This window comes from Chinchilla lanigera, unplaced genomic scaffold (assembly GCF_000276665.1).
Source record: "Chinchilla lanigera isolate Chin_1 unplaced genomic scaffold, ChiLan1.0 scaffold00034, whole genome shotgun sequence".
Classification (NCBI taxonomy): domain Eukaryota; kingdom Metazoa; phylum Chordata; class Mammalia; order Rodentia; family Chinchillidae; genus Chinchilla; species Chinchilla lanigera.
The window spans coordinates 20,015,135-20,130,000 of record NW_004955435.1 but is presented as its reverse complement, the minus strand read 5'-3'; the positions used below and the strand labels follow the sequence as shown (position 1 = coordinate 20,130,000).

At 43.4% G+C, this 114,866-nt stretch overlaps 2 protein-coding genes and 1 long non-coding RNA gene across 4 annotated transcripts in view; 1 reads left to right on the top strand and 2 right to left on the bottom strand.

Moving 5' to 3' along the window:
* Positions 1-25,610, bottom strand: part of Cd101 (CD101 molecule) — a 41,050-nt gene extending 15,440 nt beyond the window's left edge. Inside the window, exons 1-6 of one of the 2 annotated variants that reach the window (XM_005389048.2) lie at positions 25,454-25,610; positions 18,367-18,747; positions 16,813-17,229; positions 14,584-14,970; positions 10,876-11,253; positions 9,620-10,024 (exon numbers count right to left, since the gene is read on the bottom strand). In XM_005389048.2, the coding sequence (XP_005389105.1) occupies positions 9,620-10,024; positions 10,876-11,253; positions 14,584-14,970; positions 16,813-17,229; positions 18,367-18,747; positions 25,454-25,496 (2,011 nt within the window). In that variant the 5' untranslated portion in view covers positions 25,497-25,610. The remainder of the gene's footprint in view (positions 1-9,619; positions 10,025-10,875; positions 11,254-14,583; positions 14,971-16,812; positions 17,230-18,366; positions 18,748-25,453) is intronic. The other variant, XM_013516564.1, reaches the window with a different exon arrangement.
* A 12,339-nt stretch (positions 25,611-37,949) lies between these two features.
* Ptgfrn (prostaglandin F2 receptor inhibitor) lies at positions 37,950-83,289 on the bottom strand. Its single transcript, XM_005389111.2, has 9 exons — positions 83,236-83,289; positions 81,105-81,501; positions 78,037-78,450; positions 72,487-72,867; positions 60,447-60,872; positions 53,830-54,249; positions 44,632-44,736; positions 40,196-40,501; positions 37,950-38,770 (listed from the first exon to the last, which is right to left on the bottom strand). The coding sequence occupies exons 1-9, from the start codon at positions 83,287-83,289 to the stop codon at positions 38,604-38,606; spliced, it is 2,670 nt and encodes an 889-aa protein (XP_005389168.1). The 3' UTR covers positions 37,950-38,603.
* Positions 83,290-84,222: 933 nt separating this feature from the next.
* On the top strand, positions 84,223-102,567 carry LOC102005411. Its single transcript, XR_261728.1, has 3 exons — positions 84,223-84,261; positions 90,246-90,387; positions 102,039-102,567. It is a non-coding gene; the product is annotated as an uncharacterized LOC102005411 (long non-coding RNA).
* The last annotated feature ends 12,299 nt before the right edge of the window (positions 102,568-114,866 follow it).

Here is a 114,866-nt window from a genome sequence, read left to right as displayed (position 1 = left end):
AGAGAAAGAGAAAGAGAAACTATCAGAGTACCCAGGAGAAATACCTAACCCAAATATAGGAGTGAGGAGAGATTTCCTGAAAGAGGGAACACTAAACTGAGTCTTTGGGATCACAGGAATTATTCTGATGAAGAACAGCCTAAAGAATTCCACATAAAAGAAATTTAGCCAGGTACAGTGGGGCATGCCTGTAATTCTAGCTCTCTAAGAAGAGGAGACAGGAGGATCCCAAGTTTGAGCCCAGCCTAGGCAACTTAGTGACTTAGTGAAAACTTGTCTCAAAGTATAAAAGGGCTGGGTGTGTAGCTTAGTGCAAAGACCCTGGGTTCAATCCCCAGTGCCAAAAGAAAGGCAACTTGAATAAGACTTTGAGAAAACCTGGATTACTGAACTACAAGTAATTCAGTGTGGCTGGAGTTTGAATTGAAGATGGAAAGTTAAAGGAAATGGCTGGAAAGACAGAAATGTACTAGATTTTTTATTATTAAGTTTATTGGTACAATTTGTATCTACATAACGATCACACTCATCATAGAGAATTTGTATCTGTACATGATATCCTGATTCCTGTTTTCCCCCATGCCTCACCCCTCCCTTCAACCTCTCTTCTCCTCCTTATTTACAAAGCTTTGTTTCCATTTTATCTTTCTTTTCTCATTTTTTCTTTTCCCTTCATTCCTTCCCCCTTCCTCCTGTCTAGTTCTCCTTTCCCTGTAAACAGTCTCTTCATATTTCATGATATCTATTGTACATTAGGATTCTTACTTGTACTTTCAGTTTCTCACACCTAAGAGACAATGTGATATTTATACATGTTTGTCTGATTTATTTCTCTTAAGAGTATGGTCTCAAGGTGCATCCATCTAGCAATAAATATCTCAAGTTTATCCTCCTTTATAGCTGAGTAGTACTCCATTGTATAAAAAACCACATCTTCTTTACCCATCCATTGGTTCAGGGGCATTTGGGTTGTTTCCAAAATTTAGCTATTACAAACTATGCTGCTAGAAATATGGGTGCACATATATCACTGTGATATGATGCTTTTAATTTTTTCAAGAAAATACCAAGAAGGGAAATAGCTGAGTCAAGTAGTGTCAGTAGTCCTAGTTTTTTAAGCAATCTCCACACTAATTTCACAGTGATTGCATCAATTTAGACTCCAATAGTGGAGAAGGGTAGCTTTTTCTCCACATCCCCCTCCACATTTGTTATTGGTTGATGTCTTGATAATAGCAATTCTTTCTGGAATGATACGGAATCATGGCATTGTTTTAATTTGCATCACTCAAATGATGAGTGACATTGAACGTTTTTTCATATATTTATTTGCCATTTGTAATTTTTTTTTATCTGAGAAGTGTATATTAATCTTAGATGCCAGTGTTTGCATTGGGTCTTTAAATTTTGAAGGTCTGATTTTTGAAAATTCTTTATATGTGCTAGATATTAGTCTGTTGTCTGAGCTGGGGATATAGCTCAGTGACCAAAGCACCTGCCTGGCAAGCACAAGGTCCTGAGTTCAATTCCCAGTACCAAAAAAAAATACATAGATAGTCTGTTGTCTGAGGAAAAATTGGCTAGAATTTTTTCCCACTCCATGGATGGTCTTTTCACTCTGTTGATGATTTCTTTTATGTGAGAGCTTTCTAATAAGATGAGATCCCAGTTGTTCATTCTTTGTAGTATTTTCTGTGCAATCAAGGATTTATTCATAAAGTCTTTACCTACAATTATTTCTTCAAGAGTTCTACCTATTCTATCTTCCAGCAGTATTTCTGTTTTAATATTTAGATCTTTGATGTACTCTGATTTTAGTTTAGTGTGTGGTGAGAGAAGTGGGTTGAGTTTTAGTCCTCAGCATGTGGAAAGCCAGTTTTTCCAGCACCATTTATTAGAGGCTATCTTTCTTCCAGTGAACGTGTGTGATCCCACGAAGGTGGTTGAGTGTGTTTGGAGTTTTTTCTGCATCTTCTAATCTATTCTGTTGACCTTCAGGTCTGGTGGTTTTTTTGTTTTGGTTTGGTTTTTTTGCAAATACCATACTGATTTTATCACAGTAGCTCTGTAGTATAATTTCAAAACAGATCCAGGTGTAGTGGCACACACCTGTAATCCCAGCACTCAGAAGGTAGAGGCAGGAGGATCATTGCAAGTTTGAGACCAGCCTGGGCTACAAAGTGAGCTCAAGGCGAACCTGAACCAAGTAGCAAGACCCTGACTCAAAAAAGATGACAAAAAAAAAAATTTCAAGTCAGGGGTTGCTGATGCCCCCTGCCTTGCTTTTGTTGCCCAGAACTGTTTTTGCTATTCTAGGTTTCTTCAGGTTCCAAGGATTTTAGGAATATGTTCTCTAGTTCATATGTGAAGTATGCTAATAGTATTTTGATTAGGATTACATTAAATCTGTGTAACAATTTAGGGCCAAGGCCATTTTCACTATGTTCGTTCTTCCTACCCAAGAGAAAGGGATATCTTTCCATTTTCTGACATCCTCTTCAATTTCCTTTTGCAGAGTGCTATAGTTTTCAATTTAGAGATCCTTTACTTCCTTTATTAGATTGATTCCTAAGTATTTCATTTTTTTTAATGCTCTTGTGAAAGGGGTTATTTCCCTAATTTCTCCGCCAGTGAGTTTGTTATTTGTATACAGAAATATTATTGATTTTTGAGTGTTGACTTTGTATCCAGCTACACAACTGAATTTTGTTATTAAATCTGTAAGTCTTTTGGTGGAGTTTTTGGGATCTTCTATGTATGCAGAGTATCGTGTCACCTGCAAATAATGATAATTTAACTTCTTTCTTTCCTATCTTTATTCCTTTTATTTCTTTCTCTTGTCTAATTGCTCTAATGTTTCCAGAACTATATTGAATAGGAGTGGTAAGAGTAAGCATCCTTGTCTTATTACTGATTTTAGAGTGAAAGCTTTCAGTTTTTGAGCATTTAATATGTTGATTGTTGGTTTGTCAAAGATGGCTATTATCAGATTGAGATAAAGACCATCTATTTCAAATTTCTGTAGGGTTTTTATCATGAATGGGTGTTGGATTTTGTCAAGTGCTTTTCCTGTGTCTCTTCAGCTGATCATGTGATCTTTTTCCTTGGCTCTATTGATATGGTGTATTACATTCATTGATTTTTGTATGTTGAACCATCCCTGCATCCTTGGTAAAAATCCTATTTGGTGATGGTGTATAATCTTCTTGATGATTTGCTGCATTCTATCTGATAGTATCTTATTAAAGATTTTTTGCATCAATGTTCATTAATGAGATTGGCCTATATTTCTCTTTTTTGGTTTGGTCCTTTTCTGGTTTTGTTATCAGGGTAGTACTTGCTTCCAGTAATGAGTTTGGGAGTACTTCTTCCTTTTCAATTTCATTGAAGAATTGAGGAGTAATGTCATTAGATCTCTAAATTTCTTGTAGAATTAAGCAGTGAATCCATCAGGACTTGGGCTCTTCTTAGTTGGTAAGTTTTTAGTTACATTTTTATTTCACTTACTGATATTGGGTTATTTAGAATTTTTTATATCTTCTTGATTCAGTGTTGGCAATTCATATGTACCTAGATATCTGTCCATTTCTTCTGTATTTTCCATCTCATTAGAGGTTCTCAAAATAGGTATTGATGATCTTCTGGATTTCTGCAGGATCTGTTGTGATTTTATCCTTTTCATTACTAATTGCATGTATGTGAGTCTTTTCTTTCCTTTTTTGATAAGGTTGGCTAAGGGTTTATCATTTTTATTTAATCTTCAAAAAAACAACTCAATTCATTGATTCTCTGTATTGTGTCCTTAGTCTCAATTGCATTAGTTTCTGATCTGATCTTTATAATTTCCTCCTTCATAAAAGCTTTGGGCTTGACTTGTTCTTTTTCTAGAAGTTTGGGTTCAACATTAAGTTGTTTATTTATTTGAGCTTGTTCTGTTTTTCTGATGTGAGAACTCACTACTATAATTTTCCTTCTTTGGACTCTTTCATTATGTCCCATAAATTCCAGTGTGTTAACATTATTCCAGTGATAATTGACATTATCATTTAATTGTAGATACTATTTAATTTCTTCTTTAATTTCATCTGTGACCCATTGGTTGTTCAGTAGGGTATTATTTAATTTCCATGTATTTATGGAAATACATAAATGGTTTCTTTTGCCATTGACTTTCAATTTCATTGCACTATGGTCAGATAATATACATGAGAGAATTTCAATTCCTTTACATTTACTTAAGCATTTCTGTGGGTTAGTATGTGGTCTATTTTGGAGAATGCCCTGTGCATAGCTGAGAAGAAAGTGAATTCTGATGTTGTGTGGTTGAACACTCTGTAGATATGTACTAAGTACATTTGTTCACAGGTTTGTTTGAGTTTTGATATTTCTTTGTTGATTCTTTGGTTGATCTATTTTTGACAGTGGGGTATTAAGCCCCCCTTTATAATTGTGTTAGTGCTTATTTGATTTTCATGTTCATTAATACTTGTTTTATAGAGTTGGGTGCACCTGTATTTGGTGCATATATATTTATGGTTATTGTGTCTTCTTCTTGGAATTTTCCCTTAAGAAGTATATACTGACCTTCTTTATCTCTTTTGATAAGCCTTGGCTTGAAATTCACATTGTCTGCAAATAGAATAGTGGCCCCTGCTTTTTTCCAGGTTTTTGTCACATGGAGCATTGCTTTCCATCCTTTGACTTTCAATCTATGAATTTCTTTTTGAGTTAAATGTATTTCTTGTATGCAGCGTATTGTTGGATCTTTTCTCTTGAACCAATCTGTCTGTTAGTCTGCTTCTTGTCAATTGTGAATTGAGATCATTTGCATTGATAGTTATACAAAGTCTCTCCCTTCTATTTATTTGCTTGCCTTTCCTGGTGGCTTCTTTCTATGGGTGTTCTTGGTATTGTGGCCTTTGTTGTTTCTTTCTAGAATATCTTTCAGAATACTTTGTAAAGCGGGTTCAGTGGTCATGAATTTCTTCAGTTGCTCTTTGTCATCGAAGTATATGATTTCTCCATTAAATCTGAAATTTAGTTTTGCAGGATACATCAATTTGGACTGGAAGTGGTTTTCTTTCAGGACTTGAAATACTTTACTCTATGCTCTCCTGGATTTAAGGGTTTGTGTTGAGAAGTCTGATGTAATTCTGATATATTTCCCTTTATAGTTGATTTGTTTCTTTTCTTTAACAGGTTTTAATATTCTGTTCTTGTGCTGAATTTCTGGAATCTTGATTAATATATGTCTGGATGTAGATTTACTTTGTCGTGATTAATTGGAGTTCTATATGCCTCATTTACTGTAGGTCAAATTCTTTTTCCATGTTTGGGAAGTTTTCTGCCATTACTTTTTATGTCATTTGTGCTTATGTATGCTTTTTCATTGAATCCAATCAATTTTATGTTGTTCTTCTTTGCATCATCTTGCAGCTGTTGAACTGTTTTTTCTTATCCCTTGATGTTTTTAAGAGATTTTTTTTCATGATCATCAACTACTGTCTTCTAGTTCTGATATTCTGTCTTCACTTTTGTTCAATTGGTTTTCCAAACTTTCAATGGAATTTTTAATTTCTTGGATATCTCTTTGAATCTGTTTCATGGACTCCATTTCTTTTCTATGTTGGGCATTCATGGTTGCTATCCTTTTCTTATACTCCTCTATGTTTTTATGTACATGTATTCTAAATTTGCTGAGCAAGTCCTTAATTATAGTTGTCATCTCTTTTTTCACCTGAGAGATTGTTTCTTATTTGATTTCCTCTATAGCCTCATACATTTATTTACTTGCTTTCATTTCTGCTGCTATTATTCCAGGAAATTTGGGTGTTTGGCTTCTGATTTCATCCATCTCATAGTCCCCTGGATTTGTCCTGGGTGGACTGGAGGTCACAGGGTTGCCTTTTGCTTCTGTGTCTTGTCATTTTCTATTTTTAATTTTATTTTGTTTTCTGTGTTGATGCTTATAAGTTACTTATAGTAGATAGCTTTATCAAGGCTTCCCTAGGAAATGTCTGTTCCCCAGAGATATCTTCTAGGTGTAGGTGGTTCCTGGTCTTTGTGTCTGTTCCAAGATCCTACCTTTCCAACTTATTTTTTTTTGTTTTGTTTGTTTTTTTGGTTTTTCTCCGGTACCGGGAACCGAACTCACGACCTTGCGCTTGCCAGGCAGGCGCTTTGCCGCTGAGCTAAATCCCCAGCCCCCTACCTTTCCAACTTATTAAGGATGAGATGTTGCTATCTATTTGGCTCACCACCCAGTTCTTTGGTGCTAGACTATGGTGATGGTTACAAATCCAGATAATCATAGTGTTGTCATACAAGGGAGAACAGTTGACTACAACAGGTATGGCATCCTGGTTAAAGCAGTATAGTTATCGATAACAATAGAATCAAGCAGAGCATAGAACCTAACAAACTGTGCTAATTATTAATTTGGTACCTTTAACCATAGGGGCAAGATCTACAGTTACATAACAAAATCTAACATAATTCGAGAACTTATATACAGAGTTTCCCCTTAGTAGGGTGATTTTACCCTGTGGTGGGGAAATTTAAAAGGAAGAGGGGACAAACAGAGAGATAAATGAAGAGAAACATAATAGAAACAAGGCTGGAGGACAAAGGATGATCACACAAGCTTTGCAAAACTGGAGAAGCGGGCAGAAGAGAGACAGTGAAGGAGAAAGCAAAAGACTATCAAAGTGAACCAGAAAGATAGAGACAGTGTTCACTCACATGAAAACATCATAAAATCAAGAGAGATAGTTGAGGAAAGAGAGAAGGAATAGGAATAGAACAGAACAAAAATAACGGTAAAGCCCTACATGACGTTAAAAAAAGAAAAACCTACCAGAGAGAAAAACAAAGAAAAAAATAATAAAATTCCTCTGGTGTGCACACTTCTGTGGTAGTGTCCAAGTCAGACTCTGAGACTTTCCAGTATGGCAGTCCTTGCTTGACATGCAGGCAGCAGTGCCACCAGATCTGCAGTAGGATTAGTGCTGGGTTCAGTGCTGATCTTGGTCTCCAGATGCAGGGCTTGGGAGCAGAGTCTTCAGCCAATAACTTCCTGTATGCCCCTTGGCGGCCTCCCACTCCTTACCCTGTTTGTCTCTGTGTCACTCGCCCAGTTGCAGTAGCACCCTCAGACAGAGATAGCCCAAGGCTGCTCCCAGCCCCATGTATAGTTGGCTCTTCTGCTCCACTTCCACTAGCTCTTCTCTGTTCTCTTGTGCCACTTGTGGCAGAGCAGGGAGGGGTGGGGTGCTGTGGGCTGACTCACTGCTCCTGCCACTGAAGAGACAGCGGGTTCCACTTTGATCTCCTCTGCTGTAGGGGAAAGGCCAACCTCCCACTCATTGCTGTGTTGCAGTGCAAGGTTGCTTAAATTCTCTCAAGCCACTAGTTGCTGGGGTCATGCTATGACACTCACCACCTTTGCTTCTGCTGTTGCTGCTGTGCGACCGCCACTGGTACTGTGGTACTGTGGTCCCTAATCTGACTGACTCATTGTTTCTGCCAAAACCAGACAGCTCAAGGCTGCTTGGTTTGGATTCAATATCTGGGGGGGAGGGCACCACAGCTGTTTAAATCCTGTGCATCTGCATCCCTCTCTCCAACCACTGGGGGAGGGTGAGGAAGGATGCTATACCACCTGCACTGCAGTTTCTAACCTTGTTGTCAGTAGGGGTTCTGGTTAGCTTCTAGGTCACACAAGAAAAAAAAAAAAGTGCCTATTGGGAAGGGAGCAGGGCCAGTGAAATTTGCTGCATGCAGCCATGTCCTCTGTATGGAGGAAGGTAAAAGAGGCAAGGGGCCTTATATCCCAAATCTACCCTGTTTGGCTTGAATTAGTCAAATTTCTGCAGTCCATCAGTTTCTTGGAGACTTTCCAGTATGGCGGTCCTTGCTTGACATGCAGGCAGCAGTGCCACCGGCAGCCCTGTGGGCTAGATTGACATTTTATAAAGTCCTATGTCTATGTTTTGTTTGATCTACAAGTCTCATATTTCAGATTGATTTTGGCATCAAGATATGTGTCCCCCACTTCCTCTGATTACTATATTTTTAGCTGATTTTCTCTGAGAAGCTCCAAGGTGGGTCCTCCTCTATTCAACCACACTGAATCTCCAAATGTACCAGATTATAAAGGCCCTTGCATGCCATGCTGTGGGGGTTTGGACATGAGGTTCACAGGAATTGTGGATGACTCCAGTTTCCAACTCAGGTCACTGGTAGGTGGTGAGAACATAGGAACCAATGGGAAGGGGCTGGGGATTTAGCTCAGTGGCAAAGCGCCTGCCTGGCAAGCGCAAGGTCGTGAGTTCGGTTCCCAGTACCAGAGAAAAACCAAAAAAATAAAAAATAAAATAAAATAAATAAAATAAAGGAACCAATGGGAAGAGTAGCTTTGGACAAAAAGGTGAGTTTATGACACAGTGAGAGTAGGCATGTCTGAGAAGACTCAGTGTGAGTCTTCAGACCAGAAGAGAAGTGTTTCAGAATAATGAACTTGGGAGTTGTCAACATCTAGGTTTCATCCATGTCAACATATAGGGTAGGGATGAGCCTACCTCAGGAGAGTGTACAGTAGGAAGAGAGCAAACTAAGCTGTGTCCAAAGGAACCGTTGTCTTTAAAGAATGAATCAGTGGAAGAGGAGAACAGTGTAAAAGAAAACAAGAAGGAGCCATCAGTGTTAGGAAAGAAAGCAAGAAAATCTTATGTTGTGGGGCCAAGGAAAATAAGAAATATCAAGAAAAAAGGTGTACAGCAGCAATTTCAAACATCCCGAAACACACAAGTAAATTAAGGCATGAAATGATAAACAAGGAGGTAAGTACTACTACCAAAATATTGCTCAGCAGGACAGAGCCTATGTTTGAGCAAATGTTTGCTGTATTGGCCACTGCTAGGCACACTATACCTGCTATCACATTTAAGTGGCACACCAATAATTTAAAGAAGCAATAACAATGGTTTTGGTAGATTAGGTGATTTGTCCAAAGTCATGCTGCTGCACTGCTCCTCAGATCTAAATGACTTCATTGTCTCTCACACTTTCTGTCCTAAGAGAATGCAAGTTAAGGGAGAGAAGATGCATAACACAGCCTGGGCTGTCTGACTCTTAACCTCCATGTTCTGTTACTGATTGACAAGGCAGATTATATTTGACTACAATCATAAATTCTCTAACTCTTACACATTAGCACATTACAAAGAAGTAGACAAGTATATCATAATAGAACTTACATTATCCCTACCACTAGGGAGGACGTTCCCAACATTTAATAACTGCCAGCACATGTGCAGTGACTTATTTAAAGATGCCTCTCCCCTGGAGCACAGCCTTTGGGGCTCCTACTGTGCCAGGGCAGACCCTTTAGTAGCTGGGAATTTATAGGCAGATGGGAAAAGGACACTGAGCATGGTTATTAGCCAGAGTAGGAGTGTTTCAGTGTTTTAAAAACCAATATGGTCACGCCAGGCATTCCAACTTGATGTAGGCTGGCACTTTATTTATACAATGCAACATGGGGAGAGGGGACTTTCTTTCCATACCCAAAATTAAAATGATTTTTTAAAAGCAGGGAGTAATTTCAAGGGGTGCTTACCTGGTAAAGTGACAGATATTTTCAGTGGGTAAGAGGTGGCTGAGGCCTTGGCTGGATTGTTCGTGTGTAGGGAATTTCTGTCATAAACTTCCACTTTACACTGATACATTCCTGTCTCTTCCACAGTGGAATCATAGATTAAGAGTTGAGAACAATATGAAGTCTGTGAAACCTTCACCTTCTTGTGGAACTGGGAGAGGAAATCCCCCCATTCAACAGTGCCATTATGGGTGATTCGAATTATCTGATGAAAGATTTGAGACCTGACCGGCTGGAAATACCATGTCACGGTGATTGGCAGCGCAAGGCCAGAATAGGCGGCCTTCGCTATACAGGACAGGTCGAAAGTGTCCATTAACTTTACCTTTGGCTGACGGCTCATCAAATTAACTTGTAAACTTGATTCTGCAGATAGAAAAGCAAAACACATTTTCTAATATGTTTACCAAATCAAAGCACAGTACTTTCAAGTTTTCCTAGTGCTACTCTTCATGTCGGAATGTGAATTTGTGCATTTAGACTGTAATATATGCTTTGGTAGAAGTGATTCACAGCATAGTCTGTTTTGAATTCTGACCTCAGTTTTCCTCAGTTGACCCTCTTCTATGACTGCTGCCTGGATAGCTGCTGCCAAGCAGCACACTTGGCCCTGTGATTCGACCTCCTTCCCTCCACCACTCCTGGGTTCAGTATTGGGTTCTCTTGCCAAGCCAGAACGGACGCTGCAATGCCAGGGCTGCAGCCGTCAAAAGCTAAAATGTATAAGGCTCAGCTACAGCCATCTATGAATTCACTCTGAACCAAGGCATGGTATTACAGGTTTGTAATTCCAGCACTAGGCAGACCAAGGCAGGAGCGTTGCAAGTTCAAGCCCAGCCTGGACAACTTAGTGACTTAAGAAGGCCCTGTCAAGATAAAATAAAATAAAGTAAAATAAAATGAACTGGGGACGTAGCTTAGTGTGACAGCTCTTGGTTCAATCCTCAGTATCAAAAAAAGAAAATAGAAAAGAAGAAAAAAGACCACTCTAATTCATAGGATTTTGTTTTTAACTCTAAATGCCAGTTCACATGTTGAATTCTAACGATCAGGTTTATAAAGAAAAATAAATTTGGGGGTGGACTGACAAATCCAGCACCAGAAACTGAGCTCTCTACCTGCGGATACACACATCATTACTGAGGGACCCAGGATGGCACACAAATTGCCCAGCAGAATGAATTTCAAGTTTGGAAAAGGATTTCTTCGGCACTTACTTAGAGATTTCACAGTGACCGAAATATTGTGAGCCCAATACAGATCTCCAACCCGGTTCTGGGTTCTCTCAGACACTCTGCACTCGTATACACCACTTTCTGTGACCGTGGTGAAGGTGATTTCCAGCCGGAAGGTACCCCGGTCCACTTTGTCCAGCCTTGTGCTGCCATGGCTTCTTGGGCCCTCAGTGGAGGCACCCAGCTGCAGAGTACCATCTTGCTCCATGCCAGCTATGAACATGGGCGCAGTGTGGTCCTGCGGGATGTGCCACCAGCTCACGGACAGAGGACTCTCCGTTCCATCCGTCTTGCAGAGAAGGGTGAGAGGCTCTCCTTCCCACACGGCTTGCTGCTTGGCAGATACAACCACACCTCTTGCTATGGATTACAGATTTTAGAAGAAAAGAGAAATTCAAGTAAATGAAAATTGTTCTAACTTACAGGGAGATCTTATCAATGAAGATCTGACCAGTTTGTGACAAACCGTATGAGGCTGTTTCCTCCTGCACCACCCTCAGAATAAAGATCTGCTAAACTCTGAAATAGTGGGAAGAAAGCAGCAGAAAGTGCATCGGGAGAACCTACTTATACTTCACAGTTTAATATTTGCACTTATTTATTTATCAGTTTGCTAAGTTAGCCTGTCTTGAGGAATTCTAGTTGGGCAAATATCCAGTAGTGTTTTATTAGACTAATTAGGGTCAATATATGAACCTGAGATGAAGCTGTGCTAATTTAAACTTTCATCCTTTTAGAATTCAGGCCTTCAGAGTTCAATACTGTCTTCCTCTTCCTACTTATCTTCCCTAATCAGTCCTAATTAGTTTAGTATGTGTTTTGAACAGGGAAAGAACAGTGCTAATTAGATTTTTGTTCACAGTACCACAATAAAAAGAATTACTTCAGGGAATATATATATATATATATATATATATATATATATATATATATCATCTATCTGTTACTGGAAAGGGAGAGCCTTCTTTTTTTTATTAAGTTCATTGGTATATTTTAGGTGGGAGAGCCTTCTTAATGGCTAAACTACTGTATAAAACTACAAATGTTAAGCTTTCCAAGATGGAAAATTTGAGCTGTGTAAAAATGTAGACATTCATTCAACAAATGCTTACTCTGTAAGCTCTTGTTCTGTTTGCTGGTGGGCAATGCAGAGATACATCAGGAGCTTATGCATCTTGTGAAGGCAGTATTACATTTAAGGCCAACTTCCCTGGAGTCTATTACCCTGAGCAACATATTTGAACTCTCTGAGCCTTATTGTCTTTCCTGTAAAAACTAGGGTAATAATAGCACATACCTATTACATTGTTGAGAGAACTGAACAAAGGGTGCACACAATCAGCCAAGGCTGGCTGGCTAGGGAAACTACTCAGAAAAGGTTGGTTATTAGCATTAGTGTTTAATAAGAGGCACAGGCAAAAGCAGAGGTAGCTCAAAACAAAATAGAATTTACGTTAGAACTCTAAAGAGGATCTAAATGAATTTGCAAATTGCTTTTCCTTGGTGAGGAAGTTCAGTCTTGGGCTGTTTTGTGTATACATGTGCACAAGTTATCAAGGCAGAACGAGGGTTAATGCCCATAAATAGGATTTAACTATTAATAAAACTGCTTGCAAATTTTGAGTGTTAGAAGCATAATTATACTTTAAATTTTTTTCAAGATAAAATGGCTTATACATGAAGTTTAGAAATTCTAAGGAAAACTATTACAATCTCACTACCTTAACCACTATAATTAGTTTCAATTAATTATAACATCATTTTTTAAAAATGAGGTTTCCTTAATCCTTGAAGTTATTACTGCCTCATGATAAGGAATAACAAATAATTAGGTGTGGTTAAATCACACATCATAGTGATAGTGGGTGCTCCCTTCTGTTTGAAATATTGATAGATTGATAAAACTCTGCTCATAATTCAAATAATAGCTTGACTTTCAAAACAGAATGTTAATCAGGAAACAATGAATATGCTAATAAGTTCTCCTAGTTCTACATATTGAGCCCAGTTTGGACTCCACCCTATGCAAAGACTTATTTTTAGCTTTGGAAGATAACCCTGCTAGTAGCGTTATGAGGTGCATACCACGAAAAACACCTTCAGGTCTCTTTGACACAAATTCCCACATCCTGGTTTTAAGATTTCAGATGTATTTCAGGGAGACTGAGAAACACAAAGCAGAAATTTAGCTCTGTGCAAATACATAAACCTGCCCACACTGTTTTTCCTGAATCCTAGAGAGTAGACTAAATGTTTAGTGCAAAAACTGTCAGCATCACACTTCCTGGCCTGCCCCTTGAGGCCATACCATGTGCATCTTCCTTCCTAGCCAATAGGGAGACAGAAAGAACATGAAAGGGAAATTCATCTGTCTTTGGAGATGCCTCTAATGAGCCAGTGCAACAAGAATATCTTCATTTTAGCTCAGTTTTTAATTAACATTTAAATATTTTTTTGTTTTGCTTTCAGGCAATTATTCTTTCTGGACTTTGAATTTAACATTCAGCCTGAAGAATCCTAATATTAGCAGGGGATCTGTCTATTTTCACTTCACACACAAGACACTGATTATTCAAACACATTTAAAGTCACCCAACCTTCCCAAAGTAAAGGAGAGCTGAGTAGCTATTAGGCTGCTTTCAGTTGCAGTAACAAAATATGTGAGGCTAGGTAACGCAGAAAGTAAAGGGGTTTATTGGGTGCACAATTCTGGTGGCTGGAGCATCCAAACAGCATGGTGCCAGCGTCCTGGCGAGGGCCCTCTGGCTACATCACAACATGATGAGGAAGCAGAAAGGGAAGCAGAAGTGTCCTCACTTTAGAGCAACCTGCTCTCCTTGTGGTACGGATGCATATATATGGGTGGAGCCCATATGAATGAGGATCCTCAAACTGAGGATCAAATTACCTCAGCTTCACCACACCACACCAAACTTCCAGTACTTGAACCTTGTGAGGACAGACTACAGCCAAACCACGGCAGTGGCACCCCTACTTTCGTGCATACACTCAGAGCAGGCCTCTCACCACAGCACAGCCAAATGCATGCAGTGGAGTTGGCCAGCTTATTTCACTTCCTGTCTGCTCACTGGGTGTCAGAATTGTGGCTAAGTATCACTCCTGCAGGAGGGTAACGTAACAGTGGATTAACGGAAGGTAACCGGAAGATGAGTCTCAGGTTTGGCTGTTGGTCCCTCAGGAAGAGAAAAGTGGCTCTTTACTCTTAACCTCGCCCCTCCTCCTCCCCCTCCCTCTCCTCCCCCGCCCTCTCCCTCTTTCTCTCCCTCTTCTTTTCCTTCTGCCCTCCGCTCCCCCTTTACACACACCCACAGACGGCTTCATTAATACAGCTGTTCTCTGCTTAGATAAAAAACCCAATGTATGCAAATTAGAACAAAAAACAGAATCCAAGTATGTAAGGCAGCAAGAAGAGACTTAGGATCATCTAACTGTGTGCCATCCCTTTACAAACGAAGAAGCTGAGATTTAGAGGTATATGTGCATGGTCATGGCCTACTTAATGGCTCAGGTAGAGGACTCCAAAAATGTCCAGCTAGCCTAGGTATCTTCCCTTACTGCACTTTCCCTCCAGCAGGCGGTCCAACTCCACAGGAAGACTTCCGCTGTGCGTGAAGCCTCTGTACTGCCAAAGGAAGGGGCTGATTCATGCCTGGTCCTGACTTCACTTACCTGCTGGCTTCTTCAGATGTACTTGCCTGACTGGTGACTGCTTTCTCTGCAGCACCTGCCAGGAGCCCATTGGAGTTCTCACCACCTCGGTCACTGTGCAACTGTAGGTGCCTTCATCCTCTGGGCCTGCAGAGAAGGTCTTGAGGGAGAAAGCCTTGGGGCTTAACCTCGAAACCTGGAGCTGTCCCTGGCTTGCTCTGTCTTTGTAATCCTTCTTCAGATCCAGGACTCCACCAGCATCAATGTGGGCTATTTCAATCCCATTGAGTAACCAAACGACCTGAAGCTGTGGGTCCTGGCTACTGCCCACCACCAGGCAAACCAGCTGCAATGGCTTCCCTTCAGCAAAAGTGCTCTCAGCAGTAATGCTGACTTGAAAGTCTCTCACTGTGTAACAAAAGCAAGGCAGGTATTTAGAAAGACCACTGCATCTATCCTTTCAGTACCCGACAGTTGAAGCCCCAGTAAGCATACCATGAAGATGGCATTTTATGTGACAGTTCAGTTCTGTAGTGGCAGACACCTCCCCCCAACCAAAGCACTAGAATAAAAAATGCTCATAGAAATGGGCATGGTAGTGCATGCTTAAAATGCACTCTTGGAAGATGAGGCAGGAAGATTACAAGTTTGGGTCCAGCTTGGGCAACTTAGTGAGACCCTGTCCCACAATTTCAAAAAGGCGGGGGGAGGCTGAGAATGTCTCAGTGAGAAAGCTTTGGGTTCAATCCCTAGAACTGCACAAAAAATATGTGCAGATGTGTAAAGTATATAGTTAGATATGCTTTGTAAATGAAAACAAAATATCAAATTGCTGTATATTATGACCTCTGTCTCTCTCCCTCTCTCCCCCTCCCTCCTTCTTCCCTTCCCTCCTTCTCTTGGTGCTGGGATTGAACCCAGGGCCTCATGCATCCTAAGCATGTGCTCTACCAGAAAAACATCCCCAGTCCTCATTTCTTATTCTCTTTTTTGTCTACTAATATCCAGGAGAATTTTTCCAAGTCAAAGCACATGTTACATGGCTTTGTTAGACTCATTGAGTAAAAGTAGGGTACTTGAGGCTAAGAGGACAATTTTTAATAGACTAGAATAACATGTGTCTTTAAAAAAGAAAGAAAACTTCAGTGATCCACCACTGGATCATGCTTTCATTACTGAATATGGTTTTAGCAACTCCCTCCTATTGGGCCAAAGCCTATGGAGAGAAACCAGAAACCACAGCAAAGCCTTTCTGCCTACTTTGACAAAAATGCTAGTAGATCATGAAGAATAATTCCATTCCAAGATGGAAAAAGCGGGGTTGGGGATTTAGCTCAGCGGCACAGCGCCTGCCTGGCAAGTGTGAGGTCATGAGTTCAATTCCTGGTACCGGAAAAAAAACAAAAAAAAAACAAGATGGAAAAAGAGGTCAGGTGGGAGGAAATCCCAGTACTGACAAGGACAAGATCGAACCCAGAGCTTTCTCACTGAGACACTCCAGCCCCTCCCAACTCTTTTTACACTGTGGGACAGGGTCTCACTAAGTTGCCCAGGCTGGATTCAAACTTATAATCCTCCTGTTACGGACTGGAGCTATTTGGAGGCCCTGCTGTCTGTGGTAAGTGGACGTTGGAGAGAGACAGGCCTGCCTTTGAATGCCAGCCCTACCTCTCCTCTGCTGGGTGAGTTTTGGGGTACATTTAACACACCCGGGGCTCAGGGTCCTCATTTTTGAAGTAGGGAGTTGACTAGTTGACTCAGAGGTTGTCAGGACTAAATTAAATCATGGAGATAATGTTCTTACAAAGTGCCTGGAAAAATGGTTACAAAACTATTTCCATGGCTGGCTTGTGTAATCCACCTAATCATTTAACATTCTCATCCCGTATAAATCCTCCTATGAACAAAGCCAAAATGGAACATACTTCTTGTTTGTTATGCTTCCCAGATGACAAAAGCAAAACTGACTCAAAATTTCTAGTAAATATTTTGGGGGTCAACAAAAGATTTTTCTTTTTTGTCTTTTTGAGACAGTGTCTCACTATGCAGTTCAGGCTGGCCTTGAGCTCACTTTGTAACCCAGGCTGGTACTGAACTTGCAAGAATTCTTCTGCCTCAGCCTCCCAAGTGCTGAGATTACAGGCCTGTGCCACCATGCCTGGCAACAAAAGATTTTTTAAAAAAAAAAATTTAAAATATCCCTTATACTCACTAGTAGTGAATTCACAAATTTCCTGAGAAGATAATTACCTGCTGGCTGGACGCTCAGTGTTGTTTGATCTGTCTGCTTTTTTGTGATGGAAATCCAGGTTTCATCTGGATCCTGAATCCATTCAGCTGCCTCACAGAACAGCTGGCCTCGATCTGAGGACTGGAGCCTGCCTATGGACAGCCTGAAAGTAGTGACCCCAAACTTGTTGAGCTGCACATCACCAGCTGCAAACCTCTCTGCATAGAGAGGCCCAGAGGTCAACGTAAAATCTTTGGAGAGGGAAATAATCTTGGTGGTTTGGCTGCTTCCTCCTTGCTGTATCAGGTACCAGGTGACAGAGAGGTGGGTGTGTTGAGCTGTGGCTTTGGATGCCTCGCAGGTAAGTTCTAATGGTTCACCTTCCTCCTTCCTGAGAGTCTGGGAATGCATGGTGGCAGAGAGAGTATCTGGAATAACTAGAAACAAAGGAATGAGGATAATATGCGCAGCTCATTCTTGACCAGTTAGGTGAAGATGGTGCCCTGAACCCTCATCTACAGAACGCATCCTTTGAGTTGGTTTTTCATCAGCTATAAGCTCCCCTATTGGCAATGGAGCCATTGGCATCCATGTACAATCCATGGAACCTGGGGAAGCAAGTGGCTCAATGAGATACGCTTTTTGGCTTTCTTCATTAGCAGAGGCTGCAGTTAACTTAGCTATTCAGACACAGAGTATTTATGGGAGCAGAGTATTTGTAGGGGAAAAGCACTGGGAGCTCCCAGACCCAGATTCTGACCCTAAGTATCTCCCCATCTGACCACATGAATTTGGGCATATCACTTTATTTGCCTGGCCTTAATCTGCTTCTTATGAAAAAAGTTCTGAAATAATTGGTTGTAATTATTAGAGGAAGGAAGGTGAGATGGGTTCCACAGAAGAGGTCATATCAAAACTGGCTCCTGAAAGATATCTAGGAACTCACTAAGCTAAGAAGGGAGTGCTAGGTATTCCACACAAAGGGACAAACTGACAATTGCAAGGAATATGACCCTCTTCTCACAGGAAAAAGTGCTCCAGCTATGTGTTGCTTTCACTTTATCTTGTGCTATATTATTTCATTTGAGGGACAAGACAGGTACTATAGTAGGATGGTTATATAAACTTTAGTAAAGATTGCATTTTAGCTCTGAATGATAAGTTATAGCCAATTACGGGAGCTGTCGATAGCTGTACTATTGCCAGCCTATGGATATCTGTAGATGAGGCTTTGGGGCAGTGTCACACTATTTAAATATAGTATGATTGGGAAAACTGAGCTGGTAGTTTTTTTGTTGTTGTTTTTTTTCCGGTACCAGGAATCGAACTCATGACCTTGGGCTTGCCAGGCAGGTGCTGTGCCGCTGAGCTAAATCCCCAGCCCCCTGAACTGGTAGTTTTAAAGAATGTGAAATACCTACTTGTAACAAATTTCCAAACTATCCAGAGAGCTAGGTGGACTCTTTTTCCCAAAGCAAATAAAACACTGCAAAGCCTGTCTCACTGCAAAGGCACTGTGAGAGTGAAGACTGGCTTCTCAGGGGCTCGGTAGCGGAAGGGGTCAAACATCTTACCGGTTAGCTTAGTCTTTGCACTGTAACTTCCATAGTACTTTCCATCCGTGTTCAAGGTGTGACACTCATACTCGCCAGCATCCTTCATCTGGAGCTTGGAGATGTGCAAAAAGACCGAGTTTCCCTGCACCCTCTCTATGTAGATGTCTCTGCTTTTCACTCGCGGTGCATACACTGCGTAAGAGAAGGCGGCATCCTTGGTGCTAATGATCTGTATTTCCCTGGATGGGGCTGTCGGCAGGTAAACAGACCACTGGAAATGCTGCTCAGAAGGGCCCTGGTGGCCAGTTACATTGCAGCCAATGCTGACAGCATAACCTTCAGCTCTGTACAACGGTCCTTTCTGAACTGTTACTTCTCTCTGGCCAGTGCTGAGCTTAGCTTGCAAACAGGAGAAAGAGAGGGGAATAAAAATAGATTAGTGCTCTGGTTCCCAGTGTACCACATTATGTAGTTCCCTATATTACAATTCTGGTAAATGAGATTGCAGCTTATTAGCAATAATCAACTCAAATGTTCACCACTTTCTTTATGGTTAGGCAGCAGTGGAGGGGATTGACGAGTTAATTGTTCTTTCATAACTTTAACTTCCAGAGGAATCTCTAGTCTCTTTAAAAAAAGTTTAGCTTTATCCATGTGACATGGCTATATCCATAAAACACGGGCTTATCTAAGTGCATTTATTGAAAGCAAATACAATGTGTGATAATTTTTTTTATATATTTTGTGGGAAAATTCAGCACATCCTCAAATCTCAGTTTCCAGGGCTATTCTTATAAACGTGGCAGCTGGAGCGGCAAAGTCTGTCACTCTGCCCACAGTGCCCTGATTTTTCTGGCTGGTTTGTTGGAAATATTTGTAGCTCTTCACCAGATCTGGTGCAAGAGTAGCCAAAATTAGCATCTGAAGTGGCAGTGGCACTTCTTTCTTTAATGTGGAGAGTTTTGGTTTGTTTTAATTTCTAGAGAGCCACTGTAGCTTTACTGAGAAGCTTCATACTGGATGGCCATAAAGTCCAGCAAGCTTGGAGATCAAAATTTATTTCAGTTCTTCTCTTTCTTTTTACCAAAAGTTTTCAGCTGGGACCACTATGGAATGTTTTCTTTTTTTTTTTTTTTGGTTTTTCTCTGGTACCGGGAACTGAACTCACAACCTTGCGCTTGCCGGGGAGGCGCTTTTGCCGCTGAGCTAAATCCCCATCCCCTTGGAATGTTTTCTATTGAAACAGATCTTAATTAATTATTAGGTCTAAAGGAGAAAACATAATTAAATGGTAACATTTCCTTAGAAAAAAATTTAATCCAGCATTTTTCAGAAATCAGAAAGTTTATGTTTACTTATGATGATTAATATTAAGGGCAAGTTCATTTTTATCTCTGAAAAAACAAAGACCAATGACAGAGGTGCCACGGGGCAGTCTAGATCTTTCACTAGCGGCCGGGGTGCAGTGCCTGGGAAAGAGGGGGTTGAAAGACATCAGAAGGCCCCAAGGGGAGCGATGGCTGCTGTTCTGGAGTCGACAGAACAGAGTTCTTGGGAAGAAGAGAGGTCCAGAAACAGAGCATATGCTAAATTGTGTGACTTCACAAAGACCAAGAGAAAAGGAGACTACAGGAGCAGAAACAGCCAAGGAAAGGGAAAATGGCATCACAGAGACCATGAAAGGGCCGGGCATGGGGATTTTAGCCAAAATGAAAGCAATCCTAAAGCATGTAAGGGAGCTCAGAAAACAAAAGGAAAGGATAGGAAAGATAAATGCTCTCCTGATGCAGTCCGCTAGTTCAACTTCAAACTGGTAAACAAACTACCAACACCCAGCCAATCAACTAACCACACACATTTCTAGTAATAAATTGAACACACTAATTTATTAACAAATCCTAATTAACATATTATATCTTAATCATTTGTAGTAAGTATCCAGAAATCGGAGTTAAATAACCTTAAAAAATATAAACTATTACTTACCAAAAAGTTATGCTACTGAGGCAGTTTAAAACATATTCAGCAATGCCACCCTAGAGAAATGTGTGCATTGTGCACTAGGCTACACGTATTGCCACACTGTTCATTACAACCCCAAACAAGAGACAACACATAGGTCCATCAACAGCACAAAGGATACTGGAGAATGGCAGAGTCATAAAACGGAATATTATGCAGAATTGAAAATTAATGAATGACAATCATTTGCAATAACATGCACGACTATGTTCAATCAAAGATGCAAGATGCTTCATTTATTTATTTAGGTTTTTTGACACAGCATCTGGCTATGTATTTCAGGATAGCCTTGAACTCACTATGTAGCCCAGGCCAGTCTCAAACTGATGGGTATCTTCCTGCCTCAACCTTCGGAGTGCTGGGATTCCAGGCATGAGTCATCATGCCTGGCTCAAGATACTTTGAATCTTTTTATTGATGTGCAGAAATAATGCTGTTGTTTATAAAGTTTAAACACAGGCAAAAACACACTATATTGTTTAGTGATGCATTAAAAAGCTAGGAATTTGTCCTGAGTGTCAGGAAAGAGTTCTGTAGTCCGATGGGACACTCACATCTGACTGTGATCAGAACGAGTGTATATTCCTGGGTCCTGGCAATCTGTTTCTTGACCTGGATAGTGATTTGCACAGGTTTTAGTTTCTTATTTGTTAAGCTGTATATTTATGTTTTATTAGCCTTTCCTTATAGATTTCACCATAATTTTTTAAATACGATTTCTGAGGTATCACTACCCTGTTTCTATCGGGGCATGTTTCCATAAACGTTATTTTCGGTGGCTGGGCAACACTTCTCCAACATTTTCTGTCATTTCTCAGTGAGATGAGTACACATTTGAAAACATTTTATTGTGAAAATTAGCACTTCGCTCTCTACTGTTTACTTGCCAACTCAAATATTTATTCAACCGCTGAATTATATTTCAGATGTTGCAGAGCCTACGAGGAGAAGATGAGTTTGGAATGGGCCCTTCACGATTTTGTAATCTAGTCAGGGAGGCGGCAGTCATCCTCTGTGAGAAAGATATAAAATGCTTGGAAGGGATTTGACAAAGCAAGACTGATACTGTTTGAGGGAAGGACACAGACAAGGCCTATGGGAGAGATGGCATTTGCAGAGAACTTAGGAAAATTAGAAATACTGACAAGCGGGGAGACAGGGCTTTTTAGGTGAAGGAGACTGAGACAAGACTATGAGTAGGAACCAGAAGATTTGTTCAGCACATAGGGAGCAAACTGGACGAGGGAAATGTCACATGATTATTAAAAGGAAAGGGTAGAACTAGCTAGGAATTTTGGTTCATGAAGGACTTGATTATGACATTTGAAGTGTAGACTTGACTCATTAGGTAATAGCAGTCCACTGAAAGTGTTTGAAGGGTGTTGGAAAATTAGCCTGATGGTTGTGTGGAGGATGCTGGAAGTCAGAAGCAGACATCAGGGAATTATAGCAGCATGGGACAAAGGTGATGAATGCATAGGGATGAAAAAGGATTATCATTAACAGCTGAAATCTATAGGTTTTGATGTTTTGGATGCTTGGGGGCTATAGGGGTAAAACAGGAATATCAGGTAGGAAATCAAAGATACACAGGTTTTATAAGATGAGATAATTGTACTCAACAGAAGTCAGGATAACAGAAAGTTGCAGTGGTTGCATGTTCAAAGGCGAGGGAGAAGATGATATATTTAATTTTGGAAATACAAAATTTGAGTACCATGGATAGCCAGCAAACATTGGAAAATTATACTTAGGTGTGTGTATTTTACTTTAAAATTTATTCAACCCTTTGAAAATACTTGTAATCTGATCCTTTCAAAAACTGATATTCCCATGTTTAAGAATGCCAAAACTCATCAGTGGCTGAGTCAGATTTGAGCCCAGTCTCCAGAATGGTGAGGAACACATTCCTGTTGTTTCCAAGCCACTCGCTTTACGATAATTTTGTTACTGCAGTCAGAATACACGGGGACATGCTGCCTTCTCGGGAGAGTGAAAGAATAGTGTGACAGTTTCATAAGTGTTTTGGAAGTGAACAGAAATAACAGCGATCAATTCGAGTGGCTATGCATTGGAAGCACACGGTGAAGCATCTTGCATATATATTCAGGCACAGGTCTTGTTTCCTCCCAAAGAGCAAAATTCCTCAGAGGATTGCCTTGTTGTTTCATTTTGAATGGACAAAGGATTAGGACCTTTTGCACAGTTGCTCAGATTCTTGTCCGATGAGTACGCAGCTTGGCTCTAACATACTAGCATAGGAGTCTTGCTCTTGAAACAATTAAAATTCCTTGATGGTATTAGGTTTCTTAAAAAAACAAAAACACCAAGAGCTGGATGTGGTAAGGACCAAAATTTGGAGCCAAACCTGGGCAACTTAGTGACTTAGTGAGACTTTGTCTCAAAATAAAAAATAAAAAAATGGGCTGGGGATGTAGCTTAGTGCAAAGGTCCTGAATTCAGTCCCCAGTACTGAAAAAAATTTATTGGAATTGTCAAAATTACAATTTCAGTATTATCTGAGTCAAGACTATTAGGTTGGACCATATAAAATGGTTGACATGCAACCAGTTTTGATATTAAAAAACCAGTAATATCAAATAATTTCAACTCATATAAAACCTACCTAGAGAACAGTCAACATACCAAGCCATGTCTCTTTCTTTATACATATAAAAATCCTAAAAGCTTGTAGGCTGAGATGGCTTCCATCCATAGTTAAATGATTTTTTTTTCCATGAATGCACTCAGTAAGAAAACAGCCCTTGTCCAAGGCCCTCTATGTTAACTGGCCTTTATTCATAGAGCAGTTACTCAGGCTGAGGGTACAAGCCACGGTGGCAAAGACAATGGCTAAGTCTGAGTGCTCATTTGCCTGCTAACTTCATCTAACACCATATTCTAACTTCTTAGTCAGTCTTTATACCTATCGGAAATAAATAAATAAATTTGGGGGCTGGGAGTATAGCTCTCAGGACTAGAGTACATGACTCCAGCGACAACAACATACAAAGTATATATTTGATAAACAATGTAATAGATAAAAATTTTTTTAGACATGGTCTTGCTATGTAGTTCAGGCTGGCCTGGACTCACTATGTAGCCCAGGCTGGCCTCAAACTTGTAGCAGTCCTCCTGCTTCAGCCACCCAAGTGCTGGGATTACAGGCATGCACTAGCACACCTGGCTATAACAGATAAATTTATCATCATTTAATTAATTTCCTCCCTTTCTTCTATATTGTAACAACAAATAGCAGGCTTCCATAACTTTTTCAAGTTACCTCTTGATTTATGTATTCTTCACGTAAAAACTGTGGTTCTATACAAAATTAGTGCTTGAAATGAGTCAGATGTTAGAAGAAATAAGTGTATAACTTGATTGTTTAAGAGGCTTAAGGAAAAGCTTCCAGTATTCCCTACTGAGTCTTGGTTATACTTTCTTCCCCCCAGACCTCTGGTTTGCTTACCAACAAAACAAACAAACAAAAATGAACCAACAGCAACACAAACCAGAGAGACAATTTGCAATTCTCTGAATTATTGCACAATGTAAACCCAGTTTCCCCTTAACCATAAGACAAACAGCTGAAATACACAAAGCACGCACACTTGAGAATCCTAAATAGGAAAACTAAACAGGAGAAAGTGAAGTACACCAACTCCTGGAGGATCCCACCAGGACACCTGCCCATTAAGACTGATAGGTCTCATTACCCAGCAAGGGGTCCTAGTGAATTCCCCTGCAGGCTAGCTCTCTCCCTATGAGGCCCAGATCTGATCCTTACAATATGTCCCTTGAGAGAAAGGAGCCCAGGGCAATTTAACCAGTGTTTATTCAGCAACCCTTTGTACTGATTATAGCTTTATTCAGTTCCCCTATCAACCCAGTCGTTCACATCCCTGCATTAACTCAACCCATCTCTTGAAAGCAAACTTTCTTAATCTGAGTCCACAAATAGAATTAAAAGGCCCATAAACTATGGTGAGCAAAAACTCATAGAGTTTTATTTCATGAATCTCTAATGGCAATTTAGTATTTTCTTCAGTTGGGAATGTGGACAGTGAATCGCATATTTTCACATTCTATTGCCATTGCTGCAGCTGTATTAAAATATTCCTATTCATCACTTCATTGATGTTTGGTGCTTAACAGATCCTCCACCAGATCTTGTTCTATAATAAAGAATCAAATAAATCACTATATCATAACCTATTAAAATTATTAATAACTATTTTAGTATGACCAATGTCCTTTACAATTCTATGCATCTTATTTTATGTGTTTGAAAGTGATTCTGAGGGCTATAGATGTGGTAGAGTACTTGCCTAAGTACACACAACACGAGAACCTGGCTTTCATCCCCAGAACCACCAAACACAAAACAAAACAAAGATTTGAGGTAAGGTCCATAAAGCATCACCAGGTGCTAAAGGAAGCTATAACACAGAAAAGAACCTGGGACCTATCCTGTTCAGTTGGAACTATTTCATTCCTTGCCTAATTCCTCTGATTCTTCTCTCTACCTCAAATTGTACTTCCACCACCTTGTTCTAAGATATATAAATGTCTCTCAGCTGGTAAGTCAAATAAATAATCATCTTGCTCTGGGGCTCTCAGTAGTTAATTCCCACATTACTCATAGGCAAAATACAGAAAGTTCTTTTAGCTTAGTGCTCGCCTAACCTTTTCTTCTACCCAGCCTCAACCCCAAGGCATATGTGTCTAGTCAGACCCTAACCTCAGGCAAACCGAAAGGTCTCCTCTCAGCCTGGGAAACAGAGCATCTCACATATTCTCCAGACGGGTGGCCTAAGAGGAAGAGATAGAGGCAGAGCCAGGCTGAAGTGAGAGATTTGGCAAGGGAGACAAATGTAAAACATCAAGCATTGCACTTCCCTGGAACTCTGGGTTATCCAAGAAAGCAAAGAACTGTCATTAATAAATCAAAAATTACTGGCAGCCACAGAAGTATGTGGCATAGTTGTTCCTGTAAAGACCAAATTGTCCTCCTACATCACCCAGCAGCCTCCTGTGGGCCAGCTCCTGTGATGATAGAAACACAGGGAATGACGAAACTTACCCAGAAGGAGGGAGAAAGATGCCACATACAGGACGTGTGCCATTTGGACTGGTGCAGATCTTTCCCGGAAGCGTCACTGAAGTTGCTTAGAAGCATAGTGACAAGTGTGCTCTCATTGCAAAGGTAAAGAGGAAGCCGTAGTGTGGTTTTCAGCCCACTGAGGAACATAGATGACTTGCAAAAAGGAAAGCTGCTTACACTACACTGTTTTCTGCTAATCCCTCAAGTTGGGTTGTGAAAAAGTTAGTTACCTTTATAGTTAAGTAAAATGCACAGATAAAATAAGACGGCACTCATCCTAACTATATATCATTTGGCAATAGTGGGGGAATTTAAGTAAACTGAATAAATAAAAAAGCAATGAGAAATATTCTCTTTTTGGCCCTTTCTTTCCCATCTTGAAGGAGGAAACAAGTGAAGGGTCCCTGGAAAACATGAACTTGTGGTCACACGAGGTCTGAAGATAACAGAATCTAGAATCAGCCTGTCTGGTTTGCACGCAGATTCTATTCTTAGTAGCTGTGTGGTCTAGAAAACTTAATTAACCTTTCTAAACTCTTCTCTAAAATGGGGATACTCATTGTATGTACCCTACAAGGTTGCTATGAAAGCTGAATAAACTAACTAATTTAAAGCACTTAGAAAACTATCCAGTAAAGTACATCTCAGAGACTATTAGTTGCCATCATCACCATCAAGGACATTTAAGTGAGTCTTTGCCAGTATCCGCATGGACACCAAGGATGGCAGAGGAGTGCCTACACATAAGCAGTGACACTGAACTCAGGACACTTTAATGCTACTCTAGTCGCTGAAGGCAAGATCATACGAGGGAGGAACTTGTGAACATTAGCTTTAGGTAAGCCTAGATCTATCTAGATCAGTCAGTAATATATTGGTCTCTTTGTTTTTGTTTTTGTTTTGTTTTTCTTCCAGTACCAGGAATCAAACTCACAACCTCACACTTGCCAGGCAGGCACTGTGCCACTGAGCTAAATCCCCAGCCCCCATATTGGTCTGTTTTAGACAATTACAGGCAGACCACTGCTCCATCCATCTAGCCAGCCAGCCAGCAACTGTTTGGTCCTCCTATGTTCTGAGAGCTATAGTAAGATTTGCACACACAGAGATGGACACAGCCTTGCCTTTACTCTCAGGAAGTTCCCACTTGAGTCAGATAATCACAGTGCAATAGGGCACCTAACGGAGGTGCAGGAAAGCGGTAGACAGGAGGGAACTATCAGGGTGGATGGAACCGGGCCAAAGGAAACAACAAGGCGAGGGATGGCTGGGGAGAAAGTCTATGGATAAGTGATGCGCAGGCTGTGCCTCCTATTGGCGATGAAAGTTAAGGCTGGTATGAAAAGGGAAGGGTCTGTAGGTTTGCTGGGCCAGATCGTAATGGGCTCTGTGCCTGGCCTAGGAGCCTGGCTTTTATCCTGAAGAAGAGGGAAGCTATTACAAAGGTTTGTTTACTTCTGTAAAATTTATTTTAAACTCGAACCTGATACTAGTGCATTGCTAACTGGCTAAAAAGCAAGGAAGGGTGAAAAGGCTATAAGCAAGAAGGCCAACGACAAGATTTTGCAGTTGTTCATATGAGCAATGATGAGGGCCTGACTGAGGACATCTAAAATACAGAAGAGGAACCTGGGCATGGTGGCACATAGCTATAATCCAAGAACTATGGGAGGCTGAGGCAGGAGGATCTAAAGCTTGAGCTCCGCCTGGGCAACTTAGCAAGACTCTGTCTTGAAAACAGTAAATAAAAAAATATTTTTTTAAAGGGCTGGGGATGGAGTTCGGTATGAAACCTTGAGTTCACTTGCCAGAACTGCAAACAAACACACACAAAACCAGGAAAACTGAGAAGAGATATGAAATAAAAACTTATCACCTATGTGATAAGCTACCACGTGCTACAGACCAAGGAGTGAAGGTGAGCCCAGGTGGAGGCGAGCAGGAAGGAATCGCAGGTCTGACTGTCCTACAGGGAATGGCTTGAGGTACCCTAGGGGGTGGACAAGGAGCGGTATACTGACATTTGGAGGAAGGAGACAGCCTATCCAATTTGGGAAGAATGGGAGAGTGAGTAAAACCTCAGGGTAAAGACAGCATTTAAAGGGAAACTTTTTTTTCTAGTGGGGATTATAGTAACAAAGGGCAACATTCTACCAACTCAAGTCAGAAGCCTTCAACTTCACCCATGCACTTCTCCTCCCTTCATCCATCTGTCTGCGCATCCATCCACCAAGTCATCCCTCCCTCAGGGTTCTTTTTTTGTTAGTAACGATACCTAACAATTAGCCCCCTAATGCCAGTTACCCTAAAAATATTAAAGTCTTAGTGAAAGATGCTGAGCTTTCCTTTTCAAAGTCCTGTGCAAGAAGTGAGCATAAGAGAAATCTGAAGAACTCTGCACTCCAGGTCCTTGGATTTTAGTTTAGTAAATGGCTGTCAGTAAGAAACAGTAGGCATATAAGAGCATGTGTCAGTATCCAAGTCATGATCCAGACAGGAAATCTCCTAAGAGTTAAGAGGCTGGAGAGGCAGGGGACAGTCACACAAGATCATTCAGAGAAGGCGGATTTTATGTAGGTCCTTGGAGATTAGATATGATTTAAGTAAGCAGGGAGGAGAAGAAAAGACATTCTAGTAAGAAGAAATTAACTGCACAAAGAAAGAGACTGGGAGGCTGGGGATGTAGCTCAGCAGCACAAGGTCCTGAGTTCGAGTTCTGATACACACACACACACACACACACACACACACACACACACAAAGAAAGAGGCTGGGCTGTATAGGTTGTATTTGGGGAAGTATGAAAGAGCAGCTTGCCTAGAATGGAGATTTCAAACTGACTCTCCGAGCTGTTACTTACTATGAATGGGGCTTGAAGTATGGGAATTTGTTCACTGTTTCAGCTTAGAGAAGTCATGGGTCACCACAAGCTGGTACCCTGCAAATGCACTGTATCAATTAGTTTCTACTGTGTAACAAACAGCCAGAAGACCTTGGTGCCTCTGACAGCATTTTCATTGGCGAGTGACAGGTCAGCTGGGTGGGGCTGCTCATATATCTGTGGGTGGCTGACAGAGTGTGTCCCAGATGGCCTTGGCTTAGACAACGCCGCTGTCCTCCACGTGCCTCACATCTCTCTAGCAGGCTGGCCTTACGCATCTTCGGGGAAATGTCAGGAGCCCAAAAGAGCCAGTGGACACACAAGCGCTTTTTAATGACCACTAACAACCTCAGGCCAAAGCTAGTCACATGGCCAAGTCCAACGTCAAGAGTTGGATGAACAGATTCTGCCTCTTTAATGAGGGGAACTGCACAGGGGGAGTTTAGAAAACAGGGGCGTCACTGCAGTCGATCTGCCAAGTACATCAAAAAGAGAATTATTTTAGAAATTAGCATTAACTAGAGACAATCATCGCTCATAATACAGAGTACCCTGCATTCCTAAATATAAACAACCCAGTTAATGCTGTGCAACTTCTTATTCCTGGCTGTTGCCAAAATATTTTTTCTCTTTCTATTTTAGTGGCTCCATTTCTGACAGAATTTAACATCGACAGGGTAATGTCATTTCTTTGCTGGAGAGAAAAAAGAAGCTCTCTGTTGTCAAGGAAAAAAAGAAGAAAGAAAGGAAAAAAATAGAGTTGGCAAAAGAGACAGTTATTCTATTGCCTTGGGAATCACTGCCTTGCAATTGTACCAGTTGAAAGGAATGTAAAAATGTAGCTCCGGATGCAGGGGAGAGGAGGAGAGGGCCACCGCCTGCCAAAGCAACCCGGAATATACTAAAGGAGAATTCTGTTCCAGTTCCTGTGAGATTAATGAAAAGATCTTTTTTACAGGTTCACATGCTCCGATATTAGTCCCAAGATTCATGGAAACTGCAGGTATTGTGGGCATTCAGGCCCGAGGAACAAATCAGGTTTTGTTGTGTTTTTTTTCTGAGAAGGGTCTCCCTCTGTAGTTCAGGTAAGCCTTGAATTCATTATGTAGACCAGGCTTGCCTTGAACTCACAGCGATCCTCCTGCCTCAGATTCCCAAGTGTAGGTGTGCTCCACCACACCCAGCTTACCTATTGGGTTTATTGCAAAGCATGTCACATGCAATTTCACAGAATAATTTGTATCTCTGTATGCCAATCATAGATTGGCAAAATATGACTTGGAGTCTTGGACTAACCAATCCAAAATCAAACGGGTAGAAAATGATTGGATTCTAAAGCTGCTTATTCATTTTAACACATCATCTGGCTTGCTATCCATGATTTCTCTTTTACTGGTACTGCCTGCAGTGGTCAGAGTACCAGTAGACAGTATGTATCCAGATGCCACCAGACTTCCTAAAATATTTTTTCTTGAACTTCTAGGTGCAAGTGATCCTCCTCCTTCTACCTTCAGAGTAGCTGGTATTACAGGTACACACCACTGGGCTGGGCTGTAAAATCTTTCATGGATTAATTCTACCTCTTGCTGTCACAACTAAAAGCCTCAACTTTTCATCTGGACTAATGCAACTCAGATGGTCTCTGGCTTTGCCCTTTCCCTCTATTCTGCTTTGAGTGATCTAAAACACAAACACAGCTATGTATTTTGCAGATGTAAGTTTGTGGTGACTTCCCAAGTATTTCTAGAATGTCAAGTTCAGACTCCTTGATGCCAACCTTCACAAGCTGGCCCTTGAGAACTCTCGCAGCACCTCACCCTTCAACAATAGAGCAGTACAGAACCACTTTCCCTGGGCCTGTCTTTCTATCCTTTCCCTCTTTAACTCCGCCAGCGTGATCCCTTCTGCTTAGGACATTGCGCCATTCCTATCTGGTATATGGTATTTTTTTCCGCCAGTACTGGGGAGTGAACCTAGGATCTTTGCTGAGCAACACCCCAGCCTTCTTTTTAATCTATTTTGAGATGGGGTCTTGCTACATCGCTAAATAGCCCAGGCTGGGCTTGAACTTATGATCTTCCTGCCTCAACCTTCCAGAGTTCTGGTACTACAGGTGTGTGCCAGCACATCTGACTTAAATTTGCTTTTAACTCTGAGTTTGCATCTACTATGTGAAACCTTTCTTGACTCTTTGGATAGAGCTAACCACTCCCTCCTCTGAGCTGTCAGTGAACTTCTATAATTTTACTTGTTATATGGTAATACATTATTTGCATGCTTCCTTCTATAAGACCATGAATTTCCTAAGGGCAGATTCTAGTTCTTATTCATCTTTCTAGCTTTTCAACAAATACTTAGCGAATGCCTGGAATATTCAAGCACTGAGGCTGGTGTAGTGATTTAGAACATCCAAAGTCTTTGGGGTCAGACACACAAGCTTGTATGAGAAACCCAAAATATAAATAAAGAGCAAATTAAAAGAGATAATAGGAAGGAGGGAGATCTTTTTAAAACGGGGAGGGGAACAAGAGATGGAGGGAAGAGGAGGGTAAAGAGGATGGAAAAAAGAATTGAAGGGGAAAAATGGAAATAGACCCTTTTTTTGCAAATTGCAGACTTGTTCTTTTTAAAAAAATTTTATTGATACACTTTACATAATGATCACATTCATCATGGGGAATTTGCACCTGTAAATGATGTATCTTGAGTTTTCTTTTTTCTCCTTTCCCTACCCTCCCTTCAGCCCCTTCTCATTTACAAAGGATTTGTTTCCATTTTTTCCTTCTATTCTTTTTTTCTTTTCCCTTCCTTTCTTTGTTCCCTTCCCATTTGAACATTTTATTCCTATTTCCCAGGATCTATTATACATTTTGGTTCTTATTTACCTTTGGCTTTCTCAGGCCAGAGAAACAATGGGATATTTAAACATGGGAAACAGAGCTTCTGCAAATAGAAAAGGCACCAAGAGTTGGAAGGAGTAGGATGGGAAGGGTAAGGGAGAAAAAAGAATTAAGATGTTTTATGTACATGTACCAACTCCCCATAATAAATGTAACCATTATGTACACTAACAGTACTAATAAAAAAGATAAAAAAGCTCAAGGTAAAAAAAAAAAAGTTAAACATTTATTGCCATTTAAACCACATACATGCACACTTATGCATCTCTTGACAAAGGCCCACGCCTTTGCCTTGAACGCAGGTCTGCTCCTGGAGTCTCTTACCATTTCCTTGCACAAATCAAACCTCTGTTGTCTCCTCTGTACATTTCATGTTTGGGTTCTGTACAACTGAGTGAGAACTCAGACATCTGTGGAGTCCATAGAGCACAGAATCGTTCCACATTCCGGTGATCGATCCTCTGCTCCTGCCTCAACCTTCAATCTTTTTAGTTGTTTCACCCATACCTAAAGCATGTTGTAAAAAAAACAATTTGTATCTACTGAATCTTTCTAGAAAATTCATTTTTTAAATTACTGTAGTGAAAACCACAACATTAAATCTTTAAGCATTTTTAAATTGTACGTTTAGTAGTCACTCTAGGGACAACGTTGTGCAACAGGTCTCTGTAACTCTTCTATCTTGCAGCACCGAAACTCAATACCCACTAGATAGTCGTTTCCTCTTCCTTAGTTCTTGGTAATTATCTTTCATACCTTCTGTTGCTATAGCTTTTGACTACTTTTAGAAATTTTATATGAGAGGAATCATATATATTTATTCTTGTGGCTGGCTTATTTCACTTAGAATAACGTCATCAAGGTTATACATGTTGTATATCAGGATATGTGAAGGTTGTATAGTATTCCATGATATCTATATACTGCTTTAATTATGGAACCATCTGTTAGTTTTGTTTTTAATTCCTTGAAGAACCTCAGTAGTGTGTTCTGCAATGGCTAAATCATTTTACACTCTAAGAGTGTACATTCCTATTTCTCTGCACTCTTGCACACGAGTAACACTTGTCATTTTCTGTTATCAGGGGACGTCTGAATGGGTATCAGGTAATAGTTCATTCTGGTTTTGATTTGCGTTTCTCTTATGAGCAGTGATGCAGAGCATCTCTTCATATGCTTGATGACTATTTGTAAATATCCTTTGGAGAGTTGTTGTTGTAAGCAAAGTTCCTTATACAATCCGGAAATTAACCCCTTATCAGATATATGATTTGTAATATTTTTCCCATTCTATTAGTTGCCTTTTCATTCTCTTGATTGTTTCCTTTGACATTATTATGGTTCAGGTCTAGACTGTCTTCCCAAAGCCTCAGAGGTGGGGCTTCTGGAATGCGACTGGACCACAGCAGCCCTATAGCTAACTTGCTGCTAGTGGGTGGGGCCTGATTGGATATGGGTCACTGGGGATGTGGCCAGGAAGGGTCCATCTCCCTTCCAGATCCTCCCTACTCTCTCCACTTCCTGGCCACCATGAAGTGAGCAGCTTCCCTCTGCCAGACCCTTCCACCATGCCCTTCCTGCCTTGGAGCCAGCCAGCTGTGGACTGAAAACCATGAATCAAAATAAACCTCTCCTGCTTTAAGTTGTGGGTGTTGGGTATTTTGTTCCAGCAACAAGAAAGTGACTAAGACAGACATATACAAGTTTTTTCCATTTGTCTATTTTTGTTTTGCTGCCCATGCTTTTGGTGTCATATGCAAAGAACTCATCACCAAAGTCAGTGCTTTGAAGCTGTCCCCATTTTCTTCTAGGATTTTTATAGCTTTATTCTTACATTTAGGTTTTTAATCCAATTTAGGTTTTATTTTTAGTATAATGTATATGGGTCCAACTTCACTCTTCCATATGAATATCCAGTTTATCAAGAGCAGTAGTTTGCTTTTTTTTTCCTCCCCCAGTATCGGGGATTGAACTTAGGGCTTTACATATGCTAGGCAAGTACTTTACCACAGAGCTATTGCCCCAGTGCCACCAATAGCATTTCTTGATACCTCTTTCTTTGATAACGGCATTTCATTGGTTTGCATGCTATTAAATGAGTATACACAGAGTCCAACAAAAAATGTATATACACTTTAGGAAAAGAAAAACTTGCATAAATATTTGAATACTAAATTTACTGAGACATCATGAAACTAACACGTTACCTGTGGCCTCTAGAATTACAAGGGTTGCTCAGTGTGGTGGCCATGAACTTCCAGACATTTATTAGCACAGTGAACTGCTGCTTGGGTAACCTTGGTCATTGAGATTGCTGCATACGCATTTTCAATTTCTTCTCTATGGGCCAGCCGCACAGTAGGTTTTCTGTTATAAACGACAGCCTCTAGCATCCCTCATATGGACAGACTCCCGTTTGTTGAAAAAATATACTACTTTTCTTTTCCTAAAGTGTGTATGCACTTTTTTCCTATGAACTCTGTAGTTACAGTAAGCAGTCCTGTTGCCACAAATAGGTTTGAGAATGCGCAGCACAGAGACTCGCGGGGAGCAGCACCTCCATGGGTGTGGATCTTAGCAGCCTGCATGCCCCAAACAGTGAGTGTGTATTAATTATGTCACTTTATTTTGTTTTTTTGATGCGTTCGTATTTGATATTTTGCTAATCTTAGAGACACTGCCCTTCTCCGGGCTGACCAATTCCTACAGACAGTAAAGAACTCAACTGGGAGCATGCTTTTCCTATGCAAACCAACCAGTCCAGAGCCCGCCCAACACCACCCCCTCTATCGCACTCAGGAACACGATCCCTCTACCTTCATCACCACAGGCCAGGCCCCACACAGCTAGGGCAGTCCCTATGCTCCAGAACAGTGGGAATTAGTCACCTTAGCCGGTCCTCACCCTGCTTCCTCTGCCTTGCCGATGTCTCCTGTGTGAAACACAAAGGCTCTCACCTGCTCCTCCTTGCTCTTTCTCCCCCCAGCTCTGGTGGCCCTCTATAACACGGCATGCTTCCCTCTCTTGGGGTCTGCGTCAGATAATATTTCATTGTGGTTTCTGATTTGCACTTTTCATGATTAGTGATGCTGAGTCTCTTTTCATATGCATGGCAGGTGTACAAGTAAGTTTTTGTTTTGCTTTTGAGGAAGGAATGGGTTCACTAATAGGGGACTGCCAAACACCAGCTCTGACTGCATCAGTATTTTGACATGAGCAGACACTGAGAGCATGTAATGACAGGTCATTTCTGGCAGCAGACAATGTAGCATGCATTTATGAAGTCCAAGTGCCTCCTATATACCTGGAACAATGCCAATCACTGGGCATTGTGAGTGACAAGGACACACACCCCGTCCTGAGTAATTCCCAATGTGAGGTAGTCCCTGAACAGGACACGAGAGACAGGAAACACAAATGAGGCCAACAGGACCGTCAGTTGGGGAGGCCAGCCAAGGGCCCGTGGCTAGGGCTCCCGCCACTCCCTGCTGCCCAGGTGTACTACAGCCAGCAATCTGGGGAAAAGGACTGTTTGTTTTCATATCGCAGAGGCCAGTACCTTCTGGTCCAGCTTGGCTCCAGACTGCATCATGAGTCAGAAGAACCATTCTGTTCCAGGCACAATATGGTCACGAAACATTGGTGTTTGCTTCCTCATCTACAGAGAGCAGGAATTTTTAACTTCTCTTTCCTGAAAAGAGGCCTGTGAGGTCATGGGAATTCAACAAAAGTTCAAGAGACCATCCACAGGGACAGGATCCTAGCCCTCACCTTTCCACTGGTGGAAACCTCAACATGGACTCCGCAAAATACATTTCTTCTTTTATCATTAGTGAAAGTCCACAATGCTTTTGTAGCGTTCGATGAGATCATAAAGTGCTAAGGTTGCAACTGGGATTCACCCACAATCCCTCACAGTGGAGAGATGGAAGGAAACAGGCCAATATCAAGTTCCTCACACAACTATAATTTAAATTAAACTTCCTTTAATGAAATAAAAAACAAATGGTGCATTGCATAATATTTGTGGTCACAGTATAAAACAATACAATTAGTTCATATAACATTGGATATGGACAAAAATACATAAGACCTTTTTCTTTGTCTATGGAAAATTTTTCAGATCCTTATGCGCCACACTAAAAAGAAAGTAAGTCAACCTGTTCTCCTAGTGATCTGCACACATATTTATCACTGAGAATTTGGTCGAACAGTGGAGGAGAACTTACCCAAATCCCAGTTCCCTTCTTCCTCTGTTGTCATCGGTGAAGCTAAAAAAAAGTTTTCTGAAAGTAGCAAGTTGGGTAGTATTGCTTATTGTTCCTGCCAAAAAGGCTCAGTCTTTGGCTCACAGATGTCAGTGACAAAATCATGGCTGCAGGCAGTCTGCAAAGCAAGAGGCAAGAGCCGCCAGGGAAAGAGACAAAGATCTGGGCAGGAGGCAGCCATACGGCTAAGGAGGAGGGGGAAACACATAAATACACCTCTAAATGAAGATTTAATTCAGCTGGTGAATCAGAGTTCCACGTCCCATGAAAAGTTGGAAAAGTTTTTTAAAAAGCCAGAGTTTGCATTTTTCTTTTATTTGTTTTTTTAAAAAGTGAAACGTGTATGTAAACATCATAAAGTAAACAATCTAAAGTAATTTTGAGGCTTCTATCTGAACATAGCTTAGGCTCTTTCTGGATACACCTTTGTGAGTAGGGAAAAACCCAACTTCCATAGTTTCTTTTTGTCAGGAAGTGCAATTTCATCTGTGTGAGGCCTGGCTCGGTCCCTCCTTCACTCGCGCCCATGCTGCTGGCAGCAGCCTCTCCCAGAAGAGCACTTTGTGGGAAGCCCTATTTGGTACAAGAGCATATCTCACATTTTAAAACAGGCACACACATCCCAAGCAAGTTTCTGTCCCCGGAAAGAACTAGGTCCTCGGTGCAGTGCCCTGGGATCTCCACCCCTCTCCCGCCCCCAGGTGAGGTGAGGTTTGGCTGGCCCAGTGGACACAGCAGGGGTATGTGGAGGTCAGTGCTGCAACAACTCAGCCTTGAGCTGCACCATCCATTTGAAAGGAAAAGGTACAACGTGTGACCACGTGGTCCTCCTACCACCACCCGTGTCTGGTGTGACCCCCGGCCCTGTTCAAAGCTAAGTACGTTTTCTTCTTACTAAAAAGGACCTGTGCCATAACAATCCCCAATCTTCATTTAATAACTGTAGGAGTTCAGAGGCACTGGCTGCTACTAATACAGCACCTGCTGCTCTAACTCCTGTTTATACAATCGGGTGTGTCCCACCCCCTCTGAGACAGCACACTTAGGAAATGACATGTAGAAAATACCCAAATCTAGTGCCACGGAGGTCTCTTTTTCCTTTCATCTCTCACTGGGGCTGGGAATACGTCCTGCCTTTTTTCCCACCACACTTGAGGCCTGGAGCCCAACTGTACTGCAACCATCAGCACAGAATCTCAAGTTTCTATCATAGGAGTGGTCCTCACACTGGGCAAAATAAAAAGGGACAACTAGGTAGAAATCTGCCTCTGGGACTGACTCGGTGATACTCAAGACCCAGTCATAGGCAGCAGGGAGGGAAGGAGAGGAGATGGAGAGCAGGGAGGAGCTCGGCTCATCCGGCCCATGGTGACAAAGAGCTGCACAGGAATGGCTATCATTCTGTATTACTTTATTGCTCAACACAAACAAATCTTTTTCTCCCTTGGAAGACAGAGCAGTGTTAGATTCTTTCGAGCCAGGATAAAAGTGCAGAGGGTTGCAGTTAGAACACGAGTCACCGGGGAGCCTCAGGAAACCCTACTGGGACGCTTCTGGAAGGCCAGTGCAGTGTGCGGTGTGAGACGCTTCAGGGAGCTGGGGCTTTGAGGGGGCACGCTGCTAAAGCAGAGGAAGCTGGGGACCCGGAGAATCTCTTCTGTCTGCTCCTCTGCCCCCGATGGGAGCAGCCAGGCAAAGCAATCACTCTCAGCCCTACTTTATAGGCCGTTCACGTGACAGTAAATTGCTGGCTTTCCTAATAGGAAAGCAAACATACCGCAAAGTATACCCTCTCTCGCTAGCCCCCTGCAGGGGATCTTAAAAAGACTTGAAGGACTGAAAAGGTCATGGAAAATACACGATTCCTCCAGGCAATTTCTGAGTCCTTGAAGTCAGTCAATCTTGCAAGCAGCAATTTGCCTTCACGTGAAGGAACCCAAGTGGCATGTGAAGGACATGGCGTATCTGAGGGTCCCCTGCAAGTTCCTTGGTGGCCAACACCTTTGCCTCATGAAGGAGCAGAAATGCAGGGGCTTCTTCAGCCTAGCACCACCCTGACTCCACTGACCTCCTGGCTCGGTCTGCGTAACCCTAACCTCCTAGACCATTCCTGCTCTCACTGGGGCCCCTGAAGCTCGGTGGTCACAGACCCATCGGAGAGAATCTCTGTTACTTTCTGGTCCCCAACCTCCTCTTCTTCAAGGAACTTCTGACTGCTCCGGACAGAGGTGGCTGTGTATTTGTCTTCATATTCACTCTTAAGGCGAAGGTGGCAAGATAAGGTGCTTGGTGGAAAGCCAAATTCCAGACTCCAGGGCTGCCCTATCAGCACGCTTACAGAAAACAGATGCAAAAGAAATGGAAGGGCTGGGGATTTAGCTCAGCAGCACAGCGCCTGCCTGGCAAGCGCAAGGTTGTGAGTTCGATTCCCGGTACCGGAAAAAAAAAAAAAAACCAAACAAACAAAAGAAATGGAAGAGGGGCAGAGAAGAAAAAAAATGCATTTGGGCTCAATGAGAAGTTACATACTCCAGGTTTAGATTTTAAATACGGTCTAAACTCTGGAAATAGGGGAGGGAGCAGGGTCGTAAAAAACCACAAACTAGCCTTCGGCACAGGTCTGTGTCACCTCTCGGCTGCGGTAGAGTCACAGCAGCCCTCCCCAGATGAGCCCCTACTACGGGCGGGCACAATCTCACCTAAGATAAAGAACTCTGAACGCCATTGCCCCTTCCTCACCACAAGCCCTCGCAACAAAAGTGACCTACACACACAAGTCAGAGGATCTCTAAGCCAGTAGGAGAAAAGAATCAGACGAGGGTTAACCGTTAAAAAGCTGCAGTTGGGAAAACACACACTCGATTGTTATATATCAGAAAGTGCCGTGGGATGAAGAGCTGTGTGCTGGTAAACATGTCCGCGCTCAGAACTTGACATGCAGAAAAGAGTGAGCGCCAAGTCCCACCTGAGATTAGAGAGGACTGGTTTTAGTGTAACACACTTCCTTTGAAAGTATCACTGTCCTCTTCTCACCCCCACTGTCCCAGAGCGTCCTTCTGTCCCTCCCTGGTGGCCACCGCCTAGTCCATCTCCATCGACATGAGCCGCCGGCGCTCCCGCCGCGTCTCCTGCACCTCCTTCTTACAGCACCAGTGTGAGCTGCAGTATCCAATGAGGCAGGACAGGAGCCCGATGACCGTGGACAGACCCACACCGATCAGCAGGGGATACTTGAAGGCGTTCAGCACTGGCGGGGAGAGAACAAGGGCACGCGTCAGTGCTGCAGGGAGGCGGCTGGGGACTGCTGCCGCCCTAACCCCTGCAATAGCATCTCCCAGGGGGATCAGGTCTCGTAAGTCCTGCACCCAGCACAGGCTAGCACAGTGCTGCAGATAGGAGGGCTTCAGCCACTGACAGAATGAGCAAAAGTCTCCCCATGTGGTTCTGTGGGGTGGGGAGCAGAAAAAGGGTTTCACTTGCTGCCTCTGAATGTCAACTTGCTTTTTAGGGATTTGGCGGGAGATTGATTTTTAAAAGTCAGTGTAAGGGCACTGCACGTTCAGCGGCAGATGCATCCTTTTTTAAAAAAAAAAATGCATAAATCAATTCTATGCATCAAATAACTGAAGTGTACTAAGGGAGTTATTTTAAGTAACACTATAGTAAATTATCTAGCAAAGTGAATTATCACAACTCTGCTTGTTTGGTAAATCTGGGTTTTCATATAAGCAACTTCCAGCAAGGAATTTCCAAGATGCAAACACACTACAGATGACAGAAGTTTGAAATATGTGTAAACACTGTTCAGATGCTACTCCTGAAGCCCAGTCTTCCTGCTCTCTGAGTATTTTGTTCCTTGGGTAGGTACCACCGAGCCAGGTCCCATAGTTTAATATATGGTTAGATTTCTCATAACAGCCCATGAAAAATTATCGTCCCATTTTAACAGAAAGGAGACAATGGGAAAGGCCAATGAATCTGCAGAAGAGCTGGGGTTTTCAGCCATCACCTCGAACTGGCATATCCCTGGGAAACACTCCTAAGTCTTCTACTGAACCCTGGAGGCACCCAAACTTTAATTCTCTCTGTGGGGTTATTGCAATTGGCATTTATTTTCTGTAGCTTTCTGAAGGGGAGATTTTTTTTTACGAACCAAAAAACAAGTGTTCCCACCTTTGATGCTCAAGGAACAGAGGGCTGACCATTCAGTTAGGCTGACCTTGGCAGTTGGTATGGACCAGAAAAACTGGGAGTCATCCTTCCATGTGGGGGCTCTGTGAAGTCCCCACCCTGTGCTGGTGAAGAGGCGGGCAAGAGTAGCCGGCACTTAATATGGCTTCTCCTGGAGACCTGAGTTAGCTCTCTCAATGCTGCTCTCTGCTGTCCCCTGGCAGAATACTTGCCAAACTCGGGACACGGTAAAGTAGATTTCTATAGAATTTATAGGAAAGGCAAAGCCTTGAAAATCACCTGGTGCCCCCGGCACAGGACAACAGAGCCGGGAATAAGCACGGGCTGCTTGCTGTCCTTGAGTCCGTCCAGGCCCGGCCCACAGAGAAAGCAAGCTGGACTTGCGGTGGCACAGAACTCAACCGTGGGAGGCTGGATACGGCAGCTGCGACACAGCACAGAAAAGACAGGAACACCAAGAGGACCTGGGCGTTGTGCTTACCATCCATCTTCACAGTTATAAAGATGGGCTTAGAGAGGATCTCTGCCTCCTTCTGCCAGGAGCCTGTCGGGGATTTCACCCACGGAGTGACGGCACAATAATAGTTGCCAAAGTCCTGGTCCTCGGAGCCATGTACTTGCAGCAGAAATTCCAGCCCACTCACACGCTCCAGGCTGAGGTCGCTCTTCCAGTCCCTGCGGCCCGTGGTCACGATCCCCTTCCGATCCAAGGAGGACAGGAGGGCAGGAGCCTTGTCCAAACCAAAGGAGTGCACCGCAAACCAGCTCACATCAAAGGCCATGTTATCTGTGAATTACAAAGCCCAACCCTGAGGTTAGAGCAATGAGTGAGACACACACAGCTAACATATATGTAACACGTGTATTGCCGGCCTGCTTTGCTCTACATGCATTCACGCAGCAGCCCTGTGATGAAGGGACCATCATATCTGCCTTTGTTCGAGGTGGCACAACTTAGCCCAGACAGTCCAGCTTCAGGGTCCAGCCTCCTAAGTACCCTACTGCCACTACCCAGCCTGAGGAGTAACAAGCAAAGGGTCGGGGCACACTAAAGTGCCTCCACAAACAGCACCAGATGCAAAGCTGGTGGGTGGTGACACTGCATACTCCATCTCCCCAAGAAAGCAGGGTCCTCTCACACTTCAGGCAAAAGAACCCACGACTACAGAGAGACTCAAGTCATAAAAAAAACCATGTACATAAAATAGTACAAAATTTAGAGTTGTACACAATTTAGATTTTATTGTTTGCTGCACTGTTTTTTTTTTCCTTGTAGAAGTGGTTAGGTTCAAAACAAGAAGAAAAAAAATGTCAAGCTGAGAAAAGTGAATACAGTCTAACAGTCCCAGTGAGTACTGCTGCTGGATCGTAAAGTACGCTGCAAAATTAAGGTTCTAACAGCCTCAAATAAATTAATATGGGCATAAGAGAAAGAAGACATTTGCACTGTGATAATTCTCAAAGATTTGGAAGGCGAGCACATACCCTAAGCCCTGGACTTTGTCTCTTCATTGGTACCAACTGATATCAGCTGTGTCTTGCTTTGAGATTTATCCAGCAGGCAGGTAAGGACCAAGAGCCACAGACATGTTTTACCTGAAATCCACTTGGCAATATGTATGTATGTGTATGTATATATAATGCAGTTTATGCAGTGTCTTCATTTAATAAAAGTACACTAGGGCGGGGGCTGGGGATTTAGCTCAGCGGCAAAAGCGCCTGCCTGGCAAGCGCAAGGTCGTGAGTTCGGTTCCCGGTACCGGAGAAAAACCAAAAAAAATAAAAAATTTTAAAAAAAAAAGTACACTAGGGCTGGGGTATAGCTCAGCGGCATAGGGCCTGCGTGCCAAGCACCAGGTCCTGAGTTGGATTCCCAGAACTAAAAAAAGAGGATACCAGTAACTTCAAAAAGCATATCATAAGGCAAATAAATGTTCAGGTGGTTACATATTAAAAAAGAATGTAAGTTCAACTAAAGCAGAAAGTTCTACAAAGTTATCCCAATGATAACTCCTTTTCCACTCACTCTGAAAATGTAACACAGAATCTTTTTCTCTCTACCAACCCACTTTGGAACCATAAAATTTTCTTGTTCCCAGATTCAAAAAGGCCAGCTTTGAGGGGGTCAGTGAGGCCCATCGATCCTTCTTCCCTGCAGGTGCAGGGGCAGAGGGACCCCTCGGCCATGCCCACCTCCCCAGGGAGACACTAACTCAGTGCTGCTGTCACCTGAGGTGCTGGGTGAGGACGGTGTTCCCAGTGCTTATACTCAGACTCTAACCCCACTGCCCAGCGTGCCTTCCTGGGGCGCTCCCCGGGCAAGATCCGGCACCAGCACTGCTTGCCATGTGACGGGTGAGTCGCTTAAGTTCACTGCAACCTTCTTTCCTGGTCTATAAAACAACGCCCATGCCTAAATTAACCATACTTACAAAGATGCTTAGGATAGCACCAATGCTCAACAAAAGCTGATCGCCATGAACTCATCACCTACACAGTTCCAGTACTTGGTCCTACAAATAGACACTGCTCATGGGAAGGGCACCGCCACCTGTAGTAGATGCTGCTGGTGCCCTCGGAGTCCCCACTCCCTGCTGCAGGTGCTGGCTGCTGAAGCTCTCACAGCTTTACCTTCTCCAGAGGACTGGCCTTAGCTGACAGAAGCCACATCCCAGACACGCTTTGAGGAGGCTCTGAAACACACTCGCTGCCTGGCCCTGCGTGCTCGGGACAACAACTGACTTCAGTGGGGAGAGAAGAGCCTGGTCCTCTCGCTCAAGCTGAGCAATACCCTGGAAGCACTCGCATCCTAAGAGGCCCCTGCGGAGAGAGACTTGTTCCACATTCTTACCTCTGCCAGACATCTCCTCAGCTCTATCTCCACTCCCTCACGGGAATCCCCAAAGAGCACGCCACCAATGGGTCACTGCGGGCTCCGCTCCTAGAGAAGCTGACTCACGGCATGACCTGTGCTCTGCCACCTACCTTGGCACAGGGGCACCTTAGCCCTCGGCCCACTCATGCAGCTCTCCAAAAGAGAATTTCCTTGCAGTCCACACGATGTGTGAGGAAAAACTAAACTACAACATGTATTTAATTATTCAGAACTTCCACCCACACAGTCCAAGAGTTCAAAGTTCTGGAAAATTACTATCTGCAAGATTATCAGCTACGTATAGCTTTAGCAATTACACTAGAGAAAAATATTTTTACACTAAGGGCACAACTGCTGACCCATTAATTTACTGAGAGAGAATGTTTAAAGGATTTATTTTTGTTTACATCATAAATGAGATATAAAGGTAAAATGGCATTACATTATTCTAACTCTTAAGAAGGATTTCTCTCCCCTTTCTCCCTCAATCTTTGTACTCTTACTTTCATTTCCACTTTGAATGGTACCTTTGTATCTTAGTTTTTCACATCTCAGGGCCGAAGTGGCTACTCACCTAAGACCTAGCTTCCTCCTTCCCTGCCCCCACAAACAGAGCTAACCAACTCCATCAGTTTGATGGGTTTCATCTTTTTCCCTACCTCTAAAGCTCATTCACATTCAGCTTCCCTAAGACAGCGAACGTTGGTATCAATCAGGACACTACTGGCTGCAGGTCAAATCCGCCCACACCAGTCTGGGGACAGAGCCTCGCCGGAACACAGCCATGCCCATTTGCTCACACTGTTATCTACAGCTGCTTTCCTGCTATGGTGGCAGAACTGAGGAGCTGCTGCAGAGACCATCTGGCTTATAGAACCAAAAGTATTTCCAACCAGGTCCTTTACAGAAAACCTCAAGCTAGTCACCATCTGAACCACCCAGTGGAAGTCCCACAGAAGCCAGATGTGCACTTGGTCAGGGGCTGCCTGGTACACCTACTCCAGGTGTCTGCTCCCAGATGCCAGTAGGGCCAGGGCCATGCTACACTGCACACTCGTTTTGGCTGCTCTCTCAGTCCTTCCCTTTGCACTGGTACCTTCCCCTTCTTCCCAAATGAAACCTGTTTCTTGTCCCCCCCCCACCACACACATACCCCAGCCACACTTCCAGCAGTCTCCATACAGAAACAAGGAGACCCTGCACGGTCTGTCCTTTTCAAGGTGCAAATCTGCATGAAGCCATGATTCTGCTTGTAATGGGTGAGCCAGGACAGTGTCCAGGGTCAAAATGAGCAGAGGGAAAAAGGCAGCCCTTTGTGAGTCAGGTTCTTCATGGGCCTTTCAGGAAAAGGCAGACGTGGGTACAGTCTGGCTAAACAACAGAGCACCCTAAGTGTAGTAAATGTTCTTTCAGGCCTTACAGATCAAGGGCAGGAAAGGGATACCACCTCATCGCTGAGTGGGACCAAGCAAAAAAGGTGTGAGATGGTCCTACAACTCTTAGGTATACTATTGGTAATATTAATATTTCCTGTAAAGAAAAGATTTCCTAATAGTTCTATAATTGCAGCCCCTGGTCACTGGCTAAAACTCCCTTACTCTGTACTGCACTTCTTCACAATGTTAATTGCTATCTTCTTGCCTGTGTCCTTAGGATGTAAACTCCGTGAGGACAGAGTTAGTATTTTGTTTATTCCTGTATGCCCAGCATTTACAGCAGCATTTATACATCGAAAGAGTTCAGTAATATCTGAATGAACAAATGAAAGAAAGACACAGAGAGGGAGTAAGTCCTACCAGTGGGTTTCAAATAAGTAACAGAGGGGACCCGCTGAATGCCCTAGCAACTGAAATTTAAATATCTGGACGTATCTCTAAGTCATCCAACAGATACATGTTACCATTCAACCCAGGTAGGATCAAGCCAAGGAATATGGAGATAGACAATCTAATCCTGACTTCCCATAGCTGTGTAACACAGGAGGGATGATAGGAGAAACATTTTCAAAAATATGGGGGAGGAAAAAGACTGGAGGGCACTACCTGGATCCAGCGCTCCTTCGACAGTGATATTACAGACCAATTTGATCAGATCTCCCCGGGTGACCGACGGTGTGTCCGAATGCACAGAGGCATTAAATATGGGACCTGGAAGAAAGTAACACCAGTTGTTATTCACCTTTCACTGTCCACTCCTTGACATTTCTACTCTATAATGGCATCTAAATTTGGTTTTCTTTTCTGGGAACTGTTCTAGAAACTCAGACTGGTGTTCTAAGGTTGGCTTTCTTCTATTTAGAGAGAGACATGCTTCAGGCTTACCCAAATGAACTCCAGATTAAGATTAAACCACTTCCTAAAGAGTTTCCTCTTTCTAGCTTTTGCTTTACCTTCTCTGTGATGACAATCATATCTCGTTTGAAGACCATCCCCATGCTCCTGCCCCAATTGTAGCCTGGATTGTTTCTGGTTCTGTGTGGTTTCCTCTAGGCCAGGGTAGATTGGAAACCAGAAGGTCAGGGTCTGAAGTATAGATAGTTTTGGCCCCAATACAGTAAGCAGCCTCACTGTATTATGCTGGGTGCTTGAGGCCAGGGGTCTCACTGTTTAAAGGCTGGAATCTAGTACTGAGTGAGAAATGCTGACAATGACAATGTTCCTATAAAGTACGGCAGAAGCAATTGAAGTCACACTCCAGTCTGCCGGAGGAAACTGATACTCCTGTATATTCTTTTCAAAAGTCTGCACAAGTTGAAGAGTCAGGGAATATCTGAGAACTCTGTACTTTTTACTCACTTTTGCTGTAAACTGAAAACTGCTCTAAAAGTTTAGTAAAATAAACAAAAAACCTCCATCGAGACAGGCGCTGTCTTGCCTACCTCCCTGAAAACACTGCAGGTGTATTTATTACTTTTAACCAGTCTATGAATCCATTAGGTGGGAGCATTTCACAGCTTTAAACCAAGTGAAGCCTAAGAGTTCATTGTTATGAACAATGACCTTATCATCCCAACTCCTAAAACCTCAGAACAGGTAAACCTGAAAGAAGGTTCCAGAACATCAGTGCTATGGGATTCCCCTTGGGTTCCTGGGAAGGAAATAAGCCCTGGGTGCTGAATCAAAAACTCATTAGAAGTTAAGAATACAGGTGCTACCATTGTCTTGTTCAGATTACCAGAAAGGAAAAAGTACCTCAAAGTATTTTTTAAAAAAACAACCAGAAGAAATAACCATGAGAGTGTAAAAGGTCCTATCAGCCAATGAAGCAATTAATTAAAATGGCTAAACTTTCATTTCAACTTGATGACTAATAAGACAAATTCATTAAACTGTTTTGTAGCACTAAGCATAGAACTAATGTGTGCTTTCCTGGGAGAAAAGTAAAAGATGGTTCTGGAATACGGAGCAACAGGTGTAGACAGCCCTGGTGAGAACTGCCTAGGGTTGATTAGAGATCAGCGGAGGATTTCACTCCAGACGGACAGAGATGGTGACAAAATGGCCATCCCAGGAATCTGGATCTACTTCTGGACATCATCTCCTCGGTCATGTAGGCTCTCAGGTCCCTATCACCCTGGACTAGCTCTGCCTGTAGCAGCGAGGAGGCATAGGATCAGGCTAATGCTCCAAGCTAGCTCCGTGGTGACAACTGGGGTACTTTATGCCGTAGTGGCCACCGGCAAATTCAAGGTAGTGCCCACCAGGATGAATGAACAACGGGGATTACATTTTTTTCTCAGATTAGAAATTTCTTGGTGATAGATAGAACTACTATACTAAGGGGCTTTCTTAAAAGTATTTGGAACCCTTAGAAGAAAACACAAGATGATAAAACATTAAGAAGTCCTCATAATGGGTTGTTTCTACCTTTTTTGAATTTGAAAATGCAAGGAAGGCTTACATAATTTCAAAAAACATCATATTTTCTTTGCATTTCCAAAGAAAACCTCAAATGCCTGTGAGGTCACAAGTTACACTTCTCACTTCCCCTACTGGTCACGGCTGTGGGAATCAAGAGGGGGTTTGTGCTATGGCTCACAAAGCCGACCAGGGCTGGGGAAGAAGGCCCGCATTGTAGTGAGCTATTCACAGTACTCGATTTCCTTCTAATGAAATCAACAGCTCACTGTTAATATGGGTCATTATCCCAGGCTTAGAAATATTTTCATTATGGACAATTTCTGTGGTAATGCTGTTTTTGTGAGGGGATTTGTCTGGTTAACTTCACAGATGACAGACTAAGGCATAGAGAGTTTAAGCGAACAACTAGAATCACTAGGGGTCCCCTGATGCCTAGTCTACAGAGAACAGCTTTTAAATACAAATATCGACACAGACCATGTTTTAACCTCAGTCCTAGAGAAAGGATGTTAATAGCAGTATTTTTCTGAAAGCAAAAATTATAGACCATTTGCATGTCTATCAATAGAGTAATGGTTAAGGAAATTCTACTATATATTGTCATTAAAGCTAGTATTTACCTAGAATTTACTGTGGCAGTAAATATGTTTATCTTATAACACTGAAGGGAGAGCCAAAGCAGGTCATAAAATTATATATGCCGCCTGACTTCAAAGTCACGAGGGAAACACATAAGAGGAAAATTCCGTGAAGGTGACCAACACAACTTAGGTCCATTTGGTAAGACTGTGGGTGATTCTATTTTCCTTCTTTCTACGCTTTAACTGTATTTTCAAATTTTCCATTTTTAAGGAGGAAAAAATTTATTATTCTTTTAAAAGGCTAAAGCCTGCACCATCAAATTTAAATCCTATTTTCCTCCTTGACACTTGAGTCAGTAAAAGCCATGATTTAGTAAGTCCCCTTGGGAAAAACAGTCTTCAGTAACAAGAGTCGAGTGTCCTGAGATCAGAGGACAGGGCGGTAGATAATGGAAAGACCTCTTTGTTGCGTGACTTCGTGAGTACCGCTGATTTTTAGGAAGAGAAGACTCTTCAGTTTCAAATCAAAGTTTGCTGGAGGCTAGTCAGGGCTATAGCCCCATGTTGGGTGATGAATTTGATGACAGTTTTTTCTAACTGAAATGTGTACTGGTCAAGACAACTCCATACATTCAATAAAATAAAAACCTTAGGCAGTCTCTTCAACCTGGATGCTATGGTGATTTTATCTGTTATATTGAGATTTAAAGAACTGAGAAACAGAATCTATCTGTTCCTCACCCTGAAATACATACAAGAGATTGTATATCTCCCCTCTCCCACATAACAGTCTAAAAGAAAGATCAAATAACAAATGTAAAACAAGATGGAATCGACTCCTACAGAGCAAAAGATACACAAACAGAAAGTAAAAACAACATAATCAACGCGTCTCATCACCCACAGAAAAAGCATGTGACAACACCCAACATCTCTCCATGAGGAAAACACTCAACAGACTAGGGTTGGAAGGAAACTTTCTCAATCTGATAATAAGCATTATGAAAAATAGCCAGTTAACATGATACTTAATAGTGAAAAACTGAATGCTTCCCCCTAAGATCAGAAATCTGCCAAAGACGTCCACTTGTGCTACTTCTACACAACACTGCACCAGAGGCTCTAGCCAGAGAAATTAGGCAAGAAAAGAAAATAAAACATATTCAGCTTTGAGAGGAAGAAGTAAAACCATTTCTACTCACAAATAGCATGATACTGTATTTTAAAAACAAAAAAGAAAAAAGTTGTTAGGAACCCATAAAAACCTATTAGAACAAATGAGTTCAGCATGGTTTTGATACACAAGATCTATATCTAGAACCATAAATGTCTATATATCTATATCTGTAAATATCTATATATTTGTATCTATACATAGAGTGCTTCTATACAACTGCAACAAACAAGCTGAAAAATAAATTAAGAAAGCAAGCCAAAAATCATGGCTCACACCTGTAATATCAGCTACTCAGTAGCCTGAGGCAGGAGGATTGTAGGTTTAAGGCCTGGCTGGGCAACTTAGTGAGACTCTGTCCCACAGGTAGGTAGGTAGGTAGATAGGTAGGTAGATAGATGTTGGGGATGTACCTTAGTGATGCAATGCCTTGGGTCCAATCCCCAATAGGGCAAAAAAGAGTACATTTACAATAACATCAAAACAATTAAATATTAAGATAAATTTAACAAGAAAAGGTCAATATTTGTACACTGAAAACAAATACCACTAAAAGAAACTAAAGAAGACCTAAATAGATGAAAACATGCTTATGGACCGGAAGACAATACTGTTAAAAGGCAATACTACCCAAACTGCTCTACAGACTCAATACAATCTCTATCAAAAGTGCCAGCTATTTTTATTACAAAAACTAACAGACTGATCCTAAAAAGTCATATGAAAATACACGGGATCCAGAATAGCCAAAACAATCTTGAAAATAATACAGTTAGTAGACTCACAATTATTGATTGAAAAATTAACTACAACAGTTAGGTAAGTATTTATCTATTTTACCTTCCAGTAAATTTAGTGTTTCTGTTTTAGTATTTAGATCTTTAAACCATTTTGATTTCAGTTTAGTGCGTGGTGATAGACTTGAGTCTAGTTTTAGTCTTTAGTGTGTAGAAAGCCAGTTTTTCTAGCACCATTTATTAAAGAGGCTATCTTTCTTCCAGTGAACATTTTGGACCCTTTGTCAAAGATATGGTAGCTGAATATGTTTAGATTTGTTTTTGTACCTTCTAATCTGTCCCACTGATCCTAAGGGCTTTTTATTCTGCTGGTACCACGCTGTTTTTATCATAGTAGCTTTGTAGTATAATTTCAAGTCAGGGGTTGTGACACTTCCTTCCTTGCCTTTGTTGCCTTAGTTTTTGCTACTCCAGGTCTCTGTTGGTTCCAAGTAATTTTGGAAGTGTTCATTCTAATTCATATGTGAGGTGTGCTAATGGTATTTTGATTGGGATTGCATTAAACTTATATAACAATTTTGGAAGTATGATCATTTTCACTATGTTGGTTCTTCCTACCCAAGGGCAAGGCATATCTTTCCAATTTCTGATATCCTCTTAAATCTTTTTTTAAAAGAGTGCTGTAGTTTTCAATGTAGAGATCTTTTACTTCCTTTCTTAGATTGATCCCTAAGTATTCCATTTTTTTCTTTGATGCTGTTTTGCTATTCTGAAAGGGGTTGTTGTAGTCAGGGTTTGCAAGGGAATATATAGTATATATTTAATATAGGGCACATAATTTATAGGATTACTTCATAATATTCACCCAAAAATTCAAATGAAAAGTCATGCAAGAGATCTATCCATGCACTGGAGACCCAAAGAATCAAGCTGAGGGCCTGGATCCCACAGCAGTGTCCTGCCGGAGTTCAGCTGAAGACCTAGAGCCCATGGCAATGTCCTCCACTAGTCAGGCTGGAGGCCTAGAGCTCACAACAATGTCTCATGCAAGTCTGTATCAAGGATCTGCACTGGGAAGGCCCAAACGTCAGTGGTGGAATCTAGAAAGTTTGTGCTTTGCAGGGTGAATGATCTGTGCTACCAGGCTAAGGGATCTGCACTGGAGCCAGGAAACGATGCTCAAGACCAAAGCTCCCCTGAAGAGAACTGCAGCCAACCTCAGTGATAGCGAGGACCCGAGCTCCTCTAATGATGAGAACAGCTGAGTTCACATCAGGAAAACCAATGCAATAAGCTTCTCCAGCAACAGCACACCATTTTCCCTCCAGTTCTCCTTTTATGATATTGGCAACAATCCTCAGGTGGGCTTTCACACTGAGCACCACACTCACTCGGTTCAGCTGGGTGTTACAAGTTGACCATTAGTTAATCCACCAAGGGGTTGTTTCCCTAATTTCTCTCTCAGTGAGTTTGTTATTTGTGTGTATGAATGCTATTTACTTTTGAATGTTGACTCTGCATCCAGCTACACTACTGAATTTGGTTTTAAAATCTACACTTGTTTTGGTAAAGATGTGGGGTCTTCTATGTAGAGTATCACATCATCTGCAAATAATAATTTAACTTCTTCCTTTCCTATCTTTATTTCTTTCTCTTGTCTAATTGCTCTGGCTAATGTTTCCAGGATTGTATTGAATAGCAGTGGTGACAGTGGACAACCTTCTCTTATTCCTGATTTTAGAATGAAAGCTTTCAGCTTTTGGCTGTTTAGTATGATACTGTCTGTTGGTTTGTCATAGATGGCTTTTATCAGATTGAGATAAAGGCCATCTACTCCAATTTTCTGTATGGATTTTATCATGAATGGGTACATTTGAGACATTTACAGCTAAATGGATGGACCTTTAGACCATACTCTTAAGAGAAATAAATCAAACATGTAAGTATCTCTGGTATGAGAAACTGAAAGTGTAAATAAGAACCAAAATGTATAAAAGATATTGTGGAATAGCAAGAAATGGTTCAAAGGCAAAGGGGAACTAGGGAGGTGGGGGAAGGAGGAAGGGAAAAGAAAAAAATAAGAAGGATAAAACTGAAACAAAGTTTTGCAAATGAGGAGAACAGGGGTTGAAGGGAGGGGAGGAGAATGGGGAGAAAATATACAGGTACAAATTCCCTATGGCAAATGTGATCGTTATGTATATCTAAATTCTACCAATAAATTTAATAATAATTAAAATAAAATAATACGCTGACCAAACAGCTAAAAAAATTTAACTACAAAGCTACAATAAAGTTGGCTCTTTTCTTCGTATCACATACAAAAAATTAACTCAAAATAGATCCCACTGATGTAAACTTAACAGTTAAAACTATAAAACTCCTAGCACGGGAGGAAGTCTTCATTATCGTAAACTGTGCAATGACTTCTTAAATACGACACCAAAGATATAACCAACAAGAAGAAAAAACAGGTAGATTTCATCAGAAACTCTGCTACTTCAAGGAATATCATTAAGAAAGTACAAAGACAAACTACAGAATGGGAGAAATTATTTTCAAATACTAATGTTTATGGCAGCATTATTCAAAATAGCCAGGAAGTGAAGTAATCTAAATGTCAACCAACATATGAATAGCAAAAGAGTACATCCATTCAGTGGGCAGTTATTTAGCCATAAAAAGCAGCAAAGTACTGATACATGCTATAACATAGAACAACCTCGAAAACCTTATGCCTACGTGAAAGAAGCCAGGTACAAAGTCCAACTCTGCATAACTCAAGTCATATGAAACGGTCAGAAGAGGGAAATGTACAGCAAGATAAAGTAGACCAGCGACTGCCAAGGTCAGGGAGTGAGCAAATGGCAGGGAACAGTAATGGAATGGGGTCTCCTTTGGGGGTCACTCAATTCTGTAAATACATTAAAAACTACTGAATAGTGTACTTTAAATAAGTGAATTTTAGTAGTATGTAAACCATGCCTCAATATAACTATTAAAAACAATCAAATATATACACCATCAAAGAGGCCGATGCTTTACCTACTCTTTAAATCTAAGGGCTTCAATCAATATTCATGCTTTATTCACTTAGAGGTTAAGAGATGCTAAAGGATTAGTTCACCATAAAAGGTTAAAAATATTATAGAAAACACACTTTATTACAGACTAGTTAAATATAAAACAAATGTCAATCAATAAACATCTTACATTTGTTATATTTATTTGATTAATGTCTAAATTTTTATAGATAAATATGAATATACATATTCAGAAATTTCTAACTGGAACTCAGGGTAGAGTCAGTGAAAACTTTTGGTATTGAAGTCACAAATGATAATCCTTCACAATAATACTCTAAATAAGATTAGGGATTTAAAACTATCATTTAACCTTCCTGCTGAAATATACCCAATACACAGATTTGCAAGAGGCTCTTAATGAATTACATAGATGAGGTACTGAAGATTGAACCCAGAGCAAAGACAGGCTTAGACCCTTTATTTTGTATTTTGAGACATGGTCTTGCTAATTGCCTCAGACTTGTAATCTCCTTGTGTCAGTCTCCCAAAGTGCTGGGAATACTGGTGTGTACCCAGCCAGTAAGATACATTTCTATTTGAGAGTATCGTATACTCCTTGTATCTCTGCCATCAACAAAGTAGATCTTTCTACCATACAGGGTAACATATTCTAGTTGCCAAAGATAAAAATCATTTCAGAATAAGCATTAAAATGTCCTTGTTTCAATTAATTTTCCCACAGACAATACCATTAATAATTATTCTTAAAAAACAAAATGGATAGATTACCACAGTAGCTCTGGTGACTAACTGTAGGAAATCTTTTTTTTTCAATCTCAAAGCCAGACAAGAACACAGTTGGGAACAAAACACTGCTCTGATTATTTGGGCCAAGAACAGAAGTCACCACCTTCAGCCCTAGAGGGCCCTAAGAACAGAAAGCCACACAACTGGGTAACACTGGGGTCTCAGCTCCCAAGCTCCCACTTTTGGCAAATCACTTAGCCTCTCTAGAAGTTCAGTTCCCTCCTCTCTTTCTTTATAGCCTACCATGATCCCTAAAGAATTTGAAGTAGCTGAGTTTCAGTCTATTTTTCTAAAAAATGAAGATAGAAATGAAAACATACATTCACAGAAAAACTTGCACATGAGTGTTCATAGCAGCATTACATGTAATAGTGGGAAACGAGAGACACCCAAAGTCTATCAGCTCATGAAACGATAAACCAAGTACAGGATTATCCACACAGGGGAATACTGTCCAGCCATAAAAATGAAGTACTGCATATCCTGTAACATGGGTGACTCTTGAAAACATTATGCTAAAAGAGCTGGCCATGGTGGTGCACGCCGGGTAATATCAGCACTTGGGAGGCTGAGGCAGGCAGATTGCCATGAGTTTGAGGCCAGCCTGGGCTGCACAGTGAGTTCAAGGTTAGGCTGGACTACACAGCAAGACCCTGTCTCAAAAAAGAAACAAAAAACAAAACAAAACATTATGCTAAAAGAAAGTAGCAGATAAGAAGGCCACAAATTATATTCCACTTGTGTAAATGTCTAGAATAGGCAAATCCAATAGACAGAAAGTACATTATGGTTTCCAGAGGACGGGATTGGAGGGTATCACTTAAGGGTTTGGGCTTTCTTTTGGCAGTCTGAAAATGTTCTAAAATTGCCTGCAGTGATGGTTGCACAATGCTATGAATATACGAAAAACCACCAAATCATGTACTTTATATATATTTTAAATGTGCATAGGAATTCTATTTCAATAAAGCTGTTTTTGTTTTTTTTTTTTAAATGAGGATAAGTGATCAAAACCCTCCTAGCTCAATCTATGATTCAACAGAGCTCCTGCTTACCTGAGGTCTGGAAGTCGATCTCAATAGGATTGGAGAGACTGGTTGCTGCTTCCCGCCACACGCTGCCCCTGACAGGCGACCAGGCTGTCACCATGCAGCGATATAGCCCCGCATCTGAGACCTGAGTTTGGTACATTCGATAACGAAATTCATCCTCCTGGACTTTCTCTAACACAACACCATCCAGTCGTGAAGCATCTGTCCAATTCTCCAGCTTCACTACAGCATCCTGGTCCAGGGAGATGATGGACTTCGTTTCATTGGGACTGGAGAAGTCCCCGACAGGCTTCTCCGAAGTGATAAGAACAGAGTAGCGCGGGGACTTAATATTCTTGGAAGATACTTTGCAAGTCATCTCAAACGTATTCCCTGGAGCAAAGACAGGCTTAGGCTGCCTTGCCTTCACCACGAGCACAGAATCTGGAATGAAGGACCAGAAGGAGGTGATTTTCAGTATGATCAGTTAAAATGATATGTATCTAGAAGCGAAATGTCAAGGAAATAGGAATTTATTTGCAAATTACCGTGCAACAGCACTTATGAAAATCGGGACACTCAAAAGGAAACTCCTGTGCATCTCTAAGTGAGCCGAACGCCACCACACAGGAAGAGTCAGCGTGAGATTTAAGGGTGCAAGGAGAGCAGAACTGATGAGATTTTTTTGTGACACTGAGATTTGGTTTGGAGGAACTTCAAGTCCATGACACATTTCACCAGGAGAGAGAACTCAAGGCGCTAACGGCAGCCTCAAAGATGCATTCAGAGTTCACTCTTAGTGAGCTGGGGAGGGCACAGCTGAACCCAGAACATATGCCAACATGTCAGCCACACCATTCGCTCTCCTGCCCTGAGCGTCTGCTGAGTTCAGGGACAGCACTCCGGAAAGCTAGCTGCTCGGAGGAGCGGAGCAAGCAGGAATCTGATGATGGCAACGTTGCAGAACAGATTTAGTTCTAAGATGACAGAAGCATATGCATGTGTAGGTCTAAGCACTTCCACTTGGTTTACACTTTAATTTTGGAAATGTGATTTAACACTGAGCCAGGGTCACTAGCTATATGAATGTTAGGCTTAAGTGTGTTCCTTCCTTTTGCCTGCCAAAACCAAAATCCCCAGGCACACACACGTTAGAATTCATCTCTTGTAACAGCACTATGTCAGGCACTTAGAAACTACTGAAATATTTTTTGAATAAATAAATAAATGCATTAGATCCAATCTTTTTATCCTTTATTATAATGACTAATTCTATAATCTGTTCAGTTATAAGATGAGAGCTCTCTGCTGGGATTTTTGGAACACTCACTCCACCAAGTCTGTCGGCAGAACATATGCTCTGCTCTCTCTAGGATCACTCTTCCTGTTTGGTCACCCATTTACCCATTAAACAAGTACTTACTGAGAGCCCAGCATATTCTAGATCCTGGGAATTCAACAATAAACCAAACATATAAAAATCCTTCCCTTTATGTGTTAGTGGAGGAAGATAAGCAAAATAAATAGGTAAAATCTACGGTAAGGTTAGCTGGTAATCATTTAAGGAAACAAATGCAGATGAGCAAGAGAAAAGTATAGGGTGTAGGGGGGCACAATTACAGGTATACAGGTAGAGTGGACAAGGACATTCCCACAGAGAAGACACCATCTGACAAAGGATCTGAAGGGGGAGAGGGACTATGCTTTGTTTCCCCCTGGGAAAAAGCATTCTAGGCAGAGGGAACACAAGTGCAGAGCTGGAAGGCAAGCCCATACCTGGAGGTCTGAGGATCTGCAGAGGTAGAGGGGTCCAAGAGGAGCAGGCACTGGAGAGAGCTGTGGGTAAGGACAGAAGGTAGCAGGGGGAAGGTGCTATATGCATTCAATGCCACTGAGAGGACTCTGGGTTCTTCCCTGAGATCAGGGGCCTCTGAAGTTTAAAGACAAGGAGCTTCATGGCCTGACTTGCATTTAAGGGTGATGCTTGCCTAGCATGAGTGAGGCCCTGGGTTCCATCCCAAGTACCACACACCTCACAAAAAAAGGTGTCCAGGATGAGCATTTTCACTAGAACTACTAAAGCAATGGTACTAGAGAAGGTAAGAGAAGACAGAAGAGCGCTGGCAGAGACCAGAAGTGCCATTCTGAACAGAACTTTGAAACGCCCATTAGACAAATCTAAGTGTCAGGACAGCAACACAACATTGAGTGTGGCATTCTGAAAAGGCCCTAGGGCAGAAGTGCAATATTGCGAGTCACTGGTGTATAAAAGGTATTTGAATTCACGAAATTAGAAGAGATTGTCAGGGGAACTGTTAAGTAGACTAGAAGTCCAAAGACTATGTCCTAAAGTTGTGTCATGCCTGGGGTTAGGGAAATGAACAGAAACAGCAAAGTAGGCTGAGAAGAAGTAGCCAGTGTGGTTTGGAGAAAGCCTGAAAAAGGTAGTATCACACAAGGCAGGGGAAAAACACAGTCTTCCCAGAACAAGGAAATGATCACCTGTGTTAAATCCTGCCAAGTCAAGTAAGAGAACTGATGAGTTGACTTTGCAGTATGCTAATCCCTGGCAATCTCAACATGTGCAGCAGGGGGAAAAGCCTACTTAGAGCAGGAGCCAAAGAGAACGGGAGGAGAGAAACTGAATACATCAAATACAGACAAACCAAACACTACGGCTATAAAAGGAAAGAGAATAAGACCGTAAGGTTATAGGGAACAGAAAGATGGAGACAAAAGATCAGGATTAGTTTTGTATTTAAAAAAAAGGTAGAGATTGAACCACACGTTGATAGATCAATAGGGAAGGCCCAGAAGTGAGAGAGATATTAAAGATATAAAGCAAGGACCATGTGAAAGAGTGGTAAGGGGGCTCAGCCTTAGCTAGGACGTAAGGCCGAGTAACATAGATTCAGCCACTGGGTAGAGTACGCAGAAATTCACTGATTTTTTTTTTTTTTTTTTTTTTTTAAAGGGAAGAGGAAAGAGGACCAAGAGCTGATGGAGGAGGAAATCTGCAGAGGGTGAAGAAGAAGGAAGTCTGCAAAAATCACTTAGGTACATGGGGAAGTAAATAAAGAAATGCAGAATGGCTGCCAGGCAATGTTGAGAACCTGCTTGACACAGTGATCGCAGATTTATAGTGAGAACATTAACAATGTTGAAATGCTTTCCTCCAATCACATTTAACTCTGCAGATTCAGGTACAGAAGCAGCAGAAAGCTGGCTTTGAATGAGGTTGTGGATACTCACAAGAGTGATACGAGCGGCCAGCTCACTCCCTGCCTCGTAGGCACCCGGAAGGAGGGCCCCCGCCACACAGGGAGCCACAGGCAGGGAGCACCGGCCTCTGGGCCGGCTCTCTCCCTGCCTTGTAGGTGTCCAGAAGGAGGGCCCCCGCTGCATGGGGAGCCACGCGGCAGCGAGCGCTGTTGCACGCCAGCCCTCAGGCCGGCTGCTGCCCCTCAATTGAGAACTATCATGACACACAGAAACAATGACACAATTGGCCCACCACGCACCTGCTGCAGAGGCCCACCCACGGAGGTGTGTGAATCATTCAAACATGGAGAAACCCCTGGGAATAGATGCCATACAATGGGTCACTCTTGCTCCTGCCATTGAGAACCAGAAAGGTCTTGAGTTAGCGGAGGAGCAGCTGCTCAACAAGGACTCGGAGAACATGAGAATGCAGACTAAGCCCGAGGAGTCGGAGGTCCTGTGGACTGGGGTCATGAGAGCCGCTGGGAAGCTGTAAACCAGGAGGACCTTGCACAATACCTGGGGAGAACCCCTGGAAGCCATTCTGCCCCTGACAGTACAGGCTGCAGTACAGGCTGTGGTGGGGCTCCAGAGAGGTCTGCACCAAGATTCCAGCTGCCTGTGCTGACAGTTGGGGAGAGGACACTAACTGGTTGTGGGGTCCCAATGTGATAGGAGGTTGGAGAGAAAACGCTACAAAAAATGGCTTTCACCCCAGATGGCTCACTTGAGATGTTAGTAAGAATTGCCTCCTCAGTATTCTATAGCCATGACAAGGAAGAGGCCAACGAGAGAAAACAAAGAGACCAAGAAAAAGCAGCTGCTTTTGCTGCAGCACTAAGAGAAATCAGATCCCAGGTCTGATTCCCAGGGCCCCAAGAAGAACTTGACAACTGCATTCATCTGCTACCATTGTTAAAAGCCAGGCCACCTCAAGAGGAACTGCCCTAAGAGGCCCCATGGGCCATCCCCTGAATGCAAAGGTGACCACTGGAGATCGGTCTGCCCTCTGAAGTGGAGGCCCCAGAGCTCAGACCCATCCTACCAGTTAGTCCAATAGGAATGAGAGGGCCCGGGGCATACTCTGCCTTCTCCCTCTGGCCAGACCATCATCTCTATGGAGGAGCCCTGGGTAATCATGACTATGGAGAAACAAGAAAACAGCCTGTTGCTAGACACAGGTGCAAGTCTCTCTGTCCTTCTTTTCAATCCTGGCCTTCCTTCCAGCCAATCACACCTCAGCAACAGGAGTCACTGGTGAAGAGGCAATATGCTATTTTTGACAACCCTTAGGCTGTAACTACTTGTTAGATCCTTCTTGCATATCTCTGTCTTCCTGAGAAACCACTTTGAAGATACCACCATGTATTACAGCAGCCACTGATATTTTCCTACTAATCTATCCATAACTCTGTAATGTTTGTATTGTTCCTATCCTATTTCATAAATGGATGCATGTCTATTATTATGTGTTTCCTACAACCATTGAGAAAAGTTAATGATTATTCAATAGGTCACTCATGTATAGCTCTATTTATTTTCTTTAGAAGCCACTTTGAAGATACCAAAGTATAGTACAACAACTATTGATAATCTCCTACCTCTTTTGTCTGTAACTCACTATTATTTGTCTATTTGTTTTCCTGAGAAACTATCTTGTAGATAATAATATGTAAAACAATAACCATTGATAATTTCCTACCACTTTGTCTGTAATTTGGTAAGCCCCCCCATTATTATGTTATCCTTCTTTTACTCTTTAAAATTAAAAAAAAAAAAAAAAAAGAGTGATAAGATTGGGAATTTAGGGTTGATGATAGTGACTGACCACATAACTTACACCAACCCCCATACATCTAAGACAAAAGAGGTGCTATAATAATTACACAAGGACACCAGGTGTAAACTGGAGTATCTGAGCCCAGGGTCATGCTAGGTAAGAGAGAAGTGAAGAAATGTAGGAGTGAGGGACAATGGAAGATGGTGAAATCAATGGCGTTTTGGTCCCAGCAGGGTTGATGGGTTGTTTTTGGAGTCTAGGAGGAATCTAGAAAGAAGACATATTTAGAGAACAGAATGCATGGAACTGCAATTATGGAGGGTTTTCAGTTGTCAGAAGTGAGCTGGTCTAAGTGAGCTCATACCGGGAGAGAAACACCGAAACAGGATCAAAGACATGGTACTCAGAGAGAGGAAGATAAGGACTGAGAGTGAAAGGATTATCTCCATTAGGATTCTCAACCTTGGAGATACGTGAAAACCAAACTATGGGGCCCAGACTGCTTTACCTTAGAGCAACTGAAATACAATGTCCGTGATTCCTGGGATGGTCTTTAAAGCTTGTAGGTGATTCTGATGAAGTCAGCAAGACAGGAGCAGTAACAGAAACAATGACTGTGAAGCCAAAGTGAACACTGCCAACAAATGAACGGGAGGCCTGGGAGCCAGCAGCCAGTGTGGAAAGCAGGTGGCATGGTCTGAAGACAGGAGGGACGCAGCAAGGTATTCTTACAGCTGAGGGAAAGTGGTGCGGGAACAAGGAGGGCACCAGTCCCACTGGGAGGCCCAGGTATGTGAGAAGCATGGGAAAAAATGCCACCACTTAGGACTCCAGTGGAAACAATGTCTTCAGAGAGGAAGCCTGGTCATTGTTATGCATTCAACATGAAGCGTCCCGCAAAGACTCGTGTGTAGAGGGCTTCATTCCCAGTGTCGCAATGTTCAGGTGTGGGGCTACAAGGGGTGACTGTATCATGAGTGTGCTGACCTTACCAATGGATTCATCAGTTAACTGATTATGAGTTGATAGCTGAGTGGACTCTGAGGAGGCAGCTAGGTCACTAGGGGTGTAACTGGGAGAGTTCCTCTTGTCCCCGGCTCTCTGCCCCCCTCTCTGCTTTTCCTGCTGCCATGAGATGAGCTCTCCCCCACCACACCTTTCCACCACTCAGCTCTGCTTCAGCGCAGGTCTAAAAGTGAGCAAGCCGTAAGGGCACGGATTGAAATCTCTGAGGCCATGAGCCAAAATAAACATTTCCTCCTCTAAGCTGTTTTTCCCAGTATTTCGCCAAAGTGATGGAAAACTGGCAACTGGTACTGTTCAATGGAAGAACGAGAAAGAAACATTCAGACATAGGATTCAGGAAACAGGATGTTGTGCCTAATGACAGTGGTTGTAGAGCACCTTTCTGGCACTGGCAGCATAGGACAGAGGGTAGTTACTAAGTCAAAAGAGGGTATAGAGAATCATATGGTGATTAGGGACCCCAGGTGTATGGCACTGACCCCCAGGGACTGTGTATTTGGAAACACATAACAGGATGACTTCAGCAAAATCAAAACAGAACAAAAACGGATAATGAACAGAATGAAGCTCCTACCTTCTGATGCCCAAAATATACTGACAGGTCTGGAGACAACGTCCTTGCTCTTCACCCAGCTGCTGTTCCGCTGTTTGGTCCACGCGGACACCACACAGTAGTAACTGCCTCTGTCCGCCTCTGTAGTCCTTTGGATCCGGAAACTGAATGTGTCTGTGTGCTGCTTAGAAAAAATAAACTCTCCGTCCTGGGCCCGTTGCTTGCTCTTCTCTCCGTATCTCAGGGTCCAGTCCCCATCCATGACTGCAAGGAGCTCACTAGTCACCACACTGTCACTGCGCCGGTTCATTCTGTAGTACCATGACACGGTAAATCGGACACTTGCCTCGCTGTTCTTCATGTCCACTACCCAGCATTCCAGTTCAGTGGGATCGTCTGAAAACCCAGGGACCTTAGAAGCGTTCAGGTACACCTGATAGTCTGGTTCTGAAGAGAGGGGGAGGCCAGGTTAAAGATAATCAGAGCGACAAACCGAGAACTAGCTAGGAACAGGAACTGCTCCTGCTCTGACAATGAAATTCCTGATCCTACTGACCACTGGGATAGAAATCAGACTCTGCAGTAATGGGAAGCATTCTAGGAGTATTTCTACAAAACTTATAAGACACTTCTGTCTCCCTCGTTGCCCAAGAAAACTCCCAAGGCCAGAAGTTAAATGTCTTCAATCAGAACCCTGATTCTTCCACAGGACTGGTGTCAGTTGTCAGTTTCTGCAGTAAGTTGAGTCTTTGAGAAGATCTTATAAGAAGCACAGTATCTATGCACTACCAAGCAAGACCATAAAAGCTCCCCTTGGAATAGTACCAGAAAAGTCTGTCCCACAGGACATTCTAGAATTCGAGGCCCACCAATCCACCACGGCTTAAGACTCTTGCTATTCTTTGCTATACTCCAGTGCTGGCCCTCAGATCACTTCCCTACACATTCTTATCCTCACTCTGCTATTCCTCTCACTCATTAGTTGAATCTGCATTTAGTCAACAGACACGCCCCACTAAGGTATACCTGTAATCCTGGCACTCAGGAGGCTGAGGCAGGAGGACTGCTGTGAGTTCACGGAGAGACCCTGTCTCAAGCAACAAACAAACAAACAAAATATCCCTACCTTCAAGGTCCCCAGAGGGTGTTCTCTTTACTGCCATAAGTAACTCAGCCTAAAACTCTGCTGAACTGGAAACCACTTTCTTGGGAACTTCTGACCACTCCCTTCCCTGCCTGGCCCACACTCCCACAGGAGGTGGGAAGAAACCCAGTATTCCTAGCAAGTCCCTTGCCTGTGTCATGGTCCTGCTGTTCTCTTATAAAAAAGAATTCGTTTTTCCTTGACATTTATTGCATGAATTTAATCCATTTCTCCACACTTCCGTCTTCACTGGCCCTGACGCCTCCTCCATAGTTACCCAGGACCTGGTACCAGAACTCCTCGTAGCTTCCTTCCCTCTCCCTGTCCTCTCTGCCTGTGACCACTAACTACCTGGGGTTTTCCCAGTGCTACAGCCTCGTGCTACTCCTGTCCTCTGCTTGGGACGCCCCGCCAACTTCCACGCACTCTTGATTGTCACCTGGTCCTAGGTCCTGGCTGCCAGGGTGACACTTTCTCTGTGTTCCCATATGTATTCTCCTATAATAGTTGGCCATTCCACTGCCCTTTCCTTAAAAGCCTCATCACCAAGCTCCAAATATACCACTCTGTATACAGTAGGGACTCAATTTATGTTTGGCACCTGAACGCTAAGATTTTTTAGAGAAGGCTACATTATTCTTCCATAGCACTTTGCCTTCTAGGAGAAAAATAATTCTATCTCAACAGAACCTGCCATTTGCTAACACTATTAACATCTTTATCTGCATCACCTTCCTCAGTTTAGTTTTAATATTGCTTTTATTTATGACTCATACAAGTTACAAACTGCTGAGGTCGAGGAACTGTTCCTTAGCGATTTATACTCCCAATGAAATGTGTAACATTATGACTTCTCCAGGAATGATTCACTGGGCCAGGAAATGGAAAGAACTCAAAACCCTAATTCCCTCAAATGTCATCTTTACAAGTGTTTAACTGGGAGTGAAGCAGGACTCTGGTGTAGGATGTTAAACGAGCATGACTCCTGCCGGCCATGCAGCACAACCTGCTACAACATGGACCCTGGAGACGCACCACAAGCTGCTGCGGTGATGGGACCCGAGTGGCTTCCGGCTGCCTCACTTCACAGGCAAGTATGCTGAGGTCACTTGGCTGAGGTGTGCTGTCCCCGAGCAGGGGGCTAGCAGACCACCAGCCTCCCCGGCAACAAGTGACCGGGACACACCACTGGCACGCGTTTATACCTCTGTATGAGTAGGGCAAGGAGGCTCAAGTCCATCCACAGCCCTCCTGTGGATGATGCAGACCCCAAAACACATCAGCACAACTATGTTCAGCTAGTGTGCAAAGGACAGATTTGGTGTGGTGTGTGTGCAGGGCCTCCTTGGCGCTGTCCAGACTGACCTGGAATGCCACAGTGTCAACTGTACGCAGGCAGCAGCACTTGCAGCGGCCACTCTTGAAGCCTCAAGTCCATTTCAAGTGTAATGTGAAAGACCTTTCTTTCACCAAAGGCTTTCCTGTGTGTCAGCACATTAACCTTAACACACTGAGGCCATACGGCAGTGGTGAGGGCCGGAGGCCTGGAGGCAGGCTGTGTTCAAATCCTGGCTCTAACACTGTGTGACCTGGGGCAGATTTGTTACTTTCTCTGCTATATCACCTACAAAATTGGGATAATAACCGTAACTACACCTCATAATATTACTGTGAGGATTAAAAGTTAAAATATGCATGAAATGCTTAGACTGGTTTGTATGTGGGGTACACATATGTACACATATATGCACACACACACCTGCCTGAACATATATATATATATATATATCTGTAAATTACCATTCTTGTCATTTCACAGGTGAGAAAATGGAGCTTTAAAAAGGTGAACAATACATCCACAGGCTCAAAGATGGACTTACACCCAGGACTATATTCTTTCTATCACCTTTCAAGAAAAGTCCCCATGTTTCAGATGAAACAAACTTACTATCTTCCAAACTGTATTTTTTAAGTTCCACCAAGAGACAGAATAGTTTTTAGGAGCAATGCTGTGCTGGCAGTGACACTGCAAAGCTACTGGCACAAGGAAGGAGACCCAGAAGACAGCTTCCTACAGACCCTCACCTCAGCCCGACTGACCAGAGCAACTGAAAATGCCATGATGCCACCTGTGGGGACTGCTCTTCTGTCCCCTCACAGCTCATGTCCTCTTAATATAAACCTGCCATGTTTTACAGTTTATTCCAACCCCTGCACATATCCCTCCAAAGTGGCACCTTTTCAAAGGCTGTTAAAATTAGGATGAAAAGATGGCAGATGCTCCTTAAACCACTACCCACAGCGCCCAAGCTATGAGTCCATCAGTGGATAAAGAAAATATGGCATATTTACACACATGAGAATATTATTCAGCCAGCTAGGCACAGTGGTGCACACCTATAAGACCAGCTGTGAGGAGGCTGAGGCAGGGGGCTTGCAAGTCGGAAGCCAGCCTGGGCAACCTAGCAAGAATGTCTCAACATACAGTAAAAAGGGCTAGAGGTGTACTTCAGTGGTTCAATGGTGGTTTATCATGTGTGGGGCCCTAGGTTCAATACACAGTACCAAAAAGGCACAAGAGGAGGGGGAGATGGAGAAGACTATTCAGCTTTGAAAAAGAAGAAAAATCACTGACATTTGCAATAACATGAATGAACCTAAAAGACGTATTAAATAAAATAAGCTAGGCAAAGAGAGACAAATAGTGTACAGCTTTGTGTATGGGATCAAAAGAAGTCAAACTCATAGAAGCAGAGTAAAATAGTGGTCACTGGAGGCTGGGGTAGGTCAGGGGTAGACACTGGTCAAAGGACACATAATTTCTGCAAGACAGATGGATTAAGTCCAGGAGATTATCACAAACACAGTGGCTATAGTTAACAATGTATTATACACAGGAACCTGCAAATGGCTAAGAGAATAGATCATAAATGTCCTTACTACAAAAAAGGATAAGCATATCAGGGAGTAAATTTAATTAGCTGAATTTAGCCATTTCACAATGTATACATGTATCAAAATACCAGATATGCCATAAGTATATTCAATTTTAATTTGTCAATTAAAAAAAAGGTGGTAGTGAAGCAGTGATATAACTGATCAGTTAGTGGTCAGAGCATGGAACTCAAGAAAGTTCCACTTGAGCAGCTCTGTCCCCCTCCTCTGAGCCCTCTCTGGACACACCCCAAAGTTCGCTCACTAGGGTATGAGAACTCAGTGTCCCCTCGTCTGCCCCACTCTTCCTCGGGCTCCATACCCAAGCAACAGACTTGGGCTGTGTCTGCGGCATCAACGAGCACATTCACGGTCTAGCCCACCTCATTCGGCATCCTCCTCTGCCAACACGGCACACACACAGCTAAAACTCTGCCCCAAGCGGCAGCACCGGCGTCGTCTCCCAGCTCTCCAGTGACTATTCCTATGACAGCTCCTGCTCACCTCAGCTTGAAGTGTGTGCCCCTCCCAATCTCCCTTCTTGCCGTCTGACTCTGTACCCTGTCTCACACACACTACCTCCTCATTCCCTTCCATTTCCCTGTGAATAACAGAGAAAGCCTGGTGCACCACACCCTCACCACAGCCCTTTCTTCTTCCAGCCAAGATTCTAACGGGCTTCCAGCGCCACCTCCAGGCCACTACCATCCGTGGGCAACCCTCCTGTGGCTCTTCCTCTTGCCTGAGGAGTTTCCAAGGAGCCTCCCAGCTGGCACTCACAACCATCTCACGTAGCCTCTCCACTCCCTTCAGACAGCTCTTCTCACCACTCTAGCGCTTGCTTCTCCCTCTGTCTTCCGGCCGCTCCCTGTGCCTCAGGATCTGGGACACCTGCTCTATCAGTTGTTGAAGAGATGACTGAACAAATTCTCCCATTCTACTCCATCTCTACCCTGAAACAGATCTATTTACAAGCTACAAATCTAAGCAGAAAGAAAGAAGAGCTGAGCAAAGTGTGCATCATCTGGTTACAGGAATCTCAGCTTGGCAGCATTGAAAAACCTCTTCATTGTCTTCAATAGTTATTCTCCTCATTTGCAACTAAAACTAACCACAGGGTCCCCAAAATAGACTGAGCTTTAAGGCAAAGACAGACAGAAAAGGGTGGATTCTTGGCTTGTGAACATACAAAGCGCAGGCTTCTTTGAACTGTCCACCAGGCTTGCAGGTCACCTTTAGACCACGACTCCTACAGAAGACAGGAGTCTATCCACTTGTCAGATGGTAGGGCAAAGCTGAATTCTTAACTCTTGTTTTAAATTTTGGTGCGTGTGGAGAAACTGTCCTTTCATGTTGTTTTACAATTTTAGAAATGGTTTGCTGAGATCATGCCTTTCTCAAGGCCCCTCACGCATGTGGCTCCTCCGTGCAGCCTCTCCCCAGAACAGGACACCTGCTTTGAACTCACTCGGCACCTCTGCTTCTTATTCAGCAAGTGTTCACAGAGGTCCTACCACCTGCCAGGCTCCCTGCTCTCGCAGGATTTTACCTGAGCACTGCCTTGAACTTGAGTCATTTGTATGTATGTCTCATGGACCCTCTATGGGACTTATCCCAGGCCCAGGGACTACCCACCTACCTTATCTGCATGTGCTATGTACATCAAAAATATTAACATACTTGCTGAATTGAACTAAATTTAACATTTTGCATAAAAATGCTCATTTTTGTCAGAGGCATTTCACCACTGATTACAGCTACATTCTGCTCGATCTCATCAAGAAATCAACTAAGAATGCAATTGGTGGTAATGTTTAAAAAATGCTTATCAGTTCAGATGCGTGCTGAAGTATTTAACAGTAAAGTGATATGATGTCTGAGATATCTTTTATGCTCTTGCAGATTAAGAAAGTGTGTATGTGTGTGTGTATGTGAGCACGCACGCACGCACAATATATGTGTGCCCAGGGAAGGCTAGAGAGATGAAGTAAGACCAGCAAAATGCTGATGGTTGTTGAAGCTGGTGGTATTTGTTCTACTGTGAATACCTACAAATTTGTTTCTAAAGGTTGAAAATAAACAACAATCCACACTGTAAGTCCTGTCACAGACTGAGGTCAGTGAAGTCGTGCTGTCACTAACATTCAGAGGAACAGGATGTCAACCCTGGATGGCATCTGCTCCTGTATATATACACACCCTCTCCGAAGGACTCCAAAAAGATGATCTTCTCCAAAAGAGAGTTTCATTAAAAAAAAAAAAAAAGTGTCATCAAAGTCCTTTGTTGCAACTTTTAAAACAATGAAAACCTTTCAGAATCACTGACTACTTGTAAAATCCAGTATTTTGCACCTACTGTGTGCAGGAACCTGGCCTAGAGGTTTTCACATGGACTTCTTTTCTTACTTTCGCAATTCTCTAAGCACAGTATGTATCATTATCCCATGTTTACAGTAACAATGGTAATGACTGGCGCTTGTCAAGGGCTTTTTACATGTCAGGTACCGTTCTATCTGCTTCTTGCATTTTTGCTTAATTTTTGCAGCAACCTTATGAAACTGGTACTATTTTCATATACATTTCTAAATGAAAAACAAAAAGCAAAAAATAAATAAATAAAGCCTGAAGGAGCCAAGCTGGAAAATCCAGGACTTTCACAGTGTGTGAAGAGTTAGAGAGGCTTTGGCTCAAGGCCTGGCTCCCACTCCAACCACACTGTACAACCTCATTTCCCACTATAGTTATCCATACTTTCTCAAACCCTGTGATGTCTCAGAAAACGGAGTGATGGTATCAGTGGAGGCTCGAACCCTAACTGCATCCTGTGGGACTATTGTAACAACCCCACTGAAACTCAGGTACCTTGGTACAGCTAGTTAAACGCACCAGAGGCATGACGAGTTACAGCCAGTGGGAGAAGGAAGGCCCCGTCTCTGGCAGTAACATGGTTTTATTATTTTGAACTGGACAGATAGTTTGGCTGCGGCTGAATATATGTACCAATTGTCCTTCAGTTGTCACAATCATCATTTTATACCAATTAAATATTCTCCAACAGAGATGGCTATCAATAAGGAACCGCTTTTAGGAGCACTTTTTTCCATCACAGCAGATCCATTATCATGAGGATGTACTCAGCACTAGCCATTTCAGAGCAGCCAAAATACTATCATTTGAATGAAGCACCTACGCCCTGCAACCAAAGTAAGCGGTTATTCTCTCTTCCTCCTCATTTACTTTCCCACAGGAGGAACAATAAATTTCCAGATATGCTGGTAGGGTAGGAAAGGACCAGGTATGGTCGGTTCAGCCCCTTTCCCTAGCTCTCTTGGGAGTAGCTGCTTCCAGGACACACATTCCTAGTTCCTCCATGGCCTAAGACACAGTCCTATGTCCTACATGATTAAGAATTTGGTAGCAAAGACCTACAAACACTAACAAGTCACCAAAACAATGTACTGAACACTGACATGTTAGGTGCTGTGCTACGCACTTCGTACGCCCTGTCCTCCTATACTAAGAAAACCAAAGCTTAAAAATGCTAAGCAGCACACCTGGAAGCGGGTGGAGTGGGACTCAGCACAGGTCTTCCCAGTGCCAATGCTTGACCACATGCTATTCTGCTTTCAGGAATAATCCTAGACAGCTGATAACAGCACTCTAAAAAACTCTACAGATCTAAGTATTATCGCTTATGGATGGTGCAAAACTGAGGTTTCTACTGCTTAGTAGCTTAACAGCTACTTTTAAAGAGAAATTATTACCTTCCTCACTGGCACACTGCTAGAAGAGGGGACAGTCCTTTGGGGGGAGAATGCAAATGAGGTTCTTAGGACTGAACAGCAGAAGTCAGCTCTGCCTCTCCCGTCTCATGTCTCAGAGCCCGTGGAACCCTCTCCAATTAACGCTGCACAAGTCTGGTAGTTTGGGCAGAGAGCTCAACCGTGAGCTGATTAGTACCCAACTCTTGCCAAAGGCTCATTTAAGACATCTGATAGCAGAGAGCGATGGCTTAATGTGCACATTAACTAGCCATTCCACTAGGCTAAGTTTTAGCCATATACTAAATTGGATCAACACAATGCAACATTTGTCCCCCACAGTAATTCAGCTTCTTAGAGAACTCCTTCACACACTCAAGATTTATGCCCTCGGCTTTTATAGAGAGTAGATATAAGAAACATCCATTTAAACAATCATTTAGGGCCTTTGTAAGAGAACAGTCAAAAGCACTGTCCATTATGTATGTTATCCAACGCCCCTGAAATGAAAAAGCACATGATAAATTCAGTGCCAAGAAAAAGTTTGTCTTTCTCAAAGAGTTCATGTTTTCTTTCTTCAGAGAACTGCATAATCACATCTCTTTTTGTCTCAACTCTTCAAAACTTCAGAGGCAGATTCGGCAACTAATTTATCCCAACCACCTTGCAATATCTACTCTTAGAATTTTTTTACCCCATTTGATCTTGATTTTATTTTTATGTCTCCTGCTTTGTGCTTCATTTTGCAAGCAAACTTGAACCTTTTTCCCCTTCAAAGTAGGACAGACATCCTAAGTAAAAGAGGCTTTTTTTTCACCTTTTAAAAAAATCATCACGAACCTCCCCATGCTACAATCAGTCCTTGATTGCCAGGCCTGCTCACGATCCTGCCCCATGTCTTCCCAGTTAGAAGACTCCAAGCAGCTTTAGCCACGTATCCACCTCAGCACACTGAGGTCAAGCCAAGAAGGACAGGGACAGCCCAGTTCCTAGGCATCTCTGGAGGCAAGCTGATTCTCAAGGCTGGCGAAATTTCCACAGAGATGAAAATGCTGAGAACAGGACCATAATTCTCTCCAAACCACTCGAAAGATCTCTTATGAAATAAAGTATTGACCACTGTGGGTGAATCTATTTTCTGAAGATGGCTGTAGCATTTCCCACACTACACGCCCTTCTGCCCTCTGACTGCTGTCATTAAGGGAGTCTTTGGCTACGCCGTATGGGTAAGGCGGTCTCTTCCATCTCTTCAACCTGGGGTGGCCTCTGGATGGCTCTGACTAGTAGAATAGAGTAAAAATGACCACGTACTGGTCTTAGGCATTGATTTTAACTGGTCCAGCAACTTCTGTTTCCTGCCTCTTGGAAGGCAGATGCCATATAGGAATGTGACAACCCTGAAAGACTGTTCTGAGAGAACAGCAAGCCCAGAATCAGGATAAGGAGTTACCACTAAGAAAGCCACCTCAACGGGGATCCCCAGCCCTAGATGTCCCAGCTGTCACTATGTGCATTCAGATGAACCCAAGTGAGTCCTTCCCTAATTCCTGATCCGTAAGATTGTAAGCAAAATACAAAATAGTTGTTTTCAGGAAGGGTTAGGAGACAGCACCTGATTGGATTAACTATTAAGTGCACATAAAATTCTTAGCCCAGTGCCCGGCACACAGTAAGTTCGCAATAAATTATAATTACTACTGTTGCCCTGACATGTGACAAAACCGAATTTGATGTTATACGGAGATCCAGCTTTCTTAAGAATGCTTCTGTGACATTTTGTAGTCATTACACAATGTCATTACAACCCTGTGACATTACAACCCAAGATACACTTACAGTTGGCAAGCCACCTGCATTCCTGTTTCATTTTGTTTTCTTTCTGGTCACCTCTCTGCTACCTCATGGAGACCTCAGCTGAATCTGGCAGGGAATGCACATGCACATACATGCATGTTCCGTTTCTAAAGACAGCTGTTTAGGATCAGGACAGGCACCTCAGCTTCTGGGCAGAGAATGCAGTGTGGAGGTCCTGACTAAGGTCTGCTGAACTTATGCCCAATTCGTCTCCTGACAAGTGTACGAGCAGCTGCAGGGTGTGAGTCACAGGCACAGGGAAGAGGGAACAGATTTAAGGGGAAGACAGGGCAAGAGTACAGTTGTTTTTGTAACACCCTCCTGGTAGTTTGCTCATGTGCAAGTATCTCTGAATATTCTACAGCCCGAACATTACTGTTTGCGATACTCGTTTTCCTACGCACATATTTTAACATTACCGTGGTCCTGGTATATTTATCAATTTAACCAATATTTATTGAGTACCTGTCCACGCAAAGCTTTGGGGAAGGTTCGAGGTTCTGTGTACACGGCTTTCTCCAGTCAGGGAAAGGCACACTGACGACTTTGATGACAGTGGTGCTGGCACTCCACAGGAAAACAATGACAGGATCCTTAGGATAGTAACAGAGCCTTTTCCACAATTTAGTCTCTTTATTTCTCCTCCCTCTCTGGAGAACACAGCCACCAACAAATCCCTTCCAGTTAAAAGAACCCACTCCCTCCCCGAGCTCCTCTCCCAATGTCTGACAGTCCCTAAACCTCCCCCGAGGCATGCCGGGATCAATACATGAGGACTTCAAAGAAGCCCTCAAATTGGAGTGCAGGCAGCACTTAAAAAAAAAAATCCTCGAGCTGGGATTCAGAAGTTGGAGGAGGAGGGAAGAGCAGGGGGAGCCAGCACCGGGATTTGACAGCGCCACACAATGCACTGAGGATCAGAGCTGTGAGACAAATTCAGCTCCAGAGATGAAAAATCTTTCGGTGCTGACAACATCTGTTTTATTTTGAAGGTTGCTAAGGAGAGTTCTAGCTGGGCCAACATTGTTCCAGTTCAGCACTTCATAGTGAGTCTCTTGCACAAGGTTCAGATGGCAGGAACAAAAGCTCACCAGACAAACCTTCCTGCTTTTACTTTGCAGATATCAAAAGATCACTTTGCTAACAGGGATGACTAACAGCCTGCCTAGTCTCAAGCCCAACTGGACTGTCCCTTCTGCTTTTGCGGCTTACCCTCTTAGTACTCTTTTCCCTGCCCCCTCCATCCCCACTTGCCAAATCCCCATCTTTGCCAAATAAAGATTCATTAGGGACAAACAGACAGTGAATACACCAGTAACCCGACAGAACATTTTCATGCAGAAACAAGGAAAAGCTAAGTAGGAGCTGCATGTAATGACAGGAAGAAGTACACCATCAAAGGAGGAAACCATTTCCTAGCCTTTAATGATCTGTTTTACCCCCTAACAATCAAAGCGACACCAAACGCCTTATTAGGACCCTAAGCACTCAAGGACTAGTAGAGAGATGGTGCTCAAAACAAGGAAAAGCCCAAACAGTAGGCCCATCACATCTCTGTAACACTGTCAGTGGGAAGTGAGGCCCTCCACACCCCACTTGATCCCACCCCTCCTAAATTTACTCATGATTACAAGCCATTAACAGAACTTTGGAAAAGCGAGCACACATTTTTCCCAGTAGGCAAACATGTAGAAAAAAAGAGATGCAGAAAGCAAGAGCTCCTGCCAATGACCTTCACATACGTGACAAGGTCATGCCAGTGAGCTTCATACAGATGACACATTGCTCTGAAATGAGTGCGTCTGCCTCTCACTATTGGTATTGGGCCTGGCTGGGACAATGCCCGGGAAGAGCTCAGGGAAACAGCAAGGCCCCTACATATAACTGGCATCTGCAAATAAAATCATTTTGGGATTTTATGGCATTAGGTTAAAAAAAAACCACCGCATGCTGGCTGAAGGAATTCTCTTTCTGCCTTGGGCTTTGAAAAGCACCAGCTCCTGCCAAGAAGTACGCAGGAGTCTAGGGAAAGGAGAGGGAAGAGGGCAGTGCTCTCCCTCTAGCAAAGATCCATTTCAAAGAGCCATTAAGCAGGGCTTGGACCCCACAACTGTCAAGAAAAGGAAAATACATCCTCTCACATGTGGTACTGAGACCACTGAGGCCACATGATCCAAACACTGCCCCTGCCTGCAAGATTCTATTTTAGAGTCTCACCTCCAGCTTGGGATCTAGCTGAGCTAAAGTACATTTGTCCCGATACAGAGAATGTCTTAAATACTGCAGAATGCACAGCACCCAGACTCCTCCGGATGGCGCAAGGAGTGATTAAGCAGGAAGGCTAAGAGCCATTTTGCAAACCACTCACCTAGCCATGTCACACCCACTCTGGCTGGGGCAGACATGGCCTCTGCCACCTTGTGCCAGCTCCGGTTGTGTCCTGGTGTCCAGAGCGCCACGTGGCAGAAGTAGTAGCCTGCGTTTTCTTTGCTAACATCTCGAACCAGTAAGTGGTAGGAGCGTGTATCCACGTGACTCAGAGCGATGTGAGGTGAGCTGTGCACCAGGGAGTCACGGTCCAGCCGTGCCAACATGTGGCGGGCAGGCAAGGTGCTGTCAGGAGTCCTGCTGAAGTACCACGTCAGCTCAGGCCGGACGTCGTCCACTCGGTCTGTGGTGATGTTGCAGGGCAGGTCGAGCTCCTTCCCTTCAGCCACGGACACATTGTTGGCCACAGCTACTCGCAGAACTTGAAAATGGAGAACAAATACATCTAAGTACATACAGTGGATTATGTCTGTCCCTTCTGCCTCCATCTCCAACCCTGTCTCCCTTTAGATCATCTCCTTTGAAGTTCTCGTGTCTGGCATTAAAATGAGAAAACTTTGTATATTTGTGTAGGTGCCTGAGAAATGTTTTAATGAATAAATTTATAAAACATACTGCATTTCTTTTTATTTTAAAAAGCATGGTAGCAAACACTTACATACACTTACTCTATATGTCAGGCAGTGTTGTGCACGCTTTATAAATGCTAATCCTCAAGATAATCCTATTAGGTAGGGGATGCTATTATTCTCATTTTACTGATAAGGAAACTCAAGCAAAGAGAAGTTAAGTAACCTGCCCCAGGTCACACAGCTAATATGTGACCCAGCTGGGATGCAAATCTACAGCAGCTGCCTCTAGGAATTCTGCTCTTCACTGTTACACTCTAGTTTGATAAGAAGTCTACTGAACACCACAAAACTAACATACTCTTTCCACATGTAAGATAAAACTATGGTGATTTTATCCAAAAAGACAGCTTAGTTCTGAGAGGTGTGTAATATCAGCGTAGGGTTGGGGAATGAAAGGCAGGAGGTGACAATAAAACTATCTTCTGGACCAAAGCAAAAACTTCCTGCCCAGGGATGTAACTCAGTGGCAGATTTTTTGCATAGGGTGTGAGAGTCCTGGGTTCAAACCCCAGCACAATAACAAACAAACAAAAGAAAGAAAATGAAGAAAAAGGAAAATCCTAAACAGACAGGACAGCCAGGAAAGGAGAACCAGATAATTTTCCTTATGAGTCAATTTGTCAAAATATAATGTACTCAGAGTATCATTTATTTCATTAGACATGCCCACCTAAACTCAATCATGAAACAGTATCCTAAAACCAAAACACAGGGACTTTTGGGTTATCTGTGTACTGCCCTCTCTCATTAGTGTGGGTAATTAAAAAGAAGATTATATTTAGATAAAGCACCAGAGTATTTGGTGTCATGGACTCAAGGCAAATCTAGTTTCAGTATCCCTGTCAAAGCTTCATATGTGAAAACATTTTACTCTACTCAGTGGGTTTTTAAAAATGAAACTGAACATCTGTAATCTGAGTAGAAAAACATACAACTTACAGTAATGCTCTGGGAACAACTACTAAGGTAATATATAGCCAGCATCTTGTAGGGGATTTAAGAGGAGGCACAGCAAGCAAGTCAGCCGGCATCAATTCCTGTCCCCGGGAAGCTCTAGAGGACAAAGGGCGAGATCCCACCCCAAAGCCCAGGTCCTTGGTGTCCGTCCCTTCCATATGAATTATTTCCAAAACCAAACAATATTTCAATCAGGTATTTCAAGCCAAGTTCAACATCCACCTTGACAGACAAGAGAAAGTGAGGTGGGCACAGAGTTAGGAAAAGGAATTTGAAAGTCCAGTTTCACCCTCCACCCACCTTCCAAATGCTTTCCCCCCGCTACCTCTTTAAAGGGTCCAAAATCATGTGAGGGTATTTTTTGAGAGGACTCACGGATTCTGCCACCCCAAGCCCACTCCTAAGGCTGAATTACATTGCCTATAATGCTCTGGTCACAGACCCTGAAATCTGCTGGAACTGTGCCTGTCAGGCCATCCGCTACTGGAGATAAAAGATGACGTAGGAGGATATCAAGTCTGCGAAGAAACGTCCACCATGCAGCTGTGGACTGTATACAGCATGAAAATGGATTCTCAGTGTCTTCGTTCCTTTTCTTGTTGCTGAGACAAAATACCCGACGCCAAAGTTAAAGGGAGAAAGGTTTATGTAGTTCACAATTTGTAGAGGTTTCAGTCCATAATCGGCTGGCTCCAGGCAGGGTTGCACAAGGCAGAGTTCATGACAGACAAAAGACAGCAAAGCAACAAAGGGTCTTAACAGCGCCTTTCTGCCCCTTTTATTTTATTCAGGCTACTTAGGGTGGGTAGCACTCACACCCTTAATCCTAGTGCCCTTGAGCCAAGCACTGCACCATGAATCAATTCCAGTGTCACATACTCTGGATCCAGCCACCTCTGAAAAAGCTGTACCTGTGACCACAGGAGGCTTTGGGGGGACATTTAGATGAAAGCCAAAGCACTTAGGTTCTGGAAATATTGCCAGGAATGTCTATTCAACTGTGTAACACACTACGTAATTTTCTTTGTACAAGTGGCTGAATATCTTGTCACTTCACTAACCACAGGCCTCAAACATTCTGGATTTGGGGGCTTACCACTGGAAGACAGCATGGAGCAGGGTGAGGGGAAAAACAGTCCCAGTGTTAGGGTTGCTAATGTAAGAAAGGACCCAGACAAAGCCTGTAGTAATGCAGACTTTCTCCCACATAATACACTTGAATCCATAAATTACACAGCAAGATTTGTATCCAGCACTCCTGGTAAGAAGGGGGCGGCATACTACCACACAGGCAACACAGCTTTGTTATCCCAGTGGTTCTGTATCATTTATAACAGGGCAACCAAGGTTGATAAGCAGCTACGGGGAGTGTAGGTGTAGATAAGAAAAGAATGACCAGAACTCGAGTGTGGTTCTCCACCTGGAGTCACCAAAGAGAATTTCGAGGCCTTGTGAACACAGGTGGGAAAAAAAATTCCATCTTTATTTTTATTAACCTTCCCCAAAATACAGCATCTCCTTTCACTGTGAAAGAATAGTATTACCTTTCTTGGGGTTTAACCCTGAAACATCATTTACATTCATTACTGCCCAGAAATTACAGTAGTTGTTAGGCCTGCCATTATATCTTATTATTAATGTGTTAATAAAGTATAATATTACTACAAAACAAATTTGTCTTAAAATATGTTGATAATTACTTCAATATAATTGTTTCCCTTTGTCATCTCATGTATTGTACTTTATGAATTGAAACATATTAATTCTGACAAACAACCTACAGGCTGCAAAGGAACATCAAAGAGACCAATAGCATAGAAAAGATTGTGAATCCTCAGTCTCAAGCAAGAGGTAGACACTATTACCTGCCTAATAGGCCCAGAGCGCTCCAGTCTTATAACTAGATATTACTATGGGGTTTGAAATAGAAAAAAACCTTTACAATTGAAATTTCTACATAAAATGGTTAATTTACTGCGAAATTGGAACTCTTAACCTTCCTGCCTCATTAAAATAGCTGTTTGATCAGCAAGCTGAATTGCTGGTGAGTTCCTCGGGTATGTGTATTCTAGACAGATCTCTTCTGCTCAGGTGCTCCCTTCTGCGTGCATCTGAAAAGTGACTTTTACAGCCAGTGGAGCCAACACTGAGCATGACGGACAGCTCCTCTTCTCCACAAAGTCACTCGCGAAGCTCAGGCCTGCTTTTCACACTTGCGGCTACCAAGTCTAGCTCCAACATGATGGTTTAAATGCAAAGGTACATGCTCAGGACAATGCAGCTTGTGGGGACAAAACCCTTTCGGTGCTCGTTGTTTCCTGCTTTGCTTCCCATCTGAGGAACAAAGTGCTTACACACTCATACTCCTGCTCAGGAAATGAGTCCGGCCAAGGCCTTTCCCACTTAAAAAACAAGAGGCAAGGGGCTGGGGATTTAGCTCAGCGGCACAGCGCCTGTCTGGCAAGTGCAAGGTTGTGAGTTCGATTCCCAGCACCAGAGAAAAAAACGAAACAAAACAAAAAACCAAGAGGCAACAGTAATGACAATGGACTCTGGGAAGATGTTAGACACTCAGAAAACCAAGTACATCTGTCCATCCCCAGCAATGACATTACCTTCCGACGGTCTCTTTACTCTGTCTCTGCTAACGCGGTCAGCTGCACAGGGTCTGAGGAGTCGCAAGTACCCGACCCCAGAGCCCCTGGGCCAGTGAGTTCTCCACTGCTGCTGTAGAACAGCAAGCCAACAGTGGCTTTTCATATTTGTTTTTCACCTATTTTTGTGTGTTTTCTACCATGTGTTTTTATTTTCTTAATTACTTTTGTAGTTGGAGGGGAGGGTTCAAAAAAGGCAGACTAACAGATGGTAAGACAAAAGACTTCTTGCACAGAGCCAGGGCACATGCTCCTCAGGTACATATGCCATGAGATGCTGTAACTGGGCATGGTGGCACACGCCTGTAATCCCAGCACTTGGGAGGCTGAGGCAGGAGGATCGTTGTAAGTTTGAGACCAGCCTGGGATACAAAGTGAGCTCAAGGCCAGCCAGAACTGCATAGCGAGACCCTGTCTCAAAAAGACAAAAAAAAAAAAAAGAGAGAGAAAGAGATGCTATAGAAGACTGAGCCCTCAGGAGCGCCTCCTGAAGGGGTGGTGTGCCCGAGGGAACCCCAGCACAAGCCTAGAAGATGCAAGTTAGCCCAGAGGTTTGCGGTGAGCCACATATGCATTCCAAAAGTTGTGGGGAAAGGCAGATCCATGGACTCAGGAAGCACCGAACACAATAAAGCTAAGAGCCAGGCACAGTGGTGCACACCTACAACATAATCCCAGCACTGGGGCTGGGGATTTAGCTCAGCGGCACAGCGTCTGCCTGGCAAGCTCGAGGTAGTGAGTTCGATTCCTGGTACCGGAAAAAAAGAACCATAAAAATAAATAAATAAATAAATACATAATCCCAGCACTCTGAGAGGTGGCGGCGGAGCTTGAGCCCACCTTGTCTAAAAATAAAAAAAAAATAAAAAGGACTGAGGATGTAGCTCAGTGTGAAGTCCCTGGATTCACTGTCAATACCACAAAATAAATAAATATATAAATACATAAATATATAAATAAATAAGTAAGTAAAATAAACAAACAACTAAGGCAGCAGGTGTGGGCAGATCCTGAAACTGCCCCTGGGCACTAAGCAGGTCATTGGTCCCACAAGGCCTGCTGTTCTCCACCTCTAAGAGACAGAACTGCCTTTCTATAATGTGTGTGCACAGCAGCTTGGGTCCAAGTTGAGGTAAATGCAGATGCCACACAAAACTACAGACACACAGCCCAAACAGAGGCGCCACCCCACACTCTCACCCTGCCCTCTCCCTCCACCTCAAGGGAACCTCCCGGGTGAGACAATCGATCTTGTCACAAAAGGTGGGGCTCCCTCGCCTGGATCTTTACACCGCCACCGTCACAGCGTAGGCCTCCCTCTGCAAGACATCGATTCCGGAAGCTCACCTGTTGGCTGGATCACCACGGTGGCGACTTCCACGGCCTTTTCTTGGATCTCTTGCCAGTAGCCCTGCTCTGCGATCCACTCGCTCACCACGCACCTGTAGGAGCCCTGGTCCGCGGACAGCGCGTGGGCCACAGAGAGGCGGAAGGCGTCGCTGCCCGCCGTGTCCAGGCGCACTTCCCCGCTGTGGTAGCGCTGCTCGTAGCCGGGGCCCGGGCGGAACCTGCCCTCGTGGGTGAGGGCGAGCACGGCCCTGCGTGCGGGCCCGCGGTGCAGCTCCCACAGCAGCGCCAGGTGCGTGTGCAGCGGCGAGTTGGTGGAGGCGGCGCAGCGCACCTCGAAGGGCTCTCCCTCCCGCAGGCTCAGGCTGGGCGGCGGCCGCGCGCTGGGGCCCACGTGCAGGGCGTCGGCCAGCACTGCGGGGGACAGAGAGGACGTCAGTCTGCAGCCTCCTCAGGGGGATCCCACAGGGCGAGGGCAGGCCACGCCCACAGCTGTGCCCCCAGACAGTTCTCTCCCTCCCTTCCCTGTTCTGATGCCCACAGGGGCGCGTCTTCCCATTTTGTCTCATCTACAGTCTCAAATGGCTCTTCCAACTTAAGAAACAAAGAAAGAAAGAAGAAAGAAAGGTAAAAGAGAAGGAAAGACAGAAAGAAGGAAGGAGGGAAGGAAGGAAGGAAGGAAGGAAGGAAGGAAGGAAGGAAGGAAGGAAGGAAGGAAGGAAGGAAAAGAGAGACAAAGAAAAAAATGTATGAAGGAAAGAAAAGAGAAGAGCAGGTGAGGAAGAGAAGGAGGAGAAAAGGCATTAATAAAACCCCGGCTAGAATGAGGTGTAGTGAATGAAAACTCCCTTTGGGAGTTGAGTTCCCCGAAAGGGGGAGACAACCGGACCTTCCTCGTGGAGTCGCTCTGAGAGTTCCAGAAGATAAAGAGCATCAGGAGAAAACGACCGTCAGACACACCTCTGCCCCCCTGCAGGGCTAGCACAGAGAGCCTGAGCCTGCAGGTGAGGCAGCCTTCTAAGAGTTTATCTAAAGCCGCATGATTTGCTGGGGGCAAAGGATGGCTTGAGCTGCCTGTGACTCCTGACCTGGGCACTGCCCTGCGAACAAGCCGGGTGAGTGGCGGGCAGCAGTGAGGTGGGGCCTGGGCAGCAGGAGGGGAAGGCTTGGCTGTGCACTCCGAGGGCCTGCTGGAGGAAGCACCTTCACAGAGCCTACAAGAGGGCACCAGCGCTCCAGGAAGCACCAGCGCGTGCTACTTAGGAAGAGGTGTGATGAGCACAAGGTGCTGGCACTCTGGTAACCAGACAGGGCCTTCTACCAAGCAGCGGAGAACAAACCACCAGGCTTATCTATGAGCTGGATAAAAGGATTCTCAAGCAGCCCTACTCATCATCTCTGGGTTTTTCTCAACTCCTCATTCAGAAACTAATTCAGTGTCCCGGGAGAAGGGATTCCTGACAACTGCTACACCCCAAAGATCTGTCCTTCCTGTGGAATGAGTATGATGACCTTCAATCTGTAGGTCTGGCTAACATGACTCGGTTTCTCAAGGCCAGTTCATCTCTCGGGGCATGGACAAACAGTTTCAAGACCCATGAAGCTAAGACCAGACAGACCCTGGGCCAACCGCAGCAGCTGCCAGAGGCTCGACCTGGGCAGCCAGCCAGTGTCTCATGGTCAACTATCTGCTTTCCTGAGCCAAGAAAACCCTCCCCTGCTTCTCCTGCCTCCCTCTCAGCCCTGAAGAAGAGAATCACAGGGGAGACAAGTGTGCATCTGCCCCAGTGGAGGGTGATAGCTTGCATTATTTAACTCCATAGGAAGAATGTCTTTTTGGGTATTTTTTCTAAAAAACACCTCCCAGATTTTCTACAGGAGGATGTAAGAGGTAAGGTGTGATGTGTGGTGGAATGCTGTTTTATCCTTTATGAATCTCTAGTGAGGAACAGTATCTGAGATACGGTAGGTTCTACCAAAACATTTCAGTAGCAATGAATGCCTGGATCAACCCTCTCTTTTTATAACTTCTTAAATATTTTCTACTTTCCTGACAATTACATTTCTACTCAATATAAATCATTTTGGGAACAAAGCAGAGCACAAATAAATATATAATTAAGAACAATAACAACAATAATAATGTTTTTATTATGTTAGCCTCAAATGGCTCAATTACTAATTAGCTGTATGATTTTGGGCAAGTAATTAACCTATGCTCTTCCATTTCTACATGTGTAAATTAGGCAAATATTCTGCCCTATCTTCTTCACTGGCTTCACAGAACTGAATGTATTAGTTAGTCTAAAAGGATCACGGAAAAATAATACTCTCAGAGACTACGACAGGAAGATCTTAAGTTCAAGCCCAGCCTAGGGAACTCACAGAGATCCTGTCTAAAAAAAACAAAAAAAAAAAAATTAAAAAGGCTAGAGATGTAGCTCAGTGAAAAGGCCCTGAACTCAACCCCCAGTAACACACACACACACACACCAACAACAAAAATAAAACCTAAGACATTTCAGGTACGTAAGATTTGCATGGCCAGGCCAATAAACTAGCAGTGACCATACTGTTCTTTCTCTACACAGAACACGTATTACTTCCGGTACAAGTATGTACTTGAACCATGAAGTTCACAAATAGAGATGAAACTTATAATACTGCTATTCCCATAAATCTGATCATCATTGTCATGCACATCACCTTCCTGTCACGGTCCCCTGAAAGCTTACTACAGCACGGCACTAAGGCCTGGTTCATGGTAACTCACCCGGCCTTACACTTCAAAGGTAGGTACTCTCGCACAGAGGAGGAAGACCGGCATGTACTACGCTCATGGCCAAATGGCTGCCAAGTGGCAGAGCCAGAAACTGGACTGAGTGGGGCGTCCCCTTAATCACGTAAGGCACTACTACTCTGCTGGACAGGGGGCTAGGATAGAGACCCACATAGAGGGATAGAGACCCACATAGAGGGATAGAGACCCACATAGAGACATAGAGACCCACAGCCAACTGGCAGAGGAAGGTATGGCCTAGCACGACGACCCCATGTGAGGACAGTACCTTTAACCTGCACTGTGTCCTCGTAGTTGCCCTGGACAGTGGCGTCTGTGCTGGGGGTTGAACACTTGTAGTGGCCTTGGTCCGAGGACTGCACATTCTTTATGTGCAGCTCCACAGCATCGTTGGCAGTTCGCCTTAACAGGATTTCGCCCCTCTGCAGCCGTTCCTGGTACAGCTGGGCCGGGAAGCTCGCCTCCCAGGTGCTCGCAAGCTCCACGAAGCTGCTCCCCGAAGAGGAGAAGCTCCAGTCAAAGTTCTGTTCGCTGGGGCCATCGTAGTCGCTGACATTGCAGGGGATGACCAGCTCAGTGCCTACCACTCGGACAAGGGTTCCCGCAGGGACTCTCACCACACGCCCACGACAAAGAGCTGCAACGACAGGAGATGAAAGGCAGGTCTTTAATCACAGAAGATGCGCACAGTATAACTGGGAAATCCAAGGATGCTCCTGGTCACGGGCCAGGGAACAAATACAACTTCCAGGCTGCTGCGGAAAATGGGTCTCTGCAGAAGGAGGCCAAAGTGTCCCCAGCATCATGAGCAGGAAATACCACCCTGGAACAAGCACCTCTTGCACAACCAGTTTCCTGAGATTGACAGGGAGGAAGATAAAGTTTTAAAAGTAGGCTAGGGATGGGGATATAGCTCAGTGGCACAAGAGCCTGCCTGGCAAGTGCGAGGTCCTGAGTTCGATTCCCAGTACCCCCCCAAAAAAAGTAAGCTAACCAAAACCCTGAAAAGCTTCAACCCTCTCGTTACTATTTAACATACCATTATCCCTCGGTGTGTTTTGTTGTTTTTTTTTTCCAGTATCGGGAATCGAACTCACGACCTCGCCACTGAGCTAAATCCCCAGCCCTATCCCTCAGTGTGATGTAGAAGTATTTTAGGTTCTGTGTGGAAAAAAAAGGACACAGCTAATTAAGTATTTACATTTCTGCCCACCCTACATCAACCCTCATCCCTTAGGGACCATTCCTTGGGGCTCCCGAGACCTGCTTTACAATGATGGATGCCAATTTTTAAATCCTAGAGTGGCCTGCTGATAAAATGATTTAACTCCTGTTATCTGACACTGACTATAAATTAATTTTAAAATATGATGATTCTACCAAGTATTAATTTTCTATTTTCTGGCTCATTTCCTTCTCTCTACTCTTCACCCTGATCTAAATTGAGAATGAGGATGGGAAGTGCAAAGGGAGGGAGCCCGGCTGGTTGCTGGCATTGCCGAGAATGGCTTGCCGCTGAGGCCAGACCTGTGGGCAAAGCCACGGGCTAACCGGTGTCCCCGTCCTTAGGAGTAGGTAACCCATGCAAACCTGGCACCTGTGAGTCCTTTCAGAAGGCCGCCTTGCCATGGACTTCAGCCCAACTTTGTAGAGCGTTTACTGCCGTTTTTAGCATTTGAATCCAGACTGAAAAACCATGTGCGGCTCCTTGACCTTCTGTGAACAGGCATCGCAGTAAGACACCCGGGGGGGAAAGCACGGCTCTCAAGCCAAAGAGAACAGGTCTACATCTCTTTCAGCTCTGGCTTCCTCAATTATAAAACAGGGCAAGATGGTGTCATTGAGGTCATGAAACACAATGCTCAGCTGCGCGTCTACCACATAACTGGGGCTCAATAAATTGAGAACTTTAATTATGTACCATCAATGTTGTGTTTTTATTATTTGCTATGGGTTGAGTTGTACACTGCACCCAACATTTGCATGTTGAAGTCCCGGCTTCCAGTAGGGCAGAATGTGACCCTCTCTGGGAACAGGGTCATTGTAGATGTGATTAGTGACGCTGTGATGAGGTCACCCTGGAGGGGGTGGGCCTTAACTCAGTTGACTGGTACACCCTTAAAAAGGGATAAACCTGGACACAAACACATACATCACAGGAACACCATGTGACAACAAAGGCAGAGATCAGGGTGAAACACTCAGAAGCCACGGAAAGCAACAATTGCCAGCAAGACACTAGACACCAGGGAGAGGCATGCGCCAGATTCTCCCTCAGGGGCCTCAGAAGGAACCCACTCTGCCAGCTGAGCTTGGACTTCAGCTGTCAGAACTGTGAGAGGAGTTCTGTGACTTAAGCCACGAGGTCTATGCACTTTCTTGCGGCGGTCCTAGCAAACTGATACACCACTGCTGCTGCTTTTCGCTGGTTTAAACTCTGGGCTGCCGTCCATTAGTGGGCTGTGAAAGGACCTTACAGTGGTTGCGCTTTTTAAAATGGAATTTTAAATGAACAGAAATGATCAGAGCACACTGCATTCAGTGAGGAGTAAATACTGTTTTATTATACACTATTTTGTTAAGTAAACAAAGGCAGGTGGCTACTAGATTACGATGAAAACAAAGCATCTAAATTTGGGTCAAGGTTAAAAAGAAAAGTTGATGGAACTTTTTAAAAGCTATCTCTTATTTTCCCCATCCATCATTTCCTTTGACAAGGGAAAAAGAAAGTAATTATGTAAGGGAAACAGTGATGTGCGACAGCATGCACTCTGAGCTGAGTGTGACCGCTCTCCCTCAGCTGGGGGGGGTCGAGACTGAACTTGTGTTCTAAGAAAGGCAGCTAAACGCTAAAACACATCCCTCTCCTCAAAATACAGAGTACAGCTAGGGATGTAGCTCAGTGGTAGAGTGCTCATCTGGCATGTACAAAGCCCTGAGTTCTATCCCCATCACTGCAAAAAATTAATTGCATAAAGTATTGCTGAGCATGGTGTTGCATGCCTGTAGGCCCAGCTCTTCAGAAGGCTGAGTCAGGAGGATCACTTGAGCCCAAGAGTTCAAAGTCAGCCTGGGCAACATAGTGAGACACTATCACTCAAAAAAAATTAAAGTTGGTAACTCAGAATGGGTCACATATCTTCCAGCAAAGAATGGTAGAATCAACGCCTTTCTTTCTAGGTACCCAGGGAGGAAAGCTCTGACATCAAGGAGATACCAGTCATACTGGTCACGCCCTGCTCTAGGTTGACCTCATCACAGTACCCAATTCAGTGACTGCAGGGTGCCACTGTGACTCCACACCTACTACTTCCCACAGGAGACCCACAGCAAGAGCCCAAGGTTCCTCCACTGTCCTCAGGGGGGCGCACTCTACACCTCTGAGCCTGGGGTAGGCTCTGGGGATAAGACCAGGCTAAGAAGAGGTAAGTCAGAATTCTGTTTGCTCAGAAGCTGCATATAGGCAGCACTAAATCTGAAGAGACCCAGACAGACACTGGGACCACAGAGGTGAAGAAAACACTCCCCAGTGACCTGATGGCAGCATCCAAGATGCTGGATCCTGCCATACCTTCTAGGCCATGTCCCCTGCACTCATGCCTACAGGTCTTCCTTTCCCTGGATGCAGTTCCTTGCAATTCCACTCACCTCCACTTATGCTTCAAACTAATTTCTGTCATGGCAACTCAAAGAGTGTTGAAATAATACATATTTCCACCCAGCAGTGGCCAACTCTCTGAAGCCACCATCACCACAGCTCATAAAGAAAATGAGTGGTTGTCCTCAAGAGGAACTGCCCTAAGAGGCCCCATGGGCCATGCCCTGGATGCAAAGGAGACCACTGGAGATCGGTCTGCCCTCTGAGGTGGAGGGCCCAGAGCTCAGACCCATGCTACCAGTTACTCCAACAGGAATGAGAGGGCTTGGGGCATGGTCTGCCTTCTCCCTCTGGCCAGACCGTCATCTCCATCAAGGAGTCCTGGGTAATCATGACTATGGAGGAACAAGAAAACAGCCTGTTGCTAGTCACAGGTGCAAGTCTCTCGGTCCTTCTTTTCAATCCTGGCCTTCCTTCCAGCCATCATACCTCAGTGAAAGGAGTCACTGGTGAGGAGGTAATATGCTATTTTTGACAACCCTTAGGCTGTAACTACTTAATAGGTCCTTCTTGCATATCTCTGTCTTCCTGAGAAACCACTTTCAAGATACCACCACGTATTACAGCAGCCATTGATATTTTCCTACTAATCTATCCATAACTGTGTTAAGTTTGTAGTGTTCCTATCCTATTTCATAATGTATGTTTATTATTATGTGTTTCCTACAACAACCATTGAGAATAGTTAATGATTTTTCAATAGGTCACTTATGTATAGCTCTATTTATTTTCTTTAGAAGCCACTTTGAAGATACCAAAGTATAGCGCAACAACTCTTGATAATCTCCTACCTCTTTTGTCTCTAACTCACTATTATTTGTCTATTTGTTTTCCTGAGAAACTATTTTGTAGATAATAATATGTAAAACGATAACCATTGATAATTTCCTACCATTTTGTCTGTAATTTGCTAAGTCCCCCCTATTATTATGTTATCCTTCTTTTATTCTTTAAAATAAAAAAAAAAATGAGTGGTTGTATTTTTACATTCAATTTTAAAGACCATGAGAAATTCTGAATCTCTAGTGAGTCCTTTCAGAAGAAAGCATAGCAAGTTGCCCTCAGAGGCAACTCAGCGTGGTGCCCAGGTCTCCTCATTTACGAAATGAAGGCCATGTCGCTACACCCCCTGTGAGCTGTGGGAGGATTAAATGGGCCAATGCTTTTGTAGTATGGTGACGGTGCCCAGCATGTGGCAAGGGTTTGTGGTCATCTGCTAGGTGGCCACCTTGAGAATACACTTTGCACTAATCTTTCACCTTGCTTCCTTGGCAAGGCTTACAAGGTAATTTCCAAATGTGTAAGTCTTTTCTATTCCTATCAGTTGTCAAGAAGTTGGCTCGCAGGGCATTCAGGGATGAGCCTGTTCATCCTGTGAGATTGCTACCCTATTCCTAGTGACTGGAGCTTTGGAAACGAATCCAGCTCCTTGTCTCACTTCTCAGTCCTTCTTCTGTGTGGTTTCCAAAATCATCTTTTTAACATAACAACCCTATGTCATGCGGCTGATCATGTATCTTCAATGGCTGCTTTTCACTGACAGGATCAAACTGACCGAAGCCCACCATCCTTCTCACCTGCTACTCAATGCGAAGTGATTTAAAAACTTACCCTATCTCACTCTGCCCCCCACCAGTCACTCCATTTTATACAGACAAATGCCAAAATCTTCACGAGGCCTCACGAGGCCTGGCTCTGCTTCTCCAAGCCCACATCCGGTCCTCTCCCTTTATGTAGCTATGCTTTCTTTCCAGGTTTTCTTGAGTAAGTCAGATCCACGTGAACCTCAAAGACTGTTACAGTTTGTGTCTAGATGTCCCCTCAAAGCCTCATGTAGTATTAGATGGGGCTTCCTCAGAGGTGGTCAAATCTAAAGTTTGTGACTGGGCTGGGGATGTAGCTCAACAGCACAGTGCCTGCCTGGCAAGTGCAAGGTCCTGAGTTCAATTCCCGATAACCGCCCCCAAAATAAACTATGTGACTGATTCACGATGCAGTGCTGGGACTGAATGTGCTGGGATTAAGGGTGAGTGGTTGCTGGATCAGTCCACAGATTTGCTTGACACTGCCCTAATCTCAGCAGACTGAATACAATAGAAGGGACAGAATGAGGCTCTCACCCCTTATCACTTTTGCTGTCTTCTGCTGCCATGAACAGTTGTCCCTCAGCCTTGTGTCACCCTGCCTTGGAGCCAGCTGATTATGGACTGAAACCTCTACAAACTGTGAGCTAAATAAACCTTTCTCCCTTTAACTTTGGGTGTCAGGTATTTTGTCTCAGCAATGAGAGAGAGGTAACTAGAATAGGCTCTTTGCACATTTCTTCAGCCCAAAGCATTCCCTGATATTCATTCTGCTGGCTCCTTTGCCAGCTTCAGACCTTTATTCCAGTGCTGCTTTCTTAGTGGGGTCTTGCTGGCCGCCCTAAAATGGCACCTGCCTACTCCATACTGTTCCTGTTGCTTATCACTAATATACTCTATGTACACGTACTTACTGTTGTATATGATCTGTTTCTTCCCACTAGAATGTAAGTTCCATATGAGCAGCGATCTTCATATCTTTGTATGTTTTGTTCACCTTTGAATGCTGAGGTCTTTTTTTTTTTTGAGGCAGGGTCTCCCTGTGTAGTTCAGACTATTCTTAAATTCAAGAAGTAGTCCAGGCTGGCCTTGAGTTCAGCAATCCTCCGACCTAGTGAAATGCTAGTGTCTTGAACAGGACCTAATACACAGTAATTTTTCAATAACTATTTGCCAAATGAATGAATAACAAATGACCTTCGCTCTCTGGAAATGTCACGCTCTCTGGTACGTAATGGCCCCTGCTTCTATGCCTCCTTCACCTAGAATACTTTCCCAATAATCCTCTAGCAAGAGGCAGCGCCAGTCCCAGCACCTCAAGGAAGCCTTCCCCAGCTCCTGGGATCACTCATGTACTCACTCCCTCCTCCACGTTCCAACTCAACCTGCCAAAGTGCCTTTGACAATGGCTATGTTACAGTGCCACAGGGAAAAATAAAGCAGATATGAACAGTTGCTTGAAAGATCATATTCTAATCTGAAAAGACATAAACCTGAGCAATGTCTTGCATGCGGAACTGGGATATCCCCGCAGCCATGCAAATTGAGATTTTACATTTTGTAACAGAATTTCAACTTGCCATCAGCAATCTGGTATTTAGTACAAATTTCCTTTAATATTGTTAAATAACAGCAAATGATACTTAAAAATAAATATAACTTGTAAAAAATAAAGCATATGGCTCTTCTCAAATCAAAAAGAAGATCTACATATTGCCAATTTTGTCAAAATCTTTTGTAAAGCTCATAACTAAGGAAAAGGGAAAGGAAAAATTTCCTCTAATTTTTCAAGTTCTGCCAGTGTTTCAGATTAAGAATTCCAAACACTTCTGAACGTGAACTGTGCGGTTCCTAACGAAAATGTCTTTAATCTGGGTATGGTGGTGTATGCCTATAACTGAAGCACTCTCTTCAGTATCCAATACTGGAAAAATAAAAGTCTTTAATATGTTAAAATTTAACATTATAGCTTCATTTCTTTTCAAGGGTCAACATAAAAACTTTAACATGAAAATCTTTTCTTTATCAGCTTTAAAAGTACTACTGAACCTATCTCATAAAATTTCATTAAAATTTACTGCCTAAAGAAATACCTGATGGACAACTGTGAATTCTTTCCCTCATAAAACAAGAACTACATCGGTATCTCTCACCACTCAGGTGTCAAATCAGTAGTCATCTCAATTACTAAGTGGCCTGGTCTCAAGTTGCAGCGCCTCAATTAGACTGGACCCTCTTATACAAGTCTCAGAACTTTCCAACATCCATTCCTATTACTGGCTCATTTTCTTTAAATTTAAGTTTAGTGGTACAGCGTAGGTATACATAATGACCACATTCACTGTAGGGAATTTGTCTCTGCACATGATATATCTTGATTCTTCTTTTTTTCCCCATTCCCCTCCCCTCCTATCAAGCCCCCTTTCCCTCCCCATTCACAGAACTCGGCCTTCATTTTATCCTTCTTTTCTCGTTTTTTAATTTCCCTTCCTTCCGTTCCCCCTCCCTCCCCTCCTCAGTTTTCTTCTCTTTTTGAACAGTTTCTTCCTATTTGGGGGAAGAAACTGTTCACAATATGTATTGTACATTTTTGTTCTTATTTACATTTTCAGTCTCTCACACCAGAGAGATAATATGATATTACACGTGTGTCTGATTCATTTCACTTCTGATTATGGTCTCAAGGTCCATCTATTTAGCTATCAATGTATCAATTTCATCTTTCTTTACGGCTGAGTAATACTCCATTATATAAAAACACTACTTTTTTTTTATTCATTCATTGACTGACGGGCATTTGGGCTGCTTCCAAGAGTTAGCTATTACAAACTAGTACTGACAAAAAAAAAAAGCAAAACAAAACAAAAAAAAAACAGACCTGAGGATCAATAGAACTGACTAGAAGATACAGAAACAAATCCCAACATACTCAGGCACCTGACTTTTGACAAAGGGGCCAAACATCTTCACTGGAAGAAGGATAGCCTCTTTAATAAGTGGTGCTGGAAAAACTGGCTTTCCACATGTCAAAGACTAAAACTAGACCCATGTCTCTCACCATGCACTAAACTAAAGTCAAAATGAATGAAAGACCTAAATATTTAAACAGAAACACTAAATCTGCTGGAAGACAGAATAGGGCGCATTCTGGAAGACAAAGACTTTATGAACAAAATCCCGATCACACAAGAATCAACAAATGGGACCTCACTTTATATAAAAGCTTTTGCACAGCAAAAGAAACAACCAACAGAGTGAAGAGACAACCCACAGTATGGGGAAAAAAATTATGCCAGCTGTTCTCCAGACAAAGGACTACTATCTAGAACATATAAAGAAATGAAAAAAATCAGACTCTCCAAATTCAAAGACTCAATCCAAAAACAGGCATCTGAGATGAACAGTACAAACAGCAAATAAATATATGAAAAAATGTTCAACATCACTGGTCATTTGGGAAACGCAAATTAAAACAATGTAAGATTCCATCTCACTCCAGAAAGAATGGCTATCCTCAAGAAAAAATTAATAACAAATGCTGGCAGGACTGTGGGGGAAAAGGAACCTTTCTCCACTGGTGGTATAGGCTAGTTTTTGAGGAATCTCCACACTGTGGAAATCAGTGTGGAGATTCCTCAAAAAACTAGGATTAATGGTCTCATTTGACCCTTCTGGGTATCCTCCCAGAAGAATTAAAAGCATCATACCACAGGGTTATACGCACACCCACGTTTATAGTAGCACAATCTGTAATAGCTAAATCCTATTACCTTCTAATTCTCATGTATTTTTTTTTGCCTAAGCCTACAAAAACCAAATTAAAACAAACATCTAGCATACTTCTCATTGCTAACTCCATCCCTTTTTACTCTATCCCAACTTCCAAGCCTCCTTACTGCCAATAAACGTAACATACATGTTTCCTTTTACCTTGGTTTCAAGAAAAATCAATACTAAATACAATGTTCAGTTATGACAATCATTCATAGTTTAAATTTCCAATTATTACCTTCCCTTATACTTTCTTCTACCTTCCCTGCTGCCCTTGTACTTCTGATTTTTCACCTTAAGGTTTTCATCGCGTGTGTACTCCATTGTATCTTGCCTCCAGAGGGGAGTAAGTGGGCATGAATTTCAAAAGACCAATAACTGAGATTTCTTCTTGCAGATTTTTGCTTTTTGCCATGATAAAAGGAGCTTGTGTCAAGCCAACTTCCCCTTGGAGACCAACTACAGAGGCAGATAAAATACAGGAAGAAGTTAATTGGATGCATTGGTGAAAAATCAAGTTAGTCAGTAAAACTCGGATGGTGAGTACCTTGTGCAGTGAGTTCTGTAAGATGAGCAAATGCTCCTAATAAATTTTAACTTAATAAATGAGTGATGTCTTGGAATACATGACACGGAAGATCGCATGATCATAACTGAGGCAATGGTTCCCCCCACCTCTGCAGGATTTCGGGTGAGTGTCTCCCAACAGCAAGAGGTTGTGGAGGAGTTCTTGTCTGCAGAGAAGGAAGAAAACAAGGCAGAGGAATTCCTCACTTCCAATGAGATTAGGGAGATGTGTAAAATGTGGGAAAGAGTACAAAATGTTTTAGAAAAGCACTTGAATAGGGCTGTAGCATTGTAAGTGATAAAACTGTATAACAACAATGAAATGCTACATTTCATAAAATCCTCAAAAGGAGACAACAGCAAGTATCCTTGGAGAGGTTCCCTGCTAAAGCTGCATGAAAAGAAAGAGTCCATTGAGCCAACAGCAGTTATTCCATTAGTGATAGTGAAAGTCGTCCAAAACAGTAACCCTCCTTTCTCGTCTCCCTCACACCAGCCATGAAGGTTTTCAAACGTAAGCACAGGTTAATTATTTCTCTTTATATATTGAATTTTCTTTATTATTTTGTATTATATTACGTATTATAATCATTTTTATATGAATATTTTTGGGTTGTGGAATGAACGATCTGAGTTTCCATTATTTCAAATTATGTTCTCAGACCACGGCTTTACTGCTGTCAAGTGGCAAAGGCAAAGATCACTGAAACACAGTGAGGGAGACCCAAGAAAATCTATTGCTTTTACTCTTAAGAAATATTTTAGTGGTGTAGGCCACAGATTAAGTAGAAATTAATAACTCAGAGCTTCCACACCTCACAGGTCAACCAGGAAGACAACTCTGAAGTTCAGAGACATTTAAAAAGTTAAGAGTTTGAGAAGCCAGGATCCTCCAACAAAAAAGCAACAGAAGAGAGGTTAGCCAGAAACTGGTATCATGAAAAATGCATTGAGGAGTGCGTGCGTGCGTGTGTGTGTGTGTGTGTGTGTGTGTGTGTGTGTGTAAAACTGAGAGACGGCTAAAAGACTACAGAGAAAATAAACACTAACAGAAAGGTTAAAAAATGTTTTTAGGGCCGGGAATATAGCTCAGTGGCGTTAAGTACCTGCCTGACAAGCACGAGGTCGCAAGTTCAACTCCCAGTACCACCAAAAAAAAAAACCCCCAAAAACCAACCAAAAAAAACCATGCTTTTAACTATCTCATAGAACAGGAAAACAAAAATTGTAATTCTGAATTTATAAAGGAACATGGTCAGTACTAAATACCAAGACTTTTAGTTATAACCCTGTATGGGTTATGCCCTTGGGACTAAAAGCAAAGCTGTAAAAAGCAACTAGCTCTTAGTAAGACAAATCCACTCTAAAAGCAACTTAATTCCTCAATGGACTAAGGTGAGGTTCTCTTAGGAAGAACTGGCTTCCTAGGAAGAACATAATATCATAAAGCACCTCCACATTTTTTTCGGTGTTCAACCGCAACCTACCAGACATTTAAGATGACAAAACCAGATGACTAAAACCAAGGAGAAAGAGCAGAAAATAGAAATACAGCTATGGGATCCAAATGAACATTAAAATAACTATGATCTACTAGAGAAATAGAAAAATCAGGATTTTACTTCCTAAATTGGAATCTATTAAAATACTCAAGTTGAAATTACACAACTAAAAAAACACAACAGGGGGCTGGGGATTTAGCTCAGCGGCACAGAGCCTGCCTGGCAAGCACGAGGTCATGAGTTCGATTCCCGGTACCAGAAAAAAAAAAATGACTAACTTGAAAAAACACAACATATGAAATTAGGAGGTCATTAAATGAGCCTAATAGCAGATTAGATGGAGTATGAAAGAAAACAATGTAAGTAATCCAAAATAAAGTCCAGGGTATGAAAAAGATAAAAAATACAGAAAAGTCTATGAAATAAATGAGACATAGTAAGGTTAAAATATGTATAATAGGATCTAACAGGAAAGAAGGAGAATGAACAGAGTAGAATTAGGCAGAATTAATTCTTAAAAAGATAATGGCTAAGATTTTTATTAAAAGACAGCATGCAATAGAAGCAAGATGTGTTATATGCCACAAGCAGGGTAAATACAAAGAAAATCCTATCTAGGTACGTCACAGTAAACTCCCAAGAGGCAGACAAGGGAACAATGCAACCAATGACTGACTTTCAACAAAGACAATGCTCATCAAATCATGGATAGCCATTTTTAAATAAAAGAAAATAACTGCCAGCCAGAGTTCTATATTCAGAAAAATGTTCTTTAAAGGGATAGCAGAACAAATACACATTCAACCAATTCTCAACATGGGAAAGAATAACACCAAAAAATACTAAATGGAGTTCTTCAGAGAGAAAATGGTCCAGTTTTGGAATCATGAAAAGGTGAGAAGGCTAAAGGAGTAACAGGAAGGGTAACTATGTGGGCAAATCTAATAAATATTGTCTGTATAATACAAGTAATGTTTTTTGGAATTTAGAATATATACATAATTAAAATATCAACAGCATAGAAAGTGAAGGGAAGGCGAATAAATTGGAGCTTAAATGCGGACAATCTTTCCTTATCCTGAAAGTGATACAAAGTCCATTAATAGACACTAATAAGTCAGTGATATGCGTTCCAGTCTCTATGGTAACCACAAAAATGAAAGAATAGGTAACAATGGGGGATGGAAGAACTGTGTAAGTACTTGATTAATAAAAGAACCAAAAATTTCAGGTAAAATCATAGAAACATTTCTCAGGTATTTATTTAGTAGTGTATTCAGTTTGATTTATTATCAAATCTCCAAATCTCTCAACAAGAACACTGGGATTATGTACAAGGAGGAATAATGATAACGTGCCTCTTATATGCCATGCACCAAATCAGGCACTATTCACAAAGTTATCTTAATTCAAAGAGCACAGCCCATAAGTATTACCGCCTTATCACGGATATGAGGAAACGGACTGAATGAAGTTCAGTACAGAGGGCCCTAACAGCGATTAAGTGAGGAATTCAAACCCAGGTTTATCTGGCCCATAAACTGTACCACCAAGCAACATGGGCTGGGTTGGTTTGCCATCACAACTGTTTTTATCGATTCTGTTTTTTCTCTGAACAGGAAGAAAAAACAGCTAGAAATTCCCTATAAAATATTTCATATTCTCCAATAGCCATGGGAACCCGGTAGGCAGCAAAGTAACAAATGAGTCTCTAAGAGAAGAAATCCTACATATTCATAATATGAAGTAGAAAGATGAGAAAAATAGAGAAAAGGATTAAAATAATTGCCAGTTTTTTCAATTTTTTTCTGATGTACCTAGCACTTTATTAGAGGTGATACCAACTCTAATTTCACATATATTTATATTTTAAAAAGGGGGGGATGAGAAATGTACCCCAAAGTCCTAAAGGAATGATTTTCAGAAGCCCTACTACTCTGACTTCTCAGTAGTAGCCGGTTAACAACTAAGAGTTCATTGATTCTAGCTTACCATTTCTCTACCTTTGGAATACTCAGGAAAGTAATTAAATGTCTTCACCTTTCTTCTATCATGTAGAATAGATGAGGTTAGGCAAGAAAAAGTCAGGCAAGTTTTTCAAGGTAAACAACTACTCACAGAGTGTTTATTTCAGTAAGTGCTATTGGCAACCTCATGAGGAATCATTAAGAGAGACAAGCCAATAAAGACAGCTTTATTTATCTACCTCCTTCCACCTCCTCCTGATATCCATGGGAAATAATTTTACTTCTCAGGTTATCATCAACATTATTCTAAATCAAGACCTGCAGAGTATGATCAATCTGCAAAGCAGTCTTGCAATTGTTTCTATTATTGCTCAAATTTTATCATCTCACTGGGCTGCTGAGAAGCAAACAACCTGACTTTCCAATCTGAGCCATTTGTGAGATAAATATCAGTGGTTACTGGATACAGTGTACAGGCAGGGCTGAGGCACTGAAACCAAAGAGCTCATGGTGTTTCAGTTTGTTTTGTAAAAGGACATTTAAATCCCTCTTCCTGAGTCCTTACAAGGACTTTAAGAGAGCTTGGGGGCTATGAATTTCCACAGGGATTTCCCAGTTCCATGTGAGGTGGAAATGAACAGAGGTCAAACTTACAAACCCTTACAGGGCCTTTCCTGGAGTACCTGACTCAACAAATGAAAAACCTTTGTCTCTTCAAAATTTCACCCTGAGAGGTCAGGCAGGAAGGGATCATGTAAACCTTCATCTAGATAGTCCCCACCTAAGTGATGAAAATGAGCAATGTACACCTTACACAAGTCACAGCAAGCAGAGTAGGTAATGAAGTCACATATGGCCATGCTTCAAAATCTCATCCAAAAGCAAAGAAGGGTCTACTACAGCAGTCCTTGTAATTATTTTTAAAAACTTAGGTAAGACCTTGCTGTGATACACCAGACAGATATAAGATAGTAGTACTCATTTAGTAAACAGCTACTGAGCAAGAAGCCCCTGTGCTGGATTACAGGTGAGAAGGAAGCCAAGTCAGCCCCAGAATCTTCTTGGAGGGCACAGGTGGCACGCCATGAGTGCCAAGATGTAAATGGACATCGCCACACAAGGAAGGACAGGAGTAACTAAAAGATGCTAACAAGTGCCACGGAGTTGAACGGAACATGAGGATATTCCCATCCAAAGGGATTAGTGAAGGGCTCCATGTAGTGTCACTATTTGAACTGGACCTTTGACAACCGGGTGGATGAGAGGGAGGTTGAACAGGGACACAGAGGAGGAAGGTGAGTAGAGATAAACGGAGTAACGTAAGCAAAGACTTAGACGGAGACTGGTGGCGATGCATGAAGCATGAGGAGGAGCAGGGAGGTTAAAACAATGTTATCAAGAGGAGGCACCTGAAGCCCAGAGATGAGTTGGGAGCCCTCTCTTCTACCAGATGACTGGGAGAGGCAATATGGATCCAAACTAGTGCAACACCAGAACAGAAAGGCAATGACTCTCGCACTCAAGGAAGGATCAGCAGGGAGACCTCTGAGGTCAGAGAGGTGAAGGGGAGCCGAGGGCTGGTGAAAACTGTTCTCTAAGAGAACGATAGTGGAGTAAAAGAGTCAGTGAGTTTAGGACAAGTTGAAATGTCCTGTAGACAGCTGTAATGGGAGCCTTCAAAAGACATCGAAAAGGAATGTGGAGTTACGTGCATAGAAGGGAGCGGTAGTGCAAAAAGGTGTGCCAGAAGGTGGAGATGTGGGAGCCAGTGATGGGTTACTAAGATACAGAGTACAGAAGGAAAGGGACAAAACCAGAGCAAATTCTGATATTTGAGAGGCAAGCAGGAGAAAAGGAGTTAGCAAAGGAAAAAGGGAAGGGATAGCAGCCAGTTAAGAAGAAAATCAGAACAGGCATCTTAGCAACCAAGGGATGCGAGAGCCTCAAGGAGGAAGGGGTGGGAGTGACACTCACTGTTTTACCTATGGAACCACCCACCGACCTGCTCCTACAGACGGTGAGCTCCACTGGGGCCAATGCTGTTTCCTACTCTCATCTGCATCCTGCACCACATCAACTGAACAGTTACATGACGAGCAGAAAAGGTAAGGTAGAAGGGTCCTGAAGGATAAGTGGTTCTACCCAGGAAAAAAGTATAAAGATGTAGGGAAGAGCGGGCCTCACCATGGAAAAGACACGGCAGTGGGCAAGAGAAGAGGGCAGACCCAAGTGGGAGGCTCGCCCTGGAAAGTCAGCTGGTCGGTCTCTTTGAGAAACTTCTAGGCCCAAGGGACACAAAACCAGGAGTCTTGGCTTACCTAAAGCTTGCATTCTAATATGGACACAGAGAGAAACCCAACGATAAATTATATCAATTTAAAGCATGGAAGTATAGGAGTGGTTGGGGGTGAAATCTGCTTAGGAAAGGCCTCTTTGAGAGTAAAGTTTGAGTTAGTGGTTGAAGCTCAAAGGCAAGACTGCTCCAGAGAGAGGTCAGCAAACACACAAGAGCTGATCAAACTATACAGCGAATGTGCAAGGGAAGAAAAATTACAGTAAAAGATACATTGCCTTTAGTTCCCCTCAGAATACTCCTCTCACTCTGACCACATTTACCCCGTTCTTGCCATTTTCTGAAGCAGTTTAGGAAGTCCTCTTTTGTGAGTATCTTTACTAGGTATGATCAAAACTAAGGTGAATGCTGCTGGCAAGTCCCATCCAACAGAAAGACAAGCCTATAAAAGCATTACAGTGTGTCTTCATCCACCTTATTCACCAGATCTGGTACAGCGTGACTTCTGACTCTTCCCCAAAGACAAAATGACCATGCTAGGTAAACGATTTTACTTGATTCAGGGCACTGACGCAGCCACAACAGCATAACTACAGATATTCATGAAAGAGGACTTCCAGAATTGCTTCAGAAAGTGACAAGAGCCAGGCATGGTGGCACATGCCTATAATCCCAGCACTTGAGAGGCTGAAGTAGGAGGATTGCTGGGAGTTGAGGCCAGCCTGGGCTACATAAAGTTCAAGGCCAGCCTAAGCTGCATAGTGAAACCCTGTCTCAAAATGAACAACACACACACACACACACACACACACACACAAAAAAAAAATCCAGAAAGCGTCAAGAATGATGAGATAAATGGGTTCAAAGTGAGAATGGGTATTCTGAGGGGTATTAATGGCATTGTGTCTTTTACTATAATAAATTTTTAAAGATTTAGATATTTACCATATTTTTCATCATACTTCATAAAAACTATGATAAGCAAACTTGATGGGTTCAAGGGATGGAGGGAGAAAGGATTAGCATCACTAGATTAAAATGAATGAGTAGGGGCTTTGGAGTCTGTTTGAAATGGGAGTACCTAAACTAGGAAATAAAGCTGGGTGTGGTGGCACATGCCTGTAATCCCAGCACAGGGAGGGCTGAGGTCGGAGTATCTCTGTGAATTCGAGGGGAGCCTGGAAGTCACATAGTGAGTTCAAGGCCAGCCTGCACCACAAAGCAAGGTCCAGTCTCAAAGAGCAAACAAACAACAAATCTAGGAAATACGATAGCCTGCTTTATTTGTAAAAAGTTCAGCCTGGTTGCTGTGTGGAGGATGGATTATAATGGGGTCAATTTAGAAGCAAGGCCATCAGTAAGCAGAGGGTACAGTAACCAAGCAAATGATGATAGGCACCCAGTCTCAGACAGTGGAGGTGGGGATGCTCTGCAACGGTCAGCTTCAAAACATATCTTGTGTATCTTGCACGTAAGTGAAAGCCCAGACAATGAAGAAGGCAATCAGAGATGAGCAATGCTTCTGGTTTATGTTCTCAGTACACGATGATGCATTTACAGAGATAGTAAAGTAACTGGGAGAATCAAATTTATATGAGGCTAAAGCCAGAGTTCCTTTCTGGTCCTTTAAACCATGTCTATTAGACACCAATTTGGCAGTCGAATTGTAAGTCTAGAGCTTGAGGGAGGTCCGTGCAGGATAAATTCATCGCAGAGTCATCAGCACATAAGTGGTATTTCAGGTTGCTTGGAGTCAAAGGGATAGAGTATTGGAAGACAAAAGGAACCAAAGACAAAAGAAAAGGATAGCCACAAATATAGAAAAGTTTTGAGGCACTAAGGCTGAGAAACCCTTAACTGGTCTCTCAATAAAGTAGCAGAAGGGCACGCAGGTGCTGAAGATCATGGAAAAGGTGTAGCATAAGGGGCAGAGGGAAAAGGAAAAGCATGACAAAATGCGCACAAAGGAAGCCTGGAACACAAACAGGTGATGAGTGTCAGAAATTCAGGAGGGCAGACTTCAAGATTTTCCCCAGCAGCACTATAATGCTCAAGGCGTACAGACCTCAGAGGGTGAGATTACTCAGATACAATATGAGAACTGGCCAGGAGACATGACACAGGGTCCTGGGAGGTACACAAGATCACTAGTGAATGGTGACCAGCAGAGTCCACCTGGGAGTAGGAGCCAGGTGAGGTAAGGATGGTCTAGAGAAAAAGGGAGTGTTCAGGATCGGAAGGGTCACACTAAAGATGAAGGACAGATTTGACAGACACAAGGGAATTTGAACAAGTTGTGTCAGAGGGAAATACTACAATTGACAATCAAACAGGTGAAAGAACTGAGAATGATGCCTAGGTCCTGATGTGGCCAGGACATCTCACAGGCTGCTCTTTTCCTCTGGGGTTCAGATTACCACAGAAGGCGCTCTCTGCCTTGCTAGCTGGGCAGAGTGACTGACAGGCTGCAAATGACAAGCTGTAGGGCTGAAGAGAGGTGGCCCAGAGAACGAAGCCTTGTTCTTTCTTATCATTTACATCACTTTCCAGCTTTACTGTTATCTGTAGTCATTTATATCAAGAAATCTTCAAGAGAGAAAGGAGGTGACAGGAAGGACACTTTATACTGCCTCAAAACTGGTGAACTCTTTGCAGTCAGTGTAACTCTACTTGCCTTCTGCTACCAAGACAACCACCCCGCACCTCAGACAAATGTGGCAATACTGAGAGGCAGTGCTACAAGCAACCGAGGAGCAAAAATGCAAGTCACTTCTCAAAGACTAGATTAAAGGTTTGGCCTGGGGGATGCACACCTATAATCCCAACTACTTGGGAGGTTGAGGCAGGAAGATCCCAAGTTCAAGGCCAGCCTTGGCAACTTAGCGAGATGCTGTCTCAAAATAAAAAGGGCAAGGGATGTAGCTCAGTGATAAGAGTATCTGTCTAGCTGACCACATGCAACCCCCAGTACCACACACACACATACTGACAGGATCATTAACTAAATGACCTTACCAGTAAAGCACTAGATCATATAACACACCAGTCCCAGTTCTGTAGTCTTTGAAAACTCCTGGGAGGCCAGAGCCATGCAAAATCTGTAATTCTACTTTACGACCATGTAGGGTTTTGTACTACGTCAATTTGGCTAAACTACACTTCTAAAAATCATTTTCTCTTCGCAAGTCCAGGTTAGAGTGGGATAAAATAGAACGTCACATGAGATTTGGGAGGTGGAAGTAAAGCAGCAGCCACTCTGCTTTGGTGTCTTCAAATTAAGGGTGGCAACAGACAGACGCAGAGGCCAGCGGCAATTTGTCCTTGCTCTTTCTGCTCCTGTTTCTTCCTAAATGCTATTCTTGTGACCCAAAATGACCCTAAGACCATCAGATGCCTGGCTGCAAACGCAGAGGTAGGTGACAAGGCCATTACCCTTTTTCGGACCGCTACACCAGTCCTACCTCTGATGTCCCACTCTACCTCGTTTCCAGATTCTTCTGCAGGCCTCAGTCTGTCCACTCACCTTCACTTCGGGAGGGTCAACCGGTGACTTTTCCCTGATCTACCTCCTCTCCTTTCCACACCTTCACCTTTTCCAGCTCCTCCCATAAATGTGTAAAGTCTAATTTCTCTAATAAATGACTATTCCATAATATTTATAATGGCTCCGTTTCCCTGATGGAACACAAACTAATACAGTAAAACAAGTATTAAGTAGACAGCTATGCCCCTAAGACTCAGTAATTGATAAAAACCACCTTACATTTACAGCATTGCTTTATAGTCCGCAAATGCCGCTCACATGATTTAATACCCAACCTTGAGAGGATTAAATAAGGAAACTGAGGTTCCGAGAAATGATGTGACCAAGTGATAATAAAAGAAATAATGCAAAAACCATTTCAAGGCAAACTGTACTGATGAATAACCAAAATAACCCAATAAACATGAAATGATTTAAACAATTCTCTGTCCAAGGACCACAGACACAAAGAGATGAGACACAATCTACCCACAGGATTATTTTAGAGCATTCTATAAAATCAGCAGCTGCTAGAGGCCCAAGCACTGCCCAAACATCCCTCACTACTTAGCCATTTTTAATCCTTGTGATGTACAAAGCGGCCGATGACGTCTGCCAAGATCTGTGTGAACACCTGGTCCTCCTTTGAGCCTCTGGTTTCACGAGAATGGGGGATGCAGACTGAGGTTAAGGGTACACATGGACCTGAAAGGCACCCGAGATAAATACTGCTGAAATCCTCTCCCTCACCCTACCCTGTGCTCTCTACCATCTTGTTGCTAGTTCCTATACCCATTTTCCACTCTTCCTTTCATTTGTCCACCCCTCTATCCAACAATACCTGATGCCCACCCTTGACACTGACAGTCCTTGGCAGATTCTGGCAGGCGCTGTCTACGCTCAGCCTCTCCACCGAGGCTCAGCAAACATGAAGAGTAAGAGTCTGGCTTGCAGGGAATTGAACAGGAAAAGCCTCTGGGTTCACACGTCCTTTAAGGAAAGATTAACTGCATCAATCTGGAGGAACAAAAACGGTTCCATTCAACAACTCTTTACTGCGGGCCTACTGCATGCAGAAACCCATCATCACGTGAAGTTGATGAGCCAACTGTCAGCCAAGTATCAGTGTCAATGACTATGGAGCAGTGGCCACTTCCCTAGCAGAGGTGGAGGAAGCGGAGTCACCCATCAAGATGAAAATCCTTTAAAACGTGGAGTACATAAGAAAGTGAGAAGCATTTTAGGGAAGGTATTACCAGGAAAAAACAGGTAATTTCAACTATAACATCAGGTTCAACTCCTTCAGGTAAAACATGAGCCTCTTCACCATCATACAGAATATTCTCCAGCCTCAGCCTTTTTCCCATAAAGACCCAACAGCTCAACCTTCCGTTCCAGCTGCAAAAACAGCTTTTCGCATTCATTAAAAACCAACATGATCTTATAAGTTGGTATGTCTCTTTTCCTTGAGCTCTGCCCTCAGCTTAAAACAAATCACCTACCCTTTCTCTGCCAGACAAAAACCTACTGATGTTCAGGACTTAATGAGCTCAAATGCGCCCACACTGCTGAAGCCGTTCTGGTCCTCGTCCGGCCTCAGCCTCCAGCCAGGTTGAGTTCAGAAGGTGCCTGCAGAGGGCTGCTCACCCACGACTGCCTGTCTGCCCCCCTGGCGGGGCTGTGAGCACCTGGAAGACACAGGCCTCTCCCTGCTCATCACTGCACGCCTAGCCCAGCTACCAATCTGCTATGTGAGGGTCGTGACACTCCTATCTCAATCAGCTTCTCCAACTCTAAAATCAGAATTGACCTTTGGATGTCATCCAGGTGGGCTCATTGGAGTTACTTATCTCATTAATTTCGGAAACAACCTGTTATTAATACATTTGCAAAAAAACCTCTCTGCCAAGCTCATCACAGGAAGTGAAGTGCGTTGTTTGGAGCATTTACGACACAGACCACAATCAGGAGACCAGTTCCTAGCACCTGAGGAAATGACACAACCTCAATACTCCAAACTCCAAATTTAACCACACTAATTTTATTAACAGTTCTTCTGGGGGCTTGCACAAGCCAACTCTGTGGGTGCCCTACATCTTACAAAATCTAGACATGGCACTAATGCCTTTGAAAATGCATGTACACGCAGAGAGGAGACAAGGGTGGGGCACAAACAGGTGCAAAGGAAGCTCTCAGCTGTATGACCTTCCTGCAAAAGCACCTCTGCCTAAGTACCTCAGCATGCTCCCTTAAGTATCAGCTTTTTTTTTTTTTTTTTTTTGGTCTCTAACAGTCAACTCTTAGATGTTCACTGCTGTCTCTCTTTGTGCCTCCACAGCTGAATGAGGAGCTACAGGACCAAGAGGCTGCATCCAGGGTTTATGTGCCCCCTGTTCTGCCCGGCACAGGGCACAGGATAAACCCTGGTTGGGAACTAGACAGACAGGCAAGAGGCCCACGGTACAGGGAGCAGCACCACAGCCCTGCCCTGGGACGTGGCTCAGAGCTGGCTGCTTCCAGAACAGTGATGACAAGCAGAAGGTCTGCGGTCCGGACAACCCAGCCACAAGGCACTTGAAGCAAGCCCTGGGACTAAGAAGTCTGATTCTCTACATGGGGAATGTGAGCCCCATGCGAGGATGAAGCCCAGGAAGGGAGCAGATGCCACAAGGGGAGGAAGGGGTGGAGGGAGGAAAGAGACAATAATGAGAACCCATGGATCGCTTGACTTACACACAAGCTGCCAAGGGAAAAATTGAAAAAAGGCACAAGAAGAAAATGAAAACCTTTTTTTTGGTGCTGGAGATTTCATCCCTTCTATTTCATGTGTGGATTCTATTTTCTTCAACTCTACAATACAAACTTTTGTCTTAGAAATGAAGTCATAAGAAAGTCTTCGTGAAATATTTTGGTAACAAAAAGAACATAATATGGATAAGTACAGAAATGGTAAGGACCCACCCATAACTTCTTCCCCATTTATGAGTTAGGGTCCATCCACAACTTCACATATGTATTTCATATATGTAGTGCATATACACATTATACATGATCTTATATGTATAGTATATAATATACATCTTTCTCACAGATGTTTTCTAAAGACAAATCAGGCCAGTCTTTCAAAGATTCAAGTTCCTTCATACCAGGATAAGCAAAAGCAGACATGGTCCTTACAGTCATGTGGGGCGAGAAAGACACTCATCCTATTAAACAGGGCGTCACACACCAGTGGCTGGCCTCAGAGGACATGTGGCTCACTGAGAGTCCCTGACAAAGATGTGACACAGGGTGCCCTGTGCTGTAGGCAGCAGCACTCCTGGGTCCAAATACGTCCTCATCTCTCTGGAGAACACAGCCTTCAGAAGAAATTCAAAGAATCAAAAAATCAGAAATAACTGCAGGACAAATACTTAAAGTAATGAAGGCAATGCGTGCACATATTGAATAGTCATGTTTAAAGGCAAAGAATACCTGAGCAGACATGCAGAGAAGTCATTAGAACTCTCTCACACGCTCAGCTCTCACACTTGTTTTCAGGTCCACTGCCTCAAAGGAACACAATGGAGTCAACACGGAGTTAGCCTTACCGCTGTCGTGTCTTAGGACTGGTGTCCGGTCTGTATGCCAACTACCTTTACACCTGAGGTGTAAATTAACTCAAGGCTGGCATCTGGGATCCTGGGGTGTCCACTGGGCAGCATAAACCACCTCACTGCCATTATGAGATTCCAGAAAGTGCTAACAGTGGCACCTTCCCCAGCTACTATATGCCAAGTACCATACTAAGCTTTCTGGGACTCACACTGATATTGAGGATGAAACTTACTTGTAGGATAAATGGTTATTAGAATGGGACTCCAATGAATAATCCACATGATTGTAAAAGCCTTGTTTCCGGAGAAAACCAACTAAAATTCCCCATCCTTCCTCTAATATATATCTATCTCTTATCAGGTGATAGTCCTTTGAAGAAATGCTCTGATAAACCACCTAAGGGGAACATCAGTAATTGTTTTGTGAGCTGTATTCCTTGTCAGAAACAACCAAAAATAGGATTATGGCTTGACTTATCCCCTTAATTTAGCAGGCTTGCTTCCTATAAGCCCCAGCAGTCCTCACCAGCCATGTGTGCGGGGCTCTGAGCTGCTCTGCTGGCACTGGCAATGCTGCCAACACCTCTCATGGTGACTTTGCTCAAGTTCTTCTTTTCTACCTGCTCCCCTCCCTGAACGCAATACCCACATCCCCTGAGGTGCCTGTTACTTTTCCAGTTTAAATCAAGCTAATCCCCAAATGGAGCACAGACCAGAACACATTCTACTCCTGCCTTTGAGAACCTGCACTGGTCATTTTCACAGCTCAGATGTCTTTCTGCTCCTGGCTCTATACTCTCCAGGCACCCGCTCCGTGGAGCTTCTCCATAATAATGGCCGCTGGCTTCACTTCTGTTTTTTTTTGTTTTTTTTTTTTTTTTGTGTGTGTGTGTGTGTGTGTGTTTTGTGTGTTTTTGAGACAGGGTCTCACTATGCAGTTCACACGGGCCTTGAGCTCACTTTGTAGCCCAGGCTGGTCTCGAACTTGCAACACTCCTCCTGCCTCAGCCTCCTGAGTGTTGGTATTACAGGCATGCACACCATGCCTGGCTGGCCTCAGCTTTATCCTGTAATTCTGACAGCCCTGTCTGCATAGCAATCTAATAATTCATTCACTCTTTAAAAGTACCTATGCATGATCTATTGAGTTATGACTGATTCCATTTCCTAATTCCTGGACTCCTTTTCCTAATGCCTTAGTAATCTCCCACAGTATCAGAAACATGGTAAATACTCCCCCGAATGCTGCTAAAGTGCTAAAAAAGAAGATCACAGGTAGGAATGTCTCGTATTCCAGAGCAATAGGCACAAATTATTTGCTCCCTCAAGGGTCCCAAAATGACTAACTCTCCACCATGCACCAGCCTCTGGGTTGAGCATTAAGGTCTTAATTTGGAATGTATTGTATGGCTTTCTCAACCAAAGATGATGGACTGTAATGTCTCCTAATAAATAAGAAAACATTTAGATGTGCCAGCTTTTAGAAAATGGAAAAATGAATAGCTGTGCCAGAATGTTTTCCTTCTTTTTTTTCCTCTTTAATTCCTCTCTGCAATATGACCACATTGGCAGCTCCCTGGAGAGACACCAAGTCAGCTAACATGCTGTTGGTGGTGCATCCTACAGGGGCCATAAAGCACTGCCCACCCCATCACCACCACAATAACACAGACTAGCAAGCTACTGTGCTTAACACAGAGCCCAGATTGCACTTCCAGAGGGTGCTCAGTAAGCCTCAAAAACATCTGCATGTAAGACAAGCAGGACAGAATCACCAAGCTTAGCAGCACCAACAGTAGCACCTTAAAGTAGCAAGGAGGGCTGGATAGCACCCAAGACACAACAAGAACTGAGGTCAGAGATACAAGTTTCTGCCAATAACCTGCAGGTTTTCTAGAATGTCTCCTTCCAGTTGGGATTAGATCCAGCATCATTTTGAACTTTCCCCTTTCAGACTAAGAGAAAAGGAAGAAAGTCCCCAAACTCTAGGCCATATTAAGAATATTGATTGGAGATGTCAGGATTTCAACTCTCCTGAAGGGCAGCTCTGGATGGCATAAATTCCATAGTGGCAATATTCAGACACATCAAAAGTTATCTATGTCTCTTCTCACTATGGTCTGGGGTATGCTAAAAAGGAAAATGTGGAGCAGGGCCATCAGCTAGGCCCTCCCCTAGATTCAAAGGCTAATTTAAGGTAGAGGAGAACACAAGTCAAGTTCTGAGGACAGAAACTTGACTATTCAACCCCACCCTACCTGTGGCCTCATTCAGAACTTAAAAAAAAAAATCAGTAATAGTAAAAACATTCTGTTATCTCAAAATGTTTTACTGCTTTTTGTTTCTTTGATTTTCCCCAAACGTCTACCTGAAAGGCCAGTTAGCCTGGCTGTGGGATCACCTCATACCCTAGAGAACTTTGGGGGGCGATCCCCAGCTTCCCAGCACAGGACATGGCTGGAACGAGGAAGTTGATACAAAGACAGAATGACAAACAGAGCCATCAGAGGCTCCAGCCAGCTCTGCGGTGGGCAGGGGCCAGGCAGGTGAGAGACAGACGCAGGCTGCAGACTTGAGGGCAGCAGAAAATGGCAAGGAGCCAGGGAAGCCAGGACCAACCAAAAGGCCATATGGCCCACAGCAGGGGTCAGCATGGCTCAGAGAATCCTGGAGATAGGAGGGGAGACCTTTAGATCCACTCGACTAATCCCTATTTTACTGGGTCTAAGAGCTATTTAGAAACTTGCTCAAGGGCACAGAACTAGTGAGCACCAGAACTAGGGCCAGAATCTCACCAAGCTTTGAGCCTTTTAAGACAGGGAAACAATCCAGGTATGATGGTCCACAACTGTAAGCCTAGCTACTGGGGAAGCTGAGGCAGGAAGATAGAGTTTGAGGTCAGCCTGGATAACTCAGTGAGATTGTGTCAATCAACCAATCAATCAATCAGGGCTGGGCAGGGATATAGCTCAATAGCACAAGTGCCTCCCTGGCAAGCACAAGGTCCTGAGTTCGATTTCTGGTACCAAAAAAAAAAAAAAAAATAAGGGCTGAGAATGATGTAGCTCAGAGATAGAGAGGCCCTGGGTTCAGTTTCTAGTCACACACACAGAAGCACACACAGAGGAATGCAAATGTTACCGCAGTTTAATTGCATCAACTTTTCAATCCCACACTGTCAAAGGTACACCATGACTGACTAACAGAAAAGGAAGGTCTGGAGCCAGGCTACTGGCTCTGAGTCCCAGCAGTCCTACCATTTAAAATGTGACCCTGAGCAAGTTATCTCACTGTGCCTCGGTCTACCAAGCAGGGGTAATGAGTGCACCTACCTCACAGAGTTATAAAGCCTACTAATATATGGAAAGTGTACTGCCCGGCACAAAAATAAGTGGTATATAAAAAGTAGGAGGCAATTTCCAGGGGAAGTAATCATTGTGGCATTGGCTCCTTCCAACACACCTGCTTCCAGCCCCCCAGTTCATCTCAGTCACAGGTTACTGCCTTTTCCCTACAACACCTGGGGCTAATGCTTCTGAAAAGGCACACGGCTGTCTCCTAATCCATCTGGCCCAGTCCAGTCTGATATCAGACTGAAACTGGCCCGTAAAGCAGCAAAGGCTCTAAGTAAGTGCTTATTCAAAACTACGCTGCCTCAGGGCTGGGGATGTAGCTTAGTGGCATAAGCGCCTGCCTGGCAAGCGCAAGGTCGTGAGTTTGATCCCCGGTACCGCAAAAAAAAAAAAAAAAAAGAAAACTACGCTGCCTCACTTACCACATCTCAGATGGCTACTTCCAGGAGCCTAAGTTCAGACATTCTCTCTTTTGACCTTCACCTCCTATCTTCCTAGACCACCCACTCCCTTGCACCTCCGAAGTCGTTTTGGGTCCTCATCCTGTCCTCCAGCCTCCTAAATCCACAGATTCATGAAAACTGGAAGCCTCACTCACCTGCCTGTGGGCTCCTTGACCAACATTTTCTGCAATGTGCTCATCAGCTCTCTTGATTCCTTCATCCCGCACCCTTCTACTACCATCCCATGGCAAGACACTGTTATCCCTCGCAGGTACCAGACTATGTGGATTAAGCCACAAAACCAGGTCAACGGCCTCCACTACAGACCCACACTGTCCCTAGCCCTCACTGCTAACTGAGAGCCTGTCACACTCCCAGGACACTGCCACTTGGCTCTGCCTCCTACCATGACCTTTGTCTCGGCGCTCACCAAATATTCTGTGTGCCAAGCACTGTCGCAGACTGGGGCTTCTCAACTTTAGCATGCCGCATTTGAACCCCCTAGGGATCTTGCAGACTGCAATGCAGCAGGTTGGACTGGTCCTGAGCATCCTTCACGAGATACTGATGCTTCTGGTCCTCAGATCACACTAGAAACTTACACATACTAAGTTTAATGTTTGCATTTTTCTACATATATTATTTTCAGTCTTCATAAAGATCCTGCAAGAGGGGTGTTCTTCCCATTTCACAGATGCAAGCCAGGTGTGGTGGTACACATGTGTAATCCAGCACTTGGGAGGCTGAGGCAGGAGGATTGCTACAAGTTCCAGGCCAGCCTGGGCTATTTAGTGAGTTCAAAGCCAGCCTGCACTACAAAGTGAGACTCCGACTGTAAAAAAACCATTTCACAGGTGCAAAGTGTAGTTCAAAGAGGTGAAGGAACTTGTCTAATCTTCACACTGCTGAAGGACAGTATTGAAGTAAAGGACTGACTCCAAGACCTGAACCCTATTTTTTTCTTTATGTAAGTGATTTTCATTTGGGAGCTATAATAGGAGTGGGAAGGATGTAAAGAACAAAAACAGTTATACATGTAGTATGATAATTTTTTTCTTTTTTTGAGGTAATGGAGAGTGAACCTAGGACCTTCATATTGAGGTACTTCCCCAGCCCTTTTTATTTATATACAGGTTCTCACTAAGTTGCGTAGCCTGGGTTCAAATTTGGAATCTTCCTGTCTCAGCCTCCCAGAGTGCCAGCATTAGAGGCATGCACCACCTCTCCCTAGTTGATGTGCGTGGTACAAAAAGTGGCTGCAAAATGTCACAGAGTCCTGGCCCTGGGGAGCCTATACCTAAAAGTAGCTATCAAGGGATAAGTTCATTCTACCAACCCACATAGAAGAAGACATGCAGGCCAGGCGCGGTGGCACACGTCTGTAATCCCAGCACTCAGCAGGCTGGGACAAGAGGATCGAGACCAGCCTGGGATACAAAGTGGGCTACAAAGTTGCGAGTCTGAGACCAGCCTGGGCTACAAAGTGAGCTCAAGACCAGCCTGAACTGCACAGCGAGACCCTGTCTCAAAAAAGACAAAAAAAAAAAAAAAAAAAAAAAAAAAGAAGAAGAAGAAGACATGCAGAGAGATTCAGGGGAAACCTCACATGTGTGCTGAGAGAAAAGAGGACACAGAGGGGACAGTGGACAGTGGGGCCACTCTAGGGCCGCAGAAGCTGAAGCACTGCAGAGACTGCAGCCACGACACACAGCTCCCTCATGTTCTTCTCTGCCTTTCTCTTCCCTCCTCAATGCTCCAAGGCCGAGGCCTCTATCTGACACCTGGTCCACTGCCCTTGCTTTGCAAGAGTCCACCCACATCCATGGTCACGCTCGCCTCTTGTCTCTAGCCTGTTCCTCCGTTAGTCTCCTGTCTGGCCCTATAGCATGCCAGACTCTTCTGGACCCTGGTTGCTTTCCTACCACTCTGACTACTCCTTGTAGAACTTTCTAATAGCTGTCCCCTAACTGCTAAACAGGTAAACCAGCTGCTGGCCACACCACCAAGCTTCTCACCTCCAAGGTGGAGGTGAAAGATCTGTGGTTCACCAAGTGAAACATATAACTGCCAGCCATCACCATCACAGCACACATGGGAAAGGACAGTATCTGTATAGTCCCCTGGGTAGCACACTTTCAGGTCTAGAGGTGGCCCCAGATCCCTGGGCTCTAGGGGTAGAATATAGTATATCATGACACATCTACAGCCCACCTGAAACCCATAGGGGCCCCTTACCACTGCTCATAAGCTGGGAAGTGCCTGCCTGCTCTAGGTCTAAATAAAAGCACAGAAGAGCCATTTCCAGGATATTCTTGGCTTGATGTCACTTTGAAGGTCTGAGAAGTCACCGATCTGCCTGCAAACTGCCTCTACCTCATTAGGATTCAAAGGTAACACACATTTTGAAATGTGCCCTGAACCCTTAAGCACAATTCAGCTCTTCACCATTCTAAACCAAATCCATCCTAGACAGAGCAGTACTAACCACTTGGTCTGTCTCCATTCCCCTAAAATATCCCAAGTGATGTAAATGCTTTCATGTTTCAACTGCTTAGGAAGGTGTGAAACAGGATGCAGTTAAAGCCCCAGAATATCATACTTAAACTTGAATCCTGCCACTTAGCAACTCTATAATCCAGCACAAACACGTGAGGACCATCGTAGAGAAATCAGCCTTCGAAGAACCCAAACATATACATGGTGCCATTACCTCTAGCCTACTGGAATAACACTGCCGGCAGGCAACATCATTAACCACTGGATCTATGTGTGTTGCTTCCCAAAGACTATGGTTGATGTGGGGAGAAACAGCCCAAGATCTGAAAAACCACTGACTGTGCCAACTGCAGCACTTCGCCTTTTCCAGAAGATAAATTATGAAGAATTTTTGCCAGTGCAAGTTATTTTCCCAAAGCAGAGTCAAATGGCCTTGCTACCCTGCCTTTAAGAAACCAATGCAATTAAACGGAATAGCTCTGAACTGCCCCTGACAGCTTTCCCCCAACTTCATTTGATAAAGTGAGACGCAAACACACACTGACAGCCCACACCTTATTTAACTGCCAGACACAGTGGCAATATGAAAATGTACATTCAATCTATGAGGGAAAAATCAGCTCAGCAGCTCATCACTGAAACAAAATAGCCATATAAATGCCGACTAGCCCGAGTGCCTTGTAAGGAATGATCACTGACAACCAGAGCTCCTATTCAGCAGGCCAATAAGAATAATTATAGCCAGGGCAGGCATTAATCAGCTTGGCATATACAGGAATTCTGTTAACAAGGCTAAAATGAGTGCCAAGGAATCTCTGAAGGCCACAGCACTTCAAAGGCTGTTGGAGCCGGACGGATGCACTAGGGTTCCTCCTGCTGGACCTTCCTCCTCCTTCAGTGCTTTCTGGAGGAGGCTGTCTTTTGCTGCCTTTCCTGGGGCAGTTGTGGGGACCAGCTACAGATTGCGGTGTTGGCACAGCCGGTCCCTTCAGGAATTGTGCTTGGGCCAACCTCACCCCAGATTCTCCTATTTTTAACTGCACTTTTGCTTTCAAACCGCTATCATCCTTTTTGCCTAAATTAATTGCAAGCAATATACAGCCCAAGGTGATAGTGAACATCTCTCAGCATCTCCTTGGCAAAGGCCAACTGGAGTCCTGGGATCAAATCCTGGCTACACCACAGAGTATCTGTATGATTGGGCAAGTTATTTAACTTTTCTGGGCATCACTTTGCTCATCTAAAATAAGGAGAAAATAATGGCACCTTTCTCAGAATGTTTCTGGGAGGAATAAATGACAGATGTAAGAGCCTGATGCTATAAGCTGTAGGTAGCTATTATTACTCTGTGCCTGTTAGGTGCAGAGCCCTGAACTGAAGCTATGAGAAAAGAACAGGACTTGGGATGTGAGGCTCAGTTTAAGAGCACTTGCCTAGCATGCTCGAGGCCTTGGGTTCAATCCCCAGCACTGCCAAAAAAAAAAAAAAAAAAAGAAATTCATTACACCCACACATACATTATACAGGAGTAGCTATGCCAAGCAGGAGGGTGGACATGTCTTTCTTTTTGTCTTACATTCTCTATAATGGACACAGACTGCAAGCTGTCACCCCAGGTCCCTTTCCTTACTCCACAGTGGCTGGCACACAGCTGCAGGCTTCTCTGCATTTCTCAGCTTCTCTTGCAGCTAGTATGACATGAAACTAAATACTCTCTAATGACATATGTACAGATTTGGAGGTGCCACATCCAAGTTTAGCCCAGGAGGTCTCCACTTAGTCTATGCTATGCTGTTTCCTCCTTTGTAGGACAGAAGTGGTGATGATGACAACTAAAGTGATCCCAGAAATAAATCACCAGCTGAAGACAGTAGAACTGCCACCAGCCTGGGAGCCAGAGTGACTGCCACCAGAATGAACGACCAGAACAGGGGCCCACCCAAGCTTCCCCATGCAGCACGCCCGCCCTGAGCTATTATAAAACACACTTGTATTGTTTGAACCACTGCGCTCTCAGTCCACTTGCTAGAGCTATTTAGCCTACCTAATTAATACTATTTTTATAGCATCTGAATATTAAAATATAGATGGAATATCTTTGTCACTTAAAACTATTTTAATGGCTTTGCAAAAATTAAAAAACAGATATAGAGAATATGTTAATCCCTCTCCACAATCTCCAGGCCTTCCACTCTCCAATTCATGCTGCACACTAGTTGAGGATTTATCAACCTCAAACACTTCACCCTGTTGTGTTAATCACACCCTGCAAACTTTCACTGGCGGCACATTTCCCAGATAAGAAGATATACCCATTTCTGCGCATCCGGTTAGTTATTATTTATCGAACATCCACTATTATACATACTATTAGTAACAGCATAGAATAGTTAGCAAGCCGAGTGTAGCCGCCAGGGCATATAAACAGCGTGGAGATTTAGACAAGGGAACAAGCACATCTAGTAAGACAAACAGGCGCCATCATGAAAAAGCACAGGCTACCTGGCAGCACCCAGACGCCACCCCTCACCCTTTAGACTGTTCAGCACATAGGTACATAAAGCTCCAGATTCTACCTCCTCCCACCTCATTACATGGAACTCATGCGCCATTTCTGAGTGAGCCACACTCTCTCATTCATCTACACTTCATGCTTTTCCCCAGAGCCCAGATGCTCTTCTATCCTTCCTTTGAAAATTCTAATTATCCTCAAGGCTCAGCTCAAATGTCACCTCTTCAGCAAGAGCAACTCTAACCCCTAAGTCAAAATTAATCATCCTCTTCCTTACTTCCTACCAGCACTTGGTTTCTATTCAGGTATTTCATTCTATCTGTTTTATCGCCTGTCCATTCATCCCCATCAACCAATCCCACTCACACACTATGTCTGGGTCATCTGTCTGGGACTTCCAGTACTGAACATCATTACGGACCCAGTGCACATGCAAGAAATATCGGAATGAATGGATGGGCAAGGAAGGTACAACACAGGCAGGAACAGTGGAAATCTGCCTTAGAAGCTGAGTGGTTCTGGTGCGGTCCGGGTAGGTACGCTTACCTCAGAAAGCCTCACAGGGAAAGTGGGTTCTGAGGGGAAAAGGAGAAACAGAGGGAGAGAAGTAGGAGGGGCCAGAAGGTTCAATATATTCTGTGTAAAGAACAAACAGCTTCCTTAGAATGAGATGTCTAAATCAGAATGAAGATTGGTAGGGAAAGAACACAAGAGGCAGCACCTCCTTGGAGGAAAAACATAAAGAACTGACGGGAGCCCCAAAAATGATATTTTAGGAAAATAATGAATTTAGAAGGGAGGCTGGAGGAAAAGGTAAACAGGGAAGATGGGAGACATTACCTATGTGAGGAACCTTCGGGTCCTGGCCTTAGCAGTAGCTGTAGAAACCAGAGGAAGAAGCTCCAACCTGTGCAACGGGAAACCCACAGGCCGGAGGGGCAGGGTGAGCATGGAGGTCACAGAGAGCGAGGACACCAGGATTTTATGCTGGCTGCAATACCAGAGGAAATACGATCTTGCTTATCAACATCTTAGGTTTCAGGAATCAGTACAGTGTTAGAATGCTGGAGCAGAGGGCTTCTGAGAGGTCAGGCAGAAGCCACATCAGGTGAGATTCTGAGGGCAGAGGTAACAGGTAGAACACCAACTGAGCAGTTTCCAGAACAGGAGGGTGTAAAGGCATTGGTTGGTGACACCACAAATTCCTTGTGCAGTTAACATGAGATGTTTAGCCGGGGCAAGACAGCCAAGATTTCCCCAAGCTACACCATCCACTATTTATTTATTTATTGTTGGTCTCTCTTTGCTCCCTCTCCCCTTTTCTCCCGTAAGAGTTACTCAGGGGCATTCTTCCCAAACTTCTACCTTACCCGGCCCTGGTACCTGGTGCATGGGTTGTGAACTGAAAATTCTAGAGGGAGTCATTCATATAAACTGTGATGCAAAAGCCAGCTCTGCAGAGTTGTCCCGTGTACAACCTGTGCAGCCATAGATCATGGCCCTGCTTGACTCAGACGCATAAACAATTAAACAATGTGGACTGTCATCAGCAATGTACAACAGAGCTCACAAGATTCCCCGAGTAAAAGATTAAAAGCCCTAGGTTCACAAGCCACAGAGGAGAGACTATAAAACTGAGAGAAGATCCAGAGGCTTTCTGCACTGGGTGGTAGCTCACACAGTGTGCCTAGAGGAACTCTGGGATGTAATGAGTTTGAGAAAATCCCTCAGAGGTCAAGGAACACAGTAGCGGCTGAAAGGCGGTTCACTGGCAGCAGGAGTCGTGGGGGCTGGGACAGTGCAGCCCTGGTGCCAGCAGGAGGGGAGTGGCTGAGGAAGCCCTCCACTGGGACCTGCAGGCTCTAAGAGCACAGCAATCATTCACCCGGTGTGCAGCTGGGGACTGCCTGGGACACACAACACGCATCACATGCTCTGCAAAAGATTCAGATCGATCTTCTCTAGGTGTTTGGGAGAGAACTTGTGGCCAGGTCTCAGGATTGTGCTCGTCCAGGTCGACAATGACCACAGGCATCAAAGAATATCAAAATATTTAGGGATCAGTCGTCCTGTACCATGGTGGGCACCTAATAAACATTATTTCCGTGGCTGGCTAAGATCACCGTGTGCATTTATGTGAAGATGGTGTCTATGTATGGAGTGAATGGAAAATGGAGAGGGGTAAAAATCATGAAAGATTCTTTCGTGGGGGTAGGGCGCCGGGCCAAACAATCCAGAGGCACCACGGGCTTCTAGAAGGTAGAAGGCAGGGGGACACGGTAAAGGAGGGAAAGTAACAGGTAGAAAAGTTAGAGAACTGGACTCCTGGGTCTTTGTGTATAAATATGTGGCTCAGCAGCTTGAAGAAAAGCTGAAAGACAAGACTGAGGCAGATCTAGCCACCACTACAATGACGGAACAGATCGCACGCCAATTGTCATTGTAACGCTCTGGGCCACCGTGACCTTCCTAGAAGGAAGTTGGTGGATTCTCCCGCTTCCCTGGAAAGGCATCTCGACAAGGGCTCGCGAATGTGCAGAGCGAACCGGAGGGTCGGGGCGACGGCAGGGCAGATCAAGGCTCCGATTTCCGCTTTGGAGCTAGGGTCGCGGGCCAGGAACCGCAGGCACCTTCCGGGCCGGGAGTTCAAGGTGAGCCGGGCGGCCGGCGGCCAACAGGTAGGGAGGGCTGGGGGGCAGCCGGCCACGGGCCACTCCCCCCGGCACACGGAGGGGCGAGGCTCGGCCCCGCCAGGCGGCTCCGTGC

Excerpts from the sequence above, each read along its gene's own strand:
- Ptgfrn (XM_005389111.2), bottom strand. The coding sequence starts at position 83,289 with ATGGACGGCAGCCCAGAGTTTAAACCAGCGAAAAGCAGCAGCAGTGGT. Across the intron at positions 78,451-81,104 it reads GGACACAGTGCAGGTTAAAG|TGCTGGCCGACGCCCTGCAC; the intron begins GTACTGTCCTCA and ends TGTCCCCCGCAG. Across the intron at positions 38,771-40,195 it reads TATAACTGTGAAGATGGATG|TGCTGAACGCCTTCAAGTAT; the intron begins GTAAGCACAACG and ends TCTCCCCGCCAG.